The sequence below is a fragment of the Haliotis rufescens genome, unplaced genomic scaffold (genome assembly GCF_023055435.1).
Source record: "Haliotis rufescens isolate VD_foot unplaced genomic scaffold, xgHalRufe1.0.p SCAF_20, whole genome shotgun sequence".
Lineage (NCBI taxonomy): Eukaryota > Metazoa > Mollusca > Gastropoda > Lepetellida > Haliotidae > Haliotis > Haliotis rufescens.
The window spans coordinates 17,402,631-17,508,066 of record NW_025963891.1 but is presented as its reverse complement, the minus strand read 5'-3'; the positions used below and the strand labels follow the sequence as shown (position 1 = coordinate 17,508,066).

General features: G+C 44.2%; 2 protein-coding genes across 2 annotated transcripts; one reads left to right on the top strand and one right to left on the bottom strand.

The window, feature by feature from the left end:
- Positions 1-515: 515 nt before the first annotated feature.
- Positions 516-4,252, bottom strand: LOC124133885 (cytochrome P450 3A11-like). Its single transcript, XM_046498474.2, has 7 exons — positions 4,177-4,252; positions 3,523-3,883; positions 3,095-3,332; positions 2,793-2,920; positions 2,385-2,627; positions 1,667-1,755; positions 516-1,401 (listed from the first exon to the last, which is right to left on the bottom strand). The coding sequence occupies exons 1-7, from the start codon at positions 4,227-4,229 to the stop codon at positions 993-995; spliced, it is 1,521 nt and encodes a 506-aa protein (XP_046354430.2). The 5' UTR covers positions 4,230-4,252; the 3' UTR covers positions 516-992.
- A 9,811-nt stretch (positions 4,253-14,063) lies between these two features.
- Positions 14,064-89,559, top strand: LOC124132730 (integrator complex subunit 1-like). The gene is made up of 45 exons (XM_048400894.1): positions 14,064-14,223; positions 17,595-17,882; positions 18,656-18,852; positions 19,327-19,464; positions 19,989-20,145; positions 21,053-21,170; positions 21,914-22,100; positions 26,566-26,711; positions 28,532-28,673; positions 30,496-30,678; positions 43,286-43,394; positions 43,510-43,630; positions 44,416-44,493; positions 48,037-48,194; positions 49,477-49,576; positions 49,750-49,841; positions 51,317-51,377; positions 51,704-51,904; positions 52,546-52,675; positions 53,009-53,179; positions 54,283-54,432; positions 55,797-55,964; positions 57,072-57,176; positions 57,429-57,596; positions 58,403-58,514; positions 59,097-59,255; positions 59,968-60,216; positions 62,303-62,421; positions 63,251-63,313; positions 64,533-64,586; positions 66,404-66,499; positions 73,355-73,562; positions 74,903-75,035; positions 77,115-77,363; positions 78,678-78,759; positions 79,018-79,274; positions 79,816-79,933; positions 80,355-80,488; positions 81,619-81,808; positions 82,664-82,791; positions 83,246-83,454; positions 84,411-84,481; positions 84,691-84,782; positions 85,522-85,631; positions 88,775-89,559. Exons 1-45 carry the CDS (start codon positions 14,175-14,177, stop codon positions 88,891-88,893), a joined length of 6,369 nt encoding a protein of 2,122 aa, XP_048256851.1. The 5' UTR covers positions 14,064-14,174; the 3' UTR covers positions 88,894-89,559.
- Positions 89,560-105,436: the final 15,877 nt, after the last annotated feature.

Sequence of the window (105,436 nt, the reverse complement as noted above, 5' to 3'; positions counted from 1 at the left end):
GTGACACACCACCCTAGTGATATGTCTGCAATACAGGTGGCGTGATGCAGTGATGCAGGTCACAGCCGTTTACCACTTGGTGAAACCAACGAGCACGGATATGGTGCTGACAAACCTAGAAACATAATCGGGGGGAACCGGGATTCGATCATAGGTTTCTGGCGTGCCCAAGGGTCGTATTCTGCACAGCAAATCGCGGCGACTTAAACGACCAGGTCACCCGTGCCCCCATGTTCTGGTGCAAATCATGTTTTTAAAAAGGTCCCAACATCTTGCCGGTCATCAAAACTTTCACTTACCCAGGACAATACTTTTCTTGTCGAATATCTTTCCCGATCAAATCGATTAAAGAAGAGGTATAACACCTACACGTCCATTTAAACGTCCATTCCCACATGTAGATAACATGCGCTCCGTTATAGATTAAAAGCCTACATGTTCTGTCGATATAACGGCTTAACATTTCATCAAGGCAGCGGCACAGTATGTATACATCAATATAAACAAACGAATGGTAAAAACAATACAGCATTTATTCATTCCATCAAGGCACTTAACAACAATACAAGATAAACACTGAATGAGAGATTCAACTGTTTACTGTTGCTATGGCGGACATACACTACACCTACAGTCAAACATACACAAACAGGTAATTTTCACTTGCCGCTGAGATCGACCAAACTCAAGAAACAGCAGAACATGTATAAGTTTTATACATGCAGTTCATACAAACGTTTTGATCAAATAATCGTGATCTGTTTTAAGGCAGATCGCGGTGTTCTTGTAGTGTCAGACTGGGCTAGTGATGAACTTCAGTTTCCTCTCTCATGTCAAGCTCTGACGGGCCTTCCTAGACGGGAGTCCTAGACGGACCTCTCTAGACGGGCCTCCTAGATCGGAAACCCAGATTGGCCTCTGAGAGTGGATGGTGGATATGTCACGTGGGCATGACATTACATCGCTGCTCTTGCAAAGAAGCATCATGAGTCTCAACCGCGTCGTCTGGTCGCAGCGTCACGTGACTTCCTCATCAGTATGACCTTCACCTCTTCCTTAGGAACAATGGCACCCCTGGCTTCTAACTGAAGGTGGAGTTTTGTGTCTTCTGCTTTCTGTATGGTAAACTTTTGTAAAATTTTAGCCATGGTAATCTTAGCCTCCAGAATGGCAAACCTAATCCCGATACAAGCACGTGGCCCTGCTCCAAACGGAAGGAACGTGTAACCAGCGGCGCCGCTTTTCTTTTCTTGGGAGAATCGTTCCGGGTCAAACGTTTCAGGACTTTCCCAGAATTCCTCGTCGTGGTGGAGAGCCCAGACGTTGGCCTGGATGTTCATATCAGCAGGGATGGTGACGCCATTGTACGTTTTTGTTTCAGATGCCTTTCTCGTCACAATCCTGAAAAAAATGAGGAATAAATTTAATTGAATACTAAGCTCTGCTCTCTGTTTCAATTCGTTTCAGTGCTATAAAACTAAGAGTGAATGAGTTAATTTTAACGTCGCATTGGCAATATGTCAGCGTCTGAAGCTACCGGGATGAATGGGAATAGCCTATCAGCACGAGGAACTACTGCCATGTTTATGGTAGAAGAGATCAACACAAACGTATAGACATCGTTTCAATATTTGTTCTATGTATCATATGCATTAGGAATACTTACAATGAAGCAGTGGGGTAGAGGCGACAGACTTCGTCGAACACCTTATCGAAGTAAACCAAGTTCTTGACGGAGTCATATGTGACGTCACGCTGAAATGAATAAGATACAAACAATAACACACCGTGACAAATGAATAATTATAAAAAACAACAGCTAGAGGTTATAAATTATTTAACTAAGAGATATGCGTCTTTACAGTTAAACAGTATGACAAACAGTACAACATATATTGGTCAGTGGGGTAGCCCAGTGGTTAAAGTGTTCGCTCGTCACGCTGAAGGGCCGGGTTCTATGTCCCAATGGGTACAATGTGTCCGGTGTCCCCGTCGTGATATTGCTAGAATATTGCTAAAGGCGGCGTAAAACCATAATCATTCAATCACTCCCAATATACACTAATTAAAACATTAGTCACATATTATCTCAGCGGGGGCACGGGTGGCCCAGTCGCCAAAGGCGCTGTCTAGAGTAACGTCCATTGGGCACGCCAGAAACCTATGATTGTGGGTTCCAATCCCGGTTCGCCCCATTTATGTTTCTAGGTTTGTCAGCACCATACCCGCGCTTGTGGGTCTCACCGAAGTGCTAAACGTCTGAGACCTGCATCACTTCGTGCTTTCCTCTAACATTAAGCTGACACGCCGTGATATGACTGGAATACTGTTAAAAGCGGCGTTAAATCCAACTCACTCACTCACTCACTATTATCTCAGCCTACCTGTCCCACTTTCTGTTCGATCTCCTTGCTGAGTTTCTTGTGGACTTCCGGGTGTAGAGCGAGTACGTGACTGAAGAAGGCCAACACTGTGCTGGTCGTCTCGTAGCCCGCCAGGAGGAAGGTCATGCTCTGTGCCACCACCTCTCTGTCAGTCATTGCTTTCTTCAGGGGATCCTTCTCGTTACCACGGGCCTTCTGTGGAAACAACATCATCTGGACCAGGTCCACTATGCGACTGTTTTCCTGAAAAATAAGATATCCAGAAATATAAATATGGCCAAATTATAGTTTAATGAACAGTGACATGATGTATCGCCTACTGAAATTACTTTTGAAGTCATTTCCAAAATTAATTTCATATGACACTAATGCGAGGAACGTGTTAGGGTGCGTTTTATGAAAACTTACCCCCATTTCTTTTCTGATGGTGATAACTTCCTTCATCTGCTCGCGCAGCCAGACTACGGGATTCATACCAAAGATGACCACGAGGTTCTTGATGAAGAATACCACGTGAGAGAGAAACGGCAGAAACACTGCAAGACAAAAGTGGACAGGGTTAAATACATGGTTAAAATGCAACATATAAAAAAAATCTTGTAAGTAGTAACTATTCATTTATTAACTTTAAAAAAAAGTTCTCCTTTGCCATAAGAAAGATACTTTCCAGTAAAAAGAAAAGAAAAGAAGGAATGTGCAGTTGTACTCACTGACTAAGGGCAGGATTAGTGTCTTTGAGAGAGTGTTGAACAGCGTCCTAATGTTGTTGAGGAAAGGGTCGTTGGGGTCGGTCTGGGCGTCAGTGCGGAGTCCAAAGGCGCACCTGCCAATGACGTCAAGGGTCAGACATTGGAAGGTACTGTAGATATCAAATGAGTCCCCGGATGCTGCCTTCCTGTCCAAGTTATCAATCAGAATATCAGCCGTATCCGCCATGGTGGAAAACATCTGTAGCAACAGAAATAACAGAGATAAAAATAGAGTCTTGCTGTGTCATGATACAAAGTGTTTAATAAAGATCAATTTCATGTTCAAATGTTCTGCAGTATGCGAATTTAATAATAGGAGCAACGATATATAGTATAGAATATGAAACCCATTAGGTACTGAGATGAAATAACGGATCTATTATGCTGACCTGCTTCATTTTCCCAGAGCTGAATGCAGGTGTCAGGAGGTTCCGACTCCGTTTCCACTGCAGTCCGTTCTCCAGGAACAGCCCAAGACTCTTCCTTGGTGCCAGGGGGAATTGTTTGCGGCACTGGAAGTTCTTGAAGTCCTTCACAAGAATGTGCTTGAGGAGGTCGGGGTCACTGACGGACATGACCGGAGTATAGCCCTCGAAGTAACCAAAGACTCGCCCATACTTCTTACTCCAGTCAACGGTAGCCTGGAACTGGCCTTTCTTCATGATTTCTATCAGATTACCAGAGATGATGGATGGTTCAGGCCCAGGGATTCCTAGACGCTTGAACACACTGAAGTGCCGCTTGAGATGCCTGCATTCAAAATACATTATGATTATATTAAAGATTCAAATATCAGATTCGCATTTCAAAATTAAGAATAACAAACTAAACAGAAATTATTTTTCAAAACAAGCTTTATTTTTATGATTACCATTCCACTTAAACACATATCGTATATACATAATACTATAAACAGTATAAAAATTGTTATTGAAATAATAAATATATTATTTTTGCTTGAATAAAGATTGACTAAGACATTTTGAGATATGTCTTAATAAATATGCAATCTATATACATGTAAAGGGAGACGTTATGCTTACCAGAGGAATCCAGCAAGGAGTGCGACAAGGGTGACTACTATCTCCGTGAGCATCTTGTATAACGTCTGGTAGAACACAGGTTGTGGTGTGGCGAGATCCTGCGATGCTGGGCCTTATATACTGTCCACGTATCCTACCTCTTGTGTTATTACAGGAAGGGGGAGGAGTCTAAATGCCTATTCTTAGGTTTGCCCTCTACTGGAGTGGCCCTGGTTATCAAAAGTTGAAGATATGGTACTAAAACGGGGAAGCCTTAGACCGAATTAGACACCCTTACACCAAGAATATTTACGACAAACACCTGTTATCGATTCAGATAATACCAAGTTTGTATCTGTTCTATCTGAAGTAGAGTGACGCAAAATAAAGCCTCATTGGTGTATTTATGGGAAATTGTTACTTTTAATCTATAATTAATGGTCATAATAAGTTATTTGTTAACTATCCACGTTTTAACATAAGTGTTTGTGTGTTTGAATTGGTGTCGCGTTAGAAGAGGCACTTAAGTATGACAAGAAACTTACACATGTTAACATGGCAGTCTAGCCACTTTGTTCCAGACAGATAGATGGAGTATATTAGAATGTTCAAGGTCACGGTAACCCGTCCAGGAAGGTACAAACCGGTAACTGAGGGTCAAAATGTTCACCCAAGCTCACTCAAGCTGTTTGACGACACTTCAGAACTAACCTCACTCGAGCTTACTACAAAGAATACAGTACATGAGATATTGCGTATATATTATTAGCCACGATCTACCCTTTAATGCAATATCGACCTAAGATTAATCTCTAAAACATGTTTTAGGTGCAAAAAAAAAGATCATTTGGCAAGATTAAGATTTATGTAGCAAAGTAGACATTGCATTAGCTTTTTAAGCAATTTCGTTGAAAATGAAACAAAAATTTTGAATGAATGAACTCTCCGATCTCTTTCTCTCTCATAATATTGTGTTATATCTTTCTTTATTTGTTAACACCGAACGTAATAAGACACATGCTATTGTAGAATCCTTTTCATGTTTTCAAAATATAGCCCAACCCTTAACATGACTTAATATTATAAGGAAAGACATTAATTGCGTCTCGGTTCATGGCATTGTAAGATACCAGATTACAGACCGGAAGTAGATCTATTGTTGTTCATTGATGTTTCCATAAAGCTGCCACGTATGTATAGTCACGCCCTACCCACCAGACCCACCACCACCCCAACCACATTAAACATGAAGTAGGCGTTGCTTGTTTTTAAATGTATGACGCAGACCAGCCTCAAACAATGGCAATGCTGACAATGCTACTTTCAGCTCTGCAAAGATTCCTCTCTGACATTTGTACATGTACAAGATATTGATCCATTGAACTCATTCCCTGAAGTGTGTCACAGAATCGTGAAATTAAATCCAATATCGGAAATAGCAATAAAAGCATATTGCCTGTCTTACATGGTTTATTGTCAAACAAAGTCAATAATATTCCATTGTGAAGTTTATACAGGTATACTTCAAAGCAGGCTAGACCTGTATGTAGACTTACGTCAAACTATTTTCATAGATAAATTAGAAATTAATAAAGCATCTGTATAAAACATTTGATTAAACGGTTACAGAGTGTTAAACTGCGTTTTCCGTAACATGTATCTACCTATCTATTGCACGTTTTAAGAACAAATGTGCAAATATATCCCCGATGTCATGCTGTAAACGAAAACGCCATTAAAGAAATTGTGAATGTAAGGAAGAGACCTTTGTTTTAGGGAATGCTATACCTTTATGTGTGCAAATATTTGATAATGATTGATTGTATGAGAGAACGCTTTCGACCCAAGGATAGCTGTTTGATATAAGAAGTGATAAAAACCTTCAGGACTTTCTGACATTAGATGTATTGGTAGGAATGTGAGTTCCACTAAACTCACTGCCAAATGTACGACTTTCTGAAGCTTGTTTCAACTATTGATGTTTAACTATCACAAGACTGACGGTCATACAACTATTGCTATAATGGTTTTAACTATCGCAATGATATATGATGTTCCCCTAAAGTCACCCTTTTAAATATGCGTGCATAATAGGGTTTACAGTATTGCTCTGTTACTTTCATGGGAGAGTGTCGTCTTGTGGACACAAGGGGCGGTCGGGTAGCCTAGTGGTTAAAGCGTTAGCTCGTCACGCCGAAGACCCGGGTTCGATTCCCGACATGGGTACAATGTGTGAAGCCCATTTCTGGTGTCCCCCGCCGTGATATTGCTGGAATATTGCTAAAAGCGGCGTAAAACCTTACTCACTTACTCACTTACTCACTCACTCTTGTGGACACGATATCAGGAAATCATTCTCGTCTTTGGATGATTCCCTAATTACTCATATTTATCCTTTGTCATTCCTTTGTTGTCCTCAGTTTTGCGATCTTTCCAGTTCAAAAGCAATTTACACCTTCCTATGTTTGTGACGAAGCGTTCAGGCTACTTCTTCGATTTCACGGCGAACCTGTGCGCTTTAAAAGTGGCGGGAGATAGTGCGTGCAGTGTCGGGTATTGGGGCAACGAGAATGTATTTTTATACCTGAGGGTCAACAAGGTGATAAGGTTCACAAAAATGAAGAACAACTTGTAAACACCCCAACCTTTATTGTCATATGCATGATGAGGCAAACAACTCAGACAGTTATTTCTTGAAATAAATTTAAATTGTTATTATAAATACGTTAGTTGTTGATACTGTGTACTCAGCGATAGAATGTACAATGTAACGAACATAATGTTGATGAGATGCCACTGACTTGGTTCAAACTACAACTACTTTCAATATGAAAATTTCGTTACACCTGATTAATATATTTCAGATTGGTGAGCCATGCCTTTAAACTAAAATCTTATTTATTATAAAAACAGTTTAGTCGTTAGTTCAGTCACTAAACATTTTGAAATTTGAATCAAAATTTAAATACTAGTAAGCTTTATCTTTTAGATATAGTATTAGAGTAGTATTTATGCGTTTCCAGTACTTATCGTCTGGAAATAGAGCTTTACGAACTAAAGGTGTCCAGACTAGCCAGGTCTCACTGTATACAGGTGTAAGGAGAAGGCCGTTTAAGCCGCAAGTGACCTCTGTGTCAACACATTATGCTCAACCTTAACCACTTAGTCCTAATTAGACCATGTCATTTCACGAAAGGTGTTTTAGCAGTGTTTTAACCGGTCAATTACCCAAGAAGTAAGGTCACATTCAGCGAAGTCAGCGCTAGTTTCATTCAGAACGCGTTTTCATTCAAGTTAATATATATCTATATATAACAGCCGGTATAATATATCTATACATCATTATAAACAGATCGAAGTATTCCAAGGTCAGCGAAGCATTTATGACAACCATCATAACAACATGCCGGAAACAGGGCCCATTCAAGGACGTGACATGCTGCATACATGACCTACTGGGGATGTGACATGTGTCATAAATTGTCTCGTCACTGTGGTACTAATGGTGCATGTAATATAATATTAGCTTTATAACAATCGCGTCAATAATTCGTTCATTCTTGTTGGCGACATATATCGCCTACAGGTGTCACCAATCACCTGTGGGAGTGGTTTGGATCAGCATGGTGATTAATTGATAAACGGTGTGGTGTATGGGAATTTCAACGTAAGAATTTTCTTCAACACCTTTGAAACATTAATAAACCGCGCTTTGTGGTCTTGTTAAACTGCTTACAATGTTGAAGTCTAAAAGACTTTTTAAAAGAGTTTTTGGATTAAAAAACACCCACTGAATTCTTTCCCCTAGCGGTTGAAATCAATCCAGATACTTCCTACCCGCTGAGCAGTACACGACAGGGTAGGTAATAAAATTGAAGGTCAAGGTCAGCGCAATACTCCAGCGTTTGCCGTCGTCAAGCAGTCTGGTTGAATTTGAGTTGTTTGTATTGTGTTGATTAATTAACGCCGCATTCAGCAATATTTCTGATTGGTTGAAAACATTGTCAAATGGGATTGGATCCAATGCAATTATAACTCCGTCGGTATTAAATCTGATTCGTTTATATTCTCTACAATGTATGCGGAGTTGCGTCCCTTGGGCACGCCAGAAACCTATGATTGTGGGTTCGAATCCCGGTTCGCCCCAATTATGTTTCTAGGTTTGTCAGCACCTTACCCGTGCTCGTGGGTTTCACCGAAGTGGTAAACGTCTGAGACCTCACTTCGGGCTTTCCTCCCACATTAGGCTGACACGCCGCGATATAACTGGAATACTGTTAAAAGCGGCGTTAAACCCAACTCACTCACTCACTATGTCCCCGTAGTGACTTATGAGAACAAACTTCTGTTTTGTGTGGGTCTTTTATAAGCTAAGCGTATTTTTGACTTTGAAGGTCGTATCATCCAGGTGAGATACGGTGAAATGTGGTTTAACGTCGCTTCAAGATTGCCGTACTTATATAAGCAGCGTTTATGCACGCGCGCGTGCGTGCGTGCGTGCGCGTGTGTGTGTATGTGTGTCTGCTTACGCTAGTCAAGACTAGTGTCGGTTTTATAGTGCTAGCCCACTGAAATACCACGTCGCAGTGTTAACATGGATACCAAGCTCAGATACTGTATACTGACTGAGTCGACAAGTCCTTGTTTTATCGTCTTAATGCTGAGCACCAGGCAGGGTAACAACACGTTCATTCTTTTAACGTCTTTCGGTTGAACCTATTCTCTCAAAGATACTTCAGTTAACAAACCCAGCTTGAAACTTATTGAATTATTCGATTGATGAAGTAATTTATTTTAGCACAACAATGACCATCAGTCGACATAATTACTGTCTGCATTTGTAACTTATCAATAAGATGAATTTAAACTCGTTTTGGTATTCCTAGTCGACACACTGTGTATGCGTGTTATTTTTGTAAACTATTATTGTCTTTACAAATCGTTATGACGATAACCCATCTTCATTAAATCAAAGCAGATGACCGCAATGGTTGACACAAATAGGTTATGACGTGTTTGGTCTTATCAACACGTTCTCCCACCCTAAATATCCATCCCTGAGTCCCACCCATTGTTAGCTGATAAGGTACGGATACAGGGTGTAATTATAGTGATCCGGTGCTATATCGAGCGTGTTCCACGATAAGACGCTCCGCCAGAGATCTGCTCCCCATGTGTGGATAACGTCAGGTTAGTGACCGCCTTGATCCTGTCTGTGATCCCGATTAGCCTGTCGTAACGTGTGATGTTTTAATTTAAACGTATCAGTTGAATATTATAGCATACGAAGACGTTTAAAATTTTCATGAAACAAACAAAACAATAAAAAACAGTATGACGTATGTGGCTTTTTGTTGAATTGGTTGGTTGGTTGGTTGGTTGTTTTACTCAGCAATATTCCAGTTATGTGACGGTGGTCTGTAAATAATCGAGTCTGGACCAGGCAACCCAGTGAGTGATATCATGAGCATCGATCCACGCAATTGGGATCGATGACGTGCTTCAACCAAGTCAGCGATCCTGACCACCCGATCCCGTTGGTCGCCTCTTACGACAAGCATAGTCGCCTTTTACGGCAAGCATGGGTTGCTGAAGACCTATTCTACCCCGGATCTTCACGGGTCGGAAAAGCTAATAAATGAGTAGTATTGCAAATATGACACATCCTGGTAAAAATTCCTTTAAAGGTTATATTACTAGACTTCAACTGAAGGGCTCTGAAATATGTTTCAAACATACCTGGTCTACAGACCATTGACAACAAACATTCCATAATTTCGATTTGTTTCATATCTATAGGTCATCTTATATTTACAGATTTTTTATGATGCCAATATTTTAATATTACCCCCAAATTAGAAAAAAACCTCGGAGTTATTCACAACAGGACCGCTTAAGTTGTGAAACATTGGAACCTCTGCAATTCCTAAAGAAAAAAGATGCATTTTTTAAACAGAGAAACAGAAACATTTAATGTACATTATCAAAATAGACACAGTTCGAACACAGACCTTTGGAAGACATTGGCACTGTCACTGTCACTGTCTGATGAGCATCGATCCACGCAATTGGGATCGATGACGTGCTTTGACCAAGTCAGCGAGCCTGACCACGCGATCCCGTTGGTCGCCTCTTACGACAAGTAGTCACCTTTTACGGCAAGCATGGGTTGTTGAAGACTTATTCTACCCCGGATCTTCACGGGTCGCTTTTAGTTGAAACCTTAATTTGGACATGAGTGACACAGTGAGATGAGTTACTGAACGTCGCTTTGCAGAATATGTGCCAGTGGCAGGTTCGAGCCTCGCTCCGTGTATAACCCTTCATCTGTCACCACCGTACCCGTTTACGACTTGCATCAGTGTTGGTTTGTCGTCCACATTAATCTGAACAGAAAGGATATGAGTGAAATATTGTAGAAGTTACCAATCTTCTCGCTAATATATGTCGTCCTGGTGCCTTCTCGTTGTGGCGGCATTGTGTTATAACAATGCGTTTTGTGGAATAAGTGAGACAATATTATTTACCGCCGCATTCGGCAATTTTTCAGCTATGTCAGGGTGGCCACTACCTAATCAAGTCCATGCCGGCGATCCACGCAATCTGGGAACGATGGCACGCAATCTAGGTACAATGGCACGCAATCTGGGTACGACTGCACGCAATCTGGATACTATGGCACGCAATGAGCTAAGTCAGCGAGCCTGTCAAGCCGATCCCAATTTAGACGGATTTTACAAGCATGAGATCCTGGGCATACTCTCTGTCGTTCAGTGTCCACAATAATAATATCTGTGGATAACAATAGACGATTTAAATGATAATTTACATTTCAAAATGGTTTGTTGATTGAACCGAAGGCTGATTTGTTTTTAAAATGAATAAGTTGGTAAAGATTGGAAAGTACTTATATCCATTAAGAAATACATGTATGTCCAGGTGGTACGAACTTAACTCAGATTGACCAGATAACTTGTACTCCATCGAGATCTAAAGATGTTATACTTGCATTGTGAATTAAAGTAAACAATACTCAACGTTTTTAAAGATCCACGTCAAAGGGCCTGACCATGCGATGGCCATTTTCGTCGTTATTACAACCGTTTGAGTGAGTGAGTGAGTGAGTGAGTGAGTACATCTTCCCGAGGCAAGGGAGTTAACTGACTATCAAAGTCCAGTTCCCACCCTTGCCGAACTTGGCTGGCATTATGGAGTTACAGTTTGGCTGGTCTAACGAGTCTAAGCATAGTCCAATCAAAATCGCGCAACGAAATCGAAATCCGGTTTGTAAACTGTCGTGCAGATTTCGGTCGATTGCAGGATTTGCAAAGCATATGTACAGCCGATCCCAATTTAGACGGATTTTACAAGCATGAGATCCTGGGCATACTCTCTGACCCGCAGTGTCCATAATAATAATATCTGTAGATAACAATAGACGATTTAAATGATAATTTACATTTCAAAATGGTTTGTTGATTGAACCGAAGCCTGATTTGTTGAAAATGAATAAGTTGGTAAAGATTGGAAAGTACTTATATCCATTAAGAAATACATGTATGTCCAGGTGGTACGAACTTAACTTAGATTGACCAGATAACTTGTACTCCATCGAGATCTAAAGATGTTATACTTGCATTGTGAATTAAAGTAAACAATACTCAACTTTTTCAAAGATCCACGTCAAAGGGCCTGACCATGCGATGGCCATTTTCGTCGTTATTACAACCGTTTGAGTGATACAGATACAACAGATATTTTTCTAATCTTTTTATGTTTTTAATCAAGGTGCTCAAGTGATTTGATGCACTTTGCAATGTAAAACCCGTTTTATCACAATATAGATCTTGAGTTTTGATCAGATCGTCTTGACTGGGCGCCGCCATTTTGTTTGAAGCAAATGCAAGTGATACGAGAGGTGGAATTTGAATGGTCCATAGGAGAGGCTTAGTAGGGACATAACTCGTAATAACCACTGGTCGCGCTACGATCGAGCCCAGGAATTCCAGCCTAGTTCGGCAAGGGTGGAAACTGGACTTTTAAAGTCTGTCAACTCTCTTGCCTCGGGAAAATGGAGTGAGTATGGTTTTACGCCGCTTTCAGCAATATTCCAGCAATATCACGGCGGGGACACCAGAAATGGGTTTCACACATTGTACCCATGTCGGGAATCGAACCCGGGTGTTCGACGTGACGAGCGAATGCATTAACCACAAGGCTACCCGCCCGTCCCCAAGAGCTGTTACGAGCAGGAATCCCATGCGGGACTTGTTGCAATCTACGGTCAAATGAACTGTCGCACATTGAATTATTTGTTTAGAAGAACAAGAACAGGAAGAATGTTTTATTCGAGTGTCCAGTGGTCAGTACATGTTAAAATAGACAGTATATCAAAATAAAATAGTATACATCGGCCGGCCGACTGGGGCCTATTAGACTCTATTAACCGTGTAACGGTCTAAAATATTAGAAGTATTATTTAGTGCTAAAATACGACAGGACATGCTATCTGTATACATGAAATTACTACTCAAAAGCCAAACAAACATCAAACAAACAACAACGTTTGAGAAACGACCGAGTCCAATTGCAAGAGGTAGTAATTACAGACTGCATTCGCCATAGTGTTTTAGTTTGTGATTATCCGATAGATATACTCAATGAAAAACGTGGATTATGTGTTGAAACTAAACATCACACATTTTAGAATGGTTGGAAGCCTTTTTACAGACAAACGAAAAGTCCAAAGAAGCCATAACCAGTTAGAAACAAAATTATTCTGAAACAGAATATATATATATGGCTCAGACAAAATAAGAGTGCAATCCCCATGTTAGTCCTCTCTATGATCTTAACATAGTCGGTGATATGTAGTTTCGGGAAAGAAAAAAAAGTAATACCATCATTTAATAATTACGTAGCATACTCAGGAAGAAAGTCAATGTTATATATTTTTCCATCAAGCATTGATGTCATTTGCAGGTAGCGCATGCGTGCAAACTAGGTTCCGGTTATATCGACAGAGGCGATGTTTCGGTGTGTTTTTAGTGTTTTTCCTTTTGTAGGACTGGAGTTTCAATTCATTTTGCAAAATGTTACGCATGGTTTGGTTTCATTTTTAAGATACTTCGCCATTACACGATTAAAGTATAACAGTATCCGCACGTTGCTGTTTCCCCGCTAAACTTAAATAAAAGTTTTAAAATCAATTAAAATAAATTCTTTAGAACTTAATACCACATACCGCATTCGACGTAATAAGCGCCCCGCTCTAATAAGCGCCCACGGCAATATTTGCCAATATATTGGCTAGTGAACAATCCCAATTAGCACCCTTCCGACTGATCAATGTACACAACTCGTGTTCACTTATTCGTGTATACTACGCACTTGTGTGTTATATGCACACTTAATTACGGGCAATTAAATTCTGGAAAAATATATCTGTCGTGTATAATACGCACAGACTTTTCTTTTGTATCATTTCAGGCTGTCAGCAGAAATCATAAAATTTACGATCTTTCGACTCTTTCACCAAAACTATATTCTATTAAGAGCCCCCTATTTCTAATTTTGAGATCGCCCTGGACGCTTATTACGTCGAATACGGTATTAACATCTTTGATAGGTAAACACTTTAAAAGGTTCCATAAAGAGCTATTAAACGTTTTTGATTTACGGAAAATCTAGATCTAATTTCTTTTACGTCTTGATAGATCTTTGTTTTTGGTTGTCGTGCAATATACTGTCTCTAAATAAAGTTTTAATGTTTAATCCAGTGTAAGGTCACATTAGTCAGCAGTCTTTTGCAGTCTTGTTGGGATCGCTGGGTGATCCAGTTCATGTGTTTAGTGGCCTTCAAAATACGAAGATCGTTTCGTATTAGAGTTATTTCCCTTTGAATTTGGCAAAGCGGAAAATGGCATGGTTCTGAATGAGACCGGCAATGTTTTTGTTTTGTTTTGCATTGGAAATGGAGTTTTGTTGATTTATCTTTCAATAATACAGATCGCTTGAGGATGGAAAGATCCAAAGCTGCCCCCGGGAAGAAAGGTCCAAAACCCAAAGGTGCGCAATTTAATTAACAATAATTAGGATGCAGATATGGTAGATAAAGGTTCTGAAAGGAGATAGGATATATCCGTCATGAATATTTTATGACTTTAAATTATAACACCCAAAGTAGACAGTGTGTAGAAATTGACATTTTATGCGGCCCCTTTCTATGCCACACTCGAACACAGTGGGCCTCACTTTTCATCACAAACATAAGTGTAAATCAAAGTTTAAAGATCATGTTTGGACTACCTCTGCCAGTGGTATCGGAGTAAATTCGATTTTATGAGGCGTCGCAATTCGCTTACCTAACGTTTCGACAGTTGACAGCAAAAACCTCATTGTCTGGGTCACGAAACATGAATAATTTAACTATATTAACATATTAATAAAAGCCTTGTTGAGATTGTTTATCTGCTTGAAATTTATTGAATGATGGGTAGTAAGACAATTTAAAGGGGCACTGATCTAACGGACTGGTTGTTGCCTTTGTTATTGTTTTTCCCCCGTGAGTACCCGGATGATACGCAACGCAACTGAGCGTGACCAGAGACTGGGCTACCGTCTGCAAGGACAGCTAAATAAACTTGGAGGCTGGAGGCAATATTTGTTTTACGCATTTTTGAACACTGATTGGTTAACTGTGATCTATAAAGATTTCGACAAAGGGCGCATGTTAATTCATTTCTTCAGCCTAAACAAACAGACAAAAAGAACAAGGGAGCTCATCGGATGTCGTCATTTGGAAATACCCCAGATGGTTATAGTTTAATACTAAAAACAGTATCCATGCAGTGAAAGCATTTTCGGATTTCGGCTTGCGTCGATAATACGATTACTACTCCCTTGTTGTCATCCACGTTTTCTCGTATAACCCTACACTTGTGTATTTGTCGTCATTCACTTGATGCTCAGTTAATGAATTTATTACAGGTACAATTAGTGGTAGCACCACTTATATTACCTGACAAAGGTTCCCATTTGGCATTTATTGTGTCTGGGGTAATTATTCAATCTAAATCCAGGTTTGAAGTGAGGTGAAAAGTGTGTTATGTAATATGCACGTGGCAGCCCAGCAAGAGATGAATGATCAGTTGATTTACTTTTTTTGTAAATCAACGGATCGTTCCTAGTCATCAAAGGATTAACAGAAAATACGTTGATTGATTAATCACTGTTATCTTGCACAGTGGATATGTCAAGAGTGAGTGTTTACATGTCTAGGTTTACTAAAACAAAGGGAATACACTCATATCATGGCGCGAAGTGCCGATGTAAAAACAACATACTTTGTTCAAAGGGTTAACTGATAATACGTTGATTGATTGATCATTGTTATCTATCACTCAATGGAATTTTTAGGAACCGTGGACGCTATGAAAATAGTTGTCACGTGGGCTTTCTCAGCCGACCATTGAGACTTGACACCTATGTAAAACACCTGAAACAATCCAAGCGATCAGTTGAGAAACGAACACGGGTTATAATATCCCGAAACGATATATATCTTTTAAAATATTTGATTGTTACTGAGACACGTGACATCGAATAAGTTTCTTTGTACAGCTGCAGACGAGTGGGATATTGTTCCTTTGTGTGGATATTCACGGATACATTCCTCGAACAAGGAAGCTGCCTAAAACTTATACACATAAATTTGGTAGGTTGTAATTATGATATCTGCATTTTGTTTTCCTTCATTTGAACCGATTCGTTCTTGTCACTCTACGTCTTGGTTGGGAAATTCTTCAATGCGCGATAGACGTTGTTTTCACAGGTCTTTTCCTTTGTAAGCGTGTATATATTACCGTCAATTTGTAAAATGTGATTCTCTCAGGCAATTTATAAAATGTGTAAATATTTCAGTCATTTTGACCAAAAAATCTGTCCAGATTGATCAAGACGATCAAAAGGGCCTACAAACATCACAACAGATTATTATGTAGGATTAAAAGCCAAACAACTTAGAAATGTACTTTTCAACGTTACATTTTCAGTCTCTTGGTGATGACATTAAACATCAAAATGTTTGGAATTCGTTATCATAATAATACAGATGGAAATGTTTTTCAGTCACTTTGTAAAATAACTGAATATTTAGACGTTTAATAAATTTGTTACACATTTGACAGTAAAAAAAAATACACACTATAAAAAAAGCAATGCTCAGGTGAAATATGTACTTTGTGTTGCAAGTCAAAATAGTGTAAACGAAAATCGCAAAATTACCAAGCAAGTGACTTATCAAAACTTCGTCACCATTACCGATGCTACCCACAAAGATACCTACATTTCCTTATTATCTCGAAAACTATTTCATTTTGTTGATCAATGTGACCACACGCCCTTATTACCACCCATAAAAGTGACTAATGCGCTTACGAATGGCGCAGCTGAGGTCGCGAACTAGTCTAGATTTCTGCTATACATCCGGGTATTCACTGGGAAAAAACAATAACAAAGGCAACAACCAGTCCCGGGGAATTGCGTTAGATCAGTGCCCCTTTAAGATTTAAAAAAAAGAAGTCATACATTTCCTTTATTATCTTGATTTCTATCTTTTGAAATAGGTGAGGGGAATTGGGGTTTCACCTTGCGTCCAAGATTATTGGATTTATTTAGTGACGTGCATGTACGTGTGTGTGTTTGTGTGGCTGCTTGTACAAGTCCGGACTGATGCCGATTTATAGTGTTAGCTCAGTGCCATGCTGCAGTTTAACATGAATACCCCACTCAGACACAGTATACTGACTCCAAGTCGACCAGTCCTTGTTTTAGCCCCTTAATGCCGAGCGCCAGACAGGGTAACAACAAGTACCATCTTTTAACGTCTTTTGGTATAATGTGGTCGGGGATTAAACCCCGGACCTTCCGCTCTCCGAGCAGACACTCTACCACTAGACCACAGAGGCAGTCTCTTATGAAGGAGTCTCACTACAACTAAACCCATCTGCCTTTCAACCACCAACGTTCAAGTTTAACTAGCATAGCAGTTGTTTTAAGGTTTTATTTTGAAATTTATTTAGATAATAAGATCTCAGTAGCTCTCTTTAAATGACTTAATGCACAATCAGAGAGCACATAGGGGTCACTGGTGCCTAATCATCTAATGCGCCACAATTCACTGAGCCGATTTGCATCCCTTAGGCATGCTAAAAATTTTGTGACCATGGGTTTGATACCAGATTCTGATTATGTTTCGTGGTTAGCCAATATGGGTTCCACCAAAGTGGTTAACATCTGAGACCTGCCACAGTTCATATTTTCCTCCAAAATCTTGCTGACATGCCATTGTATAACTGGAATACTGTTCAAAGCAACGTAAAACCAAACACACTGACAGAGCCTACGACCTGGCTATATTAATGTGTTATTATTCACAGGACACCCTCCGACAGGGGACTTCATTGCACTAGGTGTGTCGAAAGGAAAGGGAGCAGAGCCAGACACCAAGAGATCCACCAGCCCGCAGCCAGTCGGGAGAAAAGCGACCTCCTCAGCCGATAGGAAACGAGAAGCTCCAGTTGCCACCCCAACCACTGGGGGACTAGCGCCAAAGAAACCAAAGCTTGGACAAACGTTTATGCCACTAGGTCGTCATGGAGATGTTGAACGGAAAGGATCCCCAGCTACAGTTGTTCCCCTTCAGTTTGAAGAGACAGCTATTGATGGTAATTTGTAATACAATGGAATCTGTCATGAAGAAAGTGCTCGAGTTTGTTGTTTCCCAAAGTAGATTCAGTGAGCCCCTGATGCAGAAATCAACAGATTCAAGAGATTTCTCAGACTTAACCTTGTTATGGTTAAGAGTTAAATTGATGTAGCATATTATTACAGGTGATCAGATCGTTCAGGGTTACTCAAAATTGCAGTATGTGACCCTTTTGTTTAGATCATGTAGATGGTGACTGGTGATGTTGGTTTATAGATTTTTTATAAAATTTCAATTTTGAGCATAGATAGATTGGCCCTTGATCCATGTTATTTTACAAAGTGCATAGTGTCAGCAATGTTTTCTCAGAAACAACTGAAGTTACCATATCTAAGAGACTGAATTCGGGAATTGGTGCCGTAAAATATTTTTTTCAGAAAAGGGGCCTTTTGTGAATGTGTTGTGCGATTAATTTCACATGTTTTTATTTTTTCTGATGACATAAAGCGACCCTAGTGCCTATCTCTTCTCCTAGACTTTATAGAACTCTTTTTTTTATCGTTTATATTCACTACAATCTGAACAAACAAATGGCAGGAGATAGTGATAACACTGTTTTCTTGATATTATTATTAATATTTTAATGAAATATCCTGATATGTTATTCATGTCACAGTATTCATATCTTCCTTTATATCTGGATGTTATGGATGGTTACTATTGCCATTAGTATTTGGTTGACGAGTCAGATACTTGATTCGCTTGGTGATAATGATGGGGACTCTGTCACAGTGGACCCCTGTGAGGTGTTGGATCAGCTGCTGGTGGCAGAGGAATCTGGGAGTGACGAGAGAATCGAGGGCTTGCTGTGTGGAGCTGTCAAATCTCTCCGATCCAACAGAGCAAAGCCTGACCCAGCTGTTTTTCTTTCTCTGATGTATCTTGCGAAAACACGGCCCACCATCTTCTGTAGTGAAGTTGTAATTGAAGTAGGTATTCCGCAGATATACTTTCTGAACTTGGTTCTTTGCATGTTATAATACCCGTGAAGATCCGGGTTAGAATAGGTCTTCAGCAACCCATGCTTGCCATAAGAGGCGACTATGCTTGTCGTAAGTGGTGACTAACAGGATCCTTGATGCATGTCATCGCATCCAAATTGTGAAGATCGATGCTCATGATGTCAATCACTGGATTGTCTGGTCCAGACTCGATCATTTACAGACCGCCGTCATAGAGCTGGAATATTGCTGAGTGCGGCATTAAACAAAAAACAAACAAAAAACAACATGTTATAAGTTTGACAATAACTGTATTTGTATTGCAATTAAATGTGAAGATGTGCATGCATATTTACTCAGTTGTCATGCTGATATTGATCTGTTAAAGATTTGTGTTTTTTAAAGAATTGAAAACCACCGCTTGTGTTTGTACAGTGTTACATTTTTTCAATTCCCCTTCAGGCTTTCTGCAGCTTGTTGAAGCGAGACATGTCTCTGAACTTCAAGGCAAAGGGGAACCCCCTAGTGTCAGTCGCTGCCTGTAATGTGCTCTATGCTGCCTTCATTGAAGAGGAGAATTGGCCAGATGACTTTGTCAAAGTAGGCTTACATTGTTAAGAACATGCCCCTTGAAGATGCAGGGTAGAATAGGTCTTCAGCAACCCATGCTTGCCATAAAAGGTGACTTTGCTTGTCGTAAGAGGCGACTAAAGAGATCAGGTGGTCAGATCTGCTGTCTTGGTCGATGCATGTCATCGTATCCCAGTTATGTAGGTTGATGCTCATGATGTCAATCACTGGATTGTCTGGTCCAGACTCAATTATTTATATCGCCTACATATAGCTGGAATATTGCTGAGTGCGGTGTTATACAACAAACAAATGTTTTCAGCATGAAGGAGCATTAGGACTTACGTTTCTCATACTTGACTTCTGCTTGGCTGCAGCTCACAGTGAAGATACTGTCAATACAACAGTGTAAACATTGCTGATACTACTTTCAAAAATATGGTAGCTTTGATCTGTTTAATTTAAGTTTTTAATCAGTTTTCTATTTGGCTATCCACAGGGCGTTATCATTTAGGAATGTTCTAGAAGCCAAGATTGTGTTGTCATGGTTACAGGTATACGTGGAGGACTCGCTGGGGGAGCGTGTCTGGGTTGACCGAGATGACTGCAAGGGCTTCGTTGACAACATTCTGACTGCCTTCCGTACCAAGATGCCGCCCAAGAGTATGCTGGTAGCAGCTGACCCTCCTAAGGGGGAATCCCCAGGATCAGGTAAAGCCTTTCAACAGGTTCATCCAATGCTGGTAGTAACAGGCAACCAAACAGATCTTGTGTCAGACTTGGTTATTTGGACACCGTTCCACAAAGCAAGCTTAGACGATCATATCTCCCATACTTAAACATAGACTTATGATAATCGTAGCGCTAAGATCGGTACGTGCAACGCAGCCTTGGTTGATTGCATGTCATCATTCCCCGACAGCTTGGATTGTTGCTCACAATATCAATCACTGGATTATCTGGACCAGACTCGATTATATGCAGGTCGGCATCGTATAGCTGTAATATTGCTGTGTGCTGCGTTAAACAACGTACAAAAGCATGACACAAATGAATGATGTTTGATGCCACAATATCCAGCTATCTTATGTGGCATGTTAGTAATCAAATCTGGACCAGGCAACCAGTGATTGGTAACATCCCCAACTCCATACCATCATGGAGTAATAATACACCATAAATATGACCTATAAACAACTGTTTTACTGATGTTAGGCTTAAAAAATCAAAGAATTAGTTCTCAGGCAAACTGGTATGTAACCAAACAAACAGTTGTGTAACCAAATAAACAGTTGTGTAACCAAATAAACAGTTGTGTAACCAAAATAACATTGTATACAATCAAACTGGGAAAGAGCCTCCCTATATCAATGTATTTCCTTGATGAGTAAAATGCTGGAATACAGTATTTGACTACCGTTGGACTTGGAATTATTAATGAATTTTTTTGGTTTTTTAAAAAAATGGAAACTAAAAACAAAACATGCAGCAGGCTTTATGATGATGCGGGTGGTGCCTGAGAACCAAGACTATTATTTTTTTAGCCTTAGCTGGTCAGGGTACCAGGGTACATAATGGGATGGTGTCTGTGATGAGTCTGTGCTTGATGTGTTGGCAGCAAGTCCAGTGTTGCACCTGTTCGAGGAGGACGAAGGCTCCAAGGGCTCCGATGGTGGGGACAGTGAGAAGAGCTCGGTGTCAGGAACAGACAGTGACAGTGCCAATGTCTTCCAAAGGTCTGTGTTCGAACTGTGTCTATTTTGATAATCTACATCAAATGTTTCTGTTTCTCTGTTTAAAAAATGCATCTTTTTTCTTTAGCATGTTTAGGAATTGCAGAGGTTCCAATGTTTCACAATGTTTCACAACTTAACCGGTCCTGTTGTGAGTTTTCTTTCTAATTTGGGGGTAATATTAAAATATTGGCATCTTAAAAAATCTGTAAATATAAGATGACCTATAGATATGAAACAAGTCGAAATTATGGAATGTTTGTTGTCAATGGTCTGTAGACCAGGTATGTGTGAAACATATTTCAGAGCCCTTCAGTTGAAGTCTAGTAATATAACCTTTAAAGGAATTTTTACCAGGATGTGGCATATTTGCTACAGAACTCATTAGATTTTCCAACCCGTCCAATAGGTCCAATAGGTCTTCAGCAACCCATGCTTGCCGTAAAAGGCGACTATGCTTGTTGTAAAAGGTGACTAACGGGATCGCGTGGTCAGACTTGCTGACTTGGTTGATGCATGTCATCGATCCCAATTGCGTTAATCAATGCTCATGATGTCAATCACTGGATTGTCCAGACACGATTATTTACAGACTACCGTCATATAGCTGGAATATTGCTGAGTGCGGCGTAAAACAACAAACCAACCAACCAACCAACCATTTGCTTTGCCAATGGAAAGATTTGGAATTTGAACATCAACACAAGGGTGCAATCTCCATCTGTCAATGAATGCTTCCACCTCAGGTTTCCATATCAACAAGACAGCATCGAGTCCTACATTATGGAATTGATCCGAGAGCAGCTGATCCGCCGTCAGCCGATGGATGCTTCTGCTCGTAACCTGATCCGTCTGATGACTGTGACATGTGGCTACGGTGAGGTCCGGGCTCTGACAGCCCAGAGGCTGGAGATGTGGCTACAGAACCCCAAGGTAGGCACCACACAGTAAATAACTCCCGAGCTGTGAGGAATTACAAAATATCTGTCCCGAGTATAATAAGAATTAATCATTGTCAACAACTAAAAAACGTCTTGAATGAGCCTTCTCTTTCAAGCTGACACACCATGATATTAGTGACATACTTGTTCAAGGTAGCGTTAAACCCAACTCACTCAAAGCAGCACTGAATCCAACTCACTCACTCATACTAGCTTTAAAGTGACTGTAGCTAACCTGGTATGAACCCAAAGGTAGGTCCCACACAGCTGATATTCTCTTTCAGATTAAATCCTCCTTGGGGCACTTATTGCATTTTCCTGGCTCAAGAAAATCTACATGACATAGTTGTAACCATTTTCCTTAATAAAAATTGTTACCACACAAAAAACTTTGTTTTTGTATGATATACGTCCACCCTTATGGTGCCTCACCCTCCACGGCGCGTCACGCCAAGGGAAGCAACTCTCACCCAAATCACTTTCCTTATGTCATCTGACAAAGACAGACGTGCTGTTTTTTTCAAGACAAAATAAAGACAAGATAATCGTTCGTACAAGAACCATGGCAGACCAAACTGTATGTATGGTACATTTCTTTCATGCAAAGGCGTAATACCTCGCATTGTAAAGTTATAAAGTTGTAATTATGTGACACGTGTACGATACCTTTGAAATGAAGGCCGTCGTAGCGTCCATTTTGTAGTGCCACGTATGATACATGTAACACCAGGGCCATCAAAAAACGGCTTCGGTTTTTTAATCTATATCATCGGGCTTTAGCCTACAATCTTTTCCTTTAAATAAACCCAAGGTGGTGTGTTAATTATTTTAAATTACACTTACCTTTTTTACGGGTTTTCTACACCTTCGCGCGTAACACGCCCACTTTGGTGTTATAATTATACTACGACATTGGCTATTAGTATCGCGTTACCAATCGCATTCTAAATTACGCCTTTGCTTCTAGTTACACAATTTATGCACGTATCTTTCCGATCTTTCAATCGCACTGATACACTTTATTACCCTTCCCGACAAACTCAAAAATTACGGTCTTTTTTACAGACCTTCAAACTGTGTACGGGGTGCTCGGCTTCGATTCCCCCCCAAGACAGGCATGATACTTGCATAAAGTGTTTGGCCGAAGACGGGCATGACGATGGGTCATGCCCGATCTGTGTTGCATTCACACCACGGGCGCAGAAAAAGAGAAATGTGGACCTCTTACACTTTAAGGGTCTATTGAAGGCGGGGGTGGACATTAGATCGGCAAAGATTGCCCCGCCCCCCTCTAAAAAAGTAAGAAAGGGTAAAAAGGCAGCTGAGACTGTCTCCTCCGCTCCCTCCCCGGGGGCCGGGGGAGAAGGCTCTAGGGTCCCCGTCACAATCACTGCACCCTCTCCTGCACCGTCTTTGGCAGACATCTCTGCCTTGTTGAGGTCGCAGATGGCGTCGATGATGGAGGAGGTAAAGTCTCAGCTCCGAGAGGAGTTGCGGACCGAGCCTTCCCCGTTGTCGGCGCCGGACGCGGCTTCGAGACCTTGTGATATGCCCGGCGTCGGCCGAGGCAGGCCACTTGGTCTCGGGGACGAACTCAGACCGGGCTTCGGCGCCGCCTCGAGGTCGCTCCCCAGCGGAGGGGTGGCGGGCACTGGCCCGTTCACTACCGACGCACAGTTCTCCCTAGCGGAGCCAGACGCCTCTTCCGAGGCCGAGGCTTCCTCTAGCGGATTTCTAGCCCAGAGCCAGGTGGGTTCCCTTGAACCCCCGGCACCTCGGGACTGGGACTCGGCTTCGGGCCGGGTGCAGCCCGGGGATGCGAAGGCCCAGGCCTTCGGGCGTCCCCTTCCGACTTCGTCTGCCTCTTCTCTCGGGGAAGAGTCGATTAATTTCGGCTCGGAATCGAGAGAGGAGGAGTGGATGGAGGAGGGGGGAGACGACTCGGAGACCTCGGGAATATTTTCCTTCGTTTCCTCGTTGAGGCATGTACGGGACAAGATTGTCCAGGTACTGCCTCAGGTGGCTGCGCCCATGCCCCAGTCGGATCCGACTGAGTTCCGCCTTCCGGGGGACGCTTTTGCTCCGAGCAAGGCGCCCCAGGTGCGGCTCCGTATTCTGTCTTCATTGGTGCATGAAGTCATCAACCCTCTGTTGTCGGGTGCCCGCAGGAAGTTCGACCTGCCCGAACTTATTAAGCGGTACCCGTTAGCAGAGGATGGTGATTTTGAGCTAGCCACTCAGCCTGCGCGACTACTTGTGCTCCTGGCACCCCTTTGGTCGGCGCAGAGTTGGTTTCCAGTCATACTCAGGTTTCTGGCTCAGCCTCCTGTTCTATTACCTTTACGACCGGACCTCCTATCCCAGAACGAGGCCCTCCACCCGAATCCCAGGATTCAGTCCGGGGGTACTCTACAGCTATCGCTGCCTTTCACGTCCCCGTCGACGGGGCACTTTTGGGTGCGCACCCATTAGTGCAGCATTTTTTAGCAGGTGTGGACAGGATCCGACCGCCTGTCCGGCGGATCAGTCCCCCTTGGGAATTGTCAATCGTTCTTGATAGGCTGTCCGGTCCTTCTTTTCGGGATCTGTCGTCTCTCTCTCTTCAGCTGTTGAGCTGGAAGACGGCGTTCCTTGTGGCGGTAACGTCCGGCAGACGGGTAGGCGACATTCACGCAATGTCAGCCGATCCCGAACTGTCTTTCACCGGGACAGGGTCAGTATTCGCCTGCCGGACTCTTACCGTCCTAAGGTCGCACACGCCTTCCACGTGACGGCTCCTATTGAGCTACCTGCTCTTTCACAGCCTTCCTCGTCGGGGACCACCATGTCTTGGATGTCCGCAGGACCCTTAAGTCCTATATCAGCAGAACTAAGGGTATCCGTAAGGATAATCAACTATTTTGCTGTTATGGCGGTAGGAAGGCTGGCTCACCTGCGAGCAAACAAACTATCTCGCGGTGGATAGTCTCTACTATATGTACGGCGTACACGCTTCAAGGCAGGGACCCCCCTACCAAGTTGAAGGCTCATTCGGTTAGAGCAGTGGCTACGACACAAGCGTATGCTGCGGCTCTGCCCATTGAGGAGATCTGCTCCGCGGCTATTTGGAGCCAGCCGAGCACGTTCATCAAACATTACCAACTCGACAAACACTCAAGCGAGCGTGCTGGGTTTGGTCAGTCAGTTCTCCGAACTGGGCAAAGTTCTACATCTCTAGCCGATTGAGCCTTCGAGATTTTAGACCGCCCAGACCGGTTATAACACTGCTCAGTAACGGTCGGGATTTTATCTTCTACGGTCGATACAATACCAGCCATTACTACTCGATAATCATCGTAATTGCACATGCACTCCTTCGATTTACGGGGACCCTCTGGCCTAGCTCTGTGCGGGTTTATAGTCTCTCGTGATCTGTGCCCCCAATATCACTTGTTCAAAAAAGTGGGTGGGGTGGGGGGTGTGTGTGTCTCGAGTTCTCGATATGATAAGCCACAAAGAATGGCTCTTTTCATTGTGTATGGTCGATAACGCCCTGTCTCCAGCCCCCGCCTTTCGACGGTGGTGCCTCACAATAAGGTTGGTTCCATTTGTTGAACTCTTGTTTATTCATTGAAATAATCAAAATACGATGTATTTATGCACGCTTGTTGCTGACGGATGCCACTTCCTAGATTATCTTTAGGAGTCTATCTTGATGCAATAAGTGCCCCAAGGAGGATTTAATCTGAAAGAGAATTTTACAAACCTGTAGAGGTTATGAATTCTCTGATGAAATCCTCCTTGGGGCACGGCCACCCGCCTCCCCACATTCCGTCAGCATTAGACATATGGAAAGTGATTTGGGTGAGAGTTGCTTCCCTTGGCGTGACGCGCCGTGGAGGGTGAGGCACCATAAGGGTGGACGTATATCATACAAAAACAAAGTTTTTTGTGTGGTAACAATTTTTATTAAGGAAAATGGTTACAACTATGTCATGTAGATTTTCTTGAGCCAGGAAAATGCAATAAGTGCCCCAAGGAGGATTTCATCAGAGAATTCATAACCTCTACAGGTTTGTAAAAATGTCCAATCTGTGAGGAATTACAAATTATCTGTTCTGAGTGTAATAAGAATTAATCATTGTCAACAACTGAAAAACATCTTTGATGCAGTGTTCTCCTTCAAGCTGACACACCATGATTTTAGCGACAGAAACCTATGATTGGGGGTTCGAATCCTGGTTCGCCCCAATTATGTTTCTAGGTTTGTCAGCACCATACCCGTGCTCGTGGGTTTCACAGAAGTGGTAAACGTCTGAGACCTGCATCACTTCGGGCTTTCCTCCCACATTAAGCTGACACGCCGCGATATAACTGGAATACTGTTAAAAGCAGCGTTAAACCCAACTCACTCACTCACTCACTCACATACTTGTTCAAAGTGGCTGTAGCTAACCTGGTATCATGTTGTGCTGCAGCTGGCACGCACAGCCCAGGATCTGCTGATGTCGGTCTGCATGAACTGTAACCAGGCCGACCACAGTGACCTGGATGTCATCGCGCAGCTCATCAAGATGAGGATGAAGACAAAACCACTCATCAATCACTACGCCAACTGTATGAGGTGAGGAAATTTCAAGTCATTTTAGCTTCACTATTCTGTCAATTTTTATGTTGCTATTAGTGGTTTTATGTTATCTTTAATTTGATAACTGACTGTTACATTCCAAACAAGGACACTTTTATTCCTGGAAGTTTTGTCTAAAAAAACAGGCCTGTACCCAGTAATATATGGAATGCCATATGTTTTTTTGTATGCTATTTGGTTGGAACAAGAGACGTTTGTTTAATTGTTTGTTGCTCAAATCCGCACTCAGCAATATTCAATCTTTATGACGGCGGTCTGTAAATAATTGAGTCTGGCCCAGACAATCCAGTGGTTGACATCATGAGCATCTACCGTATATCGCTGTGTATAAGGCGAGTTTTTCGTACCTAAAATGAGGGGGCTAAGAAGGGGGGTCGTCTTATACACGGAGTCGAAGATCTCACATTTTTTTCCACTGGGGATGTCAACCGGCGTCCGATAGCCAGCCAAGCATTTGACAATAAAACTTCGCAATTCGTCCTAAATAACTGTTCCAATAACTATTTCCATACATAAACATGATTTGTATCTCTTTTCCTTGAATAAAGTTTAATAATTTCTGCAAATAAAGTTGAAATGATCCTCGCCTCGATGCAGATTGTCAAACCACCTCACACGGTAAAACAATCAACATCCGTGAGCAGAGAGCCGGAAGTACCGGTAAGCATTTGCATATTGCACATGTGACCTAACATGTGATAACCGGTGAAGCTGAAATCAATTCCCGCTGTTTTTACAGTTGTATTAACAAGTGTTGGAGACGGTGTGTACAAGTGATTGTGGAATAAACACGCTGAATGTGAAGCAAACATAAGCCTAGTTAGTTACAACATAGTTAATTGGCGATTAAATTACTCACCATTGTCTCTTATATGTTATTACTTCATAACTGAATTTTATTTTACGGGCACCAATTTGGTGTCGTACCGTGTAAACACAAAATGGCGACGTGTGCTGGAGTAACACATGCGACCTATCATTGTAGAAAAAAAACAACGCAAGATAAACATATTTTTATTGCATATATAAGGTTTGTGTGCGCACTTGTGATGTGTGCGAAATACGCATCAGTCGGAAAGTGCACGTTAAATCTTCTATATCAGTCAGACTTGTGATGTGTTTCATTCCCGGTCGCCTTATACACGGAGTATAGGATTTTGGGTTGATTTTTAAGGCGTGTACAGGGGGGTCGTCTTATACGTGGGGTCGCCTTATACACAGCTATAAACGGTATCTACGCAATTGGGATACGATGACATGCAGGAACCAAGTCAGCGAGCCTGACCAGCTGACCCTGTTAGTCGCCTCTTACAACAAGCAAAGTCGCCTTTTACAGCACGCATGGGTTGCTAAAGACCTTTTATAACCCGGATCTTCACTGGTTGGCACTAGACGTAGTAATACTACAATGACAGCCCTAGCTTTGGTTGTTCAATCTGTCAACTTCACATTTGTGCCCCAATGATTTATTTAATTATGCTTTGGCCCAGTTGTCTAAGGCGCCGCGATTCACTGTGCAGAGTTGCGTCCCTTGGTTGCACCAGAAACCTATGACTGTTGGTTTCGAATCCTGGTTCGTCCCGTTTATGTTTCTAGGTTTGTCAGCACCATCCCCATGCTCATGGGTTTCACCGAAGTGGTAAACGTCTGAGACCTGCATCACTTTGGGCTTTCCTCCCACATTAAGCCGACACGCCGTGATATAACTGGAAAACTGTTAAAAACGGCGTTAACCCAACTCAAAAAATAAAAATAAATAATAATGTTTTGTACTGATACATCCTCCCTCGATACAGAGAGCTGATGATACAACACTCCGGCAACCTGCGTATCGTCCTGACACACACCATCTACAACGAGTTGTCCCAGACCCGCAATCCAAACAACATGTCCCTCGTGGCTGTCACCTTCCAGATCTCTCCTGAACCTGCAGCCAAGGTGGGTCCATGATTCAAAGCTGTACATATGAACTGTCAGTCAAGGTGAGTCCATGATTCAAAGCTGTACATATGAACTGTCAGCAAAGGTGAGTCCATGATTCAAAGCTGTACATCTGAACTGTCAGCCAAGGTGAGTCCATGATTCATAGCTGTACATATGAACTGTCAGCCAAGGTGGGTCCATGATTCAAAGCTGTACATCTGAACTGTCAGCCAAGGTGAGTCCATGATTCAAAGCTGTACATCTGAACTGTCAGCCAAGGTGGGTCCATGATTCAAAGCTGTACATCTGAACTGTCAGCAAAGGTGAGTCCATGATTCAAAGCTGTACATATGAACTGTCAGCCAAGGTGAGTCAATGATTCAAAGCTGTACATCTGAACTGTCAGCCAAGGTGAGTCCATGATTCAAAGCTGTACATCTGAACTGTCAGCCAAGGTGGGTCCATGATTCAAAGCTGTACATCTGAACTGTCAGCGAAGGTGAGTCCATGATTCAAAGCTGTACATATGAACTGCCAGCCAAGGTGGGTCCATGATTCAAAGCTGTACATATGAACTGTCAGCCAAGGTGGGTCCATGATTCATAGCTGTACATATGAACTGTCAGTCAAGGTGAGTCCATGATTCATAGCTGTACATCTGAACTGTCAGCCAAGGTGGGTCCATTATTCATAGCTGTACATCTGAACTGTCAGCCAAGGTGGGTCCATGATTCATAGCTGTACATATGAACTGTCAGCCAAGGTTGGTCCATAATTCAAAGCTGTACATCTGAACTGTCAGCCAAGGTGGGTCCATGATTCATAGCTGTACATCTGAACTGTCAGCCAAGGTGAGTCCATGATTCATAGCTGTACATATGAACTGTCAGTCAAGGTGAGTCCATGATTCAAAGCTGTACATCTGAACTGTCAGCCAAGGTGGGTCCATGATTCAAAGCTGTACATCTGAACTGTCAGCCAAGGTGGGTCCATGATTCATAGCTGTACATCTGAACTGTCAGTCAAGGTGAGTCCATAATTCATAGCTGTACATCTGAACTGTTAGTCAAGGTTGGTCCATAATTCATAGCTGTACATCTGAACTGTCAGCCAAGGTGGGTCCATGATTCATAGCTGTACATCTGAACTGTCAGTCAAGGTGAGTCCATAATTCATGGCTGTACATCTGAACTGTCAGTCAAGGTTGGTCCATGATTCATAGCTGTACATCTGAACTGTCAGTAAGGTGAGTCCATGATACATGGCTGTACATCTGAACTGTCAGTAAGGTGAGTCCATGATTCATAGCTCAAGATCAGATATCAATGAAACCATGTATCCTATGAGTCTGAAGATGTGGATAGCAGCTGACTCACCTCAGTACCTCAAGGACTTTTGTCAAAGTTTCAGAGCTTGATGTGTGGTATGCTTGTGTCATACCGATCTCTGGTTCTGTGGTGACCTCTTTGATAAAAACCCACCTAAACCCTCCCTTTCGATGCAACACCAGGAAAAGTACATATGCTTTCAGCTCTACTTTCCAACCTGTTGGTCACTGACAGCATTTAAATGCCTTGTACTACTGTATGCTTTACTGTCTCACCTGAGGACAATTGTAATGATATACTTGTTACGATTATTTATATTGAGCTTTATTCTTGAGACATCTTCAGCTGTCAGTATGTTTATATATCCCTAAGATTATGCTGGTTCCAATATAACAGGAAGACACCATCAAATTGGCCAATTGTGTCTGTAAAGTGTTTCATCCCTTGCACCTGTGCACAATAATATTATACTACATCATGGAGTACATGTGTGTGTCTTCTATGTGCAGATGCTGGCAGAAATATTCCAAGATTTGTTGGCTAACAAGGATGATTACTTGCGAGCCCTACGAGCGCTGCTGCGGGAGATCGTTCGCACACTCCGCCATGACATGAACTTCACAGCCTTCTGCCTGGGGCTCATGCAGGAGAGGTCAGAGGCCAAGTTCACTGACCTTGAGGCAGCGTTCAAGGTGCGTACATCACTGGTACAGATTCAGTAGCCCTTGGATTTAAAAGTATTGACACGGTTGAGTAATAACAGATAGTTTACACTGAAATGTGACAGAAAGGTGTTAGCTCCAGTGTGATATCGGAGCTGCAGTGTAATACTGTAATACTGTCAGAGCTGTAGTGTAATACTGTAATACTGTCAGCGCTGTAGTGTAATACTGTCAGAGCTGTATTGTAATACTGTAATACTGTCAGAGCTGTAGTGTAATACTGTCAGAGCTGTAGTGTAATACTGTCAGAGCTGTAGTGTAATACTGTCATACTGTAATACTGTCAGAGCGGTAGTGTAATACTGTCAGAGCGGTAGTGTAATACTGTCAGAGCTGTAGTGTAATACTGTCAGAGCTGTTGTGTAATACTGTAATACTGTCAGAGCTGTAGTGTAATACTGTAATACTGTCAGAGCTGTAGTGTAATACTGTAATACTGTCAGAGCTGTAGTGTAATACTGTCAGAGCTGTAGTGTAATACTGTCATACTGTCAGAGCGGTAGTGTAATACTGTAATACTGTCAGAGCTGTAATGTAATACTGTAATACTGTCAGAGCGGTAGTGTAATACTGTCAAAGCGGTAGTGTAATACTGTCAGAGCGGTAGTGTAATACTGTCAGAGCTGTTGTGTAATACTATCATAGCTGTTGTGTAATACTGTCATACTGTAATACTGTCAGCGCTGTAGTGTAATACTGTCGGAGCTGTATTGTAATACTGTAATACTGTCAGAGCTGTAGTGTAATACTGTAATACTGTCAGAGCTGTAGTGTAATACTGTAATACTGTAAGAGCGGTAGTGTAATAGTGTCAGAGCTGTAGTGTAATACTGTCAGAGGGATAGTGTAATACTGTCAGAGCTGTTGTGTAATACTGTCATACTGTAATACTGTCAGTGCTGTAGTGTAATACTGTCAGAGTTGTATTGTAATACTGTAATACTATCAGAGCTGTAGTGTAATACTGTAATACTGTCAGAGCTGTAGTGTAATACTGTAATACTGTCAGAGCTGTAGTGTAATACTGTCAGAGCTGTAGTGTAATACTGTCAGAGCTGTAGTGTAATACTGTCAGAGCTGTAGTGTAATACTGTCAGAGCTGTAGGGTAATACTGTCAGAGCGGTAGTGTTATACTGTCAGAGCTGTTGTGTAATACTGTCAGAGCGGTAGTGTAATACTGTCAGAGCTTTAGTGTTATACTGTCAGAGCTGTAGTGTAATACTGTCAGAGCGTTAGTGTAATACTGTCAGAGCGGTAGTGTTATACTGTCAGAGCTTTAGTGTAATACTGTAATACTGTCAGAGCTGTAGTGTAATACTGTAATACTGTCAGAGCTGTAGTGTAATACTGTAATACTGTCAGAGAGGTAGTGTAATACTGTCAGAGCTGTAGTGTAATACTGTCAGAGCTGTAGTGTAATACTGTCAGAGCGGTAGTGTAATACTGTCAGAGCTGTAGTGTAATACTGTCAGAGCGGTAGTGTTATACTGTCAGAGCTGTTGTGTAATACTGTCAGAGCGGTAGTGTAATACTGTCAGAGCTTTAGTGTTATACTGTCAGAGCTGTAGTGTAATACTGTCAGAGCGGTAGTGTAATACTGTCAGAGCGGTAGTGTTATACTGTCAGAGCTTTAGTGCAATACTGTAATACTGTCAGAGCTTTAGTGTTATACTGTCAGAGCTGTAGTGTAATACTGTCAGAGCTGTAGTGTAATACTGTCATACTGTAATACTGTCAGCGCTGTAGTGTAATACTGTCAGAGCTGTATTGTAATACTGTAATACTATCAGAGCTGTAGTGTAATACTGTAATACTGTCAGAGCTGTAGTGTAATACTGTAATACTGTCAGAGAGGTAGTGTAATACTGTCAGAACTGTAGTGTAATACTGTCAGAGCTGTTGTGTAATACTGTCATAGCTGTTGTGTAATACTGTCATACTGTAATACTGTCAGCGCTGTAGTGTAATACTGTCGGAGCTGTATTGTAATACTGTAATACTGTCAGAGCTGTAGTGTAATACTGTAATACTGTCAGAGCTGTAGTGTAATACTGTAATACTATCAGAGCTGTAGTGTAATACTGTCATACTGTCAGAGCTGTAGTGTAATACTGTAATACTGTCAGAGAGGTAGTGTAATACTGTCAGAGCTGTAGTGTAATACTGTCAGAGCTGTAGTGTAATACTGTCAGAGCGGTAGTGTAATACTGTCAGAGCTTTAGGGTAATACTGTCAGAGCGGTAGTGTTATACTGTCAGAGCTCTTGTGTAATACTGTCAGAGCGGTAGTGTAATACTGTCAGAGCTTTAGTGTTATACTGTCAGAGCTGTAGTGTAATACTGTCAGAGCGTTAGTGTAATACTGTCAGAGCTTTAGTGTAATACTGTAATACTGTCAGAGCTGTAGTGTAATACTGTAATACTGTCAGAGCTGTAGTGTAATACTGTAATACTGTCAGAGCTGTAGTGTAATACTGTAATACTGTCAGAGCTGTAGTGTAATACTGTCAGAGCTGTAGTGTAATACTGTCATACTGTCAGAGCGGTAGTGTAATACTGTAATACTGTCAGAGCTGTAATGTAATACTGTAATACTGTCAGAGCGGTAGTGTAATACTGTCAAAGCGGTAGTGTAATACTGTCAGAGCGGTAGTGTAATACTGTCAGAGCTGTTGTGTAATACTATCATAGCTGTTGTGTAATACTGTCATACTGTAATACTGTCAGCGCTGTAGTGTAATACTGTCGGAGCTGTATTGTAATACTGTAATACTGTCAGAGCTGTAGTGTAATACTGTAATACTGTCAGAGCTGTAGTGTAATACTGTAATACTGTAAGAGCGGTAGTGTAATAGTGTCAGAGCTGTAGTGTAATACTGTCAGAGGTGTAGTGTAATACTGTCAGAGCTGTTGTGTAATACTGTCATACTGTAATACTGTCAGTGCTGTAGTGTAATACTGTCAGAGTTGTATTGTAATACTGTAATACTATCAGAGCTGTAGTGTAATACTGTAATACTGTCAGAGCTGTAGTGTAATACTGTAATACTGTCAGAGCTGTAGTGTAATACTGTCAGAGCTGTAGTGTAATTCTGTCAGAGCTGTAGTGTAATACTGTCAGAGCTGTAGTGTAATACTGTCAGAGCTGTAGGGTAATACTGTCAGAGCGGTAGTGTTATACTGTCAGAGCTGTTGTGTAATACTGTCAGAGCGGTAGTGTAATACTGTCAGAGCTTTAGTGTTATACTGTCAGAGCTGTAGTGTAATACTGTCAGAGCGTTAGTGTAATACTGTCAGAGCGGTAGTGTTATACTGTCAGAGCTGTTGTGTAATACTGTAATACTGTCAGAGCTGTAGTGTAATACTGTAATACTGTCAGAGCTGTAGTGTAATACTGTAATACTGTCAGAGAGGTAGTGTAATACTGTCAGAGCTGTAGTGTAATACTGTCAGAGCTGTAGTGTAATACTGTCAGAGCGGTAGTGTAATACTGTCAGAGCTGTAGTGTAATACTGTCAGAGCGGTAGTGTAATACTGTCAGAGCTTTAGGGTAATACTGTCAGAGCGGTAGTGTTATACTGTCAGAGCGGTAGTGTAATACTGTCAGAGCGGTAGTGTAATACTGTCAGAGCTTTAGTGTTATACTGTCAGAGCTGTAGTGTAATACTGTCAGAGCGTTAGTGTAATACTGTCAGAGCTGTAGTGTAATACTGTAATACTATCAGAGCTGTAGTGTAATACTGTCATACTGTCAGAGCTGTAGTGTAATACTGTAATACTGTCAGAGAGGTAGTGTAATACTGTCAGAGCTGTAGTGTAATACTGTCAGAGCTGTAGTGTAATACTGTCAGAGCGGTAGTGTAATACTGTCAGAGCTTTAGGGTAATACTGTCAGAGCGGTAGTGTTATACTGTCAGAGCTCTTGTGTAATACTGTCAGAGCGGTAGTGTAATACTGTCAGAGCTTTAGTGTTATACTGTCAGAGCTGTAGTGTAATACTGTCAGAGCGTTAGTGTAATACTGTCAGAGCTTTAGTGTAATACTGTAATACTGTCAGAGCTGTAGTGTAATACTGTAATACTGTCAGAGCTGTAGTGTAATACTGTAATACTGTCAGAGCTGTAGTGTAATACTGTAATACTGTCAGAGCTGTAGTGTAATACTGTCAGAGCTGTAGTGTAATACTGTCATACTGTCAGAGCGGTAGTGTAATACTGTAATACTGTCAGAGCTGTAATGTAATACTGTAATACTGTCAGAGCGGTAGTGTAATACTGTCAAAGCGGTAGTGTAATACTGTCAGAGCGGTAGTGTAATACTGTCAGAGCTGTTGTGTAATACTATCATAGCTGTTGTGTAATACTGTCATACTGTAATACTGTCAGCGCTGTAGTGTAATACTGTCGGAGCTGTATTGTAATACTGTAATACTGTCAGAGCTGTAGTGTAATACTGTAATACTGTCAGAGCTGTAGTGTAATACTGTAATACTGTAAGAGCGGTAGTGTAATAGTGTCAGAGCTGTAGTGTAATACTGTCAGAGGTGTAGTGTAATACTGTCAGAGCTGTTGTGTAATACTGTCATACTGTAATACTGTCAGTGCTGTAGTGTAATACTGTCAGAGTTGTATTGTAATACTGTAATACTATCAGAGCTGTAGTGTAATACTGTAATACTGTCAGAGCTGTAGTGTAATACTGTAATACTGTCAGAGCTGTAGTGTAATACTGTCAGAGCTGTAGTGTAATACTGTCAGAGCTGTAGTGTAATACTGTCAGAGCTGTAGTGTAATACTGTCAGAGCTGTAGGGTAATACTGTCAGAGCGGTAGTGTTATACTGTCAGAGCTGTTGTGTAATACTGTCAGAGCGGTAGTGTAATACTGTCAGAGCTTTAGTGTTATACTGTCAGAGCTGTAGTGTAATACTGTCAGAGCGTTAGTGTAATACTGTCAGAGCGGTAGTGTTATACTGTCAGAGCTGTTGTGTAATACTGTAATACTGTCAGAGCTGTAGTGTAATACTGTAATACTGTCAGAGCTGTAGTGTAATACTGTAATACTGTCAGAGAGGTAGTGTAATACTGTCAGAGCTGTAGTGTAATACTGTCAGAGCTGTAGTGTAATACTGTCAGAGCGGTAGTGTAATACTGTCAGAGCTGTAGTGTAATACTGTCAGAGCGGTAGTGTAATACTGTCAGAGCTTTAGGGTAATACTGTCAGAGCGGTAGTGTTATACTGTCAGAGCGGTAGTGTAATACTGTCAGAGCGGTAGTGTAATACTGTCAGAGCTTTAGTGTTATACTGTCAGAGCTGTAGTGTAATACTGTCAGAGCGTTAGTGTAATACTGTCAGAGCTTTAGTGTAATACTGTAATACTGTCAGAGCTGTAGTGTAATACTGTAATACTGTCAGAGCTGTAGTGTAATACTGTAATACTGTCAGAGAGGTAGTGTTATACTGTCAGAGCTGTAGTGTAATACTGTCAGAGCTGTAGTGTAATACTGTCAGAGCTGTAGGGTAATACTGTCAGAGCGGTAGTGTTATACTGTCAGAGCTGTTGTGTAATACTGTCAGAGCGGTAGTGTAATACTGTAATACTATCAGAGCTGTAGTGTAATACTGTCATACTGTCAGAGCTGTAGTGTAATACTGTAATACTGTCAGAGAGGTAGTGTAATACTGTCAGAGCTGTAGTGTAATACTGTCAGAGCGGTAGTGTAATACTGTCAGAGCTGTAGGGTAATACTGTCAGAGCGGTAGTGTTATACTGTCAGAGCTGTTGTGTAATACTGTCAGAGCGGTAGTGTAATACTGTCAGAGCTTTAGTGTTATACTGTCAGAGCTGTATTGTAATACTGTCAGAGCGTTAGTGTAATACTGTCAGAGCTTTAGTGTAATACTGTAATACTGTCAGAGCTGTAGTGTAATACTGTAATACTGTCAGAGCTGTAGTGTAATACTGTAATACTGTCAGAGAGGTAGTGTAATACTGTCAGAGCGGTAGTGTAATACTGTCAGAGCTGTAGTGTAATACTGTCAGAGCTGTAGGGTAATACTGTCAGAGCGGTAGTGTTATACTGTCAGAGCTGTTGTGTAATACTGTCAGAGCGGTAGTGTAATACTGTCAGAGCTTTAGTGTTATACTGTCAGAGCTGTAGTGTAATACTGTCAGAGCGGTAGTGTGATACTGTCAGAGCGGTAGTGTTATACTGTCAGAGCTTTAGTGCAATACTGTAATACTGTCAGAGCTTTAGTGTTATACTGTCAGAGCTGTAGTGTAATACTGTCAGAGCGGTAGTGTAATACTGTCATACTGTAATACTGTCAGCGCTGTAGTGTAATACTGTCAGAGCTGTATTGTAATACTGTAATACTATCAGAGCTGTAGTGTAATACTGTAATACTGTCAGAGCTGTAGTGTAATACTGTAATACTGTCAGAGAGGTAGTGTAATACTGTCAGAGCTGTAGTGTAATACGGTCAGAGCTGTTGTGTAATACTGTCATAGCTGTTGTGTAATACTGTCATACTGTAATACTGTCAGCGCTGTAGTGTAATACTGTCGGAGCTGTATTGTAATACTGTAATACTGTCAGAGCTGTAGTGTAATACTGTAATACTGTCAGAGCTGTAGTGTAATACTGTAATACTGTAAGAGCGGTAGTGTAATAGTGTCAGAGCTGTAGTGTAATACTGTCAGAGCTGTAGTGTAATACTGTCAGAGCTGTTGTGTAATACTGTCATACTGTAATACTGTCAGCGCTGTAGTGTAATACTGTCAGAGCTGTAGTGTAATACTGTAATACTATCAGAGCTGTAGTGTAATACTGTCATACTGTCAGAGCTGTAGTGTAATACTGTAATACTGTCAGAGAGGTAGTGTAATACTGTCAGAGCTGTAGTGTAATACTGTCAGAGCTGTAGTGTAATACTGTCAGAGCGGTAGTGTAATACTGTCAGAGCTGTAGGGTAATACTGTCAGAGCGGTAGTGTTATACTGTCAGAGCTGTTGTGTAATACTGTCAGAGCGGTAGTGTAATACTGTCAGAGCTTTAGTGTTATACTGTCAGAGCTGTAGTGTAATACTGTCAGAGCGGTTGTGTAATACTGCCAGAGCGGTAGTGTTATACTGTCAGAGCTTTAGTGTAATACTGTAATACTGTCAGAGCTGTAGTGTAATACTGTAATACTGTCAGAGCTGTAGTGTAATACTGTAATACTGTCAGAGAGGTAGTGTAATACTGTCAGAGCTGTAGTGTAATACTGTCAGAGCTGTAGTGTAATACTGTCAGAGCTGTAGTGTAATACTGTCAGAGCTGTAGGGTAATACTGTCAGAGCGGTAGTGTTATACTGTCAGAGCTGTTGTGTAATACTGTCAGAGCGGTAGTGTAATACTGTCAGAGCTTTAGTGTTATACTGTCAGAGCTGTAGTGTAATACTGTCAGAGCGGTAGTGTAATACTGTCAGAGCGGTAGTGTTATACTGTCAGAGCTTTAGTGTAATACTGTAATACTGTCAGAGCTGTAGTGTAATACTGTCAGAGAGGTAGTGTAATACTGTCAGAGCTGTAGTGTAATACTGTCATAGCTGTAGTGTAATACTGTCAGAGCTGTTGTGTAATACTGTCAGAGCGGTAGTGTAATACTGTCAGAGCTTTAGTGTTATACTGTCAGAGCGGAAGTGTAATACTGTCAGAGCGGTAGTGTAATACTGTCAGAGCGGTAGTGTAATACTGTCAGAGCTGTTGTGTAATACTGTAATACTGTCAGAGCTGTAGTGTAATACTGTCAGAGCTTTAGTGTAATACTGTAATACTGTCAGAGCGGTAGTGTAATACTGTCAGAGCGGTAGTGTTATACTGTCAGAGCTGTAGTGTAATACTGTCAGAGCTGTAGTGTAATACTGTCATACTGTAATACTGTCAGAGCTGTAGTGTAATACTGTCAGAGCTTTAGTGTTATACTGTCAGAGCTGTAGTGTAATACTGTCAGAGCTGTTGTGTAATACTGTCAGAGCGGTAGTGTAATACTGTCAGAGCTTTAGTGTTATACTGTCAGAGCTGTAGTGTAATACTGTCAGAGCGGTAGTGTGATACTGTCAGAGCGGTAGTGTTATACTGTCAGAGCTTTAGTGCAATACTGTAATACTGTCAGAGCTTTAGTGTTATACTGTCAGAGCTGTAGTGTAATACTGTCAGAGCGGTAGTGTTATACTGTCAGAGCTGTTGTGTAATACTGTCAGAGCGGTAGTGTAATACTGTAATACTATCAGAGCTGTAGTGTAATACTGTCATACTGTCAGAGCTGTAGTGTAATACTGTAATACTGTCAGAGAGGTAGTGTAATACTGTCAGAGCTGTAGTGTAATACTGTCAGAGCTGTAGTGTAATACTGTCAGAGCGGTAGTGTAATACTGTCAGAGCTGTAGGGTAATACTGTCAGAGCGGTAGTGTTATACTGTCAGAGCTGTTGTGTAATACTGTCAGAGCGGTAGTGTAATTCTGTCAGAGCTTTAGTGTTATACTGTCAGAGCTGTATTGTAATACTGTCAGAGCGTTAGTGTAATACTGTCAGAGCTTTAGTGTAATACTGTAATACTGTCAGAGCTGTAGTGTAATACTGTCATACTGTAATACTGTCAGCGCTGTAGTGTAATACTGTCGGAGCTGTATTGTAATACTGTAATACTGTCAGAGCTGTAGTGTAATACTGTAATACTGTCAGAGCTGTAGTGTAATACTGTAATACTATCAGAGCTGTAGTGTAATACTGTCATACTGTCAGAGCTGTAGTGTAATACTGTAATACTGTCAGAGAGGTAGTGTAATACTGTCAGAGCTGTAGTGTAATACTGTCAGAGCTGTAGTGTAATACTGTCAGAGCGGTAGTGTAATACTGTCAGAGCTTTAGGGTAATACTGTCAGAGCGGTAGTGTTATACTGTCAGAGCGGTAGTGTAATACTGTCAGAGCGGTAGTGTAATACTGTCAGAGCTTTAGTGTTATACTGTCAGAGCTGTAGTGTAATACTGTCAGAGCGTTAGTGTAATACTGTCAGAGCTTTAGTGTAATACTGTAATACTGTCAGAGCTGTAGTGTAATACTGTAATACTGTCAGAGCTGTAGTGTAATACTGTAATACTGTCAGAGAGGTAGTGTTATACTGTCAGAGCTGTAGTGTAATACTGTCAGAGCTGTAGTGTAATACTGTCAGAGCTGTAGGGTAATACTGTCAGAGCGGTAGTGTTATACTGTCAGAGCTGTTGTGTAATACTGTCAGAGCGGTAGTGTAATACTGTAATACTATCAGAGCTGTAGTGTAATACTGTCATACTGTCAGAGCTGTAGTGTAATACTGTAATACTGTCAGAGAGGTAGTGTAATACTGTCAGAGCTGTAGTGTAATACTGTCAGAGCGGTAGTGTAATACTGTCAGAGCTGTAGGGTAATACTGTCAGAGCGGTAGTGTTATACTGTCAGAGCTGTTGTGTAATACTGTCAGAGCGGTAGTGTAATACTGTCAGAGCTTTAGTGTTATACTGTCAGAGCTGTATTGTAATACTGTCAGAGCGTTAGTGTAATACTGTCAGAGCTTTAGTGTAATACTGTAATACTGTCAGAGCTGTAGTGTAATACTGTAATACTGTCAGAGCTGTAGTGTAATACTGTAATACTGTCAGAGAGGTAGTGTAATACTGTCAGAGCGGTAGTGTAATACTGTCAGAGCTGTAGTGTAATACTGTCAGAGCTGTAGGGTAATACTGTCAGAGCGGTAGTGTTATACTGTCAGAGCTGTTGTGTAATACTGTCAGAGCGGTAGTGTAATACTGTCAGAGCTTTAGTGTTATACTGTCAGAGCTGTAGTGTAATACTGTCAGAGCGGTAGTGTGATACTGTCAGAGCGGTAGTGTTATACTGTCAGAGCTTTAGTGCAATACTGTAATACTGTCAGAGCTTTAGTGTTATACTGTCAGAGCTGTAGTGTAATACTGTCAGAGCGGTAGTGTAATACTGTCATACTGTAATACTGTCAGCGCTGTAGTGTAATACTGTCAGAGCTGTATTGTAATACTGTAATACTATCAGAGCTGTAGTGTAATACTGTAATACTGTCAGAGCTGTAGTGTAATACTGTAATACTGTCAGAGAGGTAGTGTAATACTGTCAGAGCTGTAGTGTAATACGGTCAGAGCTGTTGTGTAATACTGTCATAGCTGTTGTGTAATACTGTCATACTGTAATACTGTCAGCGCTGTAGTGTAATACTGTCGGAGCTGTATTGTAATACTGTAATACTGTCAGAGCTGTAGTGTAATACTGTAATACTGTCAGAGCTGTAGTGTAATACTGTAATACTGTAAGAGCGGTAGTGTAATAGTGTCAGAGCTGTAGTGTAATACTGTCAGAGCTGTAGTGTAATACTGTCAGAGCAGTTGTGTAATACTGTCATACTGTAATACTGTCAGCGCTGTAGTGTAATACTGTCAGAGCTGTAGTGTAATACTGTAATACTATCAGAGCTGTAGTGTAATACTGTCATACTGTCAGAGCTGTAGTGTAATACTGTAATACTGTCAGAGAGGTAGTGTAATACTGTCAGAGCTGTAGTGTAATACTGTCAGAGCTGTAGTGTAATACTGTCAGAGCGGTAGTGTAATACTGTCAGAGCTGTAGGGTAATACTGTCAGAGCGGTAGTGTTATACTGTCAGAGCTGTTGTGTAATACTGTCAGAGCGGTAGTGTAATACTGTCAGAGCTTTAGTGTTATACTGTCAGAGCTGTAGTGTAATACTGTAATACTGTCAGAGCTGTAGTGTAATACTGTAATACTGTCAGAGAGGTAGTGTAATACTGTCAGAGCTGTAGTGTAATACTGTCAGAGCTGTAGTGTAATACTGTCAGAGCTGTAGTGTAATACTGTCAGAGCTGTAGGGTAATACTGTCAGAGCGGTAGTGTTATACTGTCAGAGCTGTTGTGTAATACTGTCAGAGCGGTAGTGTAATACTGTCAGAGCTTTAGTGTTATACTGTCAGAGCTGTAGTGTAATACTGTCAGAGCGGTAGTGTAATACTGTCAGAGCGGTAGTGTTATACTGTCAGAGCTGTTGTGTAATACTGTAATACTGTCAGAGCTGTAGTGTAATACTGTCAGAGAGGTAGTGTAATACTGTCAGAGCTGTAGTGTAATACTGTCATAGCTGTAGTGTAATACTGTCAGAGCTGTTGTGTAATACTGTCAGAGCGGTAGTGTAATACTGTCAGAGCTTTAGTGTTATACTGTCAGAGCGGTAGTGTAATACTGTCAGAGCCGTAGTGTAATACTGTCAGAGCGGTAGTGTAATACTGTCAGAGCTGTTGTGTAATACTGTAATACTGTCAGAGCTGTAGTGTAATACTGTCAGAGCTTTAGTGTAATACTGTAATACTGTCAGAGCGGTAGTGTAATACTGTCAGAGCGGTAGTGTTATACTGTCAGAGCTTTAGTGTAATACTGTAATACTGTCAGAGCGGTAGTGTAATACTGTCAGAGCGGTAGTGTTATACTGTCAGAGCTTTAGTGTAATACTGTAATACTGTCAGAGCGGTAGTGTAATACTGTCAGAGCTGTAGTGTAATACTGTCAGAGCTGTAGTGTAATACTGTCAGAGCGGTAGTGTAATACTGTCAGAGCGGTAGTGTAATACTGTAATACTGTCAGAGCGGTAGTGTAATACTGTCAGAGCTGTAGTGTAATACTGTCAGAGCTGTAGTGTAATACTGTCAGAGCTGTAGTGTAATACTGTCATACTGTAATACTGTCAGAGCTGTAGTGTAATACTGTCAGAGCTGTTGTGTAATACTGTCAGAGCTGTAGTGTAATACTGTCAGAGCTGTTGTGTAATACTGTCATACTGTAATACTGTCAGCGCTGTAGTGTAATACTGTCAGAGCTGTATTGTAATACTGTAATACTGTCAGAGCTGTAGTGTAATACTGTAATACTGTCAGAGCTGTAGTGTAATACTGTCAGAGCTGTAGTGTAATACTGTCAGAGCTGTAGTGTAATACTGTCAGAGCTGTAGTGTAATACTGTCAGAGCTGTAGTGTAATACTGTCAGAGCTGTAGTGTAATACTGTAATACTGTCAGAGCGGTAGTGTAATACTGTCAGAGCGGTAGTGTAATACTGTCAGAGGTGTAGTGTAATACTGTCAGAGCTGTTGTGTAATACTGTCAGAGCTGTAGTGTAATACTGTCAGAGCGGTAGTGTAATACTGTCAGAGCGGTTGTGTAATACTGTCAGAGCGGTAGTGTAATACTGTGAGAGCGGTAGTGTAATACTGTCAGACCTGTAGTGTAATACTGTCAGAGCGGTAGTGTAATACTGTCAGAGGTGTAGTGTAATACTGTCAGTGCGGTAGTGTAATACTGTCAGAGCGGTAGTGTAATACTGTCAGAGCTACAGTGTAATACTGTCAGTCGTGCTTGATTGTCAGCCAAATTTTGTCTTGTCCTCACAATTGTGCATTGTCATCAAAGCTGTAACATTGTCAGAGATGTAGTGTAATATTAATGGCCTATGTCCCCATCTGTATACAGGAGAGGTTTGTCATGTCGATCGCTGACCTCATCACTCTCAGTGTGCTGATGGGCATCACTCCGGCAGTCAGGGAGGCTGTGGCATCTCTCGCCAGAGGGGAACACAAAGGTGGGACATTCCTTCATCTAGCAATCCTTGTCTTTTCTTCAGCAAATTTTATAGATCATGACTCAAATCATGCACATATTTGAAACTCTTAACCTCATTTGTAATTGTTTTCCAGACCTAGAGACCTTGCAGCAGTTCAAGCAGCAGGTTGCCATGATACAGCGCGACGCCATCTGGTGGCTGCACACAGTCGTTCCAAAGGCCATGGACGTCAAGGCGGCAGAGTATGTCCACTGGTAAGTTGCTGCTGCGCAACCGAATTTGCAGCTATTTTGGTTTGGTCTGTTGAATGAAAACTGTTATTTATTTTCATTTAAACACATAGTTTGATGTAGGCAATAAAGAAAATGGTACATTCTCGTTTGATACCATGTATACAAAATGTTTTAGCTCTGTATGGTATATGACCATAAAATGCCATAGATACGAGGGGCGTTCAATAAGTTTTGCAACTTCAATATAAGACCAAGTCGCAGAATATCTTTTGCACTTGTATTTTTCAATATAATCTCCATTCACCTCAATACACTTATTCCATTTGTCCTTCAAGCTTTTAATACCACTTTTATAGAAATCCGCATATTGGCCCTCTAAACACGCCTCTGTGGCATCCTTTATGTCCTCGTCATCCTGGAAGCGTCTTCCACGTAGGGCAGATTTCATTTGTCGGAACAGGAAATAGTCCCTGGGGGCTGAGTCTGGGCTGTACAATTAAATCACCCACCCTACAGCCCAGACTTAGCCCCCGAGTGACTATTTCCTGTTCCGGCAAATGAAATCTGATAGATAATTTACTTGTTTCCTAGAAATATATTCTAACAAGGAGTGTAGTATTCTCTACATATCAATCTGTGTATTGAGGGATATCAGTAGAAGTTTTCTAATACTCATTGTTTGTTATTATTATGTACAGCAACATCCACTGTAGGTAGTGGTTTATCTTGTTGATTTCTTATGTGTAGAACATGAAAGAAATGTTTTTGTGACTGACCATGTGCTCTGACTGATGTCTATGTTGCAGCCTGCACAAGGTGCTGTTCATGGAGGAGGCCCAGCACTACTACAACAAGGACAACTGGCCCCCCGAGGGAGACCGCACGTGAGTACTGGTTGCAGTGTGGAAGGGGGGTGGGGTACAACAAGGACAACTGGCCCCCCGAGGGAGACCGCACGTGAGTACTGGCTGCAGTGTGGGAGGGGTGTGTGGGTACAACAAGGACAACTGGCCCCCCGAGGGAGACCGCACGTGAGTACTGGCTGCAGTGTGGGAGGGGGGTGGGGTACAAGGACAACTGGCCCCCCGAGGGTGACCGCACGTGAGTACTGGCTGCAGTGTGGGAGGGGGTGGGGTACAAGGACAACTGGCCCCCCGAGGGTGACCGCACGTGAGTACTGGCTGCAGTGTGGGAGGGGGGTGGGGTACAAGGACAACTGGCCCCCCGAGGGTGACCGCACGTGAGTACTGGCTGCAGTGTGGGAGGGGGGTGGGGTACAAGGACAACTGGCCCCCCGAGGGTGACCGCACGTGAGTACTGGCTGCAGTGTGGGAGGGGGTGGGGTACAAGGACAACTGGCCCCCCGAGGGTGACCGCACGTGAGTACTGGCTGCAGTGTGGGAGGGGGGTGGGGTACAAGGACAACTGGCCCCCCGAGGGTGACCGCACGTGAGTACTGGCTGCAGTGTGGGAGGGGGTGGGGTACAAGGACAACTGGCCCCCCGAGGGTGACCGCACGTGAGTACTGGCTGCAGTGTGGGAGGGGGTGGGGTACAAGGACAACTGGCCCCCCGAGGGTGACCGCACGTGAGTACTGGCTGCAGTGTGGGAGGGGGTGGGGTACAAGGACAACTGGCCCCCCGAGGGTGACCGCACGTGAGTACTGGCTGCAGTGTGGGAGGGGGTGGGGTACAAGGACAACTGGCCCCCCGAGGGTGACCGCACGTGAGTACTGGCTGCAGTGTGGGAGGGGGGTGGGGTACAAGGACAACTGGCCCCCCGAGGGTGACCGCACGTGAGTACTGGCTGCAGTGTGGGAGGGGGGTGGGGTACAAGGACAACTGGCCCCCCGAGGGAGACCGCACGTGAGTACTGGCTGCAGTGTGGGAGGGGGTGGGGTACAAGGACAACTGGCCCCCCGAGGGTGACCGCACGTGAGTACTGGCTGCAGTGTGGGAGGGGGTGGGGTACAAGGACAACTGGCCCCCCGAGGGTGACCGCACGTGAGTACTGGCTGCAGTGTGGGAGGGGGGTGGGGTACAACAAGGACAACTGGCCCCCCGAGGGAGACCGCACGTGAGTACTGGCTGCAGTGTGGGAGGGGTGTGTGGGTACAACAAGGACAACTGGCCCCCCGAGGGAGACCGCACGTGAGTACTGGCTGCAGTGTGGGAGGGGGGTGGGGTACAAGGACAACTGGCCCCCCGAGGGTGACCGCACGTGAGTACTGGCTGCAGTGTGGGAGGGGGGTGGGGTACAACAAGGACAACTGGCCCCCCGAGGGTGACCGCACATGAGTACTGGCTGCAGTGTGGGAGGGGGTGGGGTACAAGGACAACTGGCCCCCCGAGGGAGACCGCACGTGAGTACTGGCTGCAGTGTGGGAGGGGGTGGGGTACAAGGACAACTGGCCCCCCGAGGGTGACCGCACGTGAGTACTGGCTGCAGTGTGGGAGGGGGTGGGGTACAAGGACAACTGGCCCCCCGAGGGTGACCGCACGTGAGTACTGGCTGCAGTGTGGGAGGGGGTGGGGTACAAGGACAACTGGCCCCCCGAGGGTGACCGCACATGAGTACTGGCTGCAGTGTGGGAGGGGGTGGGGTACAAGGACAACTGGCCCCCCGAGGGTGACCGCACGTGAGTACTGGCTGCAGTGTGGGAGGGGGGTGGGGTACAACAAGGACAACTGGCCCCCCGAGGGAGAGGGCACGTGAGTACTTGCTGCAGTGTTGGAGGGGTGGGGTACAACAAGGACAACTGGCCCCCCGAGGGAGACCGCACGTGAGTACTGGCTGCAGTGTGGGAGGGGTGTGTGGGTACAACAAGGACAACTGGCCCCCCGAGGGAGACTGCACGTGAGTACTGGCTGCAGTGTGGGAGGGGGGTGGGGTACAAGGACAACTGGCCCCCCGAGGGTGACCGCACGTGAGTACTGGCTGCAGTGTGGGAGGGGGGTGGGGTACAACAAGGACAACTGGCCCCCCGAGGGTGACCGCACATGAGTACTGGCTGCAGTGTGGGAGGGGGTGGGGTACAAGGACAACTGGCCCCCCGAGGGTGACCGCACGTGAGTACTGGCTGCAGTGTGGGAGGGGGTGGGGTACAAGGACAACTGGCCCCCCGAGGGTGACCGCACGTGAGTACTGGCTGCAGTGTGGGAGGGGGTGGGGTACAAGGACAACTGGCCCCCCGAGGGTGACCGCACGTGAGTACTGGCTGCAGTGTGGGAGGGGGTGGGGTACAAGGACAACTGGCCCCCCGAGGGTGACCGCACATGAGTACTGGCTGCAGTGTGGGAGGGGGTGGGGTACAAGGACAACTGGCCCCCCGAGGGTGACCGCACGTGAGTACTGGCTGCAGTGTGGGAGGGGGGTGGGGTACAACAAGGACAACTGGCCCCCCGAGGGAGAGGGCACGTGAGTACTTGCTGCAGTGTTGGAGGGGTGGGGTACAACAAGGACAACTGGCCCCCCGAGGGAGACCGCACGTGAGTACTGGCTGCAGTGTGGGAGGGGTGTGTGGGTACAACAAGGACAACTGGCCCCCCGAGGGAGACTGCACGTGAGTACTGGCTGCAGTGTGGGAGGGGGGTGGGGTACAAGGACAACTGGCCCCCCGAGGGTGACCGCACGTGAGTACTGGCTGCAGTGTGGGAGGGGGGTGGGGTACAACAAGGACAACTGGCCCCCCGAGGGTGACCGCACATGAGTACTGGCTGCAGTGTGGGAGGGGGTGGGGTACAAGGACAACTGGCCCCCCGAGGGTGACCGCACGTGAGTACTGGCTGCAGTGTGGGAGGGGGTGGGGTACAAGGACAACTGGCCCCCCGAGGGTGACCGCACGTGAGTACTGGCTGCAGTGTGGGAGGGGGTGGGGTACAAGGACAACTGGCCCCCCGAGGGTGACCGCACGTGAGTACTGGCTGCAGTGTGGGAGGGGGTGGGGTACAAGGACAACTGGCCCCCCGAGGGTGACCGCACGTGAGTACTGGCTGCAGTGTGGGAGGGGGTGGGGTACAAGGACAACTGGCCCCCCGAGGGTGACCGCACATGAGTACTGGCTGCAGTGTGGGAGGGGGTGGGGTACAAGGACAACTGGCCCCCCGAGGGTGACCGCACGTGAGTACTGGCTGCAGTGTGGGAGGGGGGTGGGGTACAACAAGGACAACTGGCCCCCCGAGGGAGAGGGCACGTGAGTACTTGCTGCAGTGTTGGAGGGGTGGGGTACAACAAGGACAACTGGCCCCCCGAGGGAGACCGCACGCGAGTACTGGCTACAGTGTGAGAGGGAATAACTTTTAAAGTGGCTTTAGGCCAAACTCACTCCCTTTTTCTTCTCCATTACTGTTTCAAAATAAACAGGTTTTTTTAGTGGATCTTGGATAAATCTTCTTCTTTGCTGACTATGTTGCCTGGCAACCTTGCAGGATGATGTTGCGACTGGCTGCAGAGGTGCCTGTGATGGAGGACTCACTGATGCGAGTGTTACTGATTGGCTTGTCCCGCGAGCTGCCTCTCAGTGCTGCTGATGCTGTGGAGTTGGCGGACCAGCTCATCAGGCGGGCAGCTCCCCTCTACCTCGGAGGTCAGTCAAGCTTAACATTTATCATTTTATTTCAAAGGGTATCTTAACATATTTTCACTGATCAATGTCGACTGGTAACTTCAAATCTGGCGTTTTCAAAATCCTTTTCTAAATGTATTTGAAAGAAAACAGGTTATTAAGCCAGCAGTCTAACCAGTATGTTATGTTCTAAGTTGTAGCAGGATCACTCGGGGTACATGGGGTACATAAAACTCTGTGTACCCCGAGTGATCCTGCTACAACGAATTTATCTTACCTACATGATTTAATATGACATTGTAAATGAATTAAAATAAATTCAAAATAGATAGATAACAGCTGTTCGATTGAGCGGAGGTTAGCTTGTGCTATGTCATGACCTTCATTGACATAAGGGATTTATTCTGTCTCTCAGAAATCCATGAGCAGCCTGTATTGCTCGTGGCGGGGTATAAGAGATTTATTACCCCACTGGGAAGTTTATCCCCCTTCAAGGCGGGATACACGTTATTTTATCAAGATCACATCACATCAGATCTCATCATTTGTACATGGATGTATGATAAAGCCTGTTGTACGTTACATTGGGTATGTTGTACATTAAAGTGGGTATGTTGTATATTACAGCAGGTATGTTGTACATTACAGAGAGTGTTGTACATTACAGAGAGTGTTGTACATTACAGAGAGTGTGTTGTACATTACAGTATGTTGTATATTACAGCAGGTATGTTGTACATTACAGAGAGTGTTGTACATTACAGAGAGTGTTGTACATTACGGAGAGTGTTGTACATTACAGAGAGTGTGTTGTACATTACAGTATGTTGTACATTACAGCAGGTATGTTGTACATTACAGAGAGTGTGTTGTACATTACAGAGAGTGTTGTACATTACAGCGAGTGTGTTGTACATTACAGCAGGTATGTTGTACATTACAGAGAGTGTGTTGTACATTACAGAGAGTGTTGTACATTACAGAGAGTGTTGTACATTACAGAGAGTGTTGTACATTACAGAGAGTGTGTTGTACATTACAGTATGTTGTATATTACAGCAGGTATGTTGTACATTACAGAGAGTGTTGTACATTACAGAGAGTGTTGTACATTACAGAGAGTGTGTTGTACATTACAGTATGTTGTACATTACAGAGAGTGTGTTGTACATTACAGAGAGTGTGTTGTACATTACAGAGAGTATGTTGTACATTACAGAGAGTGTGTTGTACATTACAGAGAGTATGTTGTACATTACAGCAGGTGTGTTGTACATAAGAGAGTGTGTGTTGTACATTACAGCGGGTATGCAGGTTCTGCAGGTGGAGAGACTGGAGCTGATTGATGCACTACTCAACCTGTGTGCCTACAGACACCCAGAGAATATTGGCCTGCCAAAAGGGTTAGTGATATAGTAGTTTTTGTGTGTGTTGGCATTGAGCGAGACCTCTTATCATGTCCCTGCTATTGTGATCTGTACCTCCCCATGTTAATGTTCTGCACATGCAAATGTTATCTGTACCTCCTGTTGTGCCTCTGCAAATGGCCTGCACATGCTTATGTCTACTGTTTCAGCTACCAGCCCCCTACTCTGGCCATATCGGCTCTGTACTGGAAAGCATGGACCATGCTGGCTGTCATCAGTGCCTTCAACCCCGGCACATTTGGTGAGTCGCAGCAGACTCCAACACTGGTCATATCTTCATAACATAATTATCGATGGTGATTTTCTTCATTGGAAGTGAAGAAAATAGTAAATCTACATTCTCAACCTGAACCTATTTGATTTCATGTCTTAACAGAATAGATATGTCAGTCAACCTAAATCTCTGGTAAGTTGGGATAGGGGAGGTAACTCTAGTCAGTTGATAAGGGATTCAGATATCTGGAAAAAGAGGTTATCACGCGAGTGTGTTTGGGGATGGTAAATATCCTGCATTAGGAATAAACATTGTATTTAGCGAGCCTTGGCGAGCTAAATACATAGTGTTTATTCCTAATACAGGATATTTACCAGCCCCAAACACACAAGCGTGATAACCTCTTTATCATATAATGTCATTCTTTAATTCTGTGCTTCAAAATCGCTTTCCCTCTCTCACAAACATTACCGAAACATTGCGAGTTTTCCTGGAATGCGCGCATTAATATTTATTACGTCACAGGGTAAGTGATGTGTCAGTCGGACAGTGACAGTAGCCAATATAGTTCCAACTGAAATCTGTTTCTTATACAGTGGCGAAGCAACATATACGCAAAACAACAATTGTTTTTAATTGCCTTTCGCGGCAATCCATCGGTCTGTCCGCTAGAGTAACTGCCCTTTGTCAAAGGGAAGCTACTCTAACCCTGGGCTATGAGACGTCACGGCCACGGTCAGACGTTGTTGACAGTCGGTCTGTCCTGTCATTACAATAAGAAGTGTAGTCAGATGCACACACAGCGACAAAACGAAACAAGGTAACAATTCAAACATATTTCCGCCAAATCCAACTATTTTAATTTGTGGAGGAGGTTTCAAGCCGCAGAGGTCTACAAGCACAGATATGGCTACTGATCCCGCTTGGCTAGGCCTCGTGCCCTCGCCAAATTGTTTCGAAATTTATATCTCCAAAGTTGACAAAACTTATAAAATGCCTTAGCTACGTCACAGTTAGACACAGATTTTCAGTATATTAGACTGTTCTTTTGATAATGATAGCAATTATCCCTGTAGTTTATCCAGATTCCCAATGGTTAATTCTGACTCGATCCCCGAATGACAAGGGCGACGCCATGTTTGTTTGTAAACAGCGAAAGTAGTCCCTACTTGACCTTTGATATTTGCATCTCTATCCGCATATGACCCCAACGGATATCGTTTTTATCCGTTGGCTTTATCCTGCCGAGAAACCTACCCATTATATGATAAACTCGTTTATCCAGACAATATTTGAAAATATTCAAGTGTCTGGGTAAGGGAGGCTTGACTGTAAATATAAATGTGATAACACATTGCCATCAAGAATGAGGTAACATTCCATGGTCTTGTTCAACAAAGCGACCTTAGTGTTACAATTATCATAAACCAAGCACTTAGATCGCTTTGTGGAACATGACTCATATGTATAAGTTATAATGTGTCATCACTGTTTATTCACAGGTCTCTCAGCCTGGGAAAACTACCCAACTCTGAAATGTCTGATGGAGATGGCCATGACAAAGTAAGTGACATGCTCCAGCAACATCAGCAACAACATCAGCAACATCCATCTGCTGCTGGAGTTCTCACCTGAATTATTGCTGTAATGTCATTAGTGATGTAATGCCATGTCTCTGTATTTATTGACAAAGTGTTTCAATCTTGTGTATCTTTTGGTGTGTTTGTCCATCTCTCCAAATTTACGGATGTTGCTGTGGATGAATAATGGCAAGAAATAGCAGTGTATATCAATGTGTAATATTCATGGTGATGTTAAATTTGATTGATTCACTCAGCAGAGTAACATGCTGGTCACCGACATAAGTAAAGTCCATGTTTGCATTCCAGCAACTTCAAGTTCCCCCCACCAACAACGGCAACTGATGATAAGGTGATCGAGGAGATCAAGAACCGGGAGCGGCAGATCGCCCAGCAGGAGGTGCAGCAGATCCTGGAGTTTGAGAGCCATCTGGCCGCCGCCACCAGCAAAGTGACCATCACCGAGGCCAACAGCCTCCTCCTTGACCAACTCACCACCATGGACCCCAAGTAGGTAGCCTAGGGGCAGACAACTCCACACCCTGCCAGGGAGTTTCACTCCGTTTGCATGTTCTGAATAGTTGGGTATTTTTTAGTTTGTAGAAGAACATGTATTTAATCTTTATGATTTTGTGATTAAAAAATATTTTTCTTGGAAGTGCTCATTAAATGATTAATGAAAGATTTATTTGAAGACAAACTTTGCCATCTGCCGACGTGTTTGTTTCTTGTTTAACTCCACACTTAGTATGCTCAGCAATATTCCAGCTATATGATGGCGGTATGTAAATAATGGAGTCTGGGCAAGACAATCCAGTGATTGATATCATGAGCATTGATCCACGCAATTGGGATACGATAACATGCATCAACCAAGTCAGTGAGACTGACCATCCGATCCCCTGGGTTGCCTCTTACGACAAGCATAGTCTCCTGTTATGGCAAGCATGGGTTGCTGAAGATCTGTTCAAGCCCGGATCTTCACAGGTCCATCTGCCAACTAATCTCATGAGATGTCTTCATCATAACATGGCAGCTATAAGGAATTAAATCAAGAAGGAGACATAATCCACAAGCAGTGGATGCCGATTTAGTTGTCCTCGATACAAAAACATCCTTTATAAAACTGTCAGTGACTATCCTCTTCACAGTGGTATTGCACGATGTCCCCCAGCCAAAGTGCTGGACCAGCTGTCCAACTTGTGCAACACTCTCAAGGTCGGTCAGATGCTGTGTCGGAGCCGGAGTCCTGACTTCCTACTGGACATCATACAGAGACAGGTACATACAAGGGAGACTACTCTTGTCTCATCTTCATAGATATCTCTGCAGATACTGGCAAGCACAGGATATAAGAATACCAATCAAAATTAGGACTTTGTGTTATTAAGAGATTTCATTGTAACACTGGTTAATGACCTGCCTGTAGAGAAAAACAATGGTGTTGCTTCAAGGTTAAGGTATTTACTTGTCAAGCCCAAGATTCACTTTGGATTCTATTCAAGGGGGTATCGATCAGGCTGAAATATGGGATTCAATATCTCGATTGGGTACACTTCTGTTAAAGAAAATTTGTATGTAGTCAGTTTATGATTGCCACGGATGGTGTTGCAGGGGACGTCGCAGTCCATGCCGTGGCTGGCGGAGCTGGTGGAGTCGAGTGAGGGCTCCCTGGACGTGCTGCCCATCCAATGTCTGTGTGAGTTCCTGCTGCATGAGCCCCCCGAGTCCTCCGACACAGGGGACTCCGACGTCATCAAGGCGGAGAAGTACCGGAGGAAAGAGGTAAGCAGAACCCTCCTGCACATGTCTGTAGACATGCATGTATCTTCTGTGTATGTTGAACTGCTCAGGTTGAGGTGAGACGGTGGGGTAGCCTAGTGGTTACACCGTTCTTTCATCACGCTGAAAACCAGGGTTCGATTCCCCACTTGGGTACAATGTGTGAAGCCCATTTTATGATGTCCTCTGCCGCTGGAATATTGCTAAAAGCGGCATAAAACAATACTCACTCACTCAGCTTGAGGGAGGTACAACTTTCAGCTCTTAAACTTCTTCATCAGTAATCAACATATAAGCAAGCTATCTGATTGGCTAGTCCCCATCCTATACCAGCCAGCTGGCCAGTCTTACTTGCATTTTAAGAGCTCATCGTTAGGATCCATTCATCGACTATCAGTTTTGTTGCATTCTAGACCATACTATTCCTAAATCCCATACCCTCTGCTGGTGACTCTTGTAACAAATTTATCTTTATAAGCGCACAAGTGAAATATTTGTGTGTATCTTGTGACTGCCAGTAGTTTCTGTGCAGTGTGGTATCCCAAGTTCGAACAGAGGCATTAATGCTGTCATGCTATCTTTCCGGGTCTGAGTGGTTTTTTTACAGGATATCAACTGTAAATGTACATTGAGTTTAAGTAACAAAATTCTTTCATTCTGTTTCATTAATATTGTTTGCCTTTATGTCTACTTCTCTAAAGATTTGTTTGTTTGTTTGTTCTTAAACGCCACACTCAGCAATATTCCAGCTATATCACGGCAGTCTGTAAATAATGGAATCTGGACAGGACATTCCAGTGATTGACATCATGAGCATCGGATACAATGACATTATCAACCATGTCAGCAAGCCTGACCACCCAATCCCGTTAGTCGTCTCTTACGACAAGCAAAGTCGCCTCTTGCGACAAGCATGGGTTGCTGAAGACCTCTTCTAACCTTGATCTTCACGGGTTCTTTTCTAATGGACACCACAATGATGTAACTTTGCTGGCCATTGTCAAAGGATATTCACATCTTACATTTAAACTCTCAGTAACTTGTGATAAAATCAGATTTTATTGCAAAAAAAGCCCCTAGTTTAAATGTTTTTGTATCTGTTGAAGAAACTGAAGAAGCAGCGTCAACTTCTGAGTCGGCTGCAGGAGATGGTGCATGGGACGTCCTCCGACTCATCCACGATGTTCCAGGTCCTTGACTACTTCCTGAAGCGACTCTCGTCCACCCAGTCAGTGTCTCGATCTCAGGCCATCAAGGTAAGCAGCTCTCAGTCAGTGTCTCGATCTCAGGCCATCAAGGTATGCAGCTCTCAGTTGGTGTCTCCATCTCAGGCTATCAAGGTAATCAGCTCTCAGTCGGTGTCTCCATCTCAGGCTATCAAGGTAAGCAGCTCTTAGTCGGTGTCTCGATCTCAGGCTATCAAGGTAAGCAGCTCGTAGTCGGTGTCTCGATCTCAGGCTATCAAGGTAAGCAGCTCTTAGTCGGTGTCTCGATCTCAGGCTATCAAGGTAAGCAGCTCTTAGTGGGTGTTTCGATCTCAGGCAATCAAGGTATGCAGCTCTTAGTCGGTGTCTTGATCTCAGGCTATCAAGGTAAGCAGCTCGTAGCCGGTGTCTCGATCTCAGGCCATCAAGGTAAGCAGCTCGTAGTCGGTGTCTCGATCTCAGGCTATCAAGGTAAGCAGCTCTTAGTCGGTGTCTCGATCTCAGGCTATCAAGGTAAGCAGCTCTTAGTCGGTGTCTCGATCTCAGGCTATCAAGGTAAGCAGCTCGTAGTCGGTGTCTCGATCTCAGGCTATCAAGGTAAGCAGCTCTTAGTCGGTGTCTCGATCTCAGGCTATCAAGGTAAGCAGCTCTTAGTGGGTGTCTCGATCTCAGGCAATCAAGGTATGCAGCTCTTAGTCGGTGTCTTGATCTCAGGCTATCAAGGTAAGCAGCTCGTAGTCGGTGTCTCGATCTCAGGCCATCAAGGTAAGCAGCTCGTAGTCGGTGTCTCGATCTCAGGCTATCAAGGTAAGCAGCTCTTAGTCGGTGTCTCGATCTCAGGCTATCAAGGTAAGCAGCTCTTAGTCGGTGTCTCGATCTCAGGCTATCAAGGTAAGCAGCTCTTAGTCGGTGTCTCGATCTCAGGCTATCAAGGTAAGCAGCTCTTAGTCGGTGTCTCGATCTCAGGCTATCAAGGTAAGCAGCTCGTAGTCGGTGTCTCGATCTCAGGCTATCAAGGTAAGCAGCTCTTAGTCGGTGTCTCGATCTCAGGCTATCAAGGTAAGCAGCTCTTAGTGGGTGTCTCGATCTCAGGCAATCAAGGTATGCAGCTCTTAGTCGGTGTCTTGATCTCAGGCTATCAAGGTAAGCAGCTCTTAGTCGTAGTCTGGTCTCAGGCCGTCAAAGTAAGTGTCTTGTACTGTCCAGTAGACCAGCATCTCATAAGTCCATGAGTACTCGGACCCCGAGACCCCACAAAATCAGCTACTCGAAATGGGTCAATTGGAGAACAGTTCAGTTGAGTCATGGCTCATATAATGTTTATTTGTGAATGTTGACACCAGTGGCTGATGCAGATAAGAACACTGGCTCTAATACTGCTGTCTGTTTCTCACCCTCTCTAACGTGTGTTCCAGGGTTTGTCAATGGTGGTGTCCAAGTCGGCCTCCAGTCAAGAAGACAAGGACGAAACCAAGATGGATGTTGATGGTGACAACAGAGCTAATGATTGGCTGTTGAAGGATCTGCCATCCCTCCCTCTGTTCCAGGAGGTGAAAGGTCAAACTAGTCTGGCGCTTCGACAGGTATGATGAACCAGCAACCATGTTTCCAGCTGGGGATGTCATTTTGCAGATTCTGTGCCATCTGCATCTGAATTGATTTCAGAGATGCTCTGACAGTTTACTTCATGTTGTGGGCATATATACATTCCTCTCAACAGTTTAGTTGCGACATTGTGTGCATCATTTGCCAGTCCTGCCGAAGTTTAGACAGGTCCACTTCTTGCCATCCCCTGTTCCCTGTATTAATACCTCTGTAACGTCCCCTATATACTTGATCTGTATATAACTGTTCCCTGTTTCTCATATAACTGTTCCTTGTATAACTGTTCCCTGTCTAACAGTTCCCTGTCTAACTGTTCCCTGTCTAACTGTTTCTCATATAACTTCCTTGTATAACTGTTCCCTGTCTAACTGTTTCTCATATAACTTCCTTGTATAACTGTTCCCTGTCTAACTGTTTCTCATAGAACTTCCTTGTATAACTGTTCCCTGTCTAACTGTTTCTCATATAACTGTTCCTTGTATAACTGTTCCCTGTATTAATACCTCTGTAGCGTCCCCTATATATTTGATCTGTATATAACTGTTCCCTGTCTAACTGTTTCTCATATAACTGTTCCTTGCATAACTGTTCCCTGTCAAACTGTTTCTCATATAACTGTTCCGTGTATAACTGTTCCCTGTCTAACTGTTTCTCATATAACTGTTCCTCATATAACTGTTCCTTGTATAACTGTTCCCTATGTAACCATTCCTTGTGTATCTGTATGCTGCATATCTATTTCCTAAATCATGTATATAACTGTTCCCCCATATAACCATTCCCTGTAGAACTGTCCCCTACATGACCACTCCCTGGATGACTGGTGTGTTGTGTTCTAGGCCTGCCAAATCGAGACAGATCCCAGTCTTGTCAGCTCCTACATTATCTTCCTGTCCCAGCATTCCCTGTAAAACTGTCCCCTACATGACCACTCCCTGGATGACTGGTGTGTTGTGTTCTAGGCCTGCCAGATCGAGACAGATCCCAGTCTTGTCAGCTCCTACATCATCTTCCTGTCCCAGCATTCCCTGTAAAACTGTCCCCTACATGACCACTCCCTGGATGACTGGTGTGTTGTGTTCTAGGCCTGCCAGATCGAGACAGATCCCAGTCTTGTCAGCTCCTACATCATCTTCCTGTCCCAGCATTCCTTGGACCAGAATCTCTACGACCTCGACAACCTGGCCTCGGTAAGTCTTACATCATTGACGACAGGCATGCTTCAAGACTGCAGCAGCCACAAGTCATTTTTCTGACTCAGTTCCATTCCTTAATTATTCATGCTTCTCAAGTGTTTTGAATTTGAAAATATTGCTCTAATTATACCCAGTGAGAATATTTGAAAGATTGGTATTTTTCATTAAGTTGTTGTCTCATTCACCAACTCTCAGTGATACAGATTTCCGTTGATGTTAACTGATTGTTGCTCTGCTTTGTATAAGGATGTTGCCCAGCTGATAGTGGAGCGGACGTCGGTGATCAACCACATCCTGCCGTGTGAGGGCAACCCCTGGACACCGTCGCAGGACGTCACCCTCAACGCCCTCATCAGCCTCTATGTCAACTACCTCAAGAAGGCCAGGGAGCCACACAAGGAGGCGTATACATGGGTACGTGTTTTATTCATAAGGTGTAATGATGGGTATGTGTCATTGACACAGACTCACAGATTGTATACAATGGTACCTGTCATAGACATAGATTCATAAAGTATGTGTCATTGTGGCAAACTTACAAGGCAGGTGTAACTGTCGGGGAGTTTACATCTGTGTATAGTATTCAACAGATTCTGACTGTCGGGGAGTTTACATCAATGTATAGTATTTAACAGATTCTGACTGTCGGGGAGTTTACATCTGTGTATAGTATTCAACAGATTCTGACTGTCGGGGAGTTTACATCGGTGTATAGCATGGTATTCAACAGATTCTGACTGTCGGGGAGTTTACATCAATGTATAGTATTCAACAGATTCTGACTGTCCGGGAGTTTACATCTGTGTATAGTATTCAACAGGTTCTGACTGTCGGGGAGTTTACATCTGTGTATAGCATGGTATTCAACAGATTCTGACTGTCGGGGAGTTTACATCAATGTATAGTATTCAACAGATTCTGACTGTCGGGGAGTTTACATCAATGTATAGTATTCAACAGATTCTGACTGTCGGGGAGTTTACATCTGTGTATAGTATGGTATTCAACAGATTCTGACTGTCGGGGAGTTTACATCAATGTATAGTATTCAACAGATTCTGACTGTCGGGGAGTTTACATCTGTGTATAGCATGGTATTCAACAGATTCTGACTGTCGGGGAGTTTACATCAATGTATAGTATTCAACAGATTCTGACTGTCAGGGAGTTTACATCCGTGTATAGTATGGTATTCAACAGATGTGCGTTATCTGTTTCAGTCCAACACCCAGGACCAGATCCTCCTGCAGTGGGAGTCAGGCGAGTCCGCCACGATGTTCATCCTGGTAGTACACTCCATGATCACACTGCTCACATACGGACCACCCACAGGTTAGCCAACTGAACAGTCAACAACTGAACAGTCCCATGAACATGGCAGCATGGATGGTGTAGAATAGCAAGGAGTTGTTCACCGTCATTTTCATCCTTGTTAATTTCATCACATAGGAATTCATCCTTCTGAGCACCTTTCTTTGCATAGTTAACATAACTGGCCGAATAAAGTCACATTCAACATATGTTGCTATAGTGCAGCATCAAACCCCACTCACCCACCCACCCATCCAAGACTCACTCACTCACTCACTCACTCACCCACTCACTCACACACTCACTCACTCACTCACTCACTCACTCACTCACTCACTCACTCACTCACTCACTCACTCACACTCTCACTCACTCACTCACTCACACACTCACTCACTCACTCACTCACACTCACTCATTCACTCTCACTCACTCACACTCACTCACTCACTCACTCACTCACTCACACTCTCACTCACTCATTCACTCACTCACTCACTCACTCACTCACTCACACTCTCACTCATTCACTCACACTCACTCACTCACTCACTCACTCACTCACTCACTCACTCACTCACTGTATGTTTTTGGTGTGGCCAGGTGAGAGTCAGTACCACGTGCTGCTGGAAACCTGGTTCCCCAAGGAGGGGCATCTCCCATCAGCCTTCCTACTGGACACATCCGAGGAGGCCTTGCTGCTCCCTGATTGGCTGAAACTGAGGATGATTCGCTCTAGCGTCGACCAACTCGTGAACTCAGGTGAGAATAAGGAGCACCTTAACAAAGTTACTGTATTCGACGTAATAAGCGCCCCTAATAAGCGCCCACGGCGGTATTTGCTAATATATTGGCTAGTGAACAATCCCAACTAGCACCCCTTCCGATTGATCAATGTTCACAAGACTTATTAATTCGCGTACAATACGCACTCGCGTGTTATATGCACCCTTAATTATGGGCAATTCAATTTCAGAAAAATATATCTGTCGTACATAAACATTTCAGGCTGTCAGCATAAACCACGAAATGTATCTTTCAACTCTTTTTTTTTCTCACCAAAATAATATTCTAATAAGAGCCCCCTATTTCCAATTTTGAGAGCGCCCTGGGCACTTATTACGTCGATTACGGTATGTGTTGGGGGGAAACTTGCTATCTACCATGTCTACTGTACATCATGTACATCATAGTTAAAACAATATTAATGTTTACTTTACTAAACATGATGCTGGGAAGTTGTTAAGGATTTTAAGAGAAAGGTTCAGTTAAGGTGTTGAGGCTGTGGGTTTTTGGATAAGAATAAATGGTAAACTAAATTATAATCAGTTCTTTTTGGTCAATATTGTTGTATGGTATCCATGTTTTTAACTGATGTTTGTTTACTTGTCAATGATATAATGCCATTGTCCCTTTGACAATTGCAATGCATCCATAGTTCCATCACTTGTTACTTTTACCAACTTTGTCACAGCTCTGCAAGAACTGGAACCAGCCCAGCTTTTGCTGTTTGTCCAGTCCTTCGGGATCCCAGTGGCCAGCATGAGCAAGCTGTTGACCTGTCTGGACAACGCAGTGGGTTTGGACCCCACGGGGCTGGAGCAGGCCGTGCTGGACAAGGTGTACATGGCCCAGCTGATCGAGATCCAGCACAAGAGAGGGGCCAAGGGAGGGGAAAAGTTCAACCTCATGTTGACCCAACATCTGCCTCGACCCAAACCAGGTCAGGGACGTTTGGAATGAATATTATTTGAAAAAGTGTAACCGTGTCTTGAACCAGAGTGAAATCATTGTGCTTTGCAGGATAAGAGCAGTGTATTGCAGTGAGAATGATACCTAGTCCTGTGTGGTCGTGTTGTTTTGGGCTTGGATCGAATAGGGAGGATTATATGTTGTTTCTCTCTTATTTGTGAGTCCTCAGGGCCCTGTTCCACAAAGTTGGTTGGTTGGTTGGTTTGTTGTTTAACGCCGCTCTCAGCAATATTCCAGCTATATGACGGCGGTCTGTAAATAATCGAGTCTGGACCAGACAATCCAGTGATTAATATCATGAGCATCGATCCACCAATTGGGACCGATGACATGCATCAACCAAGTCAGCGAGCCTGACCACCCGATCCCGTTAGTCGCCTTTTACGACAAGCATAGTCACCTTTTACGGCAAGCATGGGTTGCTGAAGACCTATTCTACCCCGGAATCTTCACGGGTCGTTCCACAAAGTAGTAAGTAGTGGTAGTAGAATTTGTCTTCAACAACCCTGTCAATGCTTGTAGTAAGAGGTGACTAATAGGATTGGGTGGTCAGGCTCGCTGACTTTGTTGATACATGTCATCGTATCCCAATTGCGTGGATCGATGCTCATGATATCAATCACTGGATTGTCTGGTCCAGACTCGATTAATTACAGACCGCCGTCATATAGCTGGAATGTTGAGTGCGGCTTTGAACAACAAATAAGCAAACAAACAATCATAAGTCTATGTTAAAGTATGGGAGTTACAATCGCCTTAACTCTACGATCGACCCGTGAAGATCCGGGGTAGAATAGGTCTTCAGCAACCCATGCTTGCCGTAAAAGGTGAGTAGTTTGTCGTAAAAGGCGACTAACGGGATCGGGTGGTCAGGCTCGATGACTTGGTTGATACATGTCATCGATCCCAATTGCGTGGATCGATGCTTATGATATCAATCACTGGATTGTCTGGTCCAGACTCGATTATTTACAGACCGCCGTCATATAGCTGGAATATTGCTGAGTGCGGCGTTAAACAACAAACAAAACCAACTCTACGATCGCTTTATGGAATGGACCCCTGAAGACTCTCAGTAATGTTATTTGGTGGTTCGAGGTGTGAAATGGAGTGTACCAGGATAACCACTGTATGCACGAACAAATGAATATATGCGTAATATAGACTACTAAATATAGACTTCTTCCAATCCCTTACACTAGGTATGGATGGGATGCCCTTGTTTGAAACTTTTTGAAATATTTTATGGCCATGTTACCATGGCTCCAACTGAAATATAACAATTCACCAGCTATGTTGTAACAAATGTCTCAGTAGATGCACGCATTACATTTTCAGGGACACATAGTTCTACACAATCATGTGGAGATCTGTGATATAATAGTAATCAATGCTTGCTGTAAGAGGCGACTAACGGGATCGGTGGTCAGGCTCGCTGACTTGGTAGATGCATGTCATCGTATCCCAATTGCGTGGATTGATGCTCATGATGTTGATCACTGGATTGTCTGGTCCAGACTCGATTATTTTTAGACCGTCAATATCTGTTGACAACGAGTTGGTGGTGCACATGTTTTGCAAATCCTGCAATTGACCAAAATCTGCACGACAGTCTTCGAACTGGATTTCGATTTCGTTGCACGATTTTGATTGGACTATGCATAGTCTCGTTAGTCCAGCCTAAATGTAACTCCATAATACCAGCCTATTGTAGTCAGTTAACTCTCTTGTCTCGTGAAGATGCTTACCTTAGGCTCAACCTTTGATCATGGGTTCGAATACCAGATTTGCCCTGACTACAGGTGTTTCTAGGTTTGTTAGCAGCGTACTTATGATTGTGGTTTCACCTTAGGCTTTCCTCCCACATGAAGCTGACACACAGTGGTATTACTGGCACACGGCTGAAGTGGTCCAGACCTCGATTATTTTTAGACCGCCGGCATACATCTGGAATATTGCTGAGTGGGGCGTTAAACAACAAACAAAACTACACAAGCAGTCAGTAGTTAAGCACGTGCTCCTCTGTCGGTTTACCTGTAAGGTGTGTGTTGTTCCAGCCCCCAGTACAGAGGGAATGGACACAGGATTGACCGGCTACCCCTGCTGGCAGGTCCGCAAAATGGAGGAGGTGACTCTCCCGTGGGGGAAACCCAACCTGGTGCCATGCTTGTTGGAGGTGAGTAATTCATTTATTACCCCTCACCACAAAATGGAAGGGATATATAGGAATGGGTGCTGTCCGTCCGTCTGCACATGGATAGATAGGCCTTGTGTCGAACTGCTGCTTTTGGATAGTTCAGGATTTTTGAAATCTTGAAAACCGTACAATATTTCTTCATCAAACTTGGCACATAGATAGGTCTAGTGGTAAACTAGTGCCTTTTGGGGGTTTGGGATTTTTTTTAGATTTATTTTGTTTAGTTTCCACAGTGACGACTTTGACTTTGACTGAAAATGGTGGTAGTGCTCTTTAGAGCATATTTTGAAAACTGTACAATATTTCTTGCCTTGCACACAACCAGACATGTCATATTGGTTAAACTTGACACACTTGTATAGCAACTCAACAAATCACACCAGACTAATTTCATACTGGAAGTGGTAGCAGAATGTTTTCCATCAGGGTCAGGGAGACAAATTGTTGTTTGAAAATCTATTTTATCACAGCAAGTGAATATTTTTAGAAAGGAATTTTCAGTTCCAGTGAGTTCAATTCGGACCTGATTTTATGTGACCTGGAGCTCGAGGAGATCCACGTGTTAAGAGGGTTCCTGGTTTTCTTATTGTTACAATTACATCTCAGAAGCTTCTTAGCCAAGTGGCGAAAGCATTCGCCCGTCACACCTTAGACCGGGGTTCAATTCCCCACATGGGTACAATGTGTGAAGCCCATTTCTGGTGTTCCCCGCCGTGATATTGCTGGAATATTGCTAAAAGCGGCGTGAATCACTACCCACTCACTCACTCACTCAGCAGCCCCTACCATCTCCTTGTTCTGTTGCCAGATCTTTGACCCAAGCGGAACGTCCAACCCAAGATCCAACAAGCTGTATCAGACTCTCATCAAGGTATGAAGTTTCTTGCTGCTCTGTTTTCAAAACATCCAGCTTACCCATCAGCCCCTGAGTGCTGTGCATATAATTGTTGACTTAAGGCTTAAAAATATAAAAGAATCGGTTCTCAGGCAATGGCGTTTGAAAAGGTGGGCTGTGTTTTTTGTTTGTTGTTGTTCAAACTAGTATGTAACCAAATCAACAGTTATGTACCCAAATAAACAGTTGTGTCCAATCAACCTGGGAAAGGGCCCCCCTACATAAATGTATTCCTTGATAGTATTTGAATACTGTTGGCCTTGGAATAGTTAAGGATTTTTGGGGTTTTTTAAAAATGGAAATAAAAATGAAACATGTGGAAAACTTTATGATGATGTGGGGAATGCCTGAGAACCAAGACTTAATTTCTTTTAGCCTTAAGTATCAGTACTTGCTGCAGGGGGCACTGGTGGCTGAGTCATCTAGGATGATGTACTTTAATGTGCAGAGTCGCTTCCCTTTATCTTCCTGAGGCAAGGGAATTCCTGGGCTCGATCGTAGCGCCACCAGTGGCTTTTACAAGTTATGTCCCTTCTATGCCTGTCCTATGGACCAATCAGATTCCACCTCTCATATCACTTGCATTTGCTTCAAACAAAATGGCGGTGCCCAGTCAAGACGATCTGATCGATAATCAAGATCTATATTGTGATAGAACGGGTTTAACATCGCGGAATGCATCAAATCACGTGAGCACCTTGATTAAAAACATGAAAAGATTATCATATCTGTTGACAATGAGTTGGCAGTGCACATGCTTTGCAAATCCTGCAATTAACCAAAATCTGCACGACATTCTACGAACCGGATTTTGATTTCGTTGCATGATTTTGATTGGACTCTAGCCAAAATGTGACTCCATAATACCAGTCTATTTCGGCAAGGGTGGAAACTGGACTTTTGTAGTCAGTTAACTCTCTTGTCTCGGGAAGATGCTTCCCTTAGGGTCAACCTTTGATCATGGGTTCGAATACCAGATTTGCCCTGACTACAGGTGTTTCTAGGTTTGTCAGCAGCGTACCCGTGATTGTGGTTTCACCTCGGGCTTTCCTCCCACATGAAGCTGACACACAGTGGTATTACTGGCACACGGCTGAAGGGGTATAAGCCAAGGTCACCCTCTCCCTTGCTGCTTGAGATTAGGTTCATGTTAGGTTTCTGATGTTTTGTTCATTTCTGCCTATTTCACTTTCAGTCCATATCAAGTGAGCAGAGCAAGGCTGCCGAGGTGATCACCACAATGCAGAAGGTGAGTTGGTGTAGGTGATGTCGTAGGTGATGTAGGCGCTGTTCTAGGAGTTGGTGTAGGTGCTGTTGTATGTGATGTAGGCGCTGTTCTAGGAGTTGGTGTAGGTGCTGTTGTAGATGCTGATTTAGGTGCTGTTGAAGGAGTTGGTGTAGGTGCTGTTGTATGTGATGTAGGTGCTGTTGCAGGAGTTGGTGTAGGTGCTGTTGTAGGTGATGTAGGTGATTTTCTAGGAGTTGGTGTAGGTGCTGTTTTAGGAGTTGGCCTAGGTGCTGCTGTAGGTGTTGTTGAAGGCGCTGTTCTAGGAGTTGGTGTTGGTGCTGTTGTAGATGCTGTTTTAGGTGCTGTTGCAGGTGTTAGTGTAGCTGCTGTTGAAGGCGCTGTTCTAGGAGTTGGTGTAGGTGCTGTTGTAGACGCTGTTCTAGGAGTTATTGTAGGTGCTGTTGTAGGCGCTGTTCTAGGAGTTGGTGTAGATGCTGTTGTAAGACTTGTGTAGGTGCTGTTCGAGGAGTTGGTGTAGGTGCTGTGATAAGACTTGTGTAGGTGCTGTTGTAGGTGCTGTTATAATCATGAATATCCTGAGCTGAAATTTGAATGTTCAGTTCAATAATTTCAATCTGGTAACATTCAGTATGAGTCAAGGTGAGTACTGCCGTGTGTGATGTGGCAAGTGAACGATATCAGATGAAACAGTACAACATTTTGCTGGCCGTACAGGGCGGCATTTGACGAATTCCTGACATTTCTCTGTCGATCTTTACAAGGCGGTGCAGGAACCGGAAGCTCCATGTTTGATGCTGCACCTACTACAACTGATGCATCCCATTCTTCTGTTTCTGCCTTGACTACAGCAATACATATGCCCCACAAACTCTTCTTCATCACTTTATGGCTGGGGACTCTGTGGGGAGTCCGGGTTTGAATAGAACCCCCAGCAACCTGTGCTGGCCGAAAGAGGTGATCATGGATCGGGTGGTCATACCTGGTTGATTGTACCCTGACGGTGTGGAGGGTTGTTCACAATATCAATCACTGGCTTGTCTGGTCCACAGCCGATTATTTACTGGCCGTCGTCATATAGCTGTAAGATTGCAGAGTGCGGCGTTGAACACCAAACAAACAATAAATTGTGTCTGGACCTAGTAGTGTATCATCTCCTTTGGGATTACAAGATGGACAAACAGTTACCGTATTCGACGTAATAAGCGCCCAGGGCGCTCTCAAAATTAGAAATGGGGCTGTTATTAGAATATAATTTTGGTGAGATTAAAAATGAGGCTGAAAGATTGTACATTTTGTGGTTTATGCTGACAGCCTGAAATGATCTAAAATAAGAATTTAATTGCTTATGATTAAGGGTTCATATAACACACGAGTGCATATTATACACGAATAAATAAGTCGGAAAGGGTGCTAACTGGGATTGTTCACTAGCCAATATATTAGCAAATATCGCCTTGGGCGCTTATTAGAGCGGGGCGCTTATTACGTCGAATACGGTAGCTGTATTTCAGTATGAATAATGATAAAGTTTATTTCGTATTCATGTTAAAAGTGGGGCGGTCGGGTAGCCTAGTGGTTAAAGCGTTCGCTCGTCACGCCGAAGACCCGGGTTCGATTCCCGACATGGGTACAATGTGTGAAGCCCATTTCTGGTGTCCCCCGCCGTGATATTGCTGCAATATTGCTAAAAGCGGCGTAAAATCAAACTCACTCACTCACTCATGTTAAAAGTCAGGACATGAATGTCATGAATGAGATTGTCATGAGGACAGATTTTATTGTATTAATATTTTATTCTCATATATTTGTTTTTTTAGATCCTGGAGTCTACAAAAGGTGCTGAGTTTGCTGCTCGTCTTTATGAGACATCATCAAGATCAGGACCACTTCTCAAGCTGCTCATATCCAAACAGGTGGGAAAGAAAATAGTTTAGAAAATATGAAAAATAATAAATTACATTAAGTAATACGTTACCACTGTTATACCGAGGCTGTTGTCTCCCACAACTGCTGCACAGAGAAATCTACCACAGAGATCTCAATTACCTCATGCAGCACGTGCGTAGCCACCTAGCTGCCATGTGACACCCTTCACTCTTGTCTCCTTCGTCTGCTTAGCAAGACGTGTTTTCTCCTGCTGAAGCGTTCCTTGAAGATTTGGTGATATTTATTATAGTTTATTCTCTAATAAACTGTGCTTTTATGGGGCGTTGCGGTAGCTACGCTTGGTTATAATTTTCCAGCCAAACGGAAAATTTTTCCCGCCCTTTTTTCTATATACTTGCGGGGTTCGCGTATGCACGTTGTGTTTTACGTTTCCCCTGTTCTTGTATGTTTTTGGGGGTTAACATAACTTATTTCTTTAATAAAAGTTATATGTGTATGTTATATGTTCACATTGCTCGTTTATTTTCTTGTGAAAATGTTCGTTTGTGAATCATTGTGGTGCGTGCGTTGTAACCATGTTTTGTTCTTTGTTTATAGCAAACAATCAATGTCTGACATGGATATGTCCCCAGTATCCACCCCCTCTACCCCTGCTCCTCGGAGTTGTGGGGTGTGCAGAAAGTTTTTGTCTTCCCGGGATCCCCACGATCGTTGCCCGCGGTGCAGGGTTCCTTGCGGGGACACCCGGTGCATCCTGTGCGAAGGTCTGGGGCCTGCGGAGTTTGAGCGGTACCGGCTGTACGTACAGTCCGTCTCCACCCCTGTGGTGGCCGGTTCGTCCGGTCGGGGTCCCCGTGCGGGTACCACCTCCTCGGCTGCGGCGGATCCCCTTGCGGCCCTCGGGCTGTCTGGGGATTCCGTCGCCGCATTGTTGTCGAAACTTGTGGACTCCAAGCTGGCGGCCTTATCGCAAGATAGGCCGCTGGCTGTTCCGTCCCCGGCCTCTTCGGTGGCCGCGGGGTCGGACGCGGGGTCCACCGGTAAAGCGGCGGATCTCTTGGCGGCCCGTGTGCTGTCCGGGGATTCCGTCGCTGCATTACTTGCATAACTTGTGGACTCCAAGCTGGCGGCCTTATCTCAGGATAGGCCGCTGGCTGTTCCGTCCCCGGCCACTTCGGTGGCCGCGGGGTCCACCGGTACGGCGGCGGCTCCCGTGGTCACCGGTCCTTCCCCCGAACCGTTGCTCCCGCTATCGGTTTAGGACCGCGTGGCCATGGTTTATGACCTCTTTGAGGACATGCCCCGGCCGGTACCGCGGGGAATCCACGACTGTGGGTTCCTCCGAGGTATAAGATGAGTCTTCCGACACGGCTTTCCCCGCATCGACCTTGCTGCGCGGTTTCAAGCCTTCCTTGGAGAGCGCCTTCATGGCGGCCTCTGGTCGGGGTCTCCCGTTGCCTCCGACGTCGTGGAGAAAGGGTTTATTCCCGGTACATGACCTTGCCTTTCCCGAGGCTGGTCCTACCGCGGAGGCCCATGTTGAGCGGTTGGGTGTCCGTGCCCCACCGGCTGCTACGGTAACGCAAGCTACCTTGCACCAGCTGGACGCCCTCGCTCGGCACTCCATGTCTCACGGAGACACTTACTTGGCTGCAGCGGCCCGTCTGGTCGAAGGTTCTCCCACGGACCGTGACCAGCGCATTTACAACTGCCTGCTTAGTTTAAATGCTTCCCTGGAGTACGTTGCCGAGGACTCTCGGCACACACTTGCTCTTGTTGGGTCCCTGCATAGTCGCCTGGGTGCCGCTCCTAACCGGAGCGCGCCCCAGGCTGCTGCGGCCTGTAGGTCTAAGGGGTCGGGTTCTTCTTCCTCTGGGAAGTAGCCCCGGCCTGAGGGCTCCGGTATGGGCAATCAGCTGCCCTTTCGCGGGAAGACGGGGAACTGGGGGAAGCCCAAGTCGTCGACGGACGGCAAGGGCCCCTCCTGGTGACTCTCATTGGAGGGGTTCGTATGCCGACAGCGCCAACTTCGGTTGGCCCTTAGGCGAACCCGAGTCACTTGGCCCTGGACAGTTGCGCCTGCCGCAACCTGTCAGGGCCCCCTCTCCTTCCCCAGTGGGAGCCAGACTCCAGACTTACTGGGAGAATTGGGAACAAGTGTTCGACGACCCGTGGGTGGTCAACACGAATCGGTACGGCTATCGGCTTGATCTCAAAGCGAATCCGCCGCTCACCGTTGCCCCGTTGGCAGGTTTCGATTCGGAAACCGATCTTCCCATCCTCGCCGATGCCATCGGCAGGTTGGTGGAGAAGGGGCAGTACAGGAGTTAGCTTTACCAGAAATAACACCGGGGTTTTACTCCAGGATATTTCTTGTTGCCAAGTAGGACAGTGCCGAACTCAGAATGATTCACACGTCCGCTCCCTGGCTGTTCACCCGGTTAACCACCCCCATAGTGGGGTTCCTCCACAGGAGGGGTGTCCGGTACTTCGCGTACCTGGACGACTCGCTAGTAGCAAATCGAATGACGGACACCCTGTCACGCCATCTCGATTTCGCACGTCAGCTCTTGGAGCAATTTGGGTGGATTATCAATCTCCCCAAGAGCGAGTTAACCCCTTCTCAGAACTTGCTGTTCATCGGATGTCGGTTCAACACGGTGTCCCATCGCCTCTTTGTCCCCCCAGACAGGTGGCACAAAATTCAGGCGATGATTGCCAAAGTCTTAGCGGTGCAACAGACTGTTCACTTTTGGGAACAGCTGTTAGGGCTACTTGTATCAGCCCAGGACTGCACCGCATGGGGTCGTCTCCAACTCCGCCCGCTGCAACGGTTTTTAATCCAGTTGTTAGCAACGGAGGTGAACAGTGCGACCGTCGCCCTCCCGGATCGGCTCCGACCGCATCTGGAGTGGTGGACGGTCCCTTACATTGTCTTATCAGGAGTCTCTATGCGGCCCTACCGGGCCACGTTGACCCTGTATACAGACGCCTCTCTAGTGGGCTGGGGCGCCCATCTAAAGGGGGAGGTGAGCTCGGGGCTGTGGTGCGTAGACGAACTAGGTCTTCACATCACTTGTCTCGAGTTCAAGGCAGTGATCAACGCAGTCAATCACTGGAAGCATCGTCTCGTCGACGGCCGGCTCATGCTGGCGACCGACAACACGACGGTAGTGTCCTATGTGAACAAACTGGGGGGAACCCACAGTCACTCGCTACTCGATCTCACGTTCGAGTTTTACGCTCTGGTGGACAGTGTCCCGTGCCAGATACGCGCCCGTCACATCCCAGGTGTGCGGAACGTACTGGCCGATGCTCTATCGAGGCCTCAGGATCCGAGCCCCACAGAGTGGATGCTGAACCCAGTAGTGTTTCAGTGGCTGTGCGAACGTTTGGGTCGTCCGATGGTCGACCTGTTCGCAACGCGGTTCAACAATCAACTCCCGTTGTTTGTATCACCAGTCCCGGACCCGAGGGCCATCGATCACGATGCTCTCGCGTTAGACTGGACGGGCTTGGTCGCTTATGCTTACCCGCCGACAGCGTTGATACCACACATTCTAAGCTGGCTCCGAGGAGTTCGCTGTCGAATGTTACTGATCGCGCCCATGTGGCCGAACAGATCGTGGTACCCCGACTTGCTGACCCAGGTCACGCAGTCGCCACTTCCACTGCCTGTGAGACCGGATCTCTTGATCCACCCTCACACCCGTCAGCTTCATCCAAACGCAGGGCAGTTCAATCTGCACGCGTGGATGTTGTCACCGAGCGTCTGAGGAGTAAAGGTTTTTCTCGCCGGGCGTCTCGGGCATACGTTAGTATGCATCGTGATTCTACCCAGAAGGTGTATAATGCACGTTGGGTTATTTTCACGAAGTGGTGTTGTAAACATCACATTCATTCGCCAGATAAGGTATCTATGCAGGATATTGCTCGTTTCATGTCTCACTTGAGAGAGACCCGGAAACTCTCCGGGGGTTCCATTGCCAACTATGTCTCGTCCGTTGCTACGGTACGGGACGTTGCTATGGGTACCAGTCTCTCCAAAGAGCCGGTGATACGGGGTATTATCAAGGGTAAACAGCACGATCTTAAGAAGGGCCGCCTTCAGGCACCGGCCTGGGATCTTTCCCTGGTGTTGCAATCACTTACGGAAGCTCCGTATGAACCCTTGCATAGTGCTTCGTTCCGGCATGTGACTTGGAAAACAGCATTTCTCCTCTCCTTTGCCACGGCGGCACGTGTATCCGAAATTCATGCACTCGATGTCGCCAAGGTACGATTCGATAGGGGTGACGAAGGAGCAGTCCGCCTGGGCCTGCTCATGGGCTTCGTCGCCAAGAATCAGAGAGTCGGGCAAACGGAGAGAGAATTCACTGTAAGATCCCTCAAAGAAATCTTACATCCTGCTGATACTGAGGACAGAGTGCTGTGTCCGGTTAGGGCCCTTAAGTATTATCTTAAGGCTTCGAATGAACGTAGACAAGGGCGTGACCGTCTGTTCATATCGTGTAACCCTAATCGCACGGTTGACATAACTCGCAACTCGATTGCGTTGTGGCTTCGTTCTGTCATCAATCTGGCGTACCGGTCTCGGGGGTTACCGGTAGCGGGGTCAAACCCGCACGAGATCAGGTCGCTAGCGGCAACATTTGCCCTACACTCGAATATCTCTGTTCGCAGAATATTACGAGGTTGTTACTGGCGTTCTGACTCGGTTTTTGCCAATCATTACCTCAAACAGGTCGCTGATGCCGTCGTGGAGAGTGTGCACCGTCTTGGCCCGCGGATCGCGGCGCAAGCGGGCACCTAAGGGGTGTGCCCAGCGCAATTCCGAACTCCTCAGGCGTCTGACCTTGCACGGTGGTCAATCTGGGTCGACTCCAATGTTCCCACTGCCGTGGGTACAGGAGTTGGGGTCCCGCAAACCAGTGCACTCACACCACAGGTGAGGGCGGCTTTTTGTGTGCTTAGTCCTTATTTGTATTTTGACAATTATGTCTTTAATTGTCTGTCGTGTATCCCAACCTTGTGATGCATGCTTACAAATACTGGAATAAGGTCACGCGCCTAATGCATACTTTAAGTAGGCTTGCTCTGGGATATACGGTCTGAATGAAATTAATTTCCCTCTTTTCGACTGTTTAACCTGATCTAAGATTAAGCTCACGCGGATACAGTGTTCTCATCCGCTGCGGCGATGAAATACCTATCCAGTGGGGCCGTTTGAAGTCACCAATCGTTTTGGCAATGACGATTGAGCCTTACGGTATGCGCTTGACACTGCTTTGGTATTCCTATAGGGTAACGCCTAGCTAGGTGCATGCGCATCGAGTGCTTCCGCCTTGGTGTTTACTTCCGCTGGTCGGAAGGAACGCTAGCAGTCAGGATTCGGGTTGTAGGTGCTCCCCACCGCCTACTGTGGTAGTCAGCCTCGGTATAACAGTGGTAACGTATTACTTAATGTAATTTGTAGAATTTTCCTATTCGGAATATTCTATAAGTAATACGTTACCACTGGGCTGCTGCCCGCCCGTCCGTCCCCCGAGCACTTGCTCTCGCAGGAGACAAGAGTGAAGGGTGTCACATGGCAGCTAGGTGGCTACGCACGTGCTGCATGAGGTAATTGAGATCTCTGTGGTAGATTTCGCTATAGCAGCAGTTGTGGGAGACAACAGCCTCGGTATAACAGTGGTAACGTATTACTTATAGAATATTCCGAATAGGAAAATTCTACAACTTCCTTTGGTTGAGAATAAGCTGTTGTATGAGGTATGTGCAAAATAGGTTCACAATTTAAATTTGGCTTGGACAGTTATGACTCTTGTCATCATTATTTTACTACTCAAGAGAAGTAAGTGAACCCCGAATGTTTCTTATGACTATGGGGTGGTGGTGTAGCCTCGTTGTTAAAGCGTTTCCTCGTCACACCGAGAACCCGGGTTCGATTCCCCAAATGGGCACAATGTGTGAAGCCCATTTCTGGTGTCCCCAGCCGTGATATTGCTGGAATTTTACTAAAATCTGTGTAAAACAGTACTCGCTCACATATTCTTATGACTGTACTTAATCTGTCTTGGCAAAGATTGGGTGTTGTTTAACCTCCTTTAAGTATTACCGTATGCGACGTAAGAAAGGCCCAGCTCTAATAAGCACCCACGGCGATATTTGCTAATATATTGGCTAGTGAACAATCCCAATTAGCACCCCTTCTGATTGATCAATGTACAAGATTTATTTTTTCCCATATAATACGCACTTGTGTGTTATATGCACCCTAAATTATGGACAATTAAATTCTGGAAAAATATATCTCTCGTATATAAACATTTCAGGCTGTCAGCATAAGCAACTCTGTTTATTTTCATAATATTCTGATAAGAGCCCCATGTTTCTAACTTTGAGAGCACCCTGGGCGCTTATTACGTCGAATACGGTATACTGTATTGCTGCTGTTGCTGCATTGAGGGCGAATAGGACAAAGCTGAAGGCAGAGGTACTTCCTGAAATACAGCAATCTTGCTATGAAACAGGAAATTTGTTATATTTTCCAAGAGCAGGATGATATATAATGTTAAGGCTGGAGAATGAGTCTGTATAAAAATTGGTTATATTTTTGAGTGGGGCGGTAATTTGAGATCAGAAATGTCCTATATTCATGTACATGAGATAAAGTTCCATTGTCCTCCTATTGTGTGTAGGGCGGTCGGGTAGCCTTGTGCTCAAAGCGTTCGCTCGTCACGCCGAAGACCCGGGTTTGATTCCTGACATGGGGACAATGTGTGAAGCCCATTTCTGGTGTCCCCCTCCGTGATATTGCTGGAATATTGCTAATAGTGGCATAAAACCATACTCACTCAGTCCTCCTTTTGTGCTGTCAGACATCCCTGACTGTTGCTGTGAGGAGGATGGTGGAACGCCTGGCAGTGTTCACACCAGGACGAAGAAGTCCACTCCTGTCGGTCATCAAGCAATTCTTAGAAGCTGGTAAAGCGTCTGGATCCGAGAGTAAGACAAAAGAAAGAACACAGATGAAACTGGAGACATTCAAAACTGGTGGAAAATTGGATCCAAACAAACTCACACAAGGTAGAGCACTTTGATATTTAGGAGTGAGCGAGTGTAGTTTCTTCCTCCTCTCAACAGTGTTCCTGATTTAATAGGAGGCAGGTAAATAGAAGTCAGGAACAGACATAGCAGTGGTCGATGGCATGAACACACATCCTCAGCAGGGTACAGTTGAAGGCCTCTGAAGGCAGCAGTCCTCCTTCTTGATACTGCCTCCATGGTTTAGTGGTAGTGCGTCCGCCCGGAGAGCGGAAGGTCCACGGTTCGATCCCTGGCCGTGTCATACCAAAATACATTAAAAGATGGTACTTGTTGTTACCCTGTCTGGCGCTCGGCATTAAGGGGCTAAAACAAGGACTGGTCGGCTCAGAGTCAGTATACTGTGTCTGAGTGGGATATTCATGTTAAACTGCGGCATGGTATCTCAGTGAGCTAGCACCATAAATCGACATCAGTCTGCACTAGTACAAGCAGCCATGAACAATCGTGCATGCACCTCGCTATATAAGTGCAATAATCTTGGACGCGACATTAAACCCAATTTCACCTCACCTCCTTACTGAATTGTTTGATAGTCATTACTTAGATGTTGATGGATGACAAAGTAGACCCAATTTATGGATAGAAACTTCTTTATTTGGTTGAAAGGCGACATTTCGGTATAGATCCTTACACCGTTGTGAAGCCTTCCAGTAAATAAAGAAGTTGTTATCAATAAATTGTGTCTACTTTGTCAGTCCTGCTGGGTACTGTTGCTGTCTTTGTGAGCACTAGACTGGGTCTTAACTCAGTGTTTCAATAGTAGTAGCTGTGTGTTCAATTTGTTGAACGAGGCATTCTACTTTCTAGCTCTACTTGTTAGAGAGTCTGCCTGGAAAGCAGAAGGTCGGTGGTTCAATCCCCAGCCTCATCATACCCAAAGACAATAAAAGATGGCACTTGTTGTTATCCAGTATCTCGAAGGATTATCTTAATTTTTATAAGATGAATAATATATTTGATAACCTGCTCAAATCTGGGAATTATGGATTATCCGTTGTTGTGAATGAATGCTGTAAGTCTCTCATTATAGGCTTGATGCTTACACCACTCATTCACACAGGAGAGTTATTCCGATCTGATCTGATCTGATTCCTCGTGGCTTGTTTGTTTTGGTATTGATGTTTAATTGCAAATTTCACATTTTCATTGTCACCTGAAGCGATATGTAGTTTTTTTTACCAACAGAAAAAGAATTTGATGAAAGTTTAACCAATACATAAGCTGACCCCTTTTAACAGAAATATTTCTCTGGTCCTGAAAATTCGGCTTATCATATACAGTAGATATTTCCTGGTCTAGTGATGACTGGTGTGTTGCAGGTCTCCCAGCTCTGAGTGGCGACCCTGACCTTGAGAACTTAGTGCAGCAGTGTATGACGGAGGTGATGGAGCAGTTAACGTCAGCGGATGGTGCCAGGGTTGCCAGCCAGGCCCTGCTTCATTTAGAGAAAGTGTAAGTGTGTATACTCGGTTATATAACAAATGTACGGGGCGATGGAGTTTTGGTTTGTTGTTCAACGCCGCACTCAGCAGTATTCCAGCTATATGACGGCGGTCTGTAAATAATCGAGTCTGGACCAGACAATTCAGTGATTAATATCATGAGCATCGATCCATGCAAAAAGGGATCGGTGACATGCATCAACCAAGTCAGTGAGCCCGACCACCCGATCCTGTTAGTCGCCTTTTACGGCAAGCATAGTCGCCTTTTACGGCAAGCATGGGTTGCTGAAGACCTATTCTACAACGGAGGACGATGGGGTAGCCTAGTGGTTAAAGCATTCGCTAATAACACCAAATACCAAGGTTCGATTCTGTACATAGTTACAATGTGTGAAGCCTATTACTGTCCCCTGCCATGATATTGCTGGATGTTGCGCAAAGCACTGTAAAACGACTCACTCACCCACTGTAACAAATGTACAAGGACCTCATTGCCTCAGGTATGATAGGAACTAGCTGTGATCATGCAGCTGAACTATATTTACCCAACATTACCCTTCTCTCTTTCTTTCACCCTGCGGGATTCCGATTTGTTATAGATTCCCATGAACCCATTGACAGTTTTAGGAGGAAACTTTAGTGGATGGGATGTTGAAGCTCGATTGATTGTGTCAGTGTAACCAGTGTGACATTGTTCATGATATCCACCAATTGTTTTTCTGTCACGGACTCAAATATTTGGAAGCCCCGGTGATATTAATATTTCTAACTGTAGCATGTTGATGTTGTTGAGATGGTGCAGACTCCAGATTCAAATTGTTGTTGTTGTTAATTGTTGTTATTATTATCCCCAGCAGCCTATACTGGTCGTAAGAGGCAATTAAGTGGGTTAGTTGGTCAGACTTAGTGATTTGGATGATTGTGTGTCTGCGTACCCCTACAGTGTGCATCGTTGCTCACAATATTATGCAGTGGAATGTCTGGTTCAGACGAAATAGGCTGCCGCCATATAGCTGAAATATTACTGAATGCAGCGTTAACATCAAGCAAATAAATTATTATTACTATTATCATTGTTATTGGGCTAAAATAAATAAAAAATAATAGACCCGTGAGGATTCCGGGCTAGAATAGGTCTTCAGCAACCCATACTTGCCGTAAAAGGCGACTATGCTTGTCGTAAAAGGCGACTAACGGGATCGGGTGGTCAGGCTCGCTGACTTGGTTGATGCATGTCATTGATCTCAATTGCGTGGGTCAATGCTCATGATGTCAATCACTGGATTGTCTGGTCCAAACTCGATTATTTTACAGACCGCTGTCATATAGCTGGAATATTGCTGAGTTCGGCGTTAAACAACAAACAAAAAAACCCAAAAAATTATAATTGTCTTGTTTCTCAGGCACCGCCTGCATCATCACAAATTTGTTGGGCACGTTTTGTTTTTATTTCCATTTAAAAAAAAAAAAAATACTAATATTAAAACAGTGTGATCCAATATAGCACACAGTTACTTCCCTTTACATGCGCACTGCTTTACTGTGCATCTCGTGTTATTGTCATGCCAGCTATAGGAGTTTGTATGCTTGTTTATGTAGGGAGTCCCTTTCCCAGGTGTTGGTACACAACTGTTCATTTGGTTGCATACTAGTTTGAACAACAACAAAATCCCAACAAAAACCCACCGCCTGCTCTACATTACTTGAGAACCAATTCTTTTATTATACCCCCGACAAAATGTCGGGGGGTATATAGTTATACCAAGGTTCCGTCCGTCCGTCCGTCCGAAAACTTTGTCCATGCGAATTCTCTTAAACTATTCAGGGGATTCTTCTCAAACTTACTACATATAATCTGTGTCATCCGGAGGGGTGCAGTCAAAAGAAAAAAAATTGTTTTTATTAATTTTCCATTTTTTTATGAATTTTTCAAACCCTAACCCTATCCTTGCTATTTAATTTGTAACTACTGACACACTAGGCGGGTCGGGGGTATTTGTTAGCCACGCTCACTTTTGCACTTGTTTTTTTAAGCCTTGTATAATTGTCTTCTTCTCATTATTATCATTATTGCCATTATTCCGACCAGGTCGCCCATGCTTGTATCCACTGCCTCTCTGCTGATTGATTGGTTGGAGCTGCTGGACCCTGAAATCATCCAGTCCAACCCAGACCTGCAGCAGCAGCTGATATTTGCCAAGAAGACCGTGAGCCAGCCGAGGGAGAGGGTGCCGGGGAGCCGGAAGGAGCCATACTTGCTGGCGTTGCTGACCCACCAGTGTAACTGGGGCACCGTCAACAGGTGCATCACCAGGATCCTCAACAACACAGAGAAGAGGTGAGGTAGTTTCTATAGCCTCTGACAGGACCCAGTTATTAGTGGCTGTGAAGGATGTGCTTGTTTTATGTTACAACATTTTCTGTTGGGAATTTATTTGCCCCCGGTTGGGCGAGTTGTTTAAGGTGCTGCAATTCACAGTGCAGAAAAGATACTACTATATATCGCTGTGTATAAGGCGAGTTTTTCGCACCTAAAATGAGGGGGTTAAGAAGGGGGGTCGTCTTATACACGGGATCTCACATTTTTTTCCAGTTGTTTCACTTTCAGCTTCCACTGGCGATGTCAACCAGCGTCCGATAGCCAGCCCAGCATTTGACAATAAAACTTCGCATTTCGTCCTAAATAACTGTTCCAATAACTATTTCCGTACATAAACATGATTTGTATCTTTTTTCCTTGAATAAAGTTTAATAATTTCTGCAAAAAAATTGAAATGACCCTCGCCTCGATGCAGATTGTCAAACCAGCTGACACGGTAAAACAATCAACAGTAGAGAGTAGAGAGCCGGAAGTACCGGGAAGCATTTGCATATTGCATATGTGACCTAACATGTGATAACCAGTGAAGCTGAAATCAATTCCCGCTGTTTTTACAGTTGTATTAACAACTGTTGGAGACGGTGTGTATAAGTGATTGTGGAATAAACACGCTGAATTTGAAGCAAACATAAGCTTAGTTAGTTACAACATAGTTAATTGGCGATTAAATTACTCACCATTGTCTCTTATATGTTATTACTTCATAAATGAATTTTATTTAAAGGTATTTAACCTTTTATTTTGATGTCAAACTCATTATGTTCACTTGATGTGAAGACAAAATTATGTTACGATACTACTCAAAATACGTTAAAGAACACCTGAGTATTTTAATATGACTATTGTTAATCTGTCATGACAGAGGTGGCGGCAGGGGTGATCCAGTCGTCTAAGGCGCTGCAATTCACTGTGCAGAGTTGTGTCACAGTGGCACGCCAAAACCTTTGACTGTGGGGTCAAATTCTCGTTTCTAGGTTTGTCAGAACCATACCCATGCTCATGTTTGGGTTTCACCAAAGTTGTAAACATCTGAGACCTGCATCACTTCGGGCTTTCCTCCCACATTAAGCTGACACGCCATGATATGACTGGAACACTGTCAAAAACAGCATTAACTCTCTCACTCACTGAAATAGGCCCAAGGTTAAGAAAATCGGATTCTTCTTTCAAAAGAAAACTATTGTATTTTTTGTTAGCAGTAACAATATGGTCTCACTGGGAGTTAGTATTTGTATGTGTTTTATCCATTAACACCACAAACTTGTATTTCAGCTTCAATGCAACATCAGTGTTGGACTTCCTCTGGGCGTGTATCCACATCCCTAAGATCTGGCAGGGACGGGAGTGCAAGAAGGTAAGGGGCTTCCTTCACAAGCATCTAGCAGGAGGTCTTTATTCACAGAGTTGCTTTGTCAAGAATTGAAATCTTTCTCTGATAAAAGCACTGTCAGGAAGATAGTTGTAAGCTGGCCCCATTCCACAAAGCCATCTTAGCGCTAAGGTGATCTTAACTCCAATGCTTTAACACTGGCTTATGATAGTCGTAGCGCTAAGTTCGCTTTGTGGAACGGTGCCCTGGTTCCTTGTAAGGACTTGTGTTTTGTTTTCCCAGATGGACAGTTGTGAAGACATTCTGAATCCCACCATCAGCCAGGTGATATGTGTGGTGGACTACATCCTAGAAGAGGCTGATGACTCCAGGAACACAACTGCAGGAGAGTCCTCCCATCCAGCTGGTGCTCCGAGCCCATCCTCGTCCACCCTGGAGACCCTCTGTCAGAGGATGAGCCTGCTGAAGGCCTGCATGGCCGACAAGGATGTCCGACTGAGAGCTGTGGTGGATCATCTTCAGGGAAAGCAAGGCCGCAGGTATGTGTCATGTTGCCAACACTCTCCCCTCTGCTAAAATCGTTTCCCCTTCTCAATGCTCTCCCCTCTGCTGAACACACTCGTCTGTGCTCAAATCCTTCCCTTTGTTCGAATCTCTCCCCTCTGCTCAAATCTTTCTCCCCTGCTCAGATCTCAAACCCTCTGCTCAAATCTCTGTTCAAATCACTCCCTCTACTCAAATCTTTTCCCCCTTCTCAGTGCTCTCCCCTCTGCTGAACACACTCCTCTGTGCTCAAATCTCCCCCCCCCCCCCTGCTCAAATCTCTCCCCTCTGCTCAGCACACCAACCTTAGACATTAAAGTTGGTCCGCTAGTCTGAAAAACCAAAGTGCTTCCTGCTTTGATTTACAGTGACTACAAAATAAACAGACATGTAGCTTCGTACTTTCTGCTTTCATTGTACCCATGTAGAGAATCGAACGCCACTGTTCCCCCCCCCCCCCCCGTTGTTACACATAATACGTAACCCCCCTTGTAGTTGTGTGTGTACAGGTCATGTATGACTGTGTTGTTGATGTAGCTGCCTGCAGACGAAGCTGCTGTACGAGCTGTACCTGCAGTATCCCTACATCCTGTCCTGGCTCACCGACAAGTCATGCATAGCTGCTGAACACGACACTCACGACAGCCCCAGTCAGGTGAGAAGAACATCCCCAGCGAGACAATAATAAATACATGTAATTCATGAATATTCATATGAAATATGAATATAAAATTGTTCATCAACTTTTTTGAATATGCATAACTTAAAATGGGACGAATCTGAAATGTTCATGAATATTCATGTATAGTATGGTTCATGAATATTCATGACTTTGATAAAAACATCCACTTCATGAGTTCATGAGTTATTAGATTTATGCTTTCATAAAAAAATTTAGTCCATAAATCTAAAAAATTCCTTAATGTTCATGAAATGGTCTCTTTATGAATATTGATGAACTTTCATGAATTCTGGATTTATTCATTACATACATGAACTAATCTGTGTATGACCTGATGACTGGCTGTGTGTAAGATCCAATGTGTTGAAGCCCTGATGTTCTGATTTGTGTACAGCTGGATGTCATCTCCCACCGGCTGCTGATGGCGCTCGGTCATGCCGTCCACGGACACACCGCCGAGAACAGGATGTATGATGCCAACCTCGGGTGCCGGAAGCTGGCGGCAGAGCACCCTCAACTCATACTCCGGTGAGAAGCCGATTTTCCCCCTACATGATGCTAGTTACCTGATATCTTGAAGTTGTGAGTTAGTTGGGTTTAACGCCGCATTTAACAGTATTCCAGTTATATCACGGCGTGTCAGCATAATGTGGGAGGGAAGCCCGAAGTGATGCAGGTCTCAGACGTTTACCACTTTGGTTAACCCAGGAGCACGGGTATGGTGCTGACAAACCTAGAAACAGAATCGGGGTGAGCCGGGATTCGAACCCACAATCATGTTTCTGGCGTACCCAAGGGATGCAACTCTGTACAGCGAATCGCAACACCTTAGACGACTGGGCCACCCGTGCCTCCTCATGAATTTGAGTGGAAAAGCATTTAGCTGGATCTCATTCAACAAAGCATTGATTGTTCCTTACTATCAGCATTAAGGCTGGTTTTTTCCTTGGTAGTAAGGGGCGGTCGGGTAGCCTAGTGGTTAAAGCGTTCGCTTGTCACGCCGAAGACACGGGTTCAATTCCCGACATGGGTACAATGTGTGTAGCCAATTTCTGGTGTGCCCCGCCGTGATATTGCTGGAATACGGCGTAAAACCATACTCACTCACTCACTCACTCCTTGGTAGTACAGGTGAAGTCAGTTGTCAGTATCCTCTCCATGCTGCTCTATGTTAACACCACAGCACATCACCCACTCACTCACACATCCTGTCAATCCAGTCTCTTCACATCTTGAGACCTGTGAAGATCCAGTTAGAAAAGGTCTTCAGCAACCCATGCTTGCTGTAAAAGACGACTGCTTGTCGTAAGAGGTGACTAACAGGATCGGGTGGTCAGGCTTGCTGACTTGGTTTATACATGTCATCGTATCCCAATTGCATGGGTTGAAGCTCATGATATCAATCACTGGACTGTCTGGTCCACACTCGATTATTTACAGATGCCGTCATGTAGCTGGAATAATGCTGAGTGTGGCGTTAAACAACAAAGAAACAAATCCTATCTTGATGTTTATTCAGCTTACTTGTGGTCGGTTGTGTGGCTGGTATGTGACTGTTGCTCATGTTTTCAGTCACCGGTTTGCCTTATCACTGCTGTAGTGGCTAAGCACCACTGTTTCTGGATTTATCATTGTTGATGATGCTGATCATATTTCAGTCAGCTGCCCATGTTGGCGGCTCTGCTGCGGGGCAAGACTCAGTACAAGATCGGGGAGATGAAGCACCGCAACTTCCTCACACTCTTCTCCAACGCCCTCGGCCTCCTGGAACTACTACAGCCGCTGGTGTTCCGTGCCGAGTACACATCGCTGCCCGATATACTGGAGACCTACTTCACCCTCATACAGGTGAGTTCATTGTCTGATATACTGGAGACCTACTTCACCCTCATACAGGTGAGTTCACTGCCTGATATACTGGAGACCTACTTCACCCTCATACAGGTGAGTTGACTGTCTGATATACTGGAGACCTACTTTACCCTCATACAGGTGAGTTCACTGCCTGATATACTGGAGACTTACTTCACCCTCATACAGGTGAGTATGTTGCCCGATATACTGGAGACCTACTTCACTCTCATACAGGTGAGTTCGCTGCCCGATATACTGGAGACCTACTTCACCCTCATACAGGTGAGTTCACTGCCCTATCAACTGGAGACCTACTTCACCCTCATACAGGTGAGTTCACTGCCCGATATACTGGAGACCTACTTCACCCTCATACAGGTGAGTTCACTGCCTGATATACTGGAGACCTACTTCACCCTCATACAGGTGAGTTCACTGCCCTATCTACTGGAGACCTACTTCACCCTCATACAGGTGAGTTCACTGCCTTATGTACTTACAACTTAGTTCATCGTCATACAGGTGAGTTCACTGCCTGATGTACTCACAACTTAGTTCATCGTCATACAGGTGAGTTCACTGCCTGATCTACTCACAACTTAGTTCCTCGTCATACAGGTGAGTTCACTGCCTGATCTACTCACAACTTAGTTCCTCGTCATACAGGTGAGTTCACTGCCTGATGTACTCATAACTTAGTTCCTCGTCATACAGGTGAGTTCACTGCCTGATCTACTCACAACCTACTTCACCCTCATTCATGTGATTTCACTGCTTGAATCACTCTTTGTACCACTCTTCTGACTGTATATGTTGAATGTGAGTCATCAAGTTCACGTTTAATTTCAGTCTCATGGCAAAGAGCAGCGGCTGTTAGGCTCCATCATTGTCAAGTTTATCACATTTCTGAATGGTTTTGTCAGCTACGATCCTCAGCGTGCCATGTCCCTCCTACAGAGATATGTCATACTTCTTGGGTAGGTAAAAGATATTTGTCTTTATAAAGATGATATCTATTTTTGTTGTACAGTACAACTTGTACTGTATGTCAACACAATGAAAGCAGTTTTGAAAACCTACTTAATTTCTTTGTGATGCATATACAGATTGTGAAGAAAAAATGTCTTATCTGTAAGAAAATGTATTATTTTCACTGCTGCTGGAAATCAGTGGGGATCCAAGGTTAGAAATGGTCCATAGCATCCTATGCTTGGTGTAACAGGGCGACCCTATGGATCGCCTGGTCCTCCTTGGTGACTTGGTTGATGGCGTGTCAACGCTAAAAAAATCAATAACAGGATTGTCTGGTCCAAATTCAGTTATGTACAGGCTGCCATCATAGCTGGAATATTGCTGTGTTTTGGGTTAGTCAACAAACAAAAAAACAACTTCTGATGAAAGACTAATTGCCTGCCTGTGTGCCCTCTCCAGGGATGTGTCGTGTGTCTATCCCGACCTGTCAGAGCTCAAGTCCCTCCTCGCCGGCCTGGCCCTGCCCCGACAGAACAAGACAGAGGCAGACGCCACCAGCCAAGATGACACCACGCCAATTGGGTCGCCGATACGGGCCGCCTGTTTCTGGTCATCAGCTCACCTGGCCCCGATTCACAAGAAACTCCAGAGACGCAGATCGGTGGAAGGTGAGGAGGTCTCAAGGTTGTCCGCTGTTCTGTATCTTGAGTATTTGTCAGTGACAGATTTAATCATTCAGATTTGAAAATACCTAACTCTGTCTATTCTGTTGTGCTAAGCACACTATGAACTGCTGCATCAAATTTACACATTAAGATAAAGACGTGTGTGTGATGATAAGGAAATAAACATTGTGTGGGTCGGATGGCGAACATACCTGTCTGCAAGAGAGGCACGTGGAATGTCGTGTTGACTCTTTGTCCGTGATAACAAACGAATCAGAACAAAACAAAGACTGGCAAATTGAAAATGGAAAAAAAAGGCAAAAAAACAAAACGAATACCCTTGGTGTAAAAACACATCTCCACAACGTCGCGATAAGAAAAAGAATGCGTTGGCTGGGGAGGCCACGTGTTTAGCGTGTGTGGGCCAACCAGCAGAGAAAGCAAGCACATCCCAGATTGCTGGAAGGTCACCATGGTAATGCGAGGTGTGTTCAGGTGAATTGTTTTTAAGAAGCTGGAAACCTTTGTTTTGGCACGTTTCCACTTAGGATTGAAAGAAGAAAGAGAACTGCATGGTGTGAGATAGGATAAGTTTAACAAATATACAATTTATTTTAAAATTTGCAATTTTGAATCCATATAATCGAGTATTTGGCCCTATGTCATTATTTGATCTCAGCTATTTTACCTCTGCCTTTAGATTCTTTTTTTTAATTTTTAAAATTCATTCTAAATCTCCTTTTTTCTAGGTCTGTCATTGATAGGAAATTTTAATATCAATAACTTATGTCAGTATGTTGATTAATAATAAAATAATTATTCTATATGTGTATAGATTAAAAATGACCCATGTGGACCTGAAATTAATTAATATACTGTTAAATATTAACCCTAACCACTCACTCACTCATTTTTGTTACAGAACTACGCACACACTCACTTACTCGTTTTTGTTACAGAGCTTTTGGATGTACTGCACGACCTCGATGAGACCTCAAAGAGAAAGGTGGAAATCCTTCAAAACTTTGAGGTATTTTGTTATGCAATTGTCTGAATAAATATCTTCTTGAATATAGCCAGGAATTATATTATCTGTGCACTGTTTTAAACATAACTTTTTGCTGATGATGGAGATATGATAAGATAATTCAAACCATCTGTGAATATTTGTTTTTGTTGAACTTTAGATTTCAAGATGGAGCTGGAAATATGTTAATGTGTGAAAATGGAATATTTCAGAGTGAGCTCCGGCAGCTGATGTTGGAGTCCAATGACAAATGCCGCAACCTTGCCTTCGCTCTCGTCATGCGACATCTCCGAACTGCCCCATCGTGAGTACCAGTCACTGATATGTTGATTCTATAGTTTAGTTTACAGAGGTCACACAGACCATAGTTTCTTTAGTTTAGTTTACATGGGTCACACAAACCATAGTTTCTGTAGTTTAGTTTACAGGGTCACACAGACCATAGTTTCTGTAGTTTAGTTTACAGAGGTCACACAGACCATAGTTTCTGTAGTTTAGTTTACAAAGGTCACACAGACCATAGTTTCTGTAGTTTAGTTTACATGGGTCACACAGACCATAGTTTCTGTAGTTTAGTTTACATGGGTCACACAGACCATAGTTTCTTTAGTTTAGTTTACAGAGGTCACACAGACCATAGTTTCTGTAGTTTAGTTTACAGAGGACACACAGACCATAGTTTCTTTAGTTTAGTTTACATGGGTCACACAGACCATAGTTTCTGTAGTTTAGTTTACAGAGGTCACACGGACCATAGTTTCTGTAGTTTAGTTTACAGAGGTCACACAGACCATAGTTTCTGTAGTTTAGTTTACAGAGGTCACACAGACCATAGTTTCTGTAGTTTAGTTTACATGGGTCACACAGACAATAGTTTCTGTAGTTTAGTTTACAGAGGTCACACAGACCATAGTTTCTTTAGTTTAGTTTACAGAGGTCACCCAGACCATAGTTTCTGTAGTTTAGTTTACAGGGACACACAGACCATAGGTTCTGTTTTTCTGATTACATTCGGTCTGTCACCTTGATTTCTCCTCCTCCAGACGGTCCAGTGAGTTTGTTGCCATGTACCTGCAGTGCCTCAGCGACAGCAACCCCGACATCATCAAGACAGCACTCACCAACATGACCGAGTTCACCGTCCTGTGTCAGGGTAGGTACATCATCATGCATGATCTCTGGATCGCCCACTTGCCATCACGAATTATGTGATTACCATGTCAACTCTCACACAGCAAGTATCATATAAAATAGTGATAGATGTTTCTTACATCATAATGTAGCCAGTATGATGTACAACAGGATAGCCTGGGAAAAAAGTGTAAAAATGTAAGTGCTGTTTAGCTGAATTAAAAGTTCGTATTTTGTGTTCTTAATTTGTTACAACCCAAACAAATCTCAAAGCGCTATCAAGGAGGCGTGGCTTTATTAGCAGGGCTGTCTAGGCCTGCAAGCTGATTGGCTATCACCTCCAGCCAGGTACAGAATAGATGCGATTGTTTCATTAGTTGCGGGGAGACCAGTTCAACTTCCAAGAAACATTCACATTCCATGATAACTCAAAAACTATTATCACTGTTAGAGTTGGACATATTAGCAAGTTACGATCAGGATACTGCAAAAAGGAACGAAGTAAGTACGATCGATGTTTCATCATTTTATACAGAGGCCCTAGAATATCTCAAATTTAATAGCACAATAAATGACAGTACTGAAAGGCGAACAATAAATGCAACTGAAGAACAAGTATGTTTTGCACATCATTTTCTCACTGAATCGTGAACTCAATTTGTCATATAAATAGCCTTTGTCACTAACTGTGTAATTGGCATTTTAGAAGTTGGTGAGTAAATAAGATAACGTACAACTTTATGGATAACAAATTTATCACATAGGAGTACATTTCAATCCTTTAATCCCACCCTTGGATAGAATGTCTAAGGGTTAAAAAGGGTGAAGAATAGGCTTGCATTGCTAAGCATGTGTGCAGCCAACCATGACTGAACAGAGGCTTGCTTGCTAGACTGCGAGTGGAGGGTCGGGCTTGTGCGATGAAGCGTGTAATTTTGGAGAAAATCACCTCCAACATGACCATATATGGAACCTCTATATATTTGTCTCCGCTGATAGAGACCTTATTTAGTCTCTGCTTTCGATGGTATGAAACGATGTTATGATCTCTCCAATTCTGCAAAGGGTTTTTTCATCTGCGAAACCCATTCTCCGTGTCACACGCTGTGAGGTTGCTGGCATGTTGCTAAAATAAAAATAAACTTATGGCATGACACCCTTATTTACCCACTCACTCACTCATTGGACGACAAGACACAAGCATATTATTATCAAGATGGAACACAAAGGTTGAGTATGTCGTTATGATCCCTGAACTAAATGAAGAAACACATGGAAAACTAGGCATAGCATTGGTCAATGAAAATTGAGACAGTTTGATTTATGATTTAGTTGTGCCTTGCTTTTTTTCATTTTTTGTGATATCCAAGAGTGTCCAATAGCCCGTAGCAAAGTCTAGTTTTCACCTTGCTATTTTAGGCCTACTTTTCTGTGCTATTGTGAGAGCACTAATGATAGTCCAATAAGAGAATGATTAACAAAATTAACTTTCGGGTTCTAAAAACGTGGTCCTACTATGGCCACAATCATTGCCTGTCGAATTTTCAGTGAAATTATTCCAGAAATCAAGCTAAGCAGGTAATTTCGAAGTGGTTCAAAGTTTTCAATCAACTTGCCCATAAAATGCAAACGTCATTGTTTTTTTACTCGAACAACTGAATGCTTATTGCTGTGACTGTGATGCAGTGCTATTTTTAGATGACCCCTGCTGAGCATTTCATGTCGCCGCAAGGTGTAGTGTTAATTGATACTGTGCAGTCTGTATGGTTCTGGTATTGTTAGAGCAAAATCTGTGGTAATCTGTTTTGTTTGTCAGGAATGAAATCTCAAATCTTCTCATTATCTAATCGATCAGACTGTCTGCTTTGGTAGTCATCTTTGTGAAGCTATTTGAAATACGAGTAGCGATCTGATTGGATATTGCATCTTATATATCAACGACAAGGGACACAACTTGTGTTATACACAGGGTGGCACCAAAATCGAGCCAAGAAAAGTAGGCATGAAATGGGAAGGGTGGGAACTGAGGGGCCTCTGCTCCATTATTTTTAATGTATGTCGTAGGCCATGTCTGTGTACTGAAGGAACTGTTCTGTATGTTGTAGGTCATGTCTGTACTGAAGGAACTGTTCTGTATGTCGTAGGTCATGTCTGTGTACTGAAGGAACTGTTCTGTATGTCGTAGGCCATGTCTGTGTACTGAAGGAACTGTTCTGTATGTCGTAGGTCATGTCTGTGTACTGAAGGAACTGTTCTGTATGTCGTAGGCCATGTCTGTGTACTGAAGGAACTGTTCTGTACGTCGTAGGCCATGTCTGTGTACTGAAGGAACTGTTCTCTCTCTTGTAGGTCATGTCTGTGTACTGAAGGAACTGTTCTGTATGTCGTAGGCCATGTCTGTGTACTGAAGGAACTGTTCTGTATGTTGTAGGCCATGTCTGTGTACTGAAGGAACTGTTCTGTATGTCGTAGGCCATGTCTGTGTACTGAAGGAACTGTTCTGTATGTCGTAGGTCATGTCTGTGTACTGAAGGAACTGTTCTGTATGTTGTAGGCCATGTCTGTGTACTGAAGGAACTGTTCTGTATGTTGTAGGCCATGTCTGTGTACTGAAGGAACTGTTCTGTATGTTGTAGGCCATGTCTGTGTACTGAAGGAACTGTTCTGTATGTCGTAGGCCATGTCTGTGTACTGAAGGAACTGTTCTCTCTCTTGTAGGTCATGTCTGTGTACTGAAGGAACTGTTCTGTATGTTGTAGGTCATGTCTGTGTACTGAAGGAACTGTTCTGTATGTTGTAGGCCATGTCTGTGTACTGAAGGAACTGTTCTGTATGTTGTAGGCCATGTCTGTGTACTGAAGGAACTGTTCTCTCTCTTGTAGGTCATGTCTGTGTACTGAAGGAACTGTTCTGTATGTTGTAGGTCAAGTCTGTGTACTGAAGGAACTGTTCTGTATGTTGTAGGCCATGTCTGTACTTAAGGAACTGTTCTGTATGTTGTAGGTCATGTCTGTTTACTGAAGGAACTGTTCTCTCTCTTGTAGGTCATGTCTGTACTTAAGGAACTGTTCTGTATGTTGTAGGTCATGTCTGTGTACTGAAGGAACTGTTCTCTATCTTGTAGGTCATGTCTGTGTACTGAAGGAACTGTTCTGTATGTTGTAGGTCATGCCCAGGTAATTCTTCAGAAGGTGTTCACCATCGGCGTCACAACATCAATGGAGACATCATCCTACATCAGCGAGACACTGCAGCTGCTGAACCTGGAGAATGCCCAGACTTGAGAAGATACAAGGGAGGCAGTGTACAGCTGAACTGTGCTGGCTTCAAGCGGGACCACAGCTGTTCTCGGTGTTATAATTCTGCTTGTGTCGACCTCACAAAAGGGCTACAGCTGTTCTCAGTGTAATAATTCTGCTTGTGTTGACCTCACAAAAGGGCTACAGCTGTTCTCAGTGTAATAATTCTGCTTGTGTCAAACTCACAAAAGGGCTACAGCTGTTCTCAGTGTAATAATTGTGCTTGTGTCAAACTCACAAAAGGGCTACAGCTGTTCCCAGTGTAATACTTCTGCCTGTGTCTGCCTCACAAAAAGCCTACAGCTGTTCCACTGCAAAATTCCACTTGTGTCGGTTTCACAAAAAGGCTGCAGCTGTTCCCAGTGTAATACTTCTGCTTGTGTCGACCTCACAAAATGGCTATGGGTGATAAATCTGCCAAGAGTGAAGTACATTCATCACAGAGATGTTTAAACAGCCATGGCCATCTGTTTCCCAACACAGATCTGTTGTATTGAAAACAAGACAGGATAGGATGAGCAGGCTTATTGAAGCTGTTACATGTCCTCCCACCATGTAGCAGTGGTTGTTAACGAGAGTCTTCACATCAGTGAATGTGTCCATATTTTGTACATATTACTCATATGATTGATTAAAATGATTCATTAAGTAGTCACTGGCTCTTCTACAAACTTGTCACCACATGAAAACATCCCCAAGAACAGCTCCCTGAACAGCTCCCTGAACAGCTGCCTGAACATCCACATCAGTTGGGGTGGGACTGGGAGCAGATCCTCTTCACCACAAGATAAAAAAAAAAGTCTATAAGGCTAAAAGAAAAATAGTCTTGGTTCTCAGGCACCGCCCGCATCATCATAAAGTCCACAGCACGTTTTGTTTTTATTTACATTTTCAAAAAATCCTAATACTTAAAAACAGTGCTGTCCAAAGTAGTACATAATTACCTCCCTCTACACGTGCACTGCTCAACTTAGCATCTGTGTTAGGGTCATGGCGGCAATAGGAGTTGGTATGCTTGTTTATGTTGGGAGGCCCATTCGCAGGTTGATGGTACACAACTGTTTATTTGGTTACATACTAGTTTGAACAAGCAGAAAAAAAGAAAAAAACACCGTCGGCATTATATTTTCAAAAGTAATTGCCTGAGATCCAGTTCTTTTATTTTTTAAGCCTAAAATAGTGTCTAGAACAGAGGCCAAAACAGAGATACAAAATGTACCTTAAATCAATGATTTAAGCCACCAAAGTACACTTTCTCTTCACATTCACCGAAAGTGTTTGTTTGTTTGTTGTTTAACACCGCACTCGGCAATATTCCAGCTATATGATGGCGGTCTGTAAATAATCGAGTCTGGACCAGACAATCCAGCGATTGACATCATGAGCATCGATCTATGGAACTGAGATACGATGACATTCATCAACCAAGTCAGCCAGCCTGACCACCCGGTTAGTCGCCTCTTACAACAAGCATATACATTAACCACTTTCTGTTATAGATATTCTCTTCAAAACAAATAGGGGATACCCGGAAATAACTAAAAAAAATAAAAAATTGGAAGAGATATTAGTTTCTTGTAATAGTTGTATCATAATAATGAACGAAGGGCACATTACAACCGGTAGTGAAGTATGACAGTAGATGTTATGACCATCAACGATCTTGAAGGTTGATGGAGCTAAGTGAGTGAGTGAGTGAGTGAGTTTATATTTAACGTCACATCGGCAATATTTCAGCAATATTGTGATGAGAAGTTGTACATTAAGAAAGATGGGAAATTTCAAAGTTTATGTTTTTGGATGAGTAGTGCGTAATACCACCACAATTTCATTCATTCACTCCACGAGGCATACTGCATATGAGTCTCCAAGTAATGATTTGAGGGCGTCTGTTCCACTCATCTTGCAGCACCTAGCCACGTTCAGCCAATATTTCGTGGTGTATGGCTTGATTGAAAGCCTCACAATGTCGCTGCGCGAAATCAATGAGGTTGGGTGATATCCATGGCGTTTGCGTTATCATTTACACACCATGTCCATCTGACGTCAGTAATCTGAAAGACGACACCGGTATTACCTTTACATTGCTTTTACAATATCGGCGTATATCAACAGTTGCACCGTGACAGGGAGACAGGCGCCTTGTGTTTTTGAAACACTGTCCCCGTGAAGATCCGGGGTAGAAGGGGTCTTCAACAACCCATGCTTGCCGTAAGAGGCGACTATGTTTGTTGTAAGAGGCAACTAACGGGATCGGGTGATGATCAGGCTCGCTGACTTGGTTGATGCATGTCATCGTATCCCAATTGCGTGCATCGATGCTCATGATGTCAATCACTAGATTGTTTGGTCCAGGCTCGATTATTTACGGACCGCCTCATATAGCTGGAATATTCCTGAGTGCGGCGTTAAACAACAAACAAACAACAAAAAAGGAGACATTGACCTCAAGCACTTGACCTCTCCCCCAGTCGCCAGTACATATGCACTGGACATCGCGTGTGATCACTTATGCAAGGAAGATGGTCAGTGACATTGAGTTCGTGAGTGGTAATTGAATTAAAACTAAGCAGAGCCAGAGGCATCATCATGTTAGTGGAATTAGTAGATTCTTTGTTGATTAGCTACTGATTAAGAGTCTGAAGGTCCAGTGCGACTCTTTTCCACTGACCGGCAACGTGAGTACCAGCTTCAAGCGTAACACAATAGCGGAAATGGGTGGAACAAATTTGTAGTTTCTAGCTTTTGGTTATTAAAATGTATGCCCACATGGCCAATATTCAGGCTGAACTAAAATCCACTTCTTTCAGAATGAAAACGTATGCTTTCCCCGAGTGATAGGTCTGCAGCAACCCAAGCTTGTCATAAGAGGCGACTAACGGGATCCGGTGGTCAGGCTCGGAGACGCTGATGCATGTCATCGTATCCCAGTTACGTAGATCGATGTTCATGATGTCAATCACTGGATTGTCTGGCCCAGACTCGATTATATACAGACCGCCGTCATACAGCTAGAATATTGCTGGGTGCGGCGTTAAAGAATAAACAAGCAGTTTCGTAATGTCTAACTACGGAAATGACGCATTTCAGAATGCTGTATGTGTGATGTTACAACATTATCTGTATGTGGTCACAATACAACCAGCGTGTGTCTCTAGGGTCGGAATATTGCATGTTCGAATCGTTTATGGTCCTTGGTCCGTCAGTTTTTAACGTTAACGATTAGCTGACGCGCCGCGGTATAATCGAAAAACTTTTCAGAGCGGCATTAAACCCAGCTCACTGGAAATGAAATGTGTAGGTTATGCACCCATAAAATTCTTTGAATTTTTTTTTCATCGCTTGTGTAAGACTTTTTGTTTCCATGTTGTGTTGTTTTACGCCGCAGTAATCATGTCTGATCCAGGTAAACCAGTTTTTTCATATCAGGAGAAGAGTTATGTAATGTCGGGGTACAATGACATCCGATCAACCAAGTTATCGAACCTGACCAAATGAGAAAATATCGCAAAGATAAAATATTACAAAGGAAACGTTTACGTACACCAATAAATTCTTTAAATGTTGCGTGCAAGTACGATTTTATGAGCGTCCAGCGTATCACAGTGCTGAGCCCCGCATACCCACAAAATAGACACCTTATCACGCGTAAAGTTTTATACTCACCGCAAAAGGAAACGCGAAACATAAAAAACATTTAGAGAAATATATCGTTTTGAAGAGATGTTTCCAATGTGTAACCACAGTGTCTTTATTCTTATCGCGTCATGCTGTACGTGATTTCCAAACTTATCCTGCACGAGCCAAATGGTGCATCTCGAGTGATGGATCTAAAATGTCACATGTGATTCGTTCATGAGCGTCGGTTCACATATAACAGTATGTTCGTTTGTGCATCGAACCTATCTAATATCTCTTGAAAAAATCTTCATATATTAACCAACATGTATCGTGTTGGCGTTTCTTTTGTCGGTGAGAATACATGCACTACAGTCATTGCAAGCGCACCATGTGTAAATTCGTAAATCAAGTTGACCCGACATTCATAACGTGGCTTACATATCATCTGTGAACAATCACATCAGCGTTCACGATGATGAGCTTTGATGAGAGTGTTGATTCAGGGTGATGACCGGTCACTGGGGGCTAGTATTAGATATATAATTACTATGGACTAGTTCACTGAGCAAATTAACCAAGGACACGGTGTCCGGCAGGGCCAATGGCCATATGATATATTTGGCTGGAGGTGGTGTTAATTATCTGAGATGAGAGAAAAACATGTTGGGGAAACTTATACCGTGGTACCTCACATAGGTTTTCTATTGTGTGTGTGTGTGTGTGTGGGGGGGGGGGGGGGGGGGTCCTAATGTAGTATGCTGTAGACCAGACAATCCAGTGAATGACATCATGAGCATCGATCAACCTAATGGGATACGATGACGTGCATCAACCAAGTCAGCCAGGTTTAGCAAAGACCCGTGTAGATCCGCGTAGGTCTTCAGCATTGATTGATTGATTCTGGTTTTACGCCGCTTTTAGCAATATTCCAGCAATATCATGGCGGGGGAAACCAGAAATGGGTTTTCCAGAAATTAGCCTGGAGGTTAAAGCGTTCGATCGTCACGACGAAGACCCAGGTTCGATTCCCCACATGGGTACAATGTGTGAAGCCCAGTTCTGGTGTTCACCTCCGTGATATTGCTGGAATATTGCTTAAAGCGGCGTAGAACAGTACAAACAATACTCACTCATTCACTCAGAACTGTCAACGCGTATGTCGCCCGGGGCTCAGCTCTTAGAGGAATCAAGGACAGCATAGGCATCACTGTCCCGGAACTTTTAATGCACGACATATAAACAATAAACAAATACACAATGAGCGGAATACAGTACAAACATAGCGATGAGATGAGTTTCCAGCTCTGACATACATGAGGTGAGCGGTGTTCCAGCGCAACTGACCGCCTCCGTGGTCTAGTGGTAGAGCGTCCGCCCGGAGAGCGCAAAGGTCCGTGGTTCGATCCCCGGCCGTGTCATACCAAAAGACGTTAAAAGATGGTACTTGTTGTTACCCTGTCTGGCGCACGGCATTAGGGGCTAAAAGAAGGAATTGTCGGCTCGGAGTCAGTATACTGTGTCTGAGTGGGGCATTCATGTTAAACTGCGGCATGGTATCTCAGTGTGCTAGCACTAATAATCGGCATCAGTCCGGACTAGTACAAGCAGCCACACACACACACACCCGTGCATGCACGTCGCTATATAAGTGCAAAATCTTGGACGCGACGTTAAACCCCATTTCACCTCACCTCCAGCGCAACCTCAGGGCGCTTCCTACTTGTATATTCCAACAACATGTATGTTGAATATACAATCAAACCCCGTTGTCTATCATCTAGCGGGCCCGTGATGTAACTTCGAGATACCCGGACATACGAGATAACGAGGCATGACCGCCCATACGGATCAATATGCAGAATTATAGATACACAGCAAAACGATTGGATTCACAGGAAGTTAAGAACGCCCCAGACGTCGGAAAGGGTTGAGATGACATACATGTATATCGTTGGCACTTTGGTTGGAGATGAGTTTTAGCAGCGAGTGTATATAAGCCTCATATATTCCTATATAAGCCTCAGTCATATATTCCTATATAAGCCTCATATATTCCTATATAAGCCTCACATATTCCTATATAAGCCTCATATATTCCTATATAAGCCTCATATATTCCCTGAGTGTAGGAAGTGAAATATGTGTGTCTGACTATATATTCACAATGTGGTCAATACAAATTAGGAAACAACAGCTGGGCTATCATGATGTCATGATAGCCTGTCATTAAAGTTGAGAATGGCCGGAGGGTCACATGGCCGAGGTGCAGACTGACCACACATGTCATGTTTACTCAACCGCAAAAGAAACGCATAAAAATGGACTTAAAATGCGGATAACGTTAAGACCATAAGAGATATGTAGAAGATACTGGTAGAATAGGCAACCCATGCTTGCCGTAAACGGCGACTACAGCTTGTCGTAAGAGGCGACTAACGGGATCGAGTGGTCAGGAACGCCGACTTGGTTGATGCATGTTATCGTATCCCAATCCCGTGTATCGATGCTCATGATGTCAATCACTGGATTGTCTGGTCCAGACTCGATTATTTACAGACCGTCGTCATATAGCTGGGCTATTGCTGAGTGCGGCGTTAAACAACAAACAAACAAACAAAACCTATGTGAAGAGTTAGGCCGTCACTGACGACAGCTGTCACCATGGACCACGGAAACTGTAAAGTTTAATGCTACAAGCATAGATGCTGAGTGGGTCAACATTTCCCCGTATGTGATCCATTTCGCCCATGGACAGGAACACATGTACAGGAGGTTAGCTCTGACCATGCGTAGCAGGAAGCGGGTAGGTAGCAACTGCGCATGCCATTTCCTCCAATGGGATTTCATCCAAGCACACGAAGCATGATTTAGGCAAGTTTTGAGCCCCTTTACCCCATGATTTTAACCAAATCGAACTTCTACCATGCACAGAAAGGGCTTCCGGGCCATAAACCTTTAAGTATTTACATACAACACTCAATAAGAAGTTCGATATTTTTATCTGTACCGTGACGTCGACGGGGCAGGATACGCTCACGTTTTCGCGAACAGCTGGTATCATCATAATTTGATATTTACTCATGACGTACTTGAAGTACGTTAGTATTAATTTTTAAAAATGTCGTTTTCACACTGAAAAAACGCCAAGCTTTCGACTCGTCGCTATCGCGCCACATGACACCAAATTACTACATTAAAAAATATCGAACGTTTTATTGAGCGTTGTATATAAATACTATAACGGGTATGATTGGGAAGGCGTTTGGTGCACGATCTAAACTCGATTAAAACTCGAGTTAAAAGGGCTAAAAACGTGACTAAATCATGCTTCAAGTGCTCGGATGAAATCACATTTTTTAGTGTACAGCAAGAAAATGGTAGCTGCAAACTTTCGGTTTGACATGGACAACGCTTACCCCCTGCGAGTAAGTGCCAGGCAGTACTTGATGCTAATGTTGGACACACAAGATATTGAGTCCGCATGACCTTGACCTTTGTTAAATGTGTATTGTCTTCACAATGGACACGCGTCCACTGTCCTGTTTGCATATGTTCAGCGTGGATCCTTGCTAACAATGTCAGTCACTGGATTGTCCGGTCCAGGTTCTGTTATAAACAGGCCGCCGTCATATAGCTGGAATATTGCTGAGTGTGGCGTTAAACACGAAACAGATCGGGGGGTGAGGCTTGCTGTCATCGTCCCCCTATGTATTGATACTCACCATTTCAATTATTTTGTCCCCAACGGACTGCGGTGTTAAACAACAAACACCAACAAACGAAATGTATGTATATACACCATTTATATTTTGTTCGTTTTAGTTTGGTAGTTGGGGGCAAGGTGGCCTTGACCTTCACGTGATGAGGGCGACGGCCGCACAGTTCCCTGAAACCTGGGTCGCTGTGGATTATGTCCCTTTGGTGAAGGCCTATAGGATAGAACGGAAGTGTTGGCCCTTTTCGGGCAATAGTCTGATGTATGGAGACTTATATAGTCGTTAATCAGCAGCATACCAATGTGAAATTATTATATTATTTAACAAAATACTTTCTTACAGTATAACTTTTTAATGATCATGATCTACTGGCACATTTATCACTAAATTTGCGTCTTTCGAAAACCCAAAAAGTTCCATGTTGACGGCAGCTGAGATATTGTCTGATGGTCGAACAACGCAGCACGTTGAAACGTGACTGAAATCAATGACGCGACGAACGACCTATTTTTTCCGGATGTAACCAGCACACCTTTTATTTACTGAACACCATCAAATAATCTGGTCAGTGTCACTGTTAACACAAACAAATGGACTATTTATCTTGGGCATAACAAACGAAGGCTTCATAAATATTGTTTCAGTTAGTGCTTAAAAACAGAAAGGCGACAAACAATTTTGGGGGACCCATAATGCCTTATTTTTCATAATTTATGGTAAAACCTGGGGACAAATTGTATAGTTCAGCTTGTTCGGCATCAACCCCAGCCCTCACAATACATCGTGGATGTACAGTGGGTAGTCCAAGGTGTTTAATGTTACTTGTTGGGACAGTTGGCAATCAGTCAATCGAAGCGGTTATGTAAGATATTAAAAAGTCCGGTATGTTAATGAATTCCAGAACCCGTTCACAGCTCGATATCTTAGTTTGTGCAAACATAACAGGTCATGTTGCCTGTTGTGCTTTCAAACCAGAATAATATCTTTAATCGCACATTTTACATCTGATACTAAGTTTTAGTAAAGATTCATACTGATGCTGAACGATCTGACTTATTTGAAAATTCGGGGGCACGGGTGGTCCAGTCGTCTAAGGCGCCGCGATTCGCTGTGCAGAGTTGCGTCCCTTGGGCACGCCAGAAACCTATGATTGTGGGTTCGAATCCTGGTTCGCCCCAATAATGTTTCTAGGTTTGTCAGCACCATACCCGTGCTCGTGGGTTTCACCGAAGTGGTAAACGTCTAAGACCTGCATCACTTCGGGCTTTCCTCCCACATTAAGCTGACACGCCGCGATATAACTGGAATACTGTTAAAAGCGGCGTTAAACCCAACTGACTCACTCACTATTTGAAAATTCATGTGTATAAAGGATATTATGTTCGTGTTCAATTTAGGCACGAGTATTGTAAACATAGTATGACATGAACACGAATATAATGTTCTATTTATTACCGAAGAATATGTCTACTTACAGAGACGAATTTTAGTGTTAACCTACATGGACAGCAAGTCGCAACAGCAGCGGAAGCACAATTTGTCGAATGACGTCAACAATCTTCAGCTATGACGTCGTTTCTAGTGTGACGTCATTCCGACCTCACGTCACAATAAGATTCGAATGACGTCAACAATGCCGTCCGGATGATGGAAACAATACCCTGTTGTCGCGTGACGTGATATATTACCCGGGACACAAGCTCCTCACAGCGATAGTCCGTTCGCGGAGCTCTCTATACTTGTCACCAGTCAAAACTCCCCACTGTGATAGCTGGCCCCAACCATGCTTGGAGTTAACTCGCAACCGAAAGACCGTATGTTTACAAACAAGTGACGACTGTCGTGACGCCGAATACACTTACCGCTGCTAAATTACTTTTTGTTGTTGTCAATTTGAATTTCTATTTCATTAAAACTATCATCTTTAATTGATAAAGTAAGAATGTAAGGGAGAAGTTGGTTGATTTTCCGTTCGTCTGCAATCTCGAACCAATCTGATTATTAAAACAACAAAGTAAATTCATCTGGAAAACATGGTCAGTCGTAAACCTTTTCAAAATGAAATATGATGGAAACCCCAAAGACATAAACAAAAGTAAAAACGTTACTACATTTGGGGTTAGAGGGCAAATTTGAAGATTCTTGTAATGGCCGCGCCCACACTGGTGGCAGCGATGTTACCGAGAGTGTAACGAATTAAGGTGTCACGCGCGGGGAAGGGGCTTGATGATTTACGTGTGTAAAGCGACACTCACTCATTATAGCTAAAATGGATAGAATTATCATGAAACCGCCCGCATATTATCCGAGATGAGCGGGCCACTGTAACTTGATAATGCCCTCATATTGTTTGACGGCGGGCCATTATCACGCTAGACTGGTTCCCGTTCGTTCCTGCGACAGACTGGGACATTGGTTGCTTTGGTTTGTTGTTTAACGCCGCACTCAGCAATATTCCAGCTATATGACGGCGGTCTATAAATAATCGAGTCTGGAACAGATATCATGAGCATCAATCCACGCATTTGGGATCGATGACATGCATCAACCAAGTCAGCGAGCCTGACCACCCGATCCCGTTAGTCGCCTTATAATATTTGAAAATTCGTGTGTAAAGCGATACTCGCACACTCACTCAATATTTAAAAAGAAGTGTGTAAAGCGATACTAACTCACTCAATATTTGAAAAGACATTTGTTAAGCGATACTCACTCACTCTATATTTGATAATTCACAGTGTCCAGAACCAAATGGGTGTAGTACCATGGGTGATGAAAGAATCGCGTGGTCCTTGACATTGTTTGAGTAGTATAGTTGACATTTCCTTTCCTCAAAGGCTCAGTGCCGTGAACACGAACATGAAAGAGTCGTGAAACGGTAACCCCCCTTTTGTTAGACAGCCAGTTGTTAGACAGCTCCAAACAACATTTCCAGATGGATGTGACCGCCTCCGTGGTCTAGTGGTAGAGCGTTCGGCCGGAGAGCATCATACCAAAAAACGTTAAAAGATGGTACTTGTTGGTACCCTGTCTGGCGCTCGGCATTAGGGGCTAAAACAAGGACTGGTCGGCTCGGAGTCAGTATAATGTGTATGAGTGGGGTAAATCACCCGACTGTATACTGGGCCAGAGGACGTATCTGTCTTTCTATTATACTGGATGAAAAAAACTCAAATGAACTTTATACATTGATTTCTATTCTAGAAATAAAAACAGTAAGCGAAAAAGAGTCAATTGTTTGTTTAATGTTCCTTTCGGGAACCAACTGTACATCAACAAATTATCTAGAATATTGATTTCCTGTAACCAGATTCGTGTCGTTAACATTTGAAATATAAAAATTCAGTCACATGTAACACAAGAAAACAGTTCGATAATATTTTCAATGTCAAATCTAATTCAATTAAATCCCGCTATAAATCGAAAAACAGACTATAGTAATGTTTCAGAATTTTCTGTTGTTTCAAAAATGTCAAAGCCGGATGTTTGTATACTTGGCATATATACCTTTTAACTTAGATAAAATATATTCAATGGCAATAGTATTTGTGACGTGAATCTTTGTCACCATTAAACCTTGAAATGGTTTTTGGATTTGAACCAGGGAAAATGTTAATAAAGAAGCACAAAGGAACAACCAACCAAATAAGGAAGAGAATATATGGATGTCAACTTCTTTATTATAAGGAACACAACGTTTCGGAGTATATGCTTACCCCTTCATCATGTGAATGATTGCTATGAGGCAGAGATCATATATATGTACATGTAAGGGCAACAACATTGATAAAATAATGAGTGTGAGTTGGGTTTAACGCCGCTTTTAACAGTATTCCAGTTATATCGCGGCGTGTCAGCTTAATGTGGGAGGAAAGCCCGAAGTGATGCAGGTCTCAGACGTTTACCACTTCGGTGAAACCCACGAGCACGGGTATGGTGCTGACAAACCTAGAAACATAATCGGGGCGAACCTGGATTCGAACCCACAATCATAGGTTTCTGGCGTACCCAAGGGACGCAACTCTGCACAGCGAATCGGGGCGCCTTAGACGACTGGGCCACCCGTGCCCCCCATTGATAAAATAACAAAAGGTGGATAATAACAAAGGGTAGAAACTAACAAGGGAAGCCAACAGATGATTGGCGCTGATAGGTGATTAGCAATAGACAATTAGAAGTGTTGGCTTCCATGGTCTATTACTAATCACCTCAGATTTCAGAACAAACATCACTTTTGATCGTTTTGATATATACTATGCAAATAAGTAGGGGATAGTGGGAATCGTCAAGACATATCTTCTGATCTATATGGTATTTGCAAATGGAAATGACATGATCATATCTGCTGGGTGTAGGCGATCAGATCTAATGGGTTCTAAAGGTTGGTGTGAAGGGATGGTGGCGCACGAAGTTGTTAAAGAGGTCGGGGGTCAAATTCGGAATTTGCATTTTACAATCAACGTCACTAAAATACATCTTCGAGGCATGCTTCTGATGAGTCCCCAATGTCAGCTTGACTTACGTTGTTCCACTCATCAGTGAGAGCAACACCGAGGACAGTGTGCGTGGTGGGTAGATTTTGACCTTTACGTACACGTCTAACAGTGACGCCCCAGACGTGGTCAATGGGGTAAGGGTCAGGACTGAGTGCTGGCCATGACATGACATGGATGTTTTGCTGTTGGAGGAATTGGGTCACAATCCTGGTACGGTGATCACGCGCATTATCATCTTGAAAGATGAAACGTTGCCCAACACGTGCAATAATGTCATACCGATAGTATTGAACTGTGGATATGCCATGAACAATATGGAGCGCAGTACGGCCAGTCATTGTCATACTACCCAATGCCATGATGCAACCGATTTCTTCATGCTATCATTCTAACTCATCTGTCCTGGGCCTAGGGCATCCATAGCGGCCTCGATCATCGACGTTGTTGGCTTCGGGTCCATAATCTGCTGATGGCAGTTTGAGAAACATGCAGCGTTTTGACGTGTGCCCACCTGCAACATAAATGATTAAGCGTATTCAATAATGTGTCTTTGAGCGTTTGCGCTGAGTCTGAGTGACAATACCCGTGAAGATTCCGGGGTAGAATAGGTCTTCAGCAACCCATACTTGCCGTAAAAGGCGACTATACTTGTCGTAAAAGGCGACTTACGGGATCGGTCGTCAGGCTCGCTGACCTGGTTGATACATGTCATTGATTCTAATTGCGTGGATCGATGCTCATGATATTAATCACCGGATTGTCTGGTCCAGACTCGATTATTTACAGACCGCCGTCATATAGCTGGAATATTGCTGAGTGCGGCGTTAAACAACACACCAACCAACCAACAACCAACTGAGTGACAAGGGTAAAACTAGCAATCCACCACTTGCTCGTGCTTCACGACTGTCACAATGCTGTGTTTGGGAGCTTGATTTCTTCGGACGTGTTCTTGCTACATAAATCACTTACTTTAATAGCGAGACAATGGTGTGTTTTCCTGTAGTTTCACCTCGAAGCAAACTATCGCCTAATTGTTTTCAACATAGTATATATTACCATGTCACGCCTCAGTGAAATCGACAGGTGGCGAGCCATAACGAACCTTGAGCCAGGGACCTAGCATCGTGACGACGCACGATCAATACCACGTCCACAGGAACACTATATGTCACTTTAATATGGAGACGACATCAGCAGAACAACCACGTCAGAGGCCATCAGCACCTTACTCCAAGACATATAGGTTCGAACCATGCATTTCGACACCACCACGACAACCATCCAACACCACTACACCTATCCCAATCCACATCACCCATCCAACACCGTTACACCCATCCACAACCACTACACACATCAAACACCACTAGGCACATCAAACACACATACACGCAATACCACTACACCCATCCAACACACCTACATCAATTCACACAACTACACCCTCCCACCATCACACACATCAAACATCACAACATCCATCAACCACCACTGCACCCACCCAACACACCTACATCAATTCACACAACGACACCCTTCCACCATTCAAATATACCTACTCCCATCCATCACCACTACACATCACCATGATCACCACATCCCTCCACCAAAACCACACCCATCAACCACCACACCCCTCCACCACCACCACACCCATCCACCACCACCACACCCATCCACCACCACCACACCCCTCCACCACCACCACACCCATCCACCACCACCACACCCATCCACCACCACCACACCCCTCCACCACCACCACACCCCTCCACCACCACCACACCCATCCACCACCACCACACCCATCCACCACCATCACACCCATCCACCACCACACCCATCCACCACCATCACACCCCTCCACCACCACACCCCTCCACCACCACCACACCCATCCACCACCACACCCATCCACCACCACCACACCCATCAACCACCACACCCATCCACCACCACACCCATCCACCACCACACCCATCCACCACCACACCCATCCACCACCACACCCATCCACCACCACACCCATCCACCACCACCACACCCATCAACCACCACACCCCTCCACCACCACCACACCCATCCACCACCACACCCATCCACCACCACACCCATCCACCACCACACCCATCCACCACCACACCCATCAACCACCACACCCATCCACCACCACACCCATCCACCACCACACCCATCCACCACCACACCCATCCACCACCACCACACCCATCAACCACCACACCCCTCCACCACCACCACACCCATCCACCACCACACCCATCCACCACCACACCCATCCACCACCACACCCATCCACCACCATCACACCCATCAACCACCACACCCCTCCACCACCACCACACCCATCAACCACCACACCCCTCCACCACCACACCCATCCACCACCACACCCCTCCACCACCACACCCATCAACCACCACACCCCTCCACCCACCACCACACCCATCCACCACCACACCCATTCACCACCACACCCATCCACCACCACACCCATCCACCACCACCACACCCATCAACCACCACACCCATCCACCACCACCACACCCATCAACCACCACACCCCTCCACCACCACCACACCCATCCACCACCATCACACCCATCCACCACCACACCCATCCACCACCACACCCATCCACCACCACCACACCCATCCACCACCACCACACCCATCCACCACCACCACACTCATCCACCACCACACCCATCCACCACCATCACACCCATCCACCACCACACCCATCCACCACCACACCCATCCACCACCACCACACCCATCCACCACCACCACACCCATCCACCACCACACCCATCCACCACCATCACACCCATCCACCACCACACCCACCACCACCACACCCACCCACCACCACCACCCACCACCCCCACCACACCACCACCACCACCACCCATCCACCACCACACCCACCCACCACCCCCACACCCCACCCACCCACCACCACCACCCCACCACCACCACCCACCACCACACCCACCACCACCACCACCACACCCACCACCACCCACCCCACCACCACCCACCACCACCACCCACCACCCACCACACCCATCCACCATCACACCCATCCACCACCACCACACCCATCAACCACCACACCCCTCCACCACCACCACACCCATCAACCACCATCACACTCATCCACCACCACACTCATCCACCACCACCACACCCATCCACCATCACACCCATCCACCACCACCACACCCATCAACCACCACACCCCTCCACCACCACCACACCCATCAACCACCACCACACTCATCCACCACCACACCCATCCACCACCATCACACCCATCCACCACCACACTCATCCACCACCACCACACCCATCCACCATCACACCCATCCACCACCACCACACCCATCAACCACCACACCCCTCCACCACCATCACACCCATCCACCACCATCACACTCATCCACCACCACACCCATCCACCACCATCACACTCATCCACCACCACACCCATCCACCACCATCACACCCATCCACCATCACACCCATCCACCACCATCACACCCATCCACCACCACACTCATCCACCACCATCACACCCATCCACCACCACACCCATCCACCACCATCACACCCATCCACCACCACACCCATCCACCACCACACCCATCCACCACCATCACACCCATCCACCACCACACCCATCCACCACCACACCCATCCACCACCACCACACCCATCCACCACCATCACACCCATCCACCACCATCACACCCATCCACCACCACACCCCTCCACCACCATCACACCCATCCACCACCATCACACCCATCCACCACCACACCCATCCACCACCACCACACTCACCCAACACCATCAAAAATCCCGCCAAACACACCTACACCCATCAAACACAAAACACCATTCAATACACTTGAACCCATCCAACACTACCACTACATCCCCCCCACCACCACTACATTCTTCCAAAACCACTACTACACCAATCCACCAAAACTACATCTCTCCACCACCACCACACCTCTCCAACACCACTACACCTCTCCACCACCATCACACCTCTCCACCAACACTACACCTCTCCAACACCACTACACCTCTTCGCCAACACTACACCTCTCCACCAACACCACTACACCTCTCCACCACCACCACACCTCTCCGCCAACACTACACCTCTCCACCAACAGTACACCTCTCCACCAACACTACACCTCTCCACCACCATCACACCTCTTCACCACCACCACACCTCTCCAACACCACTACACCTCTCCACCAACACCACTACACCTCTCCACCACCACCACACCTCTCCACCAACACTACACCTCTCCACCAACAGTACACCTCTTCACCACCACTACACCTCTCCACCATCACACCTCTCCACCAACACTACACCTCTCCACCACAACTACACCTCTCCACCACCACTACACCTCTCCACCACCATCACACCTCTCCACCAACACTACACCTCTCCACCACCACTACACCTCTCCACCACCACTACACCTCTTCACCACCACTACACCTCTCCACCACCATCACACCTCTCCACCAACACTACACCTCTCCACCACAACTACACCTCTCCACCACCACTACACCTCTCCACCACCATCACACCTCTCCACCAACACTACACCTCTCCACCACCACTACACC

Excerpts from the sequence above, each read along its gene's own strand:
- LOC124133885 (XM_046498474.2), bottom strand. The coding sequence starts at position 4,229 with ATGCTCACGGAGATAGTAGTCACCCTTGTCGCACTCCTTGCTGGATTC. Across the intron at positions 1,756-2,384 it reads TCGAACAGAAAGTGGGACAG|CGTGACGTCACATATGACTC; the intron begins GTAGGCTGAGAT and ends TATTCATTTCAG. Across the intron at positions 1,402-1,666 it reads CTCTACCCCACTGCTTCATT|GATTGTGACGAGAAAGGCAT; the intron begins GTAAGTATTCCT and ends CATTTTTTTCAG.
- LOC124132730 (XM_048400894.1), top strand. The coding sequence starts at position 14,175 with ATGGAAAGATCCAAAGCTGCCCCCGGGAAGAAAGGTCCAAAACCCAAA. Across the intron at positions 52,676-53,008 it reads TGGACATCATACAGAGACAG|GGGACGTCGCAGTCCATGCC; the intron begins GTACATACAAGG and ends ATGGTGTTGCAG. Across the intron at positions 53,180-54,282 it reads AGAAGTACCGGAGGAAAGAG|AAACTGAAGAAGCAGCGTCA; the intron begins GTAAGCAGAACC and ends TATCTGTTGAAG.